This window comes from Mytilus trossulus, chromosome 7 (assembly GCF_036588685.1).
Source record: "Mytilus trossulus isolate FHL-02 chromosome 7, PNRI_Mtr1.1.1.hap1, whole genome shotgun sequence".
NCBI classification, from domain to species: Eukaryota; Metazoa; Mollusca; class Bivalvia; order Mytilida; family Mytilidae; genus Mytilus; species Mytilus trossulus.
In genome coordinates, this window is record NC_086379.1 from 62040557 (window position 1) to 62183181 (window position 142625).

At 32.0% G+C, this 142625-nt stretch overlaps 7 protein-coding genes across 20 annotated transcripts; 4 read left to right on the forward strand and 3 right to left on the reverse strand.

Moving 5' to 3' along the window:
- Positions 1–3789: 3789 nt before the first annotated feature.
- Positions 3790–34462, reverse strand: LOC134725486 (YLP motif-containing protein 1-like). 10 transcript variants are annotated; one of them, XM_063589336.1, is made up of 11 exons: positions 34210–34412; positions 29697–29845; positions 25796–27449; positions 24382–24527; positions 23615–23833; positions 22118–22189; positions 10561–10634; positions 8605–8820; positions 7953–8078; positions 7033–7212; positions 3790–5283 (listed from the first exon to the last, which is right to left on the reverse strand). In XM_063589336.1, exons 1-11 carry the CDS (start codon positions 34306–34308, stop codon positions 5144–5146), a joined length of 3075 nt encoding a protein of 1024 aa, XP_063445406.1. In that variant the 5' UTR covers positions 34309–34412; the 3' UTR covers positions 3790–5143. The 10 variants fall into 10 exon arrangements, with proteins under 10 accessions (XP_063445406.1, XP_063445414.1, XP_063445404.1 ...); XM_063589344.1 differs by having other exon boundaries at positions 10432–10634; positions 26498–27449; positions 34210–34410; XM_063589334.1 differs by having other exon boundaries at positions 10432–10634; positions 34210–34410.
- Positions 34463–42472: 8010 nt separating this feature from the next.
- LOC134725488 (carboxylesterase 5A-like) lies at positions 42473–49014 on the forward strand. Of its 3 annotated transcripts, none has more exons than XM_063589345.1 (3): positions 42473–42533; positions 46180–47680; positions 48426–49014. In XM_063589345.1, exons 2-3 carry the CDS (start codon positions 46185–46187, stop codon positions 48667–48669), a joined length of 1740 nt encoding a protein of 579 aa, XP_063445415.1. In that variant the 5' UTR covers positions 42473–42533; positions 46180–46184; the 3' UTR covers positions 48670–49014. The 3 variants fall into 3 exon arrangements, with proteins under 3 accessions (XP_063445415.1, XP_063445417.1, XP_063445416.1); XM_063589347.1 differs by lacking the exon at positions 42473–42533 and adding an exon at positions 42824–42958; XM_063589346.1 differs by lacking the exon at positions 42473–42533 and adding an exon at positions 43406–43547.
- Positions 49015–54135: 5121 nt separating this feature from the next.
- On the reverse strand, positions 54136–69881 carry LOC134725489 (tetratricopeptide repeat protein 38-like). Of its 3 annotated transcripts, XM_063589348.1 has the most exons (14): positions 69780–69881; positions 66505–66582; positions 65537–65618; positions 64034–64205; positions 63507–63680; positions 60994–61069; positions 60430–60549; positions 59570–59629; positions 58073–58111; positions 57029–57110; positions 56487–56652; positions 55879–56035; positions 55279–55352; positions 54136–54463 (listed from the first exon to the last, which is right to left on the reverse strand). In XM_063589348.1, the coding sequence occupies exons 1-14, from the start codon at positions 69807–69809 to the stop codon at positions 54382–54384; spliced, it is 1392 nt and encodes a 463-aa protein (XP_063445418.1). In that variant the 5' UTR covers positions 69810–69881; the 3' UTR covers positions 54136–54381. The 3 variants fall into 3 exon arrangements, with proteins under 3 accessions (XP_063445418.1, XP_063445419.1, XP_063445420.1); XM_063589349.1 differs by lacking the exon at positions 65537–65618 and having other exon boundaries at positions 69780–69796; XM_063589350.1 differs by lacking the exons at positions 65537–65618; positions 66505–66582 and having other exon boundaries at positions 69780–69853.
- Positions 69882–78137: 8256 nt separating this feature from the next.
- Positions 78138–83072, forward strand: LOC134727197 (monocarboxylate transporter 14-like). Its single transcript, XM_063591575.1, has 4 exons — positions 78138–78333; positions 80706–80973; positions 81465–82132; positions 82845–83072. Exons 1-4 carry the CDS (start codon positions 78165–78167, stop codon positions 83012–83014), a joined length of 1275 nt encoding a protein of 424 aa, XP_063447645.1. The 5' UTR covers positions 78138–78164; the 3' UTR covers positions 83015–83072.
- Positions 83073–92726: 9654 nt separating this feature from the next.
- Positions 92727–96764, forward strand: LOC134727198 (D-galactoside-specific lectin-like). The gene is made up of 4 exons (XM_063591576.1): positions 92727–92840; positions 93496–93783; positions 96201–96263; positions 96668–96764. Exons 1-4 carry the CDS (start codon positions 92753–92755, stop codon positions 96745–96747), a joined length of 519 nt encoding a protein of 172 aa, XP_063447646.1. The 5' UTR covers positions 92727–92752; the 3' UTR covers positions 96748–96764.
- A 5446-nt stretch (positions 96765–102210) lies between these two features.
- LOC134725492 (uncharacterized) lies at positions 102211–117517 on the forward strand. Its single transcript, XM_063589352.1, has 3 exons — positions 102211–102635; positions 112030–112169; positions 116852–117517. Exons 1-3 carry the CDS (start codon positions 102581–102583, stop codon positions 117083–117085), a joined length of 429 nt encoding a protein of 142 aa, XP_063445422.1. The 5' UTR covers positions 102211–102580; the 3' UTR covers positions 117086–117517.
- Positions 117518–119095: 1578 nt separating this feature from the next.
- LOC134725491 (sulfotransferase 1B1-like) lies at positions 119096–129757 on the reverse strand. The gene is made up of 6 exons (XM_063589351.1): positions 129506–129757; positions 125061–125230; positions 122565–122891; positions 121231–121331; positions 120783–120963; positions 119096–120045 (listed from the first exon to the last, which is right to left on the reverse strand). The coding sequence occupies exons 2-6, from the start codon at positions 125227–125229 to the stop codon at positions 119924–119926; spliced, it is 900 nt and encodes a 299-aa protein (XP_063445421.1). The 5' UTR covers position 125230; positions 129506–129757; the 3' UTR covers positions 119096–119923.
- Positions 129758–142625: the final 12868 nt, after the last annotated feature.

Below are 142625 nucleotides of genomic sequence, written 5' to 3' on the forward strand. Positions count from 1 at the left end.
AAAATAACTAGACAAACAAATGGTCAAGCATTCTAAGCAATTAGTGTTGTTGACCTTGACTGAAGAGCTTTCTGAATACCTACATTTAGGTAGAAAGGGTCAGTTATGTAAGGTACAACACGAATGGTTGCGGTACGAATTAAAAGTCAGTCAGGCAATCAAAACCTCAAGGAGTAAAATTAATCTTTCCCAAACTCTAGACAAATTGTTGATTTTCTCTCAATCGATTTTTGACTTTTGAACACCGCTAAACTACTGTTGTCTTCATTTACTATGAATAAGATTTTAAGTCAATGGCAAAAAAAAACATATTTGACACCTTTGTAGAAAATTATAGAAATTACAATTTTTTTCATTAACTGTTTAACAAAGAGTCTGCGTAGGAGCCACATATTTTTTTAATATATGGCGGCGCTTCCCTTTACCTAGACGATATTCACAGACGATATATAACCGCACTCTATGTGTTGGGCTTTATCAAAGACATACTATGTGACATGATTGCTAATATGATAACTATCCATGAAAGTCCGATTAAGGTATATGTAAGCAACTATAGATCACCATACTGACTTCAACAAAGGTATAAAAGGTATGACTAGTTGAAACATTTCAAACAAGAAACCTAACGGCCTGATTTATGACAAACCAGTAAAAGAAGTTCAATAAGACATTCATCAACCAACGTCAACGGGCTCCTGGCTTGTAGCATGTGGTGGGGTTAAACCTGTATAAAACTTCAAATTCCACTACCTGGAATGTGAAATGATACCAAGGTTACAACTCACTCAGGCAAAATTTAATGTTCGACAGTCTTAGCAGGTTCGTTCAGCTATATTTGATATAACTTTGGGTCCCAAATGCTCTTCAACCTTGTTCTTAATTTCCTGTTGTTCAATTATTTGATAAGATCGTCATTGATAGAAACTAGTAGTCTTTTGTAGATGACAAATTTTTAATCCTGGTATCTATGATGCGTTTGTGAAGAAAAAGTTGTAATGTGCAGATAATTTACTATTATATGCATACTTATTTACAACCACGTGCCCAGGTTATTGGTGTTGTTTGCGAGGGCTCAATTCTCACATAAAGCTGAATGTTCGAGGAGACAAATTTAAAAATGAACCCATTGATGTACATGTTTCAGGCTCTTGTTCAGAAGACATGATGTGTGTGTACCGAAAATGATTTTGAGAATAAGCATGGGTAATTCAAATATTTTCTAAAACAAAATGGTGTTGACATGATGTGATGTGTGTAGATGTATGTAACTAATCCATTAATCAATTTCTACATATGATATATTTATAGTTCAATATATAGGATCCCACAATGGATTTGAAATGATATAATTTCATAGCCAGGCGTTGAGAAACGTAATTAATTACAACAGGGAGGTCAAGCGAACATGGTAATACAAATTGCGATTTTGTTTCGTCCATTTCATTAAGGTTTACATTGCCCATATTTATCATTAAGCATCTCCGGTCAAACGCATATGCCTCTCATACTTAAGTCAACGTACACACACACATTAACTGTAACAGATGATTGGTTTTCAAATATTTTGGCTACGAGCATCACTGAAGAGACATGTATTGTCAAAATGTGCATCTGGTGCAGGAAAATTGGTACCGTTAATGTAATTACTACCACTGGGTCGATGCCTCTGCTGGTGGACTGTAAGTCCCCGATGGGTATCACCAGCCAAGTAGCCAGTACTTCGGTACTGGCATGAAAATACGGATTTTTTGGTGTTATTAAAAGTTGCTGTTACAAAATGTTAGAAATTATTATAAATTAAGGAATGTATCTCCCTCAGGCAAAGCTCTCATTCCTTTTATGGATTTGGCTATACTTTTTGGACCTTTTGGATAATAGCTCTTCATCTTTTATATAAGCTTTGGTTTTAAAATATTTTGGCTACGAGCATCACTGAAGAGACATGTATTGTTGAAATGCGCATCTGGTGCAGGAAAAATTGGTACCGTTAATGTTATGATAAATATTAAAGCAAAAAATAAAAGTGGAAAAACGGAATGTTTTAACATGAACAATAAATGGTTAAAAAAAGTAGTTGTTTTAACACGAAAATATTGGAACAAATATCGATAAAATAGAACCAACTTATAGGCTATGATTAATATACCTTCTGAATGACATCTTAACAAATAACACATTTCAGAAGTTATGAAACAAATCCACAAATTACCCAGGAAAAGGATAATATTATGGAAATCAAATCACGAAATATATTGTTTGGCTACAATGTGAATGACCAGTATTAAAACAATCCTTTATATATCAACTGACAATTTTTTATCGACTTTCTTTAAAATATCCAATCGTTAATTAGACTTAACCATGGCTAAGATGTTCTTCATCATAAGCGTCACGTACATGTCAGGTTAACTATGATAATTTCATAACTACAATTTGTTATACAAATTGGGTTAGCTTTTAACAATTGCTACTTATAACGAGATACCAGGTAGTCATGACTGCCATATGTTCCACACTTCACACTTAATTTACAACAATAGGAATAAAAAAAGATTTTGCAAATACCTAAATATGAGACAGCAACGTTACGAAAAAAACAATCTAGAAAGTCTACATAATCATAGAAAGAAAATTATACTAAAAGGATAACAAGAAAAATTAAAAAGGCAGTTCAGACAACGCCAACAATATGAATTAAAATATGTTCCGAATAAGTATAAATGAGACATCAATATTACCAAGAAAGACGGCTCCAATCATAGACCCAAAACTATAGAAAGTCTACATAATCTAGCTCCAATCATAAACATGAAATTATACAGTGATAAAGAAAAAAGAATGATAAGAAAGGCAGAAAATATCTGTGTCAGAGATTTTTCTGTGCGTGTTACATTTTAGTGCTATGTCGTTGTTCTCCTCTTACATTTAATGCGTTTCCCTCGGTTTTAGTTTGTTATCCCGATTTTGTTTTTTGTCCATGGATTTATGAGTTTTTAACAGCGGTATACTACTGTTGCCTTTACTTCCAGTTTATTTAGACTTTGAGTAACTGTGAGCATCTCTTTTGAAGATCGTATTGCTTTCATTAAAGCTATTATTGTAGTTTGCAACTCTAGACACTTGTTTCCGAAGTGTTGTTTTCGAGTGGTTTGCTTTGGTCTTTATAGAAGGTCCAAAGGTCGAGATACAAGGGAAGAATTTGACTATAGTCTCAATTCAAGAATTTTGTTAATTGTTTTTATTATGTTCATGTTTTGTCAATTTAGAAAATATGTTTTAATGACATTTTTTTTGGAATGATCTGTGTTTTGTTTCACAACAAACCTATACTGTACAAAGTGAGGAATGCGACAGTTTATTTTGGTTGAAAAAGGGCAATCATCCGATTTTGTAACTTTTATGAACTTCCCATATTTACATTTAGTTTGGAGTTCAGTGTTTGTGTTATACTTTTTTTTTACATATTGAACAAGCAATGCATCATAGCGTGAAAGGTTATCATCGAGAGAAAAACTGTGTACCAAGTCCTAGAGGTGAAACAAGATCTTAATACTTTCTCATTCCCTTTGAAAGTTTTCCCGTAACACTATAAGATGTTTCTGTATTGAAACTGATATTAAATGCAAGACTTAATCAAATATTTGATTAGAATGAACCGATCTACAATTTTAAAAATACTATTTGAGATCTGATTTGGTCTTTGCATTGTACTCTGTTCATGGGAATGGTCATGGTGCTACAAAAGATAACAAGTACCCCCGAAACATAAAGTAATATAAAAACTAATACTGTCAAGCATTTTATTAATGAAAATACACAAACACATTAGTTCTACTGTTTGTAGGAAAGACTTGCATAACAAATATGGGTTCTAAGAAAGATAACCGAAAATGTGATAGAATAACCATTCAAATCTTAGAAATACTGAAAAAATACAAAATATTTAATTATTATATTAGCTTCGAAAGTCATATTTCTTCACCCTAAAACTGAATTTACTTTTTTTTACTGTGCGCCTATTGTATCAAATTATTCACATAATTTTATAAAATACACATCTAAGTTAACTATATAAAATAAAACTACTTACAGCTGTTTGTAATTCCCTATCTAGGCAAACTCCTCGATAACTAAGAATACAACTATTTTCTGCTTTCATTTGAAGGGCGAATACTGAATTGAACTCTTCAACACACCCATTGTTTTAAAATTATAATAATTAAATCCATCAAAATTCATAAACTCCTACCTCAGTTAATAGTTCAAAAGAATTAGAATGGTTCGTTAAATCTTACAATGGAACACTTTCATCAAACGGTAATCATCAGTAAGAACATTTACATAACATCATCATATACATGTAATATCTGGATCAATGTCAATAAATAAAATATCTAATTAAATAAATAAACATGACATTCACACCATTTCACTAAAAATAAATTCTTCAAAACTTATATATCACAAAATGTCACATGAAATAAAGCAAATGTATTGACAAATACTACAGTTTTATACGAAAAGTTTATTCAACTCGGTAATGTCTGAAAACTGGAAAGCAATTATAATAGAAACTGTGGTTCAGTTCCAAGTGGCAGAGTAGACGTCTGTCTCATAGTTTGATTCCAAAACAAGTTTGTGGAATTATTTGTGTAAAACCTTCAGTATATCACTGAAACGTACACTTCTAAGAGTTCTTTCATTTTCTTTTAATACATTGCTCATACTCGATTGAATTCTCGTTGTGAATATAGAAGGCTAATGACTAAGTTTAAACTATAACCAACATGCAATAGAGAATCATAATTAACAATAACTTTTGTTGTGACTGTGCCTTAAAGATTAAATAAGGCATGTTTATGTTTATAACAATATTGCCGAAACACATTTAAAAAGAAATAAGTTCTTGAGTACAATGCAGGTAGAACTATTCTTTACTATATCTAATGAATGAGCGCACTGAATATGACACATCAAATATAAAAAAAAAATAACCGGTTAATATATACCGTTTCGTTATCTTAGTACCGGATATATTTAACAAAACGTGTTTTTTTTTATTCAGATGCCGGTATGTCTTTATTGCACTTTTTAAAATCCATATTTTGTTTCATCAACACTGATTATACAAATGTTTGTTTTAAAAGTCTGTGCTTGGAGCATCTTCTTGCTGTTGTTGAGGCTTGACAGCCGTACTTCTGGTAATTATTTTCAGGGTTCTACCGCCTCCGGTGGGTGCTTTTTGTGGTGGAGTTGCCTCTCTTGACTGCACCGCAGAACCTGCAATATAACCAACAGCCTGTCACATATTGTTCTTTAAGTTTTGATTTCAATACAGCTAGCCATAGAATATATCACATTTATAATAAATCGGTGCTTATTTTCAGAGTTTCTTACGTAATTTGGTTACTTTCAGCCTTTTCTTACGTAACTTTCTATCTTATCTCGATCTGACAATATTTTTAACATAAATAAAAGCTATTAGTTATTACATAGAATGGTGCATAATACCCTTATGAATAACACATTATGAAGGATTGATTTAATCAAACGATTATCTTATATTAAACAGATGGTTTAACGTTTGCAAAAGTATGTATTTTTGAGGATTCCGTCTGTTGATTTAGAAATTAACCAAAACCATACAATTTTTTTTGATAAACGCCATAGTAGAGGTGTTTTACACCGTATAAATAGATGTTAACATTATATTGAAACAGATATATTCAAAGTCAGTTCAAACGAGTTAGCATCTTGTTAGAGAAAACAAACATTTGTCAGTAAAAAACATAGTCAAGTGTATAAAACTAAGAAGATCGAAAAACCTCATTGCAATAAAAAAAAAAACAGCCATATCAACAACTTTTCATTGAAAACTAAGTATAACTGATTTGTTAAAACACAAACTTATCTTCACCAAGTAAAAAGTAACATTTACTTTATTTGAACTCTGATGGGTAGTTGTCTTATTGACACTCATGCCATGTTTCCATCCTTTTATGTAAGGGCGCATTAAAGTTGTGTGCACATGTAGGAGGCGAAACGCCCTCTATAATATCGTATGCAATCAAATAATTTAGATAGGAGATAAAAATGTTAAACTAGGCCTACAGTTTAACATCCGCTTCAATAATATAGAAGTGCTAATCAAGTTGTGAATTAATTCAACAAAGACACGAATTTCTATAGATATAAAAATCATGATAGAATAATCAACACACAAACAACCTTTCAACAGATATCTTCAACAAATATACAACTAAATGTTGACACAAAATGCAAAACAAAATAATACTAAAATGCATGCTCCTTTAATTTGATGAACAGTTTGAAAGGTTCATTAATTGCATTTGCTGAAATCTTAATTCTTTAGTCAGTAATCTAACGTGGGAAATGGCAGTACTATCATCTGTTTCATTTGTTTTACCAATATCATATAAATAGGAGTTACGAATAAAAATTGGAGGATTGTGTCCAGACAAAAATTTGAGAAGTATTTTTCAATGTCAGTAAACAAATTATGACAACCTTGTATAGAATAATGGCGATATCTATCTTGAGAAATGGGTTTAAGTATATGCACTTGAAAGCTGGGTATTACTTATTTTGTTTTATTTGTTGGTTCGTGTCTCGTTGACCGAGTCCTTTATATTCATCAAGTCATACATGTATAGAAAATGTTGAATGGATTATCATTTAATTTATTATTATTTAAACCAGAAGAGGCATTGTCGTTTTCTTAAACTTTTTGCATATTCAAAGAGTGTTTTCAATACTACAGTGACAGACACCATTTGCTTATCAGAATGTCTCAAATGTAGAATAAAATGCTCCAAAATAATTTAAAATTCTTCGGTGAAATGTGGACACCAGTCACCACAACTCGCCGCCGCGCGCAATACTTCAAATGGATTTTTAGTAAACCATTTGTAGTTGTAAGCCATTAGTGAACACAAAACATCAGACAGATTTTTAAACAAACATTTAGACAAATTAAGAGGTTTGATGAAAATGAAAGGAGTAGGTTACCATTCTCTTCTCCTGTATCACCAACAGACATCTGTAAATACTTAAATGACCGTGAAGGAATATGTCCACCCATATAACGCTTATTCGTCAACTCCTCTCCACTAAGTGTATCTGGAAGTCCATCATCTTCATCTGACGGTAGATCATCCTCGTCTCTTTGTTGTTTTATGGGTACAGCAGCTAGGAATAATGGGTTGCGGGTGATTATAAGTATTGCCATGGTAACATGCACAGTGTAATATGAAGATGACAACGTGTACAAAAGTAAGGGAACACAACATAGTTACTCAACATATTATATTTTATGCCAAATTATGGTTTGTTTTTTTATTCAATTAGTTATATGAATTAATTCTTTGTCCAAAATTAGAGAGGTAATGTTTTAGTTGTTCTTTATTATTCAATACTTGATTATTTTCGGTATTTTGAATTTTATATTATTCTCACTGACAAATATCAGAAGCAAACTTCTTGAAGATATTTTAAAATCTATCATATCAGTATTTTCTATCCTAAACGAAGAACATTGTAAATTATCCTGAACGATTGCTTTAAAAAGAAGTTAACACAATACAACTGTTCTTATAAATATTCCGTCAGTCTTCAGATTACATACAACACTTTTGACCAGAATTGTGTTGGTTTTTAAAAAGAGCAACCAAGCGTTTTGGATAGAAGCTTTACATTTGAAAAAGTTAAGCTAAAGCTAAAACGGCAAACTACGTTTACAATCTGAAAATGTCATATCGGTTTTTATTAATTTGTTCAAAGATAATTTCCCCTTAATAAAAAGACTACTTGTTACTTACAGATGTTGAAATAGAGTTCAGAAAAGAACAGTAACATAGAAAAACTGTTACAACAACGAAACGGGAAATTAACAATAAGAAACGTGTTAGTGTAACTGAATACAAATATACCTGGTTGGTCATCGTCTTGACATTTAGCTAATCGCTGGAGAACTCTAAATGATGGGGAAGGTATGTGTTTTCCAGTATATCGTATGGATCCCTGATCGTATTTACCAATAGTGTTTTCTTCTTCGTCTGTTTAAAAAAAATACATGAACTAATATAAATTAAAAGCTAACTTTGTCAAAGGTCGATTCCTTAAAAGGATGCAGGATCCAAACGTCGCAAAATGCATTCAAAAGCGAAAGAACACTAGCCAATCATCTCAGCAACTGTATGTGAACGCTCACCTCATTTTAGGAGAAATTGTAATGCGCTTATTTATTTAGATATGGTTTAAAATTTGATTGAAATTCCTAAGCTATACATTATTTTATGGGTAAAGGAGCTAGGGATAATTTCTTCTAATATATACGTCAAAACTAACGTAAGATTTTAGTCTTGATTTAAAATGAAAGTATTTGATGATAAACTCGTCATAGATACCAAGATTGAAATTTTATATTTACGCCAGACGCGGGTTTCTTCTACAAAACACTCATAAGTGACGCTCGAATGAACAATATTTAAAAGGCCAGATAAAGCAGTACCCCTTATTCAATGGTCTAACTACAAAAACGTTGTCTACAGAGGATTCGTTAAGCTTACGTGTTAAACCTACCATTATCAAGATATTTATCATGAGCGTCTTGTTGATATTGCTGTTGACCATTAAGTTCAGTATTATCCTGGTTCTGGTTTGATATACGTGTCAACGTTCTGAACGCTTTAGACGGGATGTCAGTCTTCTTATTCAATCCAGAAAACGTCATTTCATCGTCTATTGAATTGTGTCGTAAAAGAGGATCTCGTGGTTGATGTTTTTGACGAGGCGCACCTGTTAAGGAGGAAGGATTTGTTTAAATCTCTGTTGTATTGAATACTAAGCATTGGATAACTGAAAATTTAGTGAAATACTTAGTAGCTGCTTTATTTCAGAGTGGACCAAGTTTGCTTACTATATTTTATTTGTTTAATGTCACCGCAAAAGAAAAACACATGCTTAAAAACAACAAATACATATATGCATAGGAAATTGAAAATACAAAGTTATCTACAAATTAATATAAACGTACAAATATAAAATATTGAAATAAAAACTGAAAAAAAGTATTGATACAACTACATGTAACATTAATAGAGACTATATATAAATTGACAGCAGGGAATCATTGTTTATCGATTGAGGGTAATTATTATTTATCAAATCGTCAATTCGATAAAAACGATAATGTTATAAAATCATATAATCATTGTATAACTTAACTTTTGGTATCAATTTTTAATAGTTACAACTAAAACAATAAAAAACTGCATTGAGAATGTACATATAAATACATTTGTAAATAAAACTCCACAAAAAATCGCTTTAAAGAGAACAATATTTTCCGTCATTACATTTATTTTATTGTTCAACCGTGAAATTACATTAAAAAAGAAACAAAAAGAAAAAAAATATTATTAATAATATAATATATTCGGAGGATTACATTTTGCTTAATGTGCATCCATTGAGAGAATTATAATTTCGAATGCATATACATTGCTTAAGAGTAAAAACGGTAAAAGAAGTTTAGTGTAAGCAAGCAAGTAAAGCGCAATCAAAACAAAAGCTAAACTTGTACCAGCAGTGTAAAAGCATACAACTTATACTAGTACTTAGAAATCGAGTAGCCTTCTCCTTCCCCTACACATCCCGATCTTTATAACCTTAACAAAAACATGTACTGTTAAAATATTGCTTAGAAAACAAAAAAAGTAATATTCACTGGAAAAATAAAACTGCTAAGAAAATCAAAAGTTTTAATCATTGGAATAACAAAATTGCTCAGAAATCAAAAACTCGTATTCACTGGAAAAACAAAAATGCTCAGAAATCAAAAACTCGTATTCACTGGAAAAACAAAATTGTTGACAAATCAAACACTCTTATTCATTGCATGTAAACCAAATTGCTAGAAAATATAAAACCCTATTCACTTGAAAAATAAAATGGCAAAGAAATCAAAAGTTCCTATTCATTGGATAAACGCATTACGTGATGACTAAAGCCTGGCTTAGTACAGTCACATCTTATCATACCAATGTTTTTGAAAATAGTTACATTTTTCAATATTTTTAAGAAACATTTATAAATGCCCGTTAAATAGAAAAACAAATCTATCGCAATTTATTCATTGAACGTGCATTAAATAATTGCATATGCATTGTTACAATGTTATTGCAGATATACACGTGCAGAAGCCATGCTTATTAGTGTTTAGTATTTGGTCATGAAATATTGAAGATTTTGAAAAAGGGACTTTATATTCACATCTTGAACTCAATTCAGAGAAAATAATGCAGTTATACGGCTAGCAGTGTAATGTTGTATTTATAGTACTTCAAGGGCTAAGCAAAAGGAATAAAGATCGAGTTCATATGAAAGGATAAAAGATTGAAATATTACACTCCGGGTTTGTCTCTGTTTTATTCTCCTCCATTTCATTGTCATACAGACTTTGTAACAGAAGGAAAGATAATCCCTGCTTCCTTGGAGCACATTCTCGGTCTGGAGTTAAGGGGACGCTACTCTTACCTGAAGATTCACTCTCCTTTATCATTTTATACACCGCGGAGTTTTCTATATCTGCTGCTGGTTTATCTGGCATTCTGTGAAAAAAGTAATCAAAATAACTTTTTATGTGGTATTGATATTGTTTAATGTACAATAAATTGTACCGGCAACCACATGGGTGTAAAAATTATAGACGAAAGTGAAAAAACATGTGTTTGTCTTGAAATATACTTTACTACATTGTATTGTTATTCTTAATCCTGGATATATTTACAGTTTCTTATTATATTTTTTTATGTTTACATGCTTTGTTCTGTAAATCACGATTTGGTTTTTTTTCAAATTATACAAGGTGATATAAATATGAAAGAATGAATGAAAGAAAACTAACAAATTTTTAATGAAATAATATAATTTCTAATCTTCAATTGGAATATTCTCTGAAAATATCTGAACGTCTGGTAAACAATTGTTCTTAAATGTACAAATGCATAATTTATGAGTATTCATCAACCGAACTTGGACATTTGTGAATGTCAACCATTTTCGATTTTGATTGTTTCCTGTATAATTTACATGTTATCTATATAAACCGATAATGTAATAGCACAAGTGAAAATGTTTCGTTTTACTTGGGTGTTTTCGAATACTAGTATACGAGGAAGGTAAAGAATAATGGCAAAACCGGTTCCTATTTGGGTATCCCTGAAATAGGTCACCAGACATAAACTGTAGCCTTATGAAACAATACAGGCAATGGGTATGATATTTTTACTAAAGAAGATATGACACGAAAGTACATAAAGATTACAACAAATGTCACGCTAACCTTATCAACTATAGGTTAATAAAGTTGTCTTATAAAATTTAGTTGACTAGTAGGATATTTCCATAATTGCGTGTTCATAAACTAGTATTCTACATTTTGGCAGAATGATAAAGTTGCTCCTAAGACCAAGTTTTCTTAACTTATCTTGTTGATCAAATAAAAACCCAAATGTTTTGACTATATGCACAAGGGCTTGAAAACAAGTATTTGTGATATTGAAATCGAATTTCATCATCACAGCATAATGTTTTATTAGCTATTATATAGTTGTGTGATATTTTATGGAAAACGAAAGAAGATACTGAAAACTTTCTATTACTTGCCAGTTCCAAGAAGTAATTTAAACATCTCTAACGACTTTTTTTTTTAAAGAAATTACGTTAATTGGTCCGGTATATACAAAAGCTATTTTAGTCATTTTCTGTATATATGCGTTATAATGTTTTAAGTTTCAAAACTGTTGGAAGAAATTTGAAACTAAACGACAAAAAAATATTAAAACCTGATAAGTTTTAAGATGTACAATTACTATCTATGGACAACATATAAAACAACCATGCACACATTCAACTTTAACTATGACTGATTTGTTTCTAGACTGTCCCTTCACAGGCAATCGTATCAGAAAAAAAATCCTATATACCTTTACAAAGGGATGTAGGAAAACAAAATCTGAGACGAGTGCCTGTGTGTCCCTTTCAGATTTCAGACTGGGATTCGAGAGAAAAAACTTTCCAATGCATTACAAAATAGCCAGGTTTCTGCGCAGGTAACAGTACAATTAATTCCCCCAAACTCAGAAGCCTGTAATTCAGTTGTTGTAGTTTTTTAAAATTGATGTCTGTCATATTTGTTTTTCGTTTATTGTTTTTTCATTAATTAGACCATTTTTCAATGCACATTGTTGAAGACCGTACAGTGACTTACACTTGATTAAATCCTTATCATTTGAACTCTGCTGGATAGACATTATTTTGAAAATCATACCAGATATTCATATTTTATATTATCATACGCTATTATATAGGTGGCACGGTAGTATTTCCTGGCCATAAGGGATAATGATAGCCTTTTTAGAATTTTCACCACTTTCTAACACTGCAAAAAATTCTACATTCACAGTTAACTAAAGTACTTTCATTTTACCATTCAGAAATGAATTTGGATATGTACCATGACCGTTTACTTTTTTTGCTATTTTTAAAATCCTAAGGCCTCTAGTACTTTTAGGTCTTTTATGGTGCAGTGAATGCAAAATTAAAAAAAATTCTCAAAAATTCATTTTCATCTGTATATAAAATTATTTCATATTTTTCTACACCTGATTCATCACTCAGTTTGGGAAAGTATGTTCAGTTGATACTGTATTTTTTGTCCAATCACACTGTTTAGATACATTTACCTAAGTAGGGTACACAAAAGAGCAACCTAAATTCTGGAAAGCAAATACTACCGTGCCACCTTAACCAAGACATAACAAACTTGAAACCAGTCATGACACCTATGATGCATAGACTTCTTATTTTGGAACATATTACAATAAAGAATACTAGTCTGCACTCATTTCTTACCAACAAAAAATGAAACATTACATCCCTGCCCCATCTGGCAGATTTTCACTTTTTTTTCATCTTACCATTTTTACTTAAGGAGTGAACAAAACCCAAATATATGATGTTTCAAATCAACACAGAAGTCAAACATGATGATTCAGGAGGAATTAGTAGATTGCCAACTCTGTTTATGGTTAATCTGACTGAAAGAAACAGTTTTAGCACCAAATCATGAAAACTGGTATTAAAGTCCATTCCACATTTTACAGCATGCCTTATATTACTTTAAACATTTTCAGATTATGAGAATAATACAACAAGAGTCTTTAGATTGCAGTAAACTATTATTCCAAAATCTGTTTGACAATACATATACTAGAACACATCTCTAAGTTGACTGTTTGTCTATTTCTCATGTATGCATTAAGTTAAATTATGTCCCCTTACATAATCAATTTGCCTTTACTGTGCTTTTCACTGTCAGAAAATCTTAACAACTAATGGTATTTGCATGGAAAATGAATAAACCATTTAATCTTGCTGATATAACATCATAAATACATTCTTTGTCAAAAATAAGGTCTATTCAATGTAAAGAAACCCCTATTTCTATCTCTATTTCAGACCAGTATGAGAGCTTAATGAATAAGTAAGGACCCCTTAACCACTTACTAGTTCCCCAAAAGCTCCAACTGGTGTCATGTTACATCAGAACTACAAATTAAACCTCAAGAAAACTAGTATAGCTGTATTTGTGTTGAAAAAAATAAGAAATTATGCAATTTATTTATTTCGGTGAAAATAATAGGTTGTACATGCAAATGAAGAATGTCGCGTCTCAAATTTCAGTGGTTGCACATGTGTCAGACACTGCGAAAAGTCAAAGCGAGCATTTATAATTAAAAATGTAGTGCAAGTTACATAAAAATAATGAATTTCTACTATCTAGGTAAATTTTTACATTATTACCTACAGATCAGGCAAAATTTGCTGAATCAGCAATTTTTACTCTCAGGGGTGGAATTTAAGGCTTGTTTTTATCATAGTTGCCATTAATCAACTTTGTATTGATAAACTTACAAATTGCATAGGTAAAAAAAGTTCCTTTATTGATTTAGTGTAAAAATATATATCCCCCTTAAGGTGGCACGGTAGTATTTCCTGGCCATAAGGGATAATGATAGCCTTTTTAGAATTTTCACCACTTTCTAACACTGCAAAAAATTCTACATTCACAGTTAACTAAAGTACTTTCATTTTACCATTCAGAAATGAATTTGGATATGTACCATGACCGTTTACTTTTTTTGCTATTTTTAAAATCCTAAGGCCTCTAGTACTTTTAGGTCTTTTATGGTGCAGTGAATGCAAAATTAAAAAAAATTCTCAAAAATTCATTTTCATCTGTATATAAAATTATTTCATATTTTTCTACACCTGATTCATCACTCAGTTTGGGAAAGTATGTTCAGTTGATACTGTATTTTTTGTCCAATCACACTGTTTAGATACATTTACCTAAGTAGGGTACACAAAAGAGCAACCTAAATTCTGGAAAGCAAATACTACCGTGCCACCTTAACCAAGACATAACAAACTTGAAACCAGTCATGACACCTATGATGCATAGACTTCTTATTTTGGAACATATTACAATAAAGAATACTAGTCTGCACTCATTTCTTACCAACAAAAAATGAAACATTACATCCCTGCCCCATCTGGCAGATTTTCACTTTTTTTTCATCTTACCATTTTTACTTAAGGAGTGAACAAAACCCAAATATATGATGTTTCAAATCAACACAGAAGTCAAACATGATGATTCAGGAGGAATTAGTAGATTGCCAACTCTGTTTATGGTTAATCTGACTGAAAGAAACAGTTTTAGCACCAAATCATGAAAACTGGTATTAAAGTCCATTCCACATTTTACAGCATGCCTTATATTACTTTAAACATTTTCAGATTATGAGAATAATACAACAAGAGTCTTTAGATTGCAGTAAACTATTATTCCAAAATCTGTTTGACAATACATATACTAGAACACATCTCTAAGTTGACTGTTTGTCTATTTCTCATGTATGCATTAAGTTAAATTATGTCCCCTTACATAATCAATTTGCCTTTACTGTGCTTTTCACTGTCAGAAAATCTTAACAACTAATGGTATTTGCATGGAAAATGAATAAACCATTTAATCTTGCTGATATAACATCATAAATACATTCTTTGTCAAAAATAAGGTCTATTCAATGTAAAGAAACCCCTATTTCTATCTCTATTTCAGACCAGTATGAGAGCTTAATGAATAAGTAAGGACCCCTTAACCACTTACTAGTTCCCCAAAAGCTCCAACTGGTGTCATGTTACATCAGAACTACAAATTAAACCTCAAGAAAACTAGTATAGCTGTATTTGTGTTGAAAAAAATAAGAAATTATGCAATTTATTTATTTCGGTGAAAATAATAGGTTGTACATGCAAATGAAGAATGTCGCGTCTCAAATTTCAGTGGTTGCACATGTGTCAGACACTGCGAAAAGTCAAAGCGAGCATTTATAATTAAAAATGTAGTGCAAGTTACATAAAAATAATGAATTTCTACTATCTAGGTAAATTTTTACATTATTACCTACAGATCAGGCAAAATTTGCTGAATCAGCAATTTTTACTCTCAGGGGTGGAATTTAAGGCTTGTTTTTATCATAGTTGCCATTAATCAACTTTGTATTGATAAACTTACAAATTGCATAGGTAAAAAAAGTTCCTTTATTGATTTAGTGTAAAAATATATATCCCCCTTAAGGTGGCACGGTAGTATTTCCTGGCCATAAGGGATAATGATAGCCTTTTTAGAATTTTCACCACTTTCTAACACTGCAAAAAATTCTACATTCACAGTTAACTAAAGTACTTTCATTTTACCATTCAGAAATGAATTTGGATATGTACCATGACCGTTTACTTTTTTTGCTATTTTTAAAATCCTAAGGCCTCTAGTACTTTTAGGTCTTTTATGGTGCAGTGAATGCAAAATTAAAAAAAATTCTCAAAAATTCATTTTCATCTGTATATAAAATTATTTCATATTTTTCTACACCTGATTCATCACTCAGTTTGGGAAAGTATGTTCAGTTGATACTGTATTTTTTGTCCAATCACACTGTTTAGATACATTTACCTAAGTAGGGTACACAAAAGAGCAACCTAAATTCTGGAAAGCAAATACTACCGTGCCACCTTAACCAAGACATAACAAACTTGAAACCAGTCATGACACCTATGATGCATAGACTTCTTATTTTGGAACATATTACAATAAAGAATACTAGTCTGCACTCATTTCTTACCAACAAAAAATGAAACATTACATCCCTGCCCCATCTGGCAGATTTTCACTTTTTTTTCATCTTACCATTTTTACTTAAGGAGTGAACAAAACCCAAATATATGATGTTTCAAATCAACACAGAAGTCAAACATGATGATTCAGGAGGAATTAGTAGATTGCCAACTCTGTTTATGGTTAATCTGACTGAAAGAAACAGTTTTAGCACCAAATCATGAAAACTGGTATTAAAGTCCATTCCACATTTTACAGCATGCCTTATATTACTTTAAACATTTTCAGATTATGAGAATAATACAACAAGAGTCTTTAGATTGCAGTAAACTATTATTCCAAAATCTGTTTGACAATACATATACTAGAACACATCTCTAAGTTGACTGTTTGTCTATTTCTCATGTATGCATTAAGTTAAATTATGTCCCCTTACATAATCAATTTGCCTTTACTGTGCTTTTCACTGTCAGAAAATCTTAACAACTAATGGTATTTGCATGGAAAATGAATAAACCATTTAATCTTGCTGATATAACATCATAAATACATTCTTTGTCAAAAATAAGGTCTATTCAATGTAAAGAAACCCCTATTTCTATCTCTATTTCAGACCAGTATGAGAGCTTAATGAATAAGTAAGGACCCCTTAACCACTTACTAGTTCCCCAAAAGCTCCAACTGGTGTCATGTTACATCAGAACTACAAATTAAACCTCAAGAAAACTAGTATAGCTGTATTTGTGTTGAAAAAAATAAGAAATTATGCAATTTATTTATTTCGGTGAAAATAATAGGTTGTACATGCAAATGAAGAATGTCGCGTCTCAAATTTCAGTGGTTGCACATGTGTCAGACACTGCGAAAAGTCAAAGCGAGCATTTATAATTAAAAATGTAGTGCAAGTTACATAAAAATAATGAATTTCTACTATCTAGGTAAATTTTTACATTATTACCTACAGATCAGGCAAAATTTGCTGAATCAGCAATTTTTACTCTCAGGGGTGGAATTTAAGGCTTGTTTTTATCATAGTTGCCATTAATCAACTTTGTATTGATAAACTTACAAATTGCATAGGTAAAAAAAGTTCCTTTATTGATTTAGTGTAAAAATATATATCCCCCTTAAGGTGGCACGGTAGTATTTCCTGGCCATAAGGGATAATGATAGCCTTTTTAGAATTTTCACCACTTTCTAACACTGCAAAAAATTCTACATTCACAGTTAACTAAAGTACTTTCATTTTACCATTCAGAAATGAATTTGGATATGTACCATGACCGTTTACTTTTTTTGCTATTTTTAAAATCCTAAGGCCTCTAGTACTTTTAGGTCTTTTATGGTGCAGTGAATGCAAAATTAAAAAAAATTCTCAAAAATTCATTTTCATCTGTATATAAAATTATTTCATATTTTTCTACACCTGATTCATCACTCAGTTTGGGAAAGTATGTTCAGTTGATACTGTATTTTTTGTCCAATCACACTGTTTAGATACATTTACCTAAGTAGGGTACACAAAAGAGCAACCTAAATTCTGGAAAGCAAATACTACCGTGCCACCTTAACCAAGACATAACAAACTTGAAACCAGTCATGACACCTATGATGCATAGACTTCTTATTTTGGAACATATTACAATAAAGAATACTAGTCTGCACTCATTTCTTACCAACAAAAAATGAAACATTACATCCCTGCCCCATCTGGCAGATTTTCACTTTTTTTTCATCTTACCATTTTTACTTAAGGAGTGAACAAAACCCAAATATATGATGTTTCAAATCAACACAGAAGTCAAACATGATGATTCAGGAGGAATTAGTAGATTGCCAACTCTGTTTATGGTTAATCTGACTGAAAGAAACAGTTTTAGCACCAAATCATGAAAACTGGTATTAAAGTCCATTCCACATTTTACAGCATGCCTTATATTACTTTAAACATTTTCAGATTATGAGAATAATACAACAAGAGTCTTTAGATTGCAGTAAACTATTATTCCAAAATCTGTTTGACAATACATATACTAGAACACATCTCTAAGTTGACTGTTTGTCTATTTCTCATGTATGCATTAAGTTAAATTATGTCCCCTTACATAATCAATTTGCCTTTACTGTGCTTTTCACTGTCAGAAAATCTTAACAACTAATGGTATTTGCATGGAAAATGAATAAACCATTTAATCTTGCTGATATAACATCATAAATACATTCTTTGTCAAAAATAAGGTCTATTCAATGTAAAGAAACCCCTATTTCTATCTCTATTTCAGACCAGTATGAGAGCTTAATGAATAAGTAAGGACCCCTTAACCACTTACTAGTTCCCCAAAAGCTCCAACTGGTGTCATGTTACATCAGAACTACAAATTAAACCTCAAGAAAACTAGTATAGCTGTATTTGTGTTGAAAAAAATAAGAAATTATGCAATTTATTTATTTCGGTGAAAATAATAGGTTGTACATGCAAATGAAGAATGTCGCGTCTCAAATTTCAGTGGTTGCACATGTGTCAGACACTGCGAAAAGTCAAAGCGAGCATTTATAATTAAAAATGTAGTGCAAGTTACATAAAAATAATGAATTTCTACTATCTAGGTAAATTTTTACATTATTACCTACAGATCAGGCAAAATTTGCTGAATCAGCAATTTTTACTCTCAGGGGTGGAATTTAAGGCTTGTTTTTATCATAGTTGCCATTAATCAACTTTGTATTGATAAACTTACAAATTGCATAGGTAAAAAAAGTTCCTTTATTGATTTAGTGTAAAAATATATATCCCCCTTAAGGTGGCACGGTAGTATTTCCTGGCCATAAGGGATAATGATAGCCTTTTTAGAATTTTCACCACTTTCTAACACTGCAAAAAATTCTACATTCACAGTTAACTAAAGTACTTTCATTTTACCATTCAGAAATGAATTTGGATATGTACCATGACCGTTTACTTTTTTTGCTATTTTTAAAATCCTAAGGCCTCTAGTACTTTTAGGTCTTTTATGGTGCAGTGAATGCAAAATTAAAAAAAATTCTCAAAAATTCATTTTCATCTGTATATAAAATTATTTCATATTTTTCTACACCTGATTCATCACTCAGTTTGGGAAAGTATGTTCAGTTGATACTGTATTTTTTGTCCAATCACACTGTTTAGATACATTTACCTAAGTAGGGTACACAAAAGAGCAACCTAAATTCTGGAAAGCAAATACTACCGTGCCACCTTAACCAAGACATAACAAACTTGAAACCAGTCATGACACCTATGATGCATAGACTTCTTATTTTGGAACATATTACAATAAAGAATACTAGTCTGCACTCATTTCTTACCAACAAAAAATGAAACATTACATCCCTGCCCCATCTGGCAGATTTTCACTTTTTTTTCATCTTACCATTTTTACTTAAGGAGTGAACAAAACCCAAATATATGATGTTTCAAATCAACACAGAAGTCAAACATGATGATTCAGGAGGAATTAGTAGATTGCCAACTCTGTTTATGGTTAATCTGACTGAAAGAAACAGTTTTAGCACCAAATCATGAAAACTGGTATTAAAGTCCATTCCACATTTTACAGCATGCCTTATATTACTTTAAACATTTTCAGATTATGAGAATAATACAACAAGAGTCTTTAGATTGCAGTAAACTATTATTCCAAAATCTGTTTGACAATACATATACTAGAACACATCTCTAAGTTGACTGTTTGTCTATTTCTCATGTATGCATTAAGTTAAATTATGTCCCCTTACATAATCAATTTGCCTTTACTGTGCTTTTCACTGTCAGAAAATCTTAACAACTAATGGTATTTGCATGGAAAATGAATAAACCATTTAATCTTGCTGATATAACATCATAAATACATTCTTTGTCAAAAATAAGGTCTATTCAATGTAAAGAAACCCCTATTTCTATCTCTATTTCAGACCAGTATGAGAGCTTAATGAATAAGTAAGGACCCCTTAACCACTTACTAGTTCCCCAAAAGCTCCAACTGGTGTCATGTTACATCAGAACTACAAATTAAACCTCAAGAAAACTAGTATAGCTGTATTTGTGTTGAAAAAAATAAGAAATTATGCAATTTATTTATTTCGGTGAAAATAATAGGTTGTACATGCAAATGAAGAATGTCGCGTCTCAAATTTCAGTGGTTGCACATGTGTCAGACACTGCGAAAAGTCAAAGCGAGCATTTATAATTAAAAATGTAGTGCAAGTTACATAAAAATAATGAATTTCTACTATCTAGGTAAATTTTTACATTATTACCTACAGATCAGGCAAAATTTGCTGAATCAGCAATTTTTACTCTCAGGGGTGGAATTTAAGGCTTGTTTTTATCATAGTTGCCATTAATCAACTTTGTATTGATAAACTTACAAATTGCATAGGTAAAAAAAGTTCCTTTATTGATTTAGTGTAAAAATATATATCCCCCTTAAGGTGGCACGGTAGTATTTCCTGGCCATAAGGGATAATGATAGCCTTTTTAGAATTTTCACCACTTTCTAACACTGCAAAAAATTCTACATTCACAGTTAACTAAAGTACTTTCATTTTACCATTCAGAAATGAATTTGGATATGTACCATGACCGTTTACTTTTTTTGCTATTTTTAAAATCCTAAGGCCTCTAGTACTTTTAGGTCTTTTATGGTGCAGTGAATGCAAAATTAAAAAAAATTCTCAAAAATTCATTTTCATCTGTATATAAAATTATTTCATATTTTTCTACACCTGATTCATCACTCAGTTTGGGAAAGTATGTTCAGTTGATACTGTATTTTTTGTCCAATCACACTGTTTAGATACATTTACCTAAGTAGGGTACACAAAAGAGCAACCTAAATTCTAGAAAGCAAATACTACCGTGCCACCTATAAGTAAACACTGGGGACATACACTGATTTGCAGCTATTCAACATCCGCTAAAATATAAACTTAATTTTTTTTCGATGAATTGTGAAACATACATTTTCAAATATGTTTATGAGTTATGAAGACCGCCGAAATCCACCCCTAGGCTTTATCTTTAAATTTAAAAGTTGCGACTGATACATATCAATAATTTCATATCAAGTGTAACCATGTAAATGACAGTTTCAGTTAAAAGGGGGGTACAGATCGCCTAAAAATACTGCAGTAGGTAATATTTTTTTTTTTAAATAAAGTTAAAATATCTTACTGTTCGTTCAAATAACGGTTCCCTTCCAGCAAGACATTGTAAATAGGCTACGTTTGTTATATGAGTGAATGAAACCACAAATATTGTAATTATGTGAAGGAAATTTCTACTATTACAACACTTCAACATGCACTTCAAGTAGGGTGATGTTTCATAAAGAAAATCAATTGATGCGATATAAGGCGTAGGAAGAGTACTGGTCTACCATCGGTTCAATTCATATTTTCGCCATATTTTTTCTTTATGTAGTTTACGCAAGCTTGAATGGAAAACGTTTTTATTAACCATAACAATCATTTCAACCGACTTTCAACGTATTTAACATTGCCACAATGTGTACATGTGAATTATCTAAAATAAGTTTCTTATTGACTCTTACCATATAACTAAAGAATAAAAACACACATGCTACTTAAATATATCTTTTACATCTTTTGACATTTTATATTTGACATTCCACACAAATTACGCATAAAATGGCTAAATCTAAACAGATGTTTACTGTAAAGGGTTATTTCCCTTTTTTATAAAGAGCTGATTACTATTACAAAGATCCATGCTTTTTGTTTCTACTCTGTGCCTATTGATCGCATCATGCTGCGTTTATTTTTATTTTTTTGTATGCATGGTCTCACCGAATAGTCCTCATCGGTACAATGTAGTTAAATTGGGGAGTACTTGATTCAGAATGTCTACGTGTACGCCGGCTGTAATAAGATTTCTCAACAGATGTAGAATAATCGTCATGAATACTATTGCTGTTTACATGTTTGAAAACAATTAGTTAACATGATTAATAAAAATATAAACACACACGTTCTAAAATTAGTAGAACTTGAAACCACTCCAAAACTGCAGGCAACTTGTCAATGTTATAAACAGAAACAGTATACGGCTGCAAAATGTAAGTCAGATTCCACATTAATGAGTAAGACACAAATGTGATTTGCTAACAAATGTAAGCGTGAAGATAAATGATAATGGCATTAAATTATTTAGAAATGGAAACAACATAAATATGCAGGTAATAAAAACATGGACTAAAACAAACTGAAGAAATTGCTTCATTTTATTATGTGGAAGGTCATTAATATTAACATTTCAATCTTTTATCATAATTATAATTGATAGTTATACCACAGACTTGCCGTTCGAGGTTGCCAGTTTGGAAAAGATTGTCGTCATGTTTGTTACAAATTTTATAAATAAGAAGTTTCTGAAGAGATGATTTCATGTTTTCTCTCCATAAAAGCATTCGGACAACTAATGTTTGGCAGTATGGGCGATGTGATAAGCATCTAATTGTGGAAGAAACTCCCATATATAAACTTATTAATTTCGGGTTTTTTTTCAAATGGAATTCATACAAATACCAAAACCCAATTCACAAAATTTGCGTTGTGGCAAATTGCGACGAATCAAACATTTGATTAATTCTTTAACATGACAATCGGGTACACCTTCTGTTACTGTGAGAATAAGTGACAAATTAATATCAGAATTGGAATTTTGAAGTTATTTTGCAAAATAGAGGAAATTGTGCTGATGAATGAGTGTTTAGACTGGATAAAAATCAATCAAAATGACTATCGTTGCTTGGAATAAGCAACATTTTTTTAAGATTAAAACTGTATCAAATCTATTGAAACTTTATAGGAATGTGAGTTTCCATGATGTATATAACCAGTTTGAAAGTTTCAAAATAGCTACCATCATCTTGGAATCTGCTATTTTTGGTATAAAGTTCGTTATTCAGTAAACTAGTAGTGACAATAAAGTAAAAGGCAATATCAATCATATTAAAGTAAACATGGTAAAAGACGTTTACTTTGACCATGTTTTGTACAAACTGATAATCAATTGTTTTTGTTACTTAATTCTTAGTGTCTGAATACTTTTGTTCATCTTTTTCGATTCGTTAATTTTTGTTCGTCAACTTATGGTTTCTAGTTATCTTTTTTTTCGTTTTATTACTGTTTTCATTGGGTTTTTTTAAATATATCAACGGACTCCGAAAACAGTGTGGTTCAGTAGTTTAAACCTTATTTAATTTAAAGTAAAATAAAAAGAAAAAAGTAAGGAAAATAGCACTTCGTAAGGAATTGTTAGACAATGTTCTGTACTTTACTTACCCAGAAACCGCAGTTACTGAACCTTGACTCTGTGTCCTTAGTTGCTGTTCCGCATTATCCTTAGAGTACATATTTATAGGATTATTATATTGCACATGTTTATATGGGCCTTGCTGTGGTGGATTCTTTACTGGTTTTGGTTTACTGTAAGCCACTTCAGCTTCATCATCTACAGTTGGACCTTTGTAGCCCTTTGGCATTACCTTCGGTGGTGGACGACTGTAATAGAAACAAATACAACATAGCATATAACGTCCATGTTTTGTTTTTGGCTTCTATTTTCTAATTATTGCGTATTTCTTATTTATAAACATACTGTAAATGCCGCGACTATTGATGTACGTTGCAATTCACGATACTACTATACCATAACTATATCATAGACTTTGGAGATGTTCGGTGGTCACGTAGACCATTATGTTTTTACTATTTTAGCTTCTCTCCCGTTTTTGATTGAATATGAACATACTATTCAGATTCATAAGCAAAGAAAGCAAAAATTCAAGTAAAACTTAATGAATTGAACTTTCAACAAGTGTTTGTATATCTCACATTTTTTAAAACTCCCCTCTTAAAGTATTATATGGGTTTATGGACTGTTTTGAATTTGGTTGCTGAACAGAGTTATCAAGATACACAGAGGAGAAACTGTTTTGTATTCGAAGAGGGATAATAATACCACTCAATCAAAAAAAAATTTAAAGACAAAAAAGATCAGGATATTTAATACCGTATCCATGTCAAAATTGTTGAATGATATTACTTACTTTCGTTTCTTAAATTCTTTCAGATCAATACCACCTGTAAAATAGGCAAAAGGTTTGGGCTGACCACTGCCTTGTTGTTTCATCATGGTGTTAAGAACTGCATCTGGAATACTTTGTTGATCTCCAGCTGGTTCCTCAGAAGGTGGCTTTTAAAACAGACATTTTCGAGTTAGATTGAAATTGATGTGAAACAAAACAAGGTTTAGTTATACTGCATAAACCCCAGAAAAAAACGAAGCAATTTTAGAATTAATTTTCAAATTTTTCAGCATTTCAATATTTGTGTATCCGATTTATAGAAGTAAGGTAAGCTTAATCACTTCCTTACAGTGTAAAATCTTTTTTTTTAAATCTCTTTCAGGAAAAAAGCCTGTCTTATTTTTATAGAATTATCAGGCATCTATCAAAACTCATCAAGTAGTTACTAGTAAAAAAAATTCAGTAGTTGTTAAACATTAGTGGTTACAAATCGTCCACCACATTAAAATTACGAGAAGGTACTGTAAATTATTTAGAATAAAAATAGTTGTGCTAACGCTTCATTGTCACTTTTAGATGAAGAACAGCAATATAATCGTTGTTCCTTTGTTTTTGTGTGTTTTCGTGAATGGACTGATTTTGTGTCGTGGGATACATTATCACATATTCTTCCTTTTCAATCAATGAAAGGTATGCAATTTTCAATTGTGAATGATAATGATTTGCAATGTACGAATTCCCTTGTGCATTTTAGCCTGATGGTAATTTACTGTTCATATGAATTCGATCAACACGTTTATTGGGGAAAGGGGAAATTATTGAATGCATCAATTACTACTGACAATATCTTGTGATACAAAATACATCATGTACATCTTTTTCTGCTTAAGAAAACAAGATTAGCTTGGACGAAGAGAACAGTAAATACAATATGAAAAACAGGTGTTTTCCCTATGATAATTACATGACTGTTTCTTCGTCTAAAGCATTAAAACTATCTCTAGTTATCTACATTCCACTGTTTCTCGTCATTCACGCAAAGTGATTGCCATGTTCTGTAATTAATTATATGTACTAGCTGCCAATTCTTATAGATTTGTATGTATGCATGTCTTATGAGTTCTCTTTCAGAAAGTACTTCAGTAAAATAAAAAAACGCACACTTTGCTATGCCTATACTGCACTTACATATATATATATATCAATAGCATTACACATCCGTCATCTTGCTATTCTTGTGTTCTGATTATTACGGCATCTCGCAGTGTCAGTAGTGTCATATAATGTAATATAATGTATTATCTATAAACGTAATGGTAAAGGTATGCATGCATAATGAAAATACAAGACATTCTTAACACACAGAAATTAGTCGAAGACTGATATAGAACAAAGACAATGTTACATGTATTAAAAATTATTCCTTTAATCTTACCTGTATTTTTCTTTTTGGTAGAGACCATGCTCCGGGTAATGGGAGTACTGGGAGAGGTGGTGGTGGTGGCGGTGGTGGTGCAAAGTCTGAGGGAGGTGGCAATGGTGGTGGTGGCGGCGGTGGTGGTGGTGCAGGTGCCGCCGATACCTGAGGCGACGAAGGTGTTTGAGAGTAGTCCTCCCTCATGGGACTCATTGGACTGTACATCGTATTCATTTGATTCATCTGATTATCAGAGACACTATCCTGGTATGTCGGACTAGGACGAAGATCTGATGATGTGCTTAATGGCGATCCGAAACCACGTGGTGGTTCCGATATGTCTGAAGCAACCCCACTATCAGTTTCTTGTTTCGGTTCATTTGATTGTTTAATAAACTCGTTATAATAATTAGGGAATTTTTCAAACGGTGATAATATATCCTCAATACTACTTATTCCAGTTGGAACACTACTCTTTTTAGGATTCAAAATTTTGTTTTGATTTCTGTAATTCTGATTCACTTCATTATCTTTCGTTAAATAACCTTCCGATGGAGTACCGGCGGAACAGATTTTAGCTTCGTAAACAGGAGTTTTCGGAAATGAGCCTCCAGAAGTCTGTCTTTGATAATTCGGTCGCGACTCCTCCCGAACTGGAGGGGATGGTGGTGTTTGTTGTTGTTGTTGAAGTCCACCAGGGAAAGCGTTAATCCTACTTACTTGTACAGGCTGTCGTCCATTGTTTATCTGTGGATGTTGTTCGTAAGATGGCTGACGTTGATATCCTGTAGATGTTTGCCTCTGAAGAGATGTATCATTAGACTGATAACTTCTTTGTTGATTATCGTCAGGTCGTTGATGTTCGTACCCATTGTAAGATCTAATGCCTGCGTCTTGACGTTGGTATGGCGACTGTGATTCATTGTAATTAGAATTTACATAATATCCATTATTACCTGGCTGAGAGTCATACGATGGAACGTTCTGATTTTGATACATATTTGATGATGTTTGTCTTGAGTAAGATGGACCACTTGTATTACTTCCTCTTCTTTGCTGTGTTTCTCCATAAGTTGGTGGTGCTATGCCATATCCAGGGGGACCAGAACTGAAGTTAGGACCTGGTGATCGGTTTTGATCAGAACTGAAGTTTGGAACTGGTGATCGGTTTTGATCAGAACTGAAGTTTGGACCTGGTGATCGGTTTTGATAAGGATCTTGTTGATATGGATCGTATATAGCCTGTTGCTGTGGTTCAGGCCTGTAAGGCGATGTATTATACCCTGGACCGTAATTTTCATTTTCGTTTCTCATTTGACTGTATGGTTGTTGTTGTTGTTGAAAGCCAGCATTTGGACGATACGGTGTCGGTTTTGGCATAGTTTGTGTACTGTACTCTTCACGACGTGGTTGTTGATGTTCATATTGGTCCTGGTAGTTTCTGTATCCGCCGCCTGCGTGTCTTGGTAAAGATGCAAACTGCCTAGGACTATCACGTTCGTCGGGGTACATTCTTTGTTGATAAGGGTACCCTTGTTGGTACATAGGATAGTTATCTGAGACTGGTGACAAACTTCTGAATGAACTTGGACTTTCTGATTGTGTGCCGTACTGATTATACTGGGACATAGGTGTTGGACTTACTGGAGCACTAGCTGCAACTCTTGGACATCTAAAATGAATATCCATACGAATTAAATGGGATGGCAAGATATTTCTAGTACCGGTATCTAAATTTAAATAATATATCTTCTTTCTTTATCTATCATATAGAGACACTTTGAAATTACTTAACTTCAGAAAACATTTTGTTCCATGTCAATAATTACATGAACTAAGTAATGTATTAAAAAATAAAGTACTGAGCAAAATGGCATGCATCGAACGATATAACATAAGGGGACACATAGTACCTCAAAACAAGTGAGGGGATATTGGCGTTTGTTTAAAAAGTAAAAAACAGACATAAATGTGATAAAAACATAAAACACATCAAAATTATTTCAAGACAAGTTATTCATGGAATCGTACAGATTTAGAGTTCTATTCTGTGTAGATCAAAGTGTACCGGAATATTAAGACACTCCCGACAGAACGACTTTTGAAGGTCAAATTTCAACTAAAAACATATTTAAACCATGTAAGGGGTATATGGAGAAGTATATTACCACGGGTTTAAAAAAAAACTATGTAAACCATGTAAGGGGTATATGGAGAAGTATATTACCCCTGTTTTTTTTTTATAGCTATGATTGAGAACGAAACGTCATAAATCTTTTAATTTATTGGTGTTTAACGCCACTTTTAACACTACTGTGCAATTTCGTGGCGGTCAGTTTTTATTGGCGAAGAAAGCCGGAGAGAACCCTCGACCTTCTGTAGGAAATCTGACACTCCTAGTCAATTAAGATTGCAGTCGAGTGCATCTCCGTTCGGTCAACGATGCCCCTGTTTGTATACGATGTAGCCTCAAACTGGGATAGTAAATACATGTTGGTCAGCTGCATGTTTCATTTAAGTTTTATATGCATGTGCACAAGGCCTTTCAACGTTTTTCAAAGTTCAAGCCTAGCGTAACTTCGGCATTTGTAAAATATGAGACCATAATACTTTTCCTGGTTTGTTTTTATCCTTTCAGATAAGGGCAAATGGAGGATAACAAGTTAAACTGCGAGCTACTGCTCACTGATGATACCCCCGCCGCAAGTGGATAATATAAATAGTTTAAAAATATGCAAGTGTTCGGTAAACAGGAAGTTGTCGAGTGATGAATCTGAATACGCATCACACGGTATAGCTGACTTATATAAATCCTGAAACCAAATTTCAGAAATCCTTGTATTGTAGTTCCTTAGAAAAATGCGACGAAAATTTTCAACTTGGCTATCATGTGTTAAATCATACAAGTGTTCGGTAAACAGGAACTTGTCAAGTGATCAATCTGAAAACGCATCACACGGTATAGCTGACTAAGATAAACCCTGAAACCAAATTTCCGAAATCCTTGTATTGTAGTTCCTGAGAAAAATGCGACGAAAAATATTCATGAGACGTACGGACTGACTGACGGACTGACGGAAGGACAGACAGAGGTAAAACAGTATACCCCCCTTTTTTAAAGCGGGGGTATTATTAAACTTGAACATTTTTGTTTGCACTCATACGATAACAAAACATCAGTAAGCAACACAACGAACAATAAAAAGAAAATACAATAAAACCAGCGGAAAGAGAAAAACAAACATACTGTGTATAAGAAATAGAGTATGCAATCTGATAGATTTGTCTGTTAGGGCCATCAACAAAACCTGCTTAACATCATATTTTATCTAAACTTAAACCAATATGCCGTTAAATGAAATGTAATATGATGTATTTATCATGCTTTCTAATAACGGTCAGATCGCTGAACGATACCATAGCTCCTAAATTATTAAAAAACTACAATTCTACGTATTTATTGACAATTATATTTTGGTGTAAATTATATACACCCATTCGGGCTAACACTCCAAGGTGTATCTTATACAAACAAGCATGCTGACTTCCTACCAATAGGAAAGTACTTCTTGACAAACCAATTAACATTTCCAACCCTAAGTCTCAATCTACGGATTTCCGTATACGTTAAAATTAGATTTCGGGAGTAAAACACACTTTTACCTAAAAAAAAGTTTTATATTAAAAATTATCTACTATTTTTTTGTATAGTAAATATGATCAAAATATGCATGTTCAATAACCTTTAAACAGTTCTATACATCTGTGTATGTATATATAACGGGTAAATTGATTGACATATCAAACCACTCGAAGATACATGGTATTATTTATATAATTTTGCATCTTGCTCTATCCTAATTAGACTTGTGGACCTGTTTTTGGTCCATATACATAAGACATCAAGAAAGCAACTAACCTTTTGATGGTTAACTGTAAAAGATCTCCAGAATATCTGATTAAATCCTGTCCTTCGTTGTGTGAAACGTTTGTTACGTTGTTATTACCGATCTTCAAAACAATATCTCCAGGAACGAGAACATTACCTGCTACACTTCCAGGTGTAACCTATAACAAGAAAAGCCAATTTAACAGTGTGAAACTCCTGGTGTTATCTATAACAAGAATACCCAATTCAAAAGTGTGAAACAAACTTTTTGTATCACATTCTGATGTACCTCTCCTTTTGATAATCTTTAAAATCGTAAATCTTTATCAGTCGAGCTGAATAATAGGGTAACGGGTGATTTCAATATTAATTTCACAATTTTAGTAAATAAATTTGTTTTGTTTTCGAAACTTAGGTTGTTATAATCTTGATCGTTTTACAAGCACAATTGATTTTTACTAGATTTTGATGAAGGGTTCAGATACCCCACGATTACAGGTAAATACCTGTTTTACATCATTTAAGTTTATGAATGAAATAGTTAAACAATTACGCCATTATTACACTGAGATTTATTGTTCACTTAGGGAGAAAACCTCTGTCAATTGATACCTATACTTGTTTCACCGTTTAATCATTGTGGGTCACTCAGTATGATATTGGTCTATATACAAAGACAACATCTAACTCATACAGAAATACGTAAACATTTTATCAAGAGGAACAAGATTGATTTATAAAGTACAATCCATCATAAATATGCAAAGTCAGAATAGTATATATGACTCAAAAAGTAGATGTGATATATACCCGACCTCGTTTGTACCGTAGCACATATTATTGTCACCTACGCAAGAAATAAGTGGCGTTAAATCAATACAGTAGTACAAATGATGCATTGTTGTCGTCTTTGAAATTGACGGCTCTTATTCTACCAGTACAGAAAGGTTATAGTACGGATCTCGTTCTACTAGTAAAAGAAGTATTCTACCAGTAAAGAAAGATCCTTCCATTGGTAAACAAAGATATCACAGAACGGCTCGCATTCTACTAGTATTAGTAAAGACAATACGGTTCTAATGGCAAAGTAAGGTATTTGTAGGACTCTCAATCAACTAGTAAACAAATGTCACAATACGGCTCTTATTCTTGTGTAAGAAAAGATCACCATACGGCTTTCGTTCTACCAGTAAAAAATAAACAATGTATGTCTCCCATTCTACTTGTACAGAAAATTCACCGTACGGCCTTCATTTCTACTAGTAAATAAAACTCATCATGTGTACGGCTATTACACAACTAGTAGAGAAAGTTCACCGTATGAATCTCTTGTTTCTTGTTGTTTCTTGTAAAGAAAGCTCGCCATATAACTCTTATTCTACCAGTGAAGAAAGATCCCTTTACCACTCTCAATTTTCTTGTTTAGAGAGGTCAACTATGACACTATTTCGACTATTAAAGACAGAAAAGTTAATTCTGCAATTTAATAAAGATTGTCATACAGCAGTCACTCTGCCAGGAAACGGTCACAGTGCGGCTCTCTTTCTTTTGGTAAAACAAACAACAATACATTTCTCCTTCTACTAGTACGGCTCTCTTTCTACTTGTAAAGAATATTCACATGACGGCTTTCTTTCTACTAGTAAAGAAAAGTCACATTGCGGTACTTATTCTACTAGTAAAGAAATGTCACCTTACGGCTCTCACTCACTAGTAAAGGAAAATCAACGTACGACACTCATTCTACTAGTTTAAAGAGGTCATTGTACGGTTGTCACTCTACTTGTTCAGAAAAGTCACCGTACGGCTATAATTCTACTTGTTAAAAAAAGTCAACTAACGGCTCTGACTCTTCAAGTTTAGTAAAGAAAAGTCACCTTACGGCTCTCTTTCTTCTAGTAAAGAATAGTAACATAACAGTACTTATTTTACTAGCAAAGAAGTGTCACCTTACGGCTCTCACTCTACTAGTAAAGAAAAATCAACGTACACCACTCATTATACTAGTTTAGAAAGGCCATCTAACGGCTGTCACTCTACTTGTTCAGAAAGGCGACCGTACGGTTCTCATTCTACTTGTTAAAAAAAGTCACCGTAGGGCCCTTACTCTTCTAGTAAAGAAAAAGTCACATTACGGCTCTCTTTCCGGTCTCTTTCTACTAGTAAAGAATAGTCATATTACGGCACTTGTTCTGCTAGTAGAGAATTGTCACAAGTTACGGCTCTCATTCTACTATTAAAGACAATAAACGCTAAGAAAGGTCACTGTAAGGCTCTCGTTCTACTAGTTAAGAGAGGTCATAGTACGGCTCTAATTCTACTTATTAAGAAATGGTACCGGACGGCTCTCATATCTATTAGTTAAGAAAGTTCACACGGTACGGCTCTCATGCTATTTTTTAAACAAGGTCACCGTACTGTGGCTCTCATTCTACTTGTAAAGAGAAGGCCGTCATTCAGCTCTCAATCTACTAGTTAAGAAATGTCATCATACGGCTGTCATTGCTAAGAAAGGTCACCGTACGGATCTCACTCAACTTGTTAAGAAATGTCACCATATGATCCCATTCTACTTGTTGAGAACGGTCACTGTGTGGCTTTCATTCTACTATATACTGTATAGCTAGTTAAGAAAGGTCACCCTACATACGTCTCTGATACTCATTCAAGGTCACGGTATGGTTCTCATTCTCCCCTTTTCTCACACTCCGAGTGTATCAATGAACAAAATATTTCACCATATAAAAAAATATTTCTTAGTTTATATGTATGCCGATTTAAAAACTTTATGAGTAAAAGGTTAAAAGTATTTGTATGTAAATGTTTGGAATTTATAAGAGGGATGTGTCCATAATAATACACTTATACAATATTTATGAAACAAAAGATGATTAACTACGAAAACGTGTAAATATCTCGTTTAATAGTCATTGAACTAACTTTTCAAGATGTTTACGCCAAGTTCTAAACAACCTTACAAAATCATGTAAATCGTTTTACATTGCCGAATCGTTTTGGCACTTGTGAGTCAATCGTCTGCAATTTGCTGTTAACCTTCAGAAGGAGAAATATTTATAGTATAAATGTACGTTACCGTGGAGTTTCTACAGATATTTATTTTGGATTGTTTATCGTAAATGTGCAGATTTTACAGACGATTATCAAACTTAAAGCACTATTTATGTATCGGTACTTCTTACACGTTCATTGTTATCATTTATCAACTTTAATTTTCTTGATTGTAATAATTAAAAAAAATACGAGATAATCTAGCTATCTAAACGATCCTAAACCGCTAGGTTTGATTTTGTATTCTATAAAAATTGAGAGATGTGGCAAGATTGCCAATGAGAAAACTATCCACCAGAGTTAAAAGGAGAGGCAGTGGACGATTTCATAGACCACCTAGGTTCTATTATATTCCGAATAGGAAACTGCTACTTCATCCCGAATGAAACCGAAGAATTTGATGAACAGGTGCACGACATGCAATACATAAGTACAGTAGTCTATGTAACTGATAGGTATAGATAAGATAAAATGTAGGTATCCGATAAACTTCGTTATATCATCAGTCATTAACAAAGCAATCCAGTTTCTCTCAAAATAGACAGACTCATCAACAAAGTACTCCTTCTTTTATTTGATAAGAAAATGGTTTTTATCATTAATCTGTTTATCTTGATTGATAGTAAAATAAAGATAAACACCCTAAAAAATCTGAGCATTTGGTTCAAATGAAAAGCTTATAAAAAATTGGTAATACATGTATTTTTTGTTAAATTAGATTATTTTTTTTCTGTTTTCTACATGTATGTTAACTTTACTTTTCATCATTAATTTTCCAGTTGTTTTTTTTCAATTAAATCTTCAAAACTTACCGAAAAGTTTGATTTATTCAAATCCTATATTTTATCCTTGCACATTGCCGATCGATTTGATAAGTATGATCTCGAATCACAAAAGCACTTGTAATATTACTAAAGAAACGTAACATCTGTTTCGAATTAATGGAGAATATTAATCTCTGTACTAGAAATTAGTGTGATTTGTGTATTTTTGTTTATCGTATTTATTGAAGGTACTAAGTTAATTAAGACCAGTCAGTCACTCGTTAACTTTGTTTGCTCTGAGGTGTCTGGAGATGATAAGAGGTACATTTTTGTATGTAATATGGTATAACACACAAATAAAAGGGGGGATAAATAACCTAGGGGTGTAATATGACATCATAATACATAAAGTGATAATGTACATCAAATATAATTATTGTAAAATTGAATAATTGAATTTGTAAAAACAAAATAGTTTTCTTGTCATTACGTATTGTAGTATATGTTAAAAAGTATATAATAAGAATACATGTAGAATAACTGTTAGTCTCCGCCGGTCTCGCTTTTTAAGAACGAAAAAAAGTTAATTCAAAATGGAAGAACCAAGATGTTTAAAACAACGCTCTTATATATTTTATTTGTTACAAATTTACCATAAAAACATCATATGAAAGTTTTTTCCGAAAGTAATAAAAGTTGTGTATTCCTACCTTTTGTACTGATAAAGGCTGAGCGAATTCACGTCCCCCTTGTAAACGAAATCCCCAGGGGACCTCGCCACTGGACCTCTGTAGCCAAATAGTTTCCATATTTAAAGCCCAGCCCTTCTACTGGGCAATATTCTGAAAGAGAAGGTGGCAAGAGGAATGTACGAAAATTTTGGAAGATGTAGCTACAGAGATAATTTTAGATAAGACGTTGCTATGGTAACAGCATACATCACAAACACCCCATCGTCTGCAAAACAGATACATCTTGTCTGTTCGAAGGATTTATCTGTTTGATATGTTATTCATTTTCTTACGGAAGCAGAAATAGAATTTCTATTTCTACCAATTTTTTTTTAATTTGAAACTTTCATGAAACCGATAAGACACGTTTATATTTAAGTTATGACTCATTTCATATTTATGTAATAACTTGAATATTCACATTTCAAATCTTTTTTTTTCAGTTTTATTGGTAAGAACAAAATTAGCTGGTGATATTTACTTGAAAGTTATACATAATAACAAACTTTTTTGTCTCCATTTTAGTTACAATGCCGAATTCAAAGTTCATCGAACAAAAGACATATTTAAGTAGTTTGTCCTTATTTGAGCTGTCATACGTCAGTCTTGATTTTTTTAGTTTTCATTTCTTCCAATTTTGTTTAAAATTTGGTATAAAGCTTATCATTTCTTTATTTGGATATTTATTCTATTGTTTATAAAGTCGATTTATTTATATCCATTCGTATCAGTAAAAGTACAAAGACTGCTGAGTATAATTATTAATGTGCATTAACTTTGAAGATTTATATTAAAAAACAATGTAAATAAACAAAATATATGGCACATCCACAGGGGATAAGATTAGTTCTTCAAATAAAACGATTCAGATACTTATTTAATATGGGAATTACATATTAAATTGAAACATATAATTTGTCAATCTAGATAATGACGGTACTAGCCTCCCAAGTCGGTTATACAATTTACAAGCAGATAACCTTCTACAACCTATAACACAAAGTTATCATTGTTTCTTCCAATTAGTCGTCAAGTTATCTTGCTTATACATTGTAGGAGTAATGTATAAACTTGTATCGCGTGCATAGCACGTGCATGTTATTGTGTACTTTTATCTTTAATTTTTGATATCCTAAAACTTTGTGATACTTAAAGTGACAAAAAAGAGAGGCAAAAGATATCAAAGGGATATTTCAACTCGGAAATCGAAAATAAACTGACAACGCCAGGGCTAAAAAAGAAAAAAAAACACAAATAAAAAACAGATCAAAAACATAGCATATAAAACTATTGGAACTGGGGAACACGAACCCCAACCGAAAAACTGGGTTTGAACATCTTATTTCATACAACTATCCTGACATGTTATTTACATTGAGGAGGAAACCAAATTTCTTCTTTACACACCAATGTTCATTTATTACTTTTCTAAATCATAAATGGACATAGCCAAGTGTAGTAAAAAAATGTTTGATAAGCACTCAATTCATACTCGAATTTACTATCTTACTGTTAATTTAAAATTTGAGGCTTTAATGTGTATACCATCGTGCTAAAGTTTTGGAGAAAGACAAGCTGTATTCTAAATACCAATTGTTAAATAAGTTGACTTAAATATTTGACAGATGCTCAAGGTATTCTAGTAAATGAACGAAATGTATCAGGTATTTGTTCGAGATTTGTTCATCAACGGTAGGTTTATGAATGTATAGATGTATGCTTTACGTGGTACATGTAGATATATTTTGTTGTAAAACTAGAAGCATTTGATATTTGATAAAACACAAACCATATGATAACATCAGGATATGGGATGTCAAGAAAATTAAGAAACTGTTGCGTTTGATGGGAAATCAAGTTAAATCTATAAATTGCACATATTTAAATTTTCTTATCATGATTTCGTGTAAACTTTTACGCAGATATGGTACTGGAAAATAAAGAGTTCAGGGAAAAAATAGGAAACAGCGTACACATCCAATAAAGACAAACACAGTGATCCCATCTTCTCCTGGTGAATTTTCCTTTCCGTGATGAAAATGCCGCTTTTTTAATGAACATTAATATTCTTGTTTCAAATGTCCAAAAGTGAACATATATTTTATAAACTTTAGTAAATTAACATTTAAAACGTTTCGGCAATTCCACAGGCCTTCTTCGTTTGTTTTTTTCATTGTCCTTCTCAACTAGATGACATATAGACATTTCACTTTTACAATCATTAAATTGTCATATGATAGATATAGTTTTGTTACGTTATCATTTCCGTTTGAAAATTGATAGATAAATATACATTTGTGTAATACATGCGTTACGTGTTATAAAATTGCACACTGCTTCAGGCATCATATATATGTCTTTGAAACTGGTTCAATAATCATTGTTCTTGAAAATATATCACGTGACAGTCATTACAAATACATAAGTATTGCTTTTGTAAATTAATGTATGTCCTCAATATGCATAATATAATATTCATATATTTATATATTTGAGCAGTAAGAATAAAAAATATGCAAGGCCCTGAAAAAAAACTATAGATTATGTTAAAGCTATATATATATTTAAGATGAATGCGATGTACATTACATACTAGTCAACAAAAGAACGTTTGAATTCAAATTTACCATAAAATATAATATATAGGAAAAGACTGTTAAATTATTGAATCGAAACATTTCAGTTGCAAAGTAAATGCATATGATTAAAAAGATCTGACAACATCGGAAGTAGATAAAATACCGTGATAATAAGCACAGGGTTCAAATTCAAAATTCAAAGCTTTTTTTATAGTCGGCATGTTACATAACAAATAAACATAAGCTCTCTGAGCTTTTATAAACGACAAATGCATACATTTACATAACAATCATACACAATACAAATATTAAAACATAAAAGACATAGAACATACATTTCATGCACATTTAGACTGCACTTTTTAAATACTATATTATACACATGCATAAGCATAAGCACTAAAAGCAAACATAAAAACTAAAGCCCAGCATTCACAAATTATAAAAAGCTAAGCAAACATTCACAAAAAGCAGCACTATTATATTTGAAGTTGTAACATGAAATAAATAAAACTAAGCACATGCATTGCAATGGCATGAGTTGCCATTCCATGAGTTTATTAGACTCTTGAATTGGGTAAAAGATGTTTCAGTTCTAAAGTGGTTTGGCAACTCATTCCATAGTTTGGCAGCAGAATATCTGAAAGATTTCAAGCCATACCTTGTTGTTCGGTGTTCTTACGTCAGGTATTTCAGCTTAATTTTGGTATCTGAAAGAATATTTTGTTTTTTTAATATTTATAAGATCATTTAGGTACACTGGATTTTCACGATTGACTGTTCTAAATACCTCTGTTGCCATGGTTCTTATGCGTCTTACTTTAAGTGATGGCATTTTTAATTTTAAAAGTAAGTCTTCATATGTGCTATTGTGATCCTGGTAAATGAAGCGAAGTGCTCTTTCTTGTACTTTTTCAATTTTTGTAGTGTTGGCCTCGCTGCAGAAATGCCAGGACAATGAACAGAAATTAAAGTTTGACATGATAAAGAAAGGAGTGATATATTGTTAGTTTTCCAAGTTTGTTTAAGTATTTGCCAAGTCTTTTTAAAACATTTAGTTGTCTGGATGCTTTTTTGCAGATGTTTGATATATGCGTGTTAAAATTTAGTTCAAAGTCAATGGTGATGCCTAATATAACTATAGTTTGACCTCTTTTTCACATTTTATTTTGTTACCTGCTAGATCAAATGTAATGTTTTGCCCATTGTTTTTTTGCCAATTGCCAAAGCTTAAAATTTTTCAGGGTTTGCCTTCATTTGATTGGAAGAATCGGTGTCTATATCTCTATTTGCATAAGATAATGTGTTGTCATCAGCATAATTGTATAGTGAACTGTTTGTGTTGAAGTGAAATATGTCATTAATGAAGATGTTAAACAGTATAGGACCTAGAATAGAACCTTGTGGTACTCCTTTGTATATGTTTTGCCAATTGCTCAGACTAGAGCCAACTCGAACACATTGTTTCCTGTTAGATAAGTAATTTTTAATGAGTTTTAATGAGGAAGTTAAAAGACCATATGCTTCAAGCTTAAGCAGTAGAAGATCGTGAGGGAGACAATCGAAAGCCTTAGATAGATCCATTAGAATTGAGCCAATAAACTTATTTTGATCAAGTGCCATTTTCCAGTCCTCTATTATTATTATATTCTGAGTAGAGTAGTTTGACATCCATATTTTGGTCGAAAAGCAGATAAGTATGGATGGAGTGTGTATTGAAGTATCCAACTAGCTGGTTGTAAATTGCTCGTTCAAAATATTTTGAAATTGCTGGAAGTATACTTACTGGTCTATAGTTGCCCATATCAAGTACATTGTTCTTTTTGTGCAATGTTACAACTTGTGCCTCTTTTAATTTGTCTGGAAAAGTGGCTGATTTTATAGTCTTGTTTATCAATTCAGTTATTGGTTTTGTGATAACTGGTTGTGCTAGTTATAGATCTTTAACTGATATGCCATATATTCCTGTTGCCTTTTTTATGTTTAATTTTTTAAGTTGTTTATCTACACATTCATTTGAGATGACACTAAATTCTAGTTGTTGTGTGGCAGTTTTGTTTTCGTGTATTTTTTTAACACTTGGATGGTTATTATTAGCAGGTGTGTTGTTGCCAATATCTTTAGCCACATTTATAAAAAAAAAGTCATTGAAGTGTTCTGCTTCTTTCTTTTGATCACTTATTATGGTTTCTTCATCACATAGAATGATATTTTTTGTGAAGTTTCTACCTTTTGTTTGTAATAAAACTTAAGGTTTAATTGTAGGCCAGAAATCAGAGGTTTTTGGTCCGTCTATGCAGCGTTCGTAAAAGTATGTTTTAATGAATTTTTTCTTTATTTTGTTGACTAGATTTTTCTGTTATCTATAGAGTTCCCAGTTATTACCTGATTTTTGTTTGTTATTATTGTACAGTTGTCTTTTTTTACACTGCTTTTCGTAACTCCTGGTTCATAAATGGTGCTGGTTGTTTACATTGTTTTCTTTTTTTCAAGGGAGCATGTTGGTCTAAAACATTTACCACAGCCTTTTCAAAATCTGAATATACCTGATTTATATCATCTTGATCTATTATTTTAGAAAATTCAATTTTTTCTAAGTCTGAAATAAAAATATCTTGATCTAATTTTTTAAAGCTTTTATAAGTTTTATACTCTGTGGTCTTATTTGAAATTTGACTCTTTATCTGTACACTGATCATATTGTGCACATCACTAATACCAGTATTAAATTCTTTTATATTCGTACATAAACTAGATTTATTTGTCAGTACAACATCTATCAGACTTGGATTATTCCCCTTAGTATGACATGTAGGCTCATGTACCAGATTTGTTACAGCGGATTCCACTGAGTGTGTAGGAAAAGGTAATATCTTTGGTTTGCTTGCTTGTTAGCTGAACCGTGAAGTCATTGTTAGGTTAGGTAAACTACCCTACTTTAAGAATAGACTAGTCCGACAGAAAACCAATCTATCTGTCTGTTGGACTATGCTACTTCGAAAGGAGGGTAGTATACCTGACCTAATAATGACTTCACGGTTCACCTATCAAGCAAGCTAACCAAAGATATTACCTTTGCCTTCACACTCAATGAAATCCGCTGTAAATCACAAACATCACAAGCATCTTTTAAAGTATTAATTTTCTCATTTACTAGCATATCATAATTGAGATCACCTAACATTAAAATATTATCATATTTTGTTGAAGCTTTGTCAAAGGTATCTATAAAGTCTTTGCTAAATTCTGAATTTGACATAGATGGTGGTCTATATAACCCTGTTATTAGCCATTTTCTATTAATGACAAACAGGTCTACACAAATTGATTCTACTGAGTTAAATTCTAAATTACACTTCCTGTCACATACCAGATCGGATTGAGCATATGCGACAAGTCCTCTCCCGTTTTCAATTCCATCCGCTCTCCAAAAATGATAGTCATTTACACGAAACTGAGCATCTGGAAAAGAACTGTCTATTTTAGTTTCAGCAATAAATAACTTTTCAACTAGACTAGATGATAGCAAGTCTTCAATTAAGCAATATTTATGTCTTAGGCTATTTATATTTACGTATGCACAGGTGAATTGCATTGGATGTCTCTTTTTAAGTTCTCTGAGTTGGTCAAATACATCGCTTTCACTTGGTGATTCATTCCTGGCTGATGTATCATTTTGGTAAATAGGTGATGATGAAAGTGAGGAGAAAGAATTTTCCTCATTACTATTGATCTCAATAGGAATTGTTGAAAAAGGAGTCGCTGAAGTGAAACAAGTTGCACTCTGGAATACCCAAGGATCGTCAGTATTGCCCCACATCTTATAATCTGTTGGGGTAATGTTCGCACATTTGATATGACACCAGCAGTATCATGATTCACGGTATATTGCTCGATGGTTTTTAGCAACTGGTCTATGGCATAGGCCACATGGATTCTTTACTGGACCAGGATTTAATGATATATCACCGTTTATTATCAGAATTATCATTAGTCTATGACATCTTTGTGAAATATTTATAGGTTGAAAACATAGAGGTGGTCTGCTGTATTTCATATGGTAAGACAGCATTGAATGATTGTCAACATGCAGGTAATTTGCAAGGGTTACCTCATAATTATAAAATAGCTGTTGTTTACTATTTACACAAGTTGAGGTGCCAGTTTGTGTTGGTACCTTGGACTCATATGTAAACTGATGGAATAGTTCTTGTTGTGGCTTTTCAGAGATATTCGTATTCAAATTTATTTTGCAGAAATGATGGTCGGCACTTGCTTTCGAAGATGAGAATAAAGTATTCAAGTATCTGTAAAGGCAATCAAAATTGTAAGCAGATCATTTTTAATTTTTAAGTATTAAATTGTTAGATATCGATTTTTTAAATTTTTGGTCATAATCGCGTACTAGTATTTGGCTTAACTATAATGAGCAAGTATCAACTTTACTAAATACTATTTCTAGGCATATCAATAAATACTAAAATACTATATATAGCCGATAGCCCAGCAATACTGGTGGACCCCATATTTTATTAAATATAAATATAATATATATATACACAATATACATGAAGCATAAGTATCAATCAACTAGGAATCAACTTTCATAAGGAATTCTGTAGAAAAACCAGTAAATTGTGTAAAAATATGGGCTCTGTCATCAACGATCCCGCCGGCCAGGAAAAACCAACAAAAACGAGTTACCTCGGTTCAAACTCCATTTAAACTGCAGTCAAAAGACTACATTTTAAATAAAGTGGAAAATTTTGGAAACCTGTGTTCAAACCCAAATGCTCGGAAGACCGTCTCGAGAGGTACACTTGGACTGTATATAACTGAATAAATATATACTATTTGAAATAATAATTCAATTTACTAAATAGTAAAATATAAATCCCTACTAAATACAAATTAGAATAACAATTCAATATAAAATGAAATTTATTTCACTGTTGTCCAGTCTGATGCTTGGCTAGAAGTGACCAACAAGGGAAAATATTCCCGCTCAATATCAGTATCACGTGATACATGTATGTATATACGTGTACATAAGTACCCGTATCAATAGTATTCACTAGTACCGTTATTACAATAATTTCCCACTATACTATCGAACCGTTGGAAATTATAATGATTGTGTGAAGAAAATGCTACTGGAAATATATGACCAATTGGGCAATTATTTACCTTGTTACAATGTATACAATTTCATTATATATGAAAAATACAATGCCTTGATCGAATCATTTATTTTATACTTTGTTGACTATTTATAGTTTATTTATAACTGAGGATATTTTATATATATATATAAATAACGAAATTGACCAATTATAACTTTAAGACTCATATATTATGCTCCGAAATTAGAATTATTGGATATACGAAAACAAAAGATAGTATTTTTCTCCTAGCTATAATAATTTTGTTTACTAGAAGCATTGCCCCCGTTTTGTTGATGAGAGTGCATGAGGAGTGCATTGTATGTGTAGGGACATTTGGTTTTAGATAAATGTCGATGTTTTATTTCGTTCAGTATACACAGACCTATCTATCTAGAAGCGAAATCCTTCTTTAATAAATTTATTTTTGGTGAATAATTTAACCTTTTATTCACTTTATATTGGTCAAATGGCTAACATTTATTCTGATTACACCCCCACAGAACCCCAACTATTAATATAGTATAATAGATAAGTGTGTATTGGTGTGTAAATAAAAACTGTAAGTATATATTATAGACTCCCGGCAAAAATGTTATAATGTTAGGCCTTTTAAATTGACTTTATATCCAAAAATGTGCGGTAGCTTAATTTAATAACTTAAAAGTGTTACAGTAAGATTAAGGGGTATGTGTATTGCTATTACAAAAGATACGCTTGTATTTTTAGGTTAAAAAACTAACGTGATGCACTTGGCTGAATGTAACCAAAATTTCATATCCTTTATAGGTTGAAATGATTTGAGTAACTCGGAAATATTATTTTTTTACATCAAGTAAAAAGGAGCATATGATTTTTATAAGAAAGGTATGATGGAAGGACACTATTTATACCAATAGGAATGCTTTAAACTTTTTATGTCAGCAATATATAGCCTTTCGAATTAAGAACTCCTAGTAGCAGTTTGTTATTGAAAAAACGTTGCTTGTGAGTATAAATAGTGCAGTTTAGACATAACACACAAAACGTATCACAAATAATGTAATACTTAGAAGTAACTATATATATAAAGACCTTTTCAACCGAATCTAATGGATCGCAACATCAACGTTCATTTAAACTGAATTTGTTTTCAAACCAGAGAGAAAAAAATCTTATATATAGGTCATGATAATTTTATTAAACATTTTTTTGTAGATATAAATATAATTGACAGTGTTTCAAAATGTTATGACTATAGAGACGTAATTCGCGAAACCATTTAACCAGTATACCGTTTCATATTCCATAAAAATGAATAACTAAACATGTTTGAAATCAAAACTGATACAGGATATTGTTATATACATGTACCTCCAAAATGTCATTAAAGTTTATAAAACGGATATAACAATCAATGTGTTTTAAAACTGGATTCGTGCCATTTAACAATTAGAAAATGATAGTGTTTCATCCAACAAAATGAACAAACACTTAATATATATAATATGTTAGAGATACTTGTTAAATGACAAAACCATACCGTGAGGAAGTGACATATGACACAATCGTCAAACCTGCCACTTCAAACACAAAGGTAACGATATATTATACATGACTATTATTCTTTTTAATTCTTTATATATGTACACATTTTGAAAAACGACCTGAAGCGCTAGAGTGCAAGAAGAAGCTGCATATACAATTTAAAAGGTCTCTTTACACCCGGTTACATATTTGAAAAAAAACATTGTATAAATCTTTTCTACATTGGCTAGAGGTATAGGGGGAGGGTTGAGAACTCACAAACATGTTTAACCCCGCCGCATTTTTGCGCCTGTCCCAAGTCAGGAGCCCCTGGCCTTTGTTAGTTTTGTATAATTTTAATTTCAGTTTCTTGTGTACAATTTGGAAATTAGTATGACGTTCATTATCACTGAACTAGTATATATTTGTTTAGAGGCCAGCTGGAGGACGCCTCCGGTTGCGGGGATTTCTCGCTACATTGGAGACCTGTTGGTGACCTTCTGCTGCTGTTTTTTCTATGGTCTGGTTGTTGTCTCTTTGAAACATTTCCCTATTTCCATTCTCAATTTTATAAATACTAATTTCGGCTGTTATCTGCTTTTCGATCGGGTTGTTGTTTCTTTGACATAATCCCCTTTTCCATTCTCAAATTCAAGTATTAAACTACAAATATCTATTAAGAAAGACAGACGAAAACCACAAAAATTGACACAAGAAAGATATCTAAAAACCAATTTCAACGGTTACCGATTGAAAGAGAGATAACTAGCAACTAATATACTTCACAATCTCCCATACAGACAGAGTTATCGTCCTTTCCTCCTCAGACTGAGGGGGAAAGGACGATAACTCTGTCTGTATTGGGAGATTGAATACTTCACCTATCAGCACTCATGTTCTTTTTATAAATATTTTTTTTACAGAACTGAATAAAAAACCAAAAGGACAGTCAATATTATGTTGCATGATATAATGTGAAATAACGTTTTAAATAAACACTTTTAACTAAACCTACAATGTAAAAGGGTCATGTCAAAACAAGCAATACGGGGATAGACATACAAAAATAAACATAAGTGGAACCAAAGTGATTTGCTCTCAAAATCAGACAAGAAAACATGCTTACATTTGTCGCAAAAAACATATGCTGCTCGTAACACCCAGTCATTAAAAACAATAAAAATCCTAATTGTTTTTTACATGATGCAAAGAAAAGAATAGAAAGAATGTCTTCATTTATTTTTGCAAGACCTAATGCTGTGTCCTTTATTTGCGATGCAATCCTTATATGACAGTCACTCTATTGTGTACTAAAGTATAAAAAAAATCTGTTTATCCAGACTGTAGGTTTATCACATTCACATTTTGTATGAAATAAACATTGAAATAAAAAAACTTTGACACTATTGTCGCTGTACCGTATGCTTTGAACTAAACACAAAATTTCAATGATGATCACTCTCAAAAACGCGCAAAATGTATGTATTTGTATGTATCTATCAACCAATAACTTAGATCCATCGTCTCTTTCTCTATATGTACTATTCCCTTTAACAATTTGTCAAATAAAAAAAAAATACTACAGTACTGGTAGTAGTAGTCAACATTTTTACTATTCAATTGCCGGATTTGAAAGGGAACATTTAAGGTTATTTCGATTTTCAATGCATACTATATACATGTATAAAGTGTTGCTGCTAAAACTTTCAAGATATCACAAAAATACCAAACTCCGAGGAAAATTCAAAATATCAAGAAATTCCCTAATCAAATGTCAAAATCTAAACCTCAAACAAAGCAAACAAATGGACAACAACTGTCATATTGCAGAGAACTAAAAAGATAATTTTAAATGCAAAGGCACACAATATGCAAACAATAATTAAGTAGCATTGTGTGTGAAGTCAGAAGAACGACAATCAACACTGTGTCACATCCATGAGTATACAGTGTTAAAAAGGCTTAAAAAGTATAATAACCAAAAATACAAAACTCTTAACAAAATTCCAAACGGAACGTCTATAATCAAATGGGAAATTCAAAAGCTGAAAACATCAAACGAATGGATAACAACTGTTATATTACTGAAAAATTTAACAAATTTTGAAAAGCTCAGGATTTCATAAATATTATATTCGAAAATTCAGTAAGTTTCATTAAAATCATTAAATGAGTATATGTTAAGAAGAAGAGGCTCAAACTGTATATACTTCATATAATCGTATTTTAGATTATTTGGAATTATCCTATATTGAACAATTTGCTTTCTCCATTAATATTTATAGATTAGTCGTATATTATAGGGGTGAATTAAAATCCAAATATTTGTTTAGTGCCAATCTGGTACTATAAAAAGCAAAATCACAAAAATACTGAACTCCGAGGAAAGGAAAATCCATATTCGAATGACAAAATCAAAAGCTCAAACACATCAAATGAATTGATAATACATTGTAACTGTCATATTCCTGACTGGTTATATACATGCATTATCTTATGTAGAAAAATGGTGGATTGGACCTGTTTTTATAGCTAGCTTAACCTCTCACTTGTATGCCAGTCGCTTCAAATTCAATTTTGTTGTCTTTTTCAATCATATTTGGACCTGTACACATGAATAACATCGTCATTCTAACATTATATACACCAAACACAAATATGATATAATGATTGTTTATATCTTTTTCATTTATACTTTTCAGAAGAAATGAACATGAAACTGATCTTACTGGTATTTACTGTGAATATTTCTTATTGTTTAGTAACCTGCGAACAAATCACATTAAGAACAAAACTTGGGAATATAACTGGTGTAGAAAGAAATATATCAGATAACAAACTTTTGGAATTCCGCAAAATTCCATATGCCAAAGCTCCAGTGGGTGATTTGCGATTTGAAAAACCAGTGCCTTATGGGTCGTGGACAAGCCCATTAGACGCAACCACATATAGCCCATCTTGTTATCAGGAATTACCGGAAAACGTGAAGAATGTTTTGGCAAACAAAATCGTAACTGAAGATTGTTTATTCCTCAACATTTATGTTCCCTTTACAGTTACTCCCAAGACCCCCAAATCTGTGATGGTGTGGATTCATGGAGGAGGATACTCTACTGGACAGGCGGCTCTATATGACCCTGGACGGTTTGCTACAACTGGAGATGTAATTGTTGTTACTATAAACTATCGCCTAAACGTGTTTGGATTTTTAAGTACTACCGATTTGAATGGGAACTACGGAATATGGGATCAGATATTAGCAATTCAGTGGGTTAAAAACAATATTGATTCCTTTGGTGGTAATAGCGATTCTATTACAATTTTTGGCGAGTCCGCAGGAGCATTCAGTGTTGGACTCTTATCGATCGCTCCAAGAAATGACGGATTATTTAAAAGAGCCATAATGCAAAGTGGTGTAGCCATCTCCCCCTACTCTATGGGCAAAAAAGCCAACTCTTCCCTAGTTTCGCAATTTTTAAATTGTACACATAATGATGAGAACTTAGTCAGCTGTTTGAAGAAGAAAACTTCGCCTGAACTGTATGAAGGATTGCTGAAGTCTAAATTTGCACAGCAAGCTCTTTTAGAAATCCAATTTGCTCCCGTTGTCGACGGAGAACTGTTTCTTGACAACCCACTTAAGCTTTTAAATGATGTTGATTCTCCAGCATCTCAGTTTTATAGGTCATTAGATGTCATAATAGGAACAACAAGTGGCGAGTCATCCCTTTTTGTTTTTACGCTTCAAAAACTTCAGATACTATTTCAATTCAATGTATCAGACGGAATTCCGAAACGTGTTCTTACAAACTTTCTTGCACCACAAATCGCTAATGCATACTTCAATGGCAACCCTAGAGTCATCGCTGCTATTATTAAGCAATATGGTCAATCAAATGATAGAATGAGACAAACCTTTGATATTCTTGATCTGTATACAGATTTGCTGTTTTTTGTACCGGCTGTACATTCTTTGCTGTTACATGATCCAAACAATGCAAAGAAAAGTCGCCAGTTTCAGTATGTTTTCCATGGCCTACCATCGTTTCCTTTGTTTGGACCACTCCCACCTTGGTTCAACAGGTCTGAACATGCAGCTGACACTACGTATCAATTTGGCAATAGCTTTGTGTCTCTCCCAACTCTTGACACTGACCTATCAAACAAATTCATTAAATACTGGGCAAACTTTGCAAAAACTGGGTAAGTTCTTTATGTTGAAGTTTGTATAAATTGTGCATGTTCATGTACAGATTTATGATTAAGTATATATTTATTACGCATGTACATTTACAGTACATTTAGTAATGGCTCTTTAAATTCAACATGAAATAATATTGAAAAATATGTCCATATCAATTATCATCCTATATAAATATGCTATGGGATAATTTCCAACGGGAAAACTCTTCACAAGAGACCAAATGACAAAGAAATTAACATGCAACAAAATGTCACTATACGACCTTCAACAATGATCAAAGCACAAAATATCACATAGTTAAGTTTGCATATGTTGTCTACTTTATTTTATACAGAACAAGTTTTTTTTTATTATATCATATTTTGATATCAAATGTATATGAGGAATTGTATATTGTATTTAGATATTACCAACATGTCTGTCACTCGTTAAAACAACATACCAATAGTGTTAATACTAGTCATCATTCCACTTAAATTTGTAAGAAATTTGGAAATACAGTCCAAAAGCTTTAGCTATTGGCAAGGTGTTTAAAATCAGACTCAGAAGAGATAAAAGAAGGAACAAAAACTTAGAGACTGACAGTATTTGACAAAACCCCAAAAACCTCGAAATCTGTAATCATTTTTCCACTTATATTTCATGAATAAATATATACAAACAAGAATAATCATTACAAGCAGGTAACAAAAACATGTTGTGCCCTTAATCGGTTGAAGTTTTGATTATTCTTTTTTATTTCAGAGATGTAAATGACGCAGACCTGCCAATGTGGAAAGAGCATGATGCCGTTCAAGCACATTACATTAATTTAGATGTCAATATTACTACAGGTCAGCATTTGTTCCAGGATCGTGTTCAATTTTGGTTAAATGATATCCAGCAATTTCAGAACCCAACATCGAGTGGAACGTGTCTAAGGCAAATTACCATTGGATGGCTTATATTTGTTTCATTCATGTTTAGTCCTGTATTTTTCTACCATTAATAATAAGAAGTTATGATTAGTTTGGCATTTATTATTCACTGAAGCATCATGTTTTATTTACCTTACGTTACAATAATAGCATAGAGTTTTATGTTATAAGGACCGGTAGTTCGATCAAACTCTTCAAAATAATGTAGTGATTGGTACATATTTGAACTTACACAAAGACAGCAAGTACAAGCGAATTACTCGGTGTTCCCAACAAGAAGGAGTTACCACGACAAAGACGACTAGGAAGATGAAGAAATCTTAACGATGCATTGCGCATTCATTTACCTCCCTTTAGTTGAATATATTGTATGTTTAATCAAATTTATATTACTATATAAATATATCAAATAAATACAGGTTCGTTTTGTTGCGATGTTCGTTGGAAAACTTGATTGTTTTTCATATCTACTGACGAAAACAGAAAAAATCTTAGTTTAGTTTAAACATATTTATTTATAGTGGATTGGGAAAGAAGTTTTGCAACTTATATTAATCTCTTTCCACTTTGCGGGTGCGAGTGCTGCCTTGTAGCGGCATTAGCCTACTCTTTTTCGAAATCTACAAGGGTGTCTTTACCGTGCAAGAGATATGGCTCTCTCTTTACACGGGTCAGCTATTTATCGTCCCCTTCCGACGAACTATCATCGTTTCCTCAAGACCACACTCGCAAATGGTGTCAAGGCAGAGCCAAAAATTGAGTTTCTGAAATTTTCATCCCGAAATTTTCATTAAGAAAAATCTTAAATCAATTCGAATCAACCGGTCGACGAATATGTTTGGAAATAATTCTTATCTATGCTTTCCCCCAGAAAATTCTAATCATTTTGGTTATTCCGGTTATAGCTCTTCAATTGTTACGGTTAATATACAACTTTGCCTTTGAAATATTATGCTTTGAACGTTACTTTGAGTATGAGTTTAATCCAGAATGAAAAGTGCTACAGACGTATGTTATTTATAACGAGTTGCTTCATTTTTTTTACTAATTAAAATTACTTCAATTTCAATATTTTAATTTCTCCCCGGTTCTGATATGTTGGGCATCAAGGTGTGATTTACGCAATGCAGCCTTCTGTTACCTCTACCTCGTCTTCCTGTTTCAAATTATCTTCCCTTCTTTATGACATTTTGTACAAATCCAAGTATTTTCCTCAACGTCAGTAATTTCGAAAGACGGTATTATGTTTTTTACATTGTTTATCTGTCTAACAAAGTTCAAGTTAACAAGTGTTACCTCAAATTCCATTGGTAGAGGATACATCTGTGTGAAAAAAGGCACACAACAAACACACATAATATATGCTAGTACTTCGAGGCGGTAAAACATATTCTTTTTTTTTATATTTATTTCCACTAAAGTGACCTCGGGTTTTATCTACTACAACTGTAAAATTTCGAAAGGACTGAAAATATTGATCCAATTTAATGACCGATAAATATGGACAACTAATCATGAAATAAAGAAAACACCTATATATCAAGCATTTAAGTTTGAGAATCAATATATGATACTCTAGATTAAGGACCAAAGATTTCAAGAGACATTGGAATCACTACACACATTCTCAGATCTGAATTGGCAATGGCTTGTTTTTTGTTAGATGAAAATCGAGTGACATTACAGATTTCTGCTATCAATAACCAGAGTTACACGAAGAAATTGTAACAGAAGCCTGCAGTTAAGTGTTTGAAAATAACTCTTTGCGCTAACAAACAAAATAAGTCGACAGTAGCCGTTTACCGCTGTTCAAATCTCCACAGTCTTAGCGTCTCCTGATGTGCATGCGTCACCCTCCATTCGTATTCACACTCAGTAAAATTTTACAATCGGGAATAAGACACAATCGGTTACATTACATATCTAACGACTTTACAGGTATTAAAGACATATGGGGCAATATGCGTAAAAGATTCAACATAGGCGGTTATGTTAACGTTTTCTTCTGTTGCTCAGGCCATATCGTAAACTTGGATATGTATGATAGCTCATTTTGAAGCTGAGACAATTGCACATATGTGTGCGAAATCGGGTGGCAAGTGTGATTCGGTTTCCCGTCAAGTGCCCAACCTCGAAAGATAGTAAAAAATGTCATTCTCCACAGGGAATAATCCCAAAATTCTGACCATATAAATCATAAAAAAATATGTCCTTTTTAATTTTTTGTTCAGGTTTATTTTTGTATACTTTTTTTCACATCACATCAGATCTAGAAAACACACGTTCTAGTTCATTTATGTCAATTTTTATAATCACAGCTCCCACATATGTATGGCGGACTATTTTTTTAATGACAGTCAAAAATCTGTGTTCCTCATCTCAAGGTCCTTTAGGGATATTGTCCCATATGACTGTGCATACATCACTTGTGAGTTGACAAATATTATCAGTTAACCAATTCGTGATGGTGACCGTAAAACTTATGAAGTGTTGATTTCAGTCGTTTTTCCTTATTTCTCTGTAGTAGCAGGGTTTTTGATAAGGAATGTCACCAGTAATGAAGTCTTTTAAACGGTACTGAGATATGCAAATGTCATACGATGAGAATATGTAACTATTAATGGAAAGTTGAAATCATCATGTTTGTCATAGGCTCTACTTTGAAGTTGTCCATCTGTTTCAATATCGAGGAAAACTATCAAAATTTGAAGCAGGTAGTTTTCTTAATTAAAAGAATACAGAATATATAAAATACGAGAAAACGGATATCACAGCAAAACTGTCCTCCCCTTTTCTGTTTTGTTTCTTTAATGAATCCACATGAACTAGTGGGAAAATGTCATGGAAACAACGAAATGAATTTTTTAGCCCAACAGGCAAGGAGTATGAAGATAAACCGAAAGCGTTGAAAAAAATCTTCAATATGAAAACTACTGATATCAGAGAACTATATAATGCTCATCACGTTGTAATTTTTGCCAAATTTGAGAAAATGAAATACTAACAAAAACCAAAATGAAAGTGATGATATTTTTTTTAATGATGGCAATCAATAACATGTGAAACAATCAATAAATCAATACATATTTAAACAATTCACAATCACAAATTATTCTAAAACAGGACTTACATTTTCTTATTATTCATATTCGATATTTCTCTATATTAAAATACACTGGGGTACAGCTGATGACTGTAATTCGATTCACGGTCATCCCAAGATGGCGGATAAAAAATTAGATCACCAGCTTTACCCAGTGAAAATAAGCCTCGTTTGGGATCAATACTATCATCGGTACCAATGTTAGCATAATTGACCTGAGATGAATCTATCTATTTTATAAGGTATTTTCATACATGTCCAAGACCAAACAAGATGTCGATATCGAATCGCACCATGACAAAACATACTATCAATATCGACAATTTCGGTATGATATTGACGAATGAACATACTGTCGACATCGTCGATATCGACAATAACAACACGATATCGAATCGATTTCGAACATTTCTGACTGAAAATGTTTATGAACAAACAAGACGTCGATATCGTCGATATCGACAATAGCGATACGATATCGATTCGATATCGACATAGAAAATTTTAAATCTCTCCCCGATGATATATGGTATATGGATATACATTAAAGGAGAAAAAAACATAATCTTAAAAGAAGTGTTGACAACCAAAGACTATCTTAAAAGAAGGGCAAACAGAGGACAAAAGACAAACCCGGTAACAAATAAGACATACAAGGACAAACAACAACATTTGACATTAAAACTAAAAACGAATGAAAAACGCAGACCCCGAAATACTTGGGCGACCATACCATAAATTCTTAATGCGTTAACATCTATGTATGGATGAATGTCAAGTTAAGATATTTTACATGATCTCTTAAATGCATCGCTAACATAGACAAAAATCGTATGTAAACTGGATTTAAAAAGAAAATTTACGGATCAACTCCAACCGGAGGAAAAAAAAGTATAAACGCACATAGTCCCCCCTTCTAATGATACAATCAATAATCAAATTACCCTCATACGTTGTCAAATAAAGATCTTCATAGTGTTAAATATCTTATACAATGTAGTTTTGTTACTTAATAATCAACATAGAAATTTACATAAAACAACATCATAGACAAAATGTCTATTGTGTCAAATGGTCAATTTATTTTAAAATATTTCAAACTTTGCTCGTGTAGCGTTTTCTTATCATATTATCTTCATTGTATATATCACATATTGAATCGACAACCAAGACAGAGGTTTCAGGCCGTTGTTCAAGCTATGGAATGTTTGTCGATATCGACAACCAAGAAAGAGGTTTCAGGCCGTTGTTCAAGTTATGGGATGTTTGTCGATATCGATTCGATATCGTCGATAACAACATACATACGAAAAGTCGTGTATCGATATCGAATAAACATCGTGTCTTGGACATACCTCGGTATTTTTTGTCATATAGCATTTCAATTGTATGGGTTAAATAAATCCTGGGCTTTTAAGTATTTGGCTTGAAGAGTTCTCGTTGAAGGTAAATACAACAAAGCGCTTCGGACGCATGAACTTTATACATCGTGTTTTTTTCCTTTTTTTTATTACTCCTGATGCGTATTCCGACAATACAGTTTCTTTAGTGATGCCAAAGGACGAACATTTTAAAGTTCTAAACGTTTTAAAAACAAAAATGAACAGCTTATCAAACAAAAAGAGAAACCGTATAATACAAGCCAAGGAAAGAGATTAAGACACTTGAGTTATCTCTCATTAAATACAATTAAATGAACTTTTTCAAAATACAAAATGAAAAATATCTAGTAATACAACAAGATTGAAATAATTTATTGATGTTCATTATCATAAAACAAGAGGAAACAAGCCATAGTACTTTTTTTGTCATATCAGTTCCACGTTGATGCAGCTTTTTCGGCCTGTACGAACATAAAACGCCTTGCAAGTACTACACGTTTGTTTTTAATTTTTGAGATATATTTATTAAAAAATCGACAATATTAAGACACTGTTTTTTCAAATTGAAATTGCACAGTTTATCAGCCTTCTCACATTTGCATCATTTAACAGTACGATCATGACTTGTATGGAGAGCTGTCTCACAGGCACTCATACCACATCTTCTTATATCTATGATCTGTACATTTATGAGGGTTTGGATGGGGTTAAATGATTAAAGAATAATGCCCTTAAAAATGAAGATTAGAGAATAATGAGCCAAAAAATAGAAGATTAGAGAATAAAAGGGTTAATTTTTGGAAGATTAGAGAAAAAAGGGGTTATTTTTTTAAAGATTAGAGAAAAATGGGGTGAAAATTAAATGTTTACAGAATAACAGACCCCCCCATCCATACCCTCATTTATTAAAAGTGCTAGATAAGATGATAATGCACAATTCTGTTTATGTTTCAATTTTCAAAAAGTACCTTTGTGATCTTCGCATTTGTCAACTCGAGACGTCCTGCTGTGGCAAAATGCTATTACGTGTTCAGTAATAAAATGAGAACCGATTTTGTATCATACTCGATATTTATGTAATGTTAACTACAAATTCACATTTGAACTAGTTTGCATAATAATTGATGTCAACCATTGTTTATGAATAATCATTAGAGATCATCAAATGTTATGTTGCGTTGATTGCGTCTTATGCGTTTGCCATGAAACTTTGATTTTTATCAGCAATATGCCCTGCCAATAGAGGAAACTGTAGATAAACTCATTTGTCCAATTCTGTTGTATTAGTTCTTATCCGTTTAAACTGTTACAAGTTTTGCAATTAATCGATCGGTAAGTGGAGAATTCTCTTTGAGGCTTTTCCTTTCATATATCAGCATTCTAAAAAGAAATATCATGTTTAATTCCAATACTAATAATTTTGTTGTTAACTTTTGTGAATCTTACAGTTTTTCTTTTTTTTTTATTATTAAAGAGCTTGATCGGGTATATTTTTAGGCCCTGAAATTCGAAAATCAAACTAATTTATCGAGTAAACATCTTTAGATGTTCATGAGACATTGGTCTGCATGTAAGACATCATCATTTTCATTTTGAATTGTGTCTTGTATATTTGGATTGAGGCTTCAAACTTTAAGCTTTACTTAAAACAATGTTTTGCAGCAAGATGTGTTTTATAAATATGTCATTTGGTGTAAAATACCTGTTTTTCAATAGGCTTTGATTTATATCTCGCCTCATATTTTGCTCACTAACTACGTGTAAAATTGCCATTTAAAGTCAAATACGATGCACGTTAGTAACGTCTTGTGTGTAACATCAACATGACATCATAAGTGGCATTTCTGCACTGTGATGTCCAGATAATAGCGTTGTCAGTAGACTGCCATAAGAAGATGTGGTATGAGTGCCAATGAGACAACTCTCCTCACAAGTCACAATGTGTAAAAAGTAAGACAGTTTGTTTCGACTTTTGATAAAAATTAATGAATGGCCATTTTTTTTTTAAACTTTTATATCAATTATATATCATATATATAACTTCGAAGATATTCATGTGCTTAATTGTAGAAATCAGAAAGTAAAATTCCAAGCATTCACTGGTATGGACACTTGTCTGTTAATTTTCTTCACGGGACTGTTTTATTTACAATAATTTGTCCATACGCATATTCTTTATCAATAAAAACGCATACTTAGCTAAATCAATGTGTCTCTTTTCTTCCGATTTTAATGCAGCGTGAATTAAAAACAAATTCATCACATCTCTCTGCAAAAGCAACAAGGGAAAAAAAAGTTTGTTATATCATTTGATATAAGGTATAAACATGTATCGTGATCAATATACAATGTATATATATAATTGGTGATATGTATACTTACTCATAACATCATTTATTAAAGTTTTATTGTTGAATTTGAGAAACAATACTTGATCTCACAGAACCAAATTTCACTCATAAAGTGTATAAATACATGTATTTTAAGTCATAATGCTTTTTATATTTTAAAAGTGTAAGTGGTTTTTTTTTTGGTGGTTTTTGATTGCAATAAAGCAAATTTTGTGTCGATTCAAGACTAAATGAGACAGTCACTCTTAGCAAAACAAAGCCGTTGCCCATCCAACGAATCACTTGAACGTTGTATGAATTATGTGATAATGTTTTCTAGTAGCTATAATTTTAATTGTCTACTCCAATATGACTGTCCATCTTCATTTATACCGAAACAGACTGATTGACCACGACAAACAAGAAACCACGACATTTGTTTATGTATCCAAACTTAATTATTACCTGAGCATTACTACCACCTAAGTTGATGATCTGATATCGTTTAGGATAAATGATATCCACAGCTGTGTCGAACTGTCCATCTTCAAATGCGATGAGTGCTTCACATAAATCTGAACCAACAGATTTCATACTGTCATATGTATTGCCTTTACCTTCACTGTGAAAAAAAGATGTTATTTTAAAATATGTGGGTGAAAAATCTTTGTAATAAAACAGATAAATTATGAATTTACAATAAGGGTTAAAAAGGACATCCTTATTTCGAAATGTACACACTTTCCTCTACTTTTATTTTTAGGATTGAGTAGTTTATTATAAGTATGATTTTAACAACACAAAATCCTAAGACAGATACTGGTAGCATTGTAGGAAAGTAAAACAAGTTTCAAAGAAAGGAAACCATAAAGTTTACTTTTTTGTCTTTTTTTAACACGGCTACTGTGGCATTGTTTATACGTGAAATAACTTCTAAGTTCGTGTCAATACCAGTACAAGATTATTTTCATGTTTAGGGGAAACGTGGAAATACTACACTTTATAAAGAGGATTATTCCTTTTGCAATTTGACGAAGCCCTACATTTGATTAGTAATTTAAATAGACCCTTACCTTAAAAATTCTCTAATAGAATTAGTAAGCCTTTTCGCTGAATCTCTGTCGTTCGCCCCAAGACATGCCATCATATAACAGGTATCAAGAAATCCAAGTGCATGATCGTCGTAATGAAAAGTACAAAGTGAATTGAAGTCTTTGAACTTCTCACCTACAGGTACACCTAGTGGATAGTTATAGATAAATGAATAGAAAATAAACCATCGATATCAAATTCTGGGAAAATGGCTGTATATTGATCAAAACGTACAGATGAAAACAACCATTCATTTGAATAATACATTTAAACATTTTAAGCTGGATAACGTGTGAATATCTAAAACAAAAATATCCCCAATATTGCATAAAATGTATAAAAATTGAATAAAAGATACTGATTAGGAAATTTGTTGTTGAACTTCACAGTATGAAACATTTCGACAACTTTTTAATGCTTAAGAAAAGGACCGTTTTACGAGTCATCATTTCACGGTTCGAAGTGTTCACATATTGTTTTTAAAGTTTGCTTCGAATATTCAATTTATTTTATGTATTTATACCTTCAAGTCTTAGTCTGTATAAGTATGATACGGAATTAGCAATCTCCGAGGTTGATTTTGATTTGAACGCCCTCCTTCCAATCTAAAAACACATTTTCATCCATAATTAATAAGTATCCAGTAAAATATTCTTAAAAAGATTAAAAGTTAAGTTTTAAATTCATCATTTGCGTAATTTGGAAGTTCAACTATTAAACACAGAATGTGTACCAAAAATGAGATTTCTTTCTAATGTATTCACAATTTGTCTAAGCTGTGTCGATTTAGAGCTTGGCACATAATCATGATAATGTAGTCACTTATATAAAAATGCGAAATTCATCAATGAACTATTAAAGTTCCCAATTATTCATAATGCACAACAATAAAAAAAAAAAATAAAAAAAAAAATGATATACAGAAATAAGTTTCAAAAGACAACCATTAAATTGACACATATAAAGAGAATGTGGCTGGTTTTAATATGTATGTGAGTGCTAAACCATCCCCTTCTAACCCCTTGTACATAGTGTTGTAACGGCAAAACGAAAGAACAAACTGTATAATAAGAAATGGCTGATTCAAGATATTTGCATGGTGCACAAAATAACTAACACGAAGATAAACGATACCAATTAATTATTGAAAAAGAAATTTGGCGTGTACTGAAAGAAATATTGTAGCAAAACAGGACCTTGTGCACTGCCAAGCAAATGGTACCGGCAGCATGTTGGACCATAATTTTTCATAACTTATAGATTAACATTATTAGTTTTGTCTTATCTAATAAGGAACATTTATGTTTATCTACAAAGTTTTCCTTCTTTTTCATTCCTGTGTTCTTATTTCTATGATTTGTGTACTTTCTTTTCTACGTGAAATTGTCACTGTAATTTTAGCACACGTCTCATTTAGTTCATGTTTAGCCTTGATGCTCATCTTTATACCTGCTAACTGAACTGTTACAATTCAATTAAAGTTTATTATATGTATGTAACACGGATGGAAACTTTTAAAATGTTAAACAAAATATAACGAAAGTTTGATTCTGTAAATATCCATTACCTCTTTTTCAAAGAGTCCAAGTGCTTCATCAAATTCTCCCTGAAAATACGAACGTTATATGCTTTACATGTATGATTTTAAATTTTTATGTATGGTCAGATAATACTCTCGGGGACAAGATGTGCACGATAAGCCGTACCGACCAAGTGCACGAAATTGAAATACTAATAATACTATGTTATAAATTTGGTACGTCAGACGTGGTTTTTCTTTATTTGAAATAAAATATTCAAGTATTTACACTGCACATATGTTCAATTTATTTGGTTTGAGCGTTCCCGATAGGGATTATTCAAGAATGAATAGTACTTTAGGCGCAGCAGATTAATAAAGGGTTATTTTATTATGGAGTGGTTCTACGTCCAGAACAGATGAGCAGTATAGTTATCTACAACCACCGTTTGGGCAATGTCATTTAATAACAGTTTAATCGATTTTTTTAGATTGAAAAGGTCATTTTTATCTTAACGTCAAATGAAAAAGCTAAATATTAAATGAGTAAGTCTCCTTTTAGACTTTCGGTCAGCTTTCAGTCTTATCGCCGTGGTTAATTCAGTACTGTGCATACAATATGGCTGCAGATTTTATACAACTGTTCATACAATTGCCTGCAGTAAATTCAGTTCTATTCAGTAGTTTTTTTTAGTAAATATGGTATGTTATTGATATCGATATAATATATGATATGAGTGCCAATGACACAACTCTCCATCCAAGTAACAATTGTTAAAGTAAACAAATGTACAGATAATAAGTAACTACATAGTGATTACATAAAACAGATCTTATTTGAGCTGTTCGGATCAAAACGACCGTTTCAGATCGAAATTTGAATTACTAGTGTAATATTTATGGTTAAGTTGCTTCTATCTAGGACATTTTGCAGATTTAATATTGATTATAAACATTTCAAGCTTAAACTTCGTGTATTTCTGGTTTGTTGCTTTGACAGATAAAATACAATGTTACTAAGTTTCGGTAATAACGACTTTTTCTATTGGAAGCATTTGAAATGGTTGAAGGTTTTCAGATTCTTGTTTTTACCACCCGAAACCTCACATGAACTGTTAATATTAGTCATGATTATAACTGATTCAGAACCGTGAATATTTAAGTAATAAGTAGTTATCAAAGGTACCAGGATTATAATTTAATACGCCAGACGCGCGTTTCGTCTACATAAAACTCGTCAGTGACGCTCAGATCAAAATAGTTGTAAAGCCAAACAAGCACAAAGTTGAAGAGCATTGAGGACCCAAAATTCCAAAAAGTTGTGCCAAATACGGCTAAGGTAATCTATTCCTGGGATAAAAATAATGTTTTCCTTGGTGGTATTTGAAAAAAGATAGACTTTAGTTCCACAATGCTCTTCAACATCGAACTTTATTTTACCTTTTTTATTTTTTTTATTCGAGGTCACTGGTGAGTCGTCGGTATACGAAATGCGAGTTTGGAGTACAAAATTACAATCCTGGTATATTTGAAGAGTTTACTTACCTTTTCTATGTAGAAAAGACCATAGTGCCAATAATTGTGACATGAAGTCATTCCACAAACCTGAAAAGAGAATTAATATGAAACCTATATGTATATGTTCAAAAGGACATGACTGTGTTTGATTCCAAATGTACACGAATTAAACTCCCTAAACTGTATTGACTTTAAATTACAAATTACGAAATTATATAATCTGTCGAAAGGAGTAAAATTTATTAAGTTTGATTAAGGTTGATGCGTCTGTAATAATGTATGGCTATATGACACTAGTTAACACCTTGGTCAACGGTCAATTGAAGGTGTATTGATGATGTACAAAGAGCTGGTGAGTCTGTTATTTCACATTTTGTTTTATTTAACCAAAACATTGACCCATCAGATGAATAGGTCTTTTCAAAATATAAATAAGAGACAGACGAAACCAAAATTAACGACATTATGAAAGACAAAAATACAAGCAACAGCCTTCAAAACACTATACAGTAAACAACTTATGATTAGGTAACACGAACCAAACCAAAGAACCTCGACGATCGCAAATTGCTTTGGGGAATGCATGTAGTTCCTTCTCCACATGTTACATAGTAGGTGAGAAATTGAACTGCAGAAACTATAGAACTTGATATTATTCCTAATAATAACTCGTATTTTTGTAAATTATCGTTATCAATTTTTCATAGATTATTCGATACTCGTTTAATTCTCTTTAATCGACTATTAGATTTCATGATAAGAAATTAATAATCCACAACAATTAATTCGTTTGATCGGCGGACCAAAGTCGAAATCATAACACTGAATATGAACCTACGGTTTTTTTCTGCTTGTCTGCCTTTTGGGTTTATTTTCTTTATATTTACCTTCCAATCATTTTCTGTGTTGGACATAAATTTAATTCCTTCATCATATTGTCCTGTCATCTCGTACACATGGGCCATAGCATGAGTAGCCCAGGCATCATGTCTGTTTATTTCCAGCGCCTTAAAGTAGATTCATCATTGAAAAAAACGCAAATGAATAAGAAGATGCGACAGTAGGTAACTGATGTTGTAAAATTGTAAATAAATCGAAGAGAAACTTACATGTAAGGATATCTTGACCAAAAGGACTAAACTAATAGCATAAACTCTTATCAGGGAAATATTTAAATGGTAAAATTCAAATCAAGCAAATGGCTTCAGATAAAGACATATTGTATAGGTCAACCAATTCCTGCATGATGGTGATCGTAGAACGCTTGACTTCAGCCGTTTTGGATGTGAACAAAACCTGCAACAGCAGATTATACGATGCTTAACTTCAGTTTATAAGACTAAAAGTTATAAACAAAGGAATACAGCGGAAAAGAGTAAATTATTCCTCATGAATTGCTTAATTAAGGGTGTTGTAGTATTCGTTGTGATAATATTCAAATATCTAATTACCCTTTCGGCTTGTTTCTTGGCTTCATAATACAAACACGTTTCCTCAAGTCCAAATGCATGCATTCCTAATAGGTATCTATTAAAAAAAATATTAAATAAATTAAAATTATTTAACATAGTTTTACTGTTACAAATGTGCAAAATTTTGATTTTATCAAAGAGGATTTAAAACTGTTTAAGTGTTGAATACTATTGATAAACTTAATAGTAGTGTCTTCATTATCGACATAAAATTATTGTATTTTAGGAGTATATTTCTTATTGATGAATTTAACACACTTATGATGATCAAATACTAAAATAATATTAGACAAAATAAAGTCAAATGATGTCCTCTAGTTTCCTGAAAAATCTTGCAATTTTAATGGTCGAAAAAAATTATGTTATCTCATGGGGGCTATTTAAAAAAATGATGCTTTTCCTTCTAACCATTTTCAGTCTCTTGTGTGATACTATATATGTAATGTTTTTATGTCAAAAAATGTATTCTGATAAGTTTGTTCTTACTACCAAAGATTGTAGCAGTATGTGCTATGTTTAAAAAAAAAATGTCTGAAAATATACCTCAAAATATCAGGAGTGTAACGCTTTTAGTGTGACATTTACAAGAAAGCGTGTGCTTTCATTGATGATACAGATTAAATAAGGGCAGATACACTACCAAACAACAGCTCTCCTCTAACTATTATATCATGACTATGATTTCTCGTTTAATTCTTCCATATATTTACATTTTTATGAACAGTATAAGGTATGTCAAATAAGATTTAGTAAAAAAAAAAATGTTAGAATTAGTCAATATGTTGCCAGAAAATTGCTTTGTAGGTGAAAGAACACGTTTCTTCACATCTTGCATGGTTGATGTTTTTAGTTTAGTATCATAGCTTGGTACAGGTGCATCCATATGACCCTGAAGTTCTACTACTGGAATACTATGGTTACAATAAGAAGACTACCCAAGTTTGTCAGGAGTGTAACAATTGAGTTAAGATGTTATTTTTTTTCTTCTATGACAGGAGTGTATACGTAACACAAAAATGTTTTATTTTAATATTATTAGCATAGGTAAGTTATTGGAAGAAAAACAAGCTGATAATTATTTTAAAAAATGGCATAGCTACACCTCAGCTAACACAGAAGACAAGTCTACATTATTACTTTTGAAATTTTTGAACTAAAATTGCAATTGAACTAGCTAGTTTAAATGTGTTACACTCCTGATGTACAAGTATTGAGCATACAAAACAATGAAGGCAATAAAAATGGCATGTTTGTTACTGCTGATCTGCAGCAGATGGTGTTCACAGTCAAATGCAAGAAAAGAAAACCAACAATAACAACATTGTTTGTGTAAAAATTAACATGAATAAAGGCAACAGAAGTATACCGATGTTCAAAACTCATAAATAGATAGAAAAAAACAAATCCGGATCAAACACCAAAACCGAGGGAAACGCATTAAATATTAAATATAAGAGGAGAATGACGACACAACATTAAAATGTAATACACACAGTAACAAACTAAGCATTAGACAAAATCCGATGAGAATAACAAATATAACATCAGAACTAAATACATGAATTTGGGATAGAAAAGTACCGTGACACGTCTTATAATAATGTGAACGTTACACTCCTGACATTTTTGGGTACATTTTTTTTACAGTATTTTTTATACAGAGCACATACTATTACCATCTTTGGTAGTAAGAACCAACTTATCACAATACATTATCTAGCATAAAAACAGCATATATTATATCATCGGCAAAATTGGTAAATATGTAAGAAATATATAAAAATTTCAAACCTATTCTTAATGTGCTCTAACATTATATGTTAAATATAAGACTCTACGTGATATCAGGTCAGTTTCAGGTTAAATATGGTAGCAAAAAATTTTGGTCAGTAGTGTAACATTTGTTACACTCCTGACATTGAGTTTCTGATGTAGCTTATCTTAAACAAAATGTAACATAATTCCTTAAAACGATAATTGTAACATCTTTACAATGTAATGAGAAAGTCAGAGAATGGTCATCAATCTGTCTTGCAAAGTGTTTTTTCTTGAAACTTTTTATCTAAGATTCTTAAAAAAAAAAGTGTTATACATGTTAAACATGTTAAAAGTTTGCTTTTCATTTAGAAAATCATGGAGTAAAAGAAGTGCAAAAGATACCAGATGGGCGGTCAAAATCATTGAGTAAAATATTTAAACTATGAAAAACGAAGCCTTCGGAATGGCAGGCATAAACATTTAAAACAGGCTCCTGTGTCTTACCATATGTTGGTTAATCTAAACAAAATAATAGTTCTTTTACGTTTCGAAAACTACACATATTTGGCTTTGAATATTCTCCTCATCTGTACATGAATATTCTTCTTATGATTTACATTCATCACAAACATTCAAACAAAAACCATTTTATTCACAAATTAATGTAGACAAGTTAAGTGGGTGAAGAATTGATTAAAGAAGGTATAAATAAATAATACGTATCTATGTCCTACCCATAAAGAGGCATAGATCGGTTCCAGAATGGAAGAATACGTGCGATGGAATCTCTCATTTGATGATGATGTGATAAACAGTAATAACAATCATGAGCAAACTTTACAGCCAGCATATCTGTGGGATGCTCCATTAATATGTCTTCCCATACTTCACAGGCTTTTGTCAGTTCACTGAAATAAATAAAAACATCGTGACTATAACGTAGTCCATCAACCGCCATGTTAGTTTTGTTTATGTTTTCTTATCTGTTGATGTTTGTTATTGTTTTTCTGATTGTTAACATACATGTATTTTGTATGATTTTTTCACTTTAATTCAAAGTAAGAACAAAGCAATAAAATAACTTTATCAATTACTAGTATTGTTGATATGAGATTTAGATTGTGATTTTTCTTTACAAATTCTTTACTTCATTGTAAATTCAATGCATTTGTATTATGGATTTAAACTGTCAGCTTCAAATTTAATATGAAAACATTGAAATAGTCTTCTTAGTACAGTTTTTACGCATGAAAGTAATTACCCTTCTGCCCAGAGCTTTACTGCTGAAACATGGTTCTTCTCTCTTGTGGTTATATGTTGTTTTGTAGCTTTGTCAACCATGCATTTTATATTTTCTCTAAATTCTTCATTAGCGTAGATGTTTTTACACAGGCTAGATAATTCTAATCCGTTCTTCATTACATGACCTAAAACTACAAGCAGAATCCGAAAAATGTCGAATATTTAGATATTAGAATTGTTATAAATTTTCTGTTTACAAAACTTTGAATTTTTCGAAAAAACTAAGGATTTTTTTACCCCAGGAGTAGATTACCTTAGCCATATTTGGCACAATTTTTGGAATTTTGGATCCTCAATGCTCTTCAACTTTGTATTTATTTGGCTTTTTAACTATTTTGATCTGAGCGTCACTGATGAGTCTTATGTAGACGAAACGCGCGTCTGGCGTAAAAAATTATAATCCTGGTACTTTTGATAAATAAATACGATTGATATTAGTTAATGTCCATTTCTGGAATAGTTGCAAATTTTAAGAATGATGTATTGGTGTTTAAGTCCAAATCTTAAAACAAATGACTGCGCAGCAGAAGTTGAATTAACGTATTTACACTTTTGGTATTTAGCTGTGTTTTGTCTCCAAAAGACCTTATATCACCTCCGAATAACCTTCTCACGTCAAATGTTTTGAATTATGATGTCAAAGCTTACAGAAACCTGTGTGATTTTCTGTAATGGCGGAAAATTTGCATACAAGTGTAAATACGTCTTTTGGTCCATTTACTCCAAAGTCGTGTGCTGCACATGTTAGTGCAAGTTTGGTGATGAGTCAATGGCATAATGTAAAATATGGTCATTCTAAAGATACAAGATTCCCGTTTTTCTCCTACATTTGCTGTTATTATACTTATTTTGTGTATACACGATGGATAGACAATAATAGTGCATTGACTTGACATATCAACGATATAAAACGATGAAATGTACATTACCTGTTGAAACCCACAATCGATAGTGGACGAATTTGTTTTAGAATGAACTAAAATATCAACAATAAGCATAAAACATAATGATTTATAGTTTACAAACCAAAAATATTAACAATTGAAATATGTTTTTTTTTCTAAAAATAACAGAAGAAATAAGTTTGAGTCGTTGTATACATTGAAAGTAAGAACAGGTTGAATAGGTTGTATGAATAATCAATTATAATTTCGGTAGTTTCTATTTAAACATTCATGAGGAAAAGTGATTTCAGGTCAGTGACTGTATCATAGTATATTGCTCAAATAGAACGAGTGCAGTATAAAATATAAATAACAAGTTTGTTTTAATTACAATTACATATGATTCTGTTTTCATCATTACTGTTCTGTGTGGTGTTTTTTTTTGTGGGTCACGTTGTATGGATCTGTTGCTGTTTTTTGCGTTAGTTCGTACTCTACTGAACTTGAAAATATTCAGCAAGTTCAAAGATTTGAATCAATTTCATCATAATTGAACTTTGAGTTAATAAGATATTTACCAAAATCTGGGTCTCCCTCAATCATTTTATTAATACTATTATCGATACCGCCAACTGAGTCTTCTTCGTACCATCCGACATACTAAATAATAATTTAAACAATATATTAGGTAACACTATGAGCACACTTAAAGCGAGGTTCTGCAATCAAATTCCTCATACCCAAAATATTGAATCCGTATTTATGTGAACTTCAATATAATCCCTTAGCTTGCGATTGGAAACACGTGAGTTGTATGTGTAAAGTTATTTAAAGGAAAAGAATATCAACATTGAAAGTGAAACCAAGGTAAATCATTTGATTGACTGGTTCCATCCACAAAAAAATAATTCTTATACAGGTAAAAACGATGATAAACATATCTATACTATGAAATTAAATAGACATAGTATATTCCAACAGCACGAGTTTGCTTAATCTATTTATATCTATTCTATTTATACCTATATTTATGTTTACACCGCTTATACGTTCATCGGATGACTTCAGAGGTCAACTCGATAACTAATTAGATGGCGTCTAGAATAAAATATACACGCAAAACGAAGCTACGTATGTTCATGCCCGTGCCCTGGTACTTGTTTATTTTACCCTTTTAATATTTGAGATAAATGTTTTACATTGTTATAAATCAAATATGAGAATTTGATTAAATCGTTGAACATGAATTTGACAGTTAGTGACACTTTAATGACAGATTCTAAAATACGCTATTTCGGCTTTTTTTTTGCAAGTTTAAATTTCTTTTAAATGTTTCAAGTCTAAACGCTGTAAGACAAAATTCAAAGATTAAAATACAGATATTTGCGAGACTGATGTCTCTGAACATCTAAATGAGGTAATCTGATAGATATCTCATAAGTTCTAGTCGTACCTGCAGTTTCACAGAAGTACGATACCAAAAGTTCTGGACGATAGAATTCGGATGCAGTGTAGCATGTGTAAATGAACGACCGCGTTATCTTACCTGAGTTAAAACAGCATCGAACTGTTTGCTGGCTTCATCGCTAGTAGTTGTCAATGGGATATTTAAGTCTGACCAATCCTACAAAACCCATTAACATCTTCGATTAATTACATACTATAACAATTAACGGTAACAAGTTATTTCCAGATAATTATCTTATAAAATATATGAAAAACCGATGTAAATCAAAGTTAATAATGAATGAAATGACACTGTACGGATAAAATGTTAACTCGAGTAAATTGGAAAGCGCCTTTTTGTGATGAAACAAAAAGAAAACATGAAAAAACGTCAATTCTTTTACTGGAAATCTGGAGGTTCCAAGTAGCATTTAGGTACAATATTAAAATACAAAAAGAATATGTATGAGCCATGAGGAAATGCCTGTAACAAGTCAGGAATATGAAAGCTGTTTTCCATTCGTTTGATATGTTTGAGCTTTTGATTTTGCCATTTGATTAAGGTTTAGTTTTGAATTTTCATTGGAGTTTAGTAAAAAAAAAATCATTTTACTTTTTATTAGTTCAAATCGTAAATATGGAATGAACTACCGAGGAGGCAAGCAAAATAATTTCGAAGAAACACAGACAAAAAAAAGATAAAATGAAAGAAAGGACACAGTCGACTGCAATGAAAATTATAAAAGACGCAACCAGTCTAATTCAGCGAAGAAATCGAGTTCTCAAGAAGAGTAAGTAGTACTTGTGATTCTAATGGCACCAATGGCGTTAACAGCTTCTACACATTCTTGCGAAGTCGCATTTCGTGATTACATAGACAATGAAACAAAAAGGGGTTATGGCCTCTCCATCTGTTCCATGACAGATGTTATATGACAGACGAGCAAATCATGATGGCATCCGTAAAACCTCAGAGTAGATGACTGTGTCTTTACCATTGTCAGTGAATATAAAAGTTTTACTAATCGAAATATGCTAAATTGTAAAATTTGGGAAAATAATTTGAAATATATGTTCCTCCTGCATTAATGAATTGAAGTACATGCATTAATAACAACTCAATAAACATTTAAAAATGTATTCGATGTAAAAGGTTCTTAACTTAAAATGTAAGTTTACAAGAATGCAATGTCATTTTCCTTACATATTTATGTGATAAGAAGACAATATATGTAGTTTCATTTTTTTTTTCATTCTCAATAGAGGTTAAAGGGGCACTAGCTACGAGATATATAAAAAATCAAATATATTATTTTTTGGGCTCAATCATTAATGAATTGAAAAATGAAAATGAAAATAAGCTAAAAAACATTGTTTATGAATTTTTTACTTGCAAGTGAATAATTTGACCTCATTGAATCCGTATTCATGTGAACTTCAATTTGAACCCTTAGCTTGAGATGGATTACACGTGAATTGTATGTTAAAATGTTGTAAAGTTATTTAAAGGGAAAGAATATCAAATATTGAAAGTGAAACAAAGGAAAATCATTTGATTGACTGATTCGATCCACAAAATATCATTCTTATACAGGTAAAATCGATGATAAACATTTATTTTTCATCTATTATGTGAAATTAAATAGACCTAGAATTATCCAACAACGTTTGCTTAATCTATTTTTATCAATATTTATGTTTATATCGCTTATATGGTCATCGGATGACTTTAGAGGTCAACTCGATAATTAATTAGGTGGTGTCTACATCAAAATACACACGAAACAAACTTACGTATTTTCATACCTGTACCCTGTTAATTGTTTATTTTAGACTTTTAATAGTTTGGATAAATGATTTTACATTATTATAAAGTAAATATGAGAATTTGATAAAAATCGGTGAATATGAATTTGATAAAAATCGGTGAATATGAATTTGACAGCTAGTGCCCCTTTAAGATAAGACTTTAATCGATTTCATTCATGAAGGTTTCTTTCGTTTCATGAAGTTAGCTTTGCACTTGTTAGTTTCTAACAATAAGGGTTTTTTTTATAAATATTCTGCTTGGTTGGTCAGTTTTACATTTTACTGCAATTTTGGTAACATTAATTGGATTAATAGAAAATTAGATATTTACGATGGAAAAACTAAGTTTCGCACAGTTCAAACCCCTGTTGTGGACGTATGTCTAATGTTGATTTATTGCGCACCTACTACTGGCCGACTTGGGTTTTTTTGTATTCATAAGCAGAATTCATACAGAACCTTCTAAATAACATTCGTCAAAACAAATTTTGAAAAGATTTTTTATTTCGCTATCAGATATATTGATAGTGTCCTGTGACTTATTAACCCACTTTTCAGTGAGTGCTTGCATATCACATACGGTACATTGTATATGATGTTATCGTAGCAGGGTTCAAATCCCGTAATTAGGCAGTGTTGTAAAAGCACAACATTCGAACTACATTTATCTGAAAAAGAGCAGTTGAACACTAACATTCAAACAAAATTACAAAAAAACTTAACTCCGAGGAAAATTCAAAAAGGAGAGGCCCTTGGTACAGGCATTTTCGTATGTATAAAATGGTGAATTAAACCTGGTGTTAAAGCTAGTTAAACCTCTCACGTGTATGACAGTCGTACAAAATTACATAAAATAGACACACAGTTTCGATTTAAGAGTACTCGTAATAACAGAAAGCTAGTTCAAAATCAGTTACAACAAAGAAATAAAAATGATATTCCAGACTCAAATATCAATCAGTGCAAATCCAACGGTAATTTTGTTTTAACTCTCAGAAAGTAAAAATGACCTACATGTAACGCAAAAGAGTCTAAGTAATAAACATAAAAGATTATTTTACAAATGCCTTGTATATGAAATGTTACTAAAACTTTCACATTGCTGTTTGAGAAATTTTCATTTTTAAATTCAAATTTAGAAAATTACATGACATTAAAAAAAAAAAAAAGAAGCAATGAATAAAATCCATACTTCATAACCAGATATAAAGCCATAAAATGACCAATGTGAAACAATTCAAGAATACTTACTGATATTTTATCAATAAAACAATAAGCTAAAAACAAATATGATATTCAGCAACAAACGACAGACTCCTCGGTTTGAACAAGCACTTTGTTCTTTTTCAAATATGTTGCCTGTCAAAGTACTTTGCATAACATCATATCAGTATCACATCGTTCCATTATTTTTGATTTGTAATTTACGAAAAATACTCTGAAAATACCAAACCTGGTAAAGCAACTTACCTAACTTTAAGTTTACAATTGATAATACGAAGGTACCATTAAAATCATAGAAAACTTTATGAACCGTTATTTTTATTTTCAAATACATGCAATTACCTTACAACCTCTCCAGTTGCAGTGCATCATTCTAGTTCTCCGGATGTAAAGAAAAGTATTAAACAGGATATATTATCTTACAGTGAAATACATACTATTAAATGCATATATATATATATATATATATATATATGCATAAGTACGTCTGAGTCAGTGACAACCCTACAACAGATGTATCCATCGGATCGCCATCAATGATGGTGATACATGGCTGTGTACATAATGTATATACAACTCGTCTAAACATCAACCCAACAATGTTAGATCTGTAAATTTGCTTTCGCAAATTTTTGGTTCTTCCCTCGCCGGGATTCGAACCCATGCTTCTGTGATATCGTGACACCAAATCGCCTGCACTGCAGCCGTCCCGCTAGACCACACGACCACCTGGGCTCTCAAAAAAAGAGCTTTCGGTGGCCATATGTTACCTTTCCACGTCAGTTTTAATCTAGCGGCGTACTACAGTACATGATATATAAGGCATGAAGATGTTATTGTTACAGATCAGCTAAATTATCTATAGTAAAGGATCCTACAAATTAATGTAAGATACAGTCACAGAAAATAACGTCGTGTGGTCTAGCGGGACGGCTGCAGTGCAGGCGATTTGGTGTCACGATATCACAGAAGCATGGGTTCGAATCCCGGCGAGGGAAGAACCAAAAATTTGCGAAAGCAAATTTACAGATCTAACATTGTTGGGTTGATGTTTAGACGAGTTGTATATACATTATGTACACAGCCATGTATCACCATCATTGATGGCGATCCGATGGATACATCTGTTGTAGGGTTGTCACTGACTCAGACGTACTTATGAATATAATTATTTTCTGTGACTGTATCTTACATTAATTTGTAGGATCCTTTACTATAGATAATTTAGCTGATCTGTAACAATAACATCTTCATGCCTTATATATCATGTACTGTAGTACGCCGCTAGATTAAAACTGACGTGGAAAGGTAACATATGGCCACCGAAAGCTCTTTTTTTGAGAGCCCAGGTGGTCGTGTGGTCTAGCGGGACGGCTGCAGTGCAGGCGATTTGGTGTCACGATATCACAGAAGCATGGGTTCGAATCCCGGCGAGGGAAGAACCAAAAATTTGCGAAAGCAAATTTACAGATCTAACATTGTTGGGTTGATGTTTAGACGAGTTGTATATATATGCATATATATATAAGCTCATCCTTTATATTAAACACTGCCTCCAATCATATTTAGACCAATAGTTTTCTACGTCTTTATTTTATTATGATCCAAAAATTCACGTGTTTAAAGAAAGGTAAGAAGTGAAATTTTAGCTTCCTGTTATATAATTGTTGGTTTTTATTTTTGTTGTGAAATTAAACTACATGTATTTTAACAATGCGCTTTACCCATATTAAATGTTGTTAATATTTTTCTTATTTTACCTGATTCAAAAATTGATATTTTACTTGTATAATTACGTTATCACTGAAAACTAGTTCTATGAAAAGGATAATGTTATGTGTGTGACATGCATTTAAGAATTGAATTCTTCTTTTTGTAAATTAATTGTTGTGTAAAAGCGTTGAACGAAGTACATTTTGTATGAAGCGCTTATGTGCTCTATTCTAAAATTGTGCGCACCGTCAACGCTTTTATAACCCTATATATAATTACTTAAAATAGTATTCAATAATTTTAGTTACATTTTTTTGCTAGGATCACCAAAACAAGATTTTAATCACGTTTTTTTCTTTTATTTACCTTTTCAATTTATTGTGGAAGCTCGTGTCACATGTATCATGAACTTTACATTTTCAGTTTCATTTTAAATTGAAGGTAAATTTAAGAATGACGCGATATTGCTGTGTTATTTGATACTGACAAGATTAACCATTCTGTCTAACTAAATGAAATGCCAAAACCAATTTTAAAGTATATTTCCATTTCTACAGAAAGAAATATTCCAGGATGATTATCCTTAAACACAAATATAAAGTAATTCTGCAAAATATTGACGGTTCCAAGAACTAGAAGTAGCTTTTGTAAAAATGCAGAAATATAAAATTTAAAAAAAATCTATTCAGAAAATAGATTGCAAATGCACCAAGCTTTTTACTTTTTTTATCCAAATTGCATGGACCGCAAAACTAAAACAAGTACACGCACACCATAACAGTTAGCTACATATGCACACTTTAAGTGGAAATTATGTCTAGTTGTAGGGTTTCTTTATATTGAATATTAGTATGCACTTTTTCCCCTATATGTTCATTTTCTAAACATTTTGTCTAATCCTAGATACACACAGGGAGACATCTAGATAGACATGCTTAGAAAGATAACCTTTCATAGATTCACAAATTCAATTTTGAACTTTAAAAGTATGTGTAGAAACCTAATCAAGAACAGTTAGAAGAATTACATTCTTATGTTTACAGTAATGTTGTTTGAGACCGTTAACTTATATGCTCAAGACTGACTTTGTAAAGGAGGCCTATTTATCAATTAAAGATTTGAATATAAGAAGAGCTATATGTAAAATGAGAAAAGTACTCATGATCTTAGAATTGAGAATTTTAAGATAGATATTGTAAAAATTACGGTTACACGCCATTATTCCGACAGCCCATTATTCCGACAGCCCATTGCTCCGACAACCCATTAGTCCGACAGCCCATTGGTCCGACAACCCAATAGTCCGACAACCCATTGCTCCGACAGCCCAATACTCCGACAACCCATAAGTCCGACACTTATCAAGTCAAGTTTATGGGTTTCAGGGTAAAATAAAACTTGTCTGTCTGTATTACGTTTAGATAATTATGTAATTATATATTTTAACAAATAACTCCGTATATATAACATAAGGCTGAGGTAGTTCGAATACTTTCTATACACTCAATTCGAAATCTTTATATAAAAAAGACCAGAAAATATTATTTTTTTTCCCAAATTAAAGGGTATATAAACAGCACATAAATAAAAAAAACCAAACAAAAAAAAACAGTGATTGTGCGAGCTTCTGATGATGCCCCCGCACAAATACTTCGTTGTTGAGTTGTGAATCTGAAAAAACCTCACACCGCCTATCTGACTTATTTAAACCTTGAAACCAAATTTCAGTAATCTTTGTTTTGTAGTTCCTGAGAAAAATGTTACGAAAATTTTCAACTTGGCTATCATGTGAAAAGTGTTCGTTAAACAGGCATTTGTTGAGTAATGAATCTGAAAACGTATCGAACGATATAGCCGACTTCAAAAAACCTTTCAGAAATCCTTGTAATGTCGTTCATGAAAAACATGCATCAAAAATATCCATGGGACGGACGGGCGAACTGATGAACTGGCTGACTGATGAGTGGACGGTTGAATGGACGGACAGACAGAGGTAAAACGGTATGTTCCCACTTTTGCGAAGCGGCGGTATAATGGGTCAATTTTAAGACTTTACAATACTAAATAGCATAGTAATATGATATACTTATCTTTATAACACTGTAAGCCTCGGTCATAATCGGACTAGTACATTGATATTAAGTAACAGTCAGTATCAAACCATGTACTACATAATTCAAAAGAACTAACAATATAATCATCATTTTTCCCCCTAAAAAAGTAAAGTTTTTTTGTGTTTACATCGAAGATTAATCATATTTATCTAACTTTTCAAAGTTCTGACATGTGCTCGACTGAATATGCTAAAAGAGTAAATCCCTCTTTTGATAATGTGAGCATTCGATTGAAAAATGACGCTCATCCTCAACTTTATCAGCTGTACATTACGATTTTTGAAATTGGCATTTTCAATTCTTAATGTAATGGGTGAGCGCCGATTCTTAATTAACATATAAACTTTCTTTCTTAAAATCAATCATTGATATCTACATATTTTTCTCCTTGAAAACAATCTTTAAATGAAAAAAAGGTGTCAAGTTTGCCACAAAACACATAATGTAGTAAGTTTCCACAATTCGACAATTTAAGAAAGACACAAGCAGGACAATAATGGCACACATTGTCTTAGATTTCTTACTAGTTGTTAATGGCTTTTATACTGCACTCATTCGTTCTATTTGAGCAGTCGAAAAAACGTTGACTGTATATTTCTATCTCACCAACAGTCACCGACCCGATGAATATTTTTAAAAATAGAAGTTGCCGAAATTTTCATGTCCGTCATATACTTTTCGTAATAAGTTTTGTTGTAAATCATCAGTTATGCACTTCTTTTATAAAAGAGGCATATTTTTCTAGATTTTGAAATATTTTTTAAGCTCGGTATCACTACAAAAAAATTGAGTGTCATCTCTCAGACTATGTCTGGTCGATCGCTATTGGAAGTGCTATATAGATATACTGTCTCCGTATTTCGTGGATTCACATTCCCGAACATGATACCGTATTCATAATTGGAATTGCAAATCTTTTCTGAGCACAAATTTCGTCCGATTTGTCATCTTATTTTTAAGGCTCTGGGTATGTATGTGTCTTTTTGTTTTTTCTCAATTTGACTGAAGACCAAAGAGGGCGGTAGTGTTATCCAACTCCGATATATATTCTTTATGTAGTTAATAGTGATGAAACCTCACTCCCCTGATACACGAAAGGGGGTAACCGACGATCTAGTGAAAGAAGCTAAATTAAGACAAACACAAAAAACACAGCGAACAAGAACAGCTCAGACTAACAGTCGACACACAAACGACGAAATGTAAAGAAAAATGAAATACCTCTACTAGAGACACGTAAAACGAAAGAGGGACCAGCTAGGTAAGGACTGAGCAGTTGCAATAAGCATGTGTATCAACTCCAGAATACTGAGACTTATATCCCGCATGGAAAGAATAATTGGGATCAAAACGGACAATCACAAATATTACAGAGAACGGAGTTGGACTTTTTAGAGAAAATTTACCGATACACTTAAGAAAAAATTATTGTCGGAATAATGGGCTGTCGGAGTATTGGGTTGTCGGAATAGTGGGCTGTCGGAGTAATGGGCTGTCGGAATAGTGGGTTGTCGGAGTAATGGGCTGTCGGAATAATGGTTGTCGGACTAATGGGATGTCACCAAAATTACATAGGGAGAACCCAACGTCTGTGTCATCACTGCTTATCACATGGATCAAATTCTATTGAAGATGAGACCCATTTTACAGTAAATTGTCCTTTATATAATGAACAGAGAAATTTATTATTTGATAAAGTTAACACTTTTTGTACTAATTTTAAAGAACTACCTAAGGATAAGAAATATTTCTGGCTGTTAACAAATGAGCATTTACCAACTCTCATATGCCTAGGAAATTACATGATTAAAGGTTTAGAAATAAGATCAAGATGAAAGCAAAATATATGAAATGATATTTTATTATTATAAGATTTAATATAATAGTAATATAAGACACATGTCGTGTTAGGCTCTGATCCTGTCCATAACGTTATAGTATGGTATTAGTTTTCTGTTTTGCTTTTTCCAATTGTATCGTCATAATATTGTTGTAAAATGATGCCCTTTATGGGTTCTTGATTAGATTAAGAAAATTCTTATCTTATCTTATCTTATTCGTATGGTCGGCTATAAAAGGCAGATACATGAAAACTATGAAACAATTCAATTAAGAAAACTAACGGCCTAATCTATAACAAAACAATTTATAAAAACCCAATATGACAGACATGAAAAAAACGAACTACCAGTGGCGGATCCAGAAATTTTGATAATAAGAGGGGGCCCACTGACTGCCTTCGAGGGGCCCGCTCTCGTCATGCTTCAGTAAATCCCTATATAATCAACCAAATTTTTCCACTAAAACGGTGGATCCAGGCCCCCTGAAAAATCCTCTAAATCCGCCTCTGCCTACATGCTCCTAACTTGGGATAGGCACAACACCACTCTTAAAGATCAGGGGATGGTTGAACGCTCACAGTTGTGCTAAACCCTGCCATATTTTACCGGTATATGTGTCTGTCCCAAGCCAGAAGCCTGTATTTCAGTGGTTGTCGCTTGTTGCTTTCTGTCATATTCGTTTTGGTATATTGTTTTGTTATACATAAGGTTGGTTTGTTTTCTATATTTTGAATCGTTACCTATTTTGTCATATCGGGCCTTTTATATCAGACTATAGGGTATGGGTTTTGCTCATTGTTGAAGATCGTACGGTAGCCTTTAGTTGCTTAAATCTGCCTCGTTTATACACTGTTGTGTTGTAGTTTTTGTCATTGGCAATCATACAACATCTTCTTATTTTATAAAGATTATAGAACGTTTTTCATTAATTTTGATTCATTGTTTCACCTTATATATCATAAAAATTATAGTACGTTCTTTGGTGGAATGTAAGTTAATATCTGAAATGCATGTATATTCCTACATAACACAAATTGTCATAGTTTAAAGATTGTGACCATCCCCACAAAGATTACCAGTCATTACCTGTATCACGACACCTCACACAATCATTACGATGCATGTCTAAGTATTTGACAATTAGATGACTTGCTCCGTTTTTCATAGAAAGCTACAAGGATTTTGTTTTAACATTTATCATAATGATAAAGTGAATTAAACATGTATTTTCGTGTATTCAATTTTAATGACTTTTTTCTCGGAATCATAATTATTTGATTATAACAACAACACGTTTGTAATCAATCAACTTATTTCTTAATCACTGACTTTTTTACGTTGCAATTTGGTTTATCCTAAAGGCAGGCGTTTAATACAGGATTTTTCCTAGGCATTCAGTAGCATACAAACAATGCACTGATATATCTATCTCATAAACGATATTTATAGATTATCGTTGATTATCTCAACGAGAATGATTTTCTCGCTTGAGCTGGAACAGCGAAAGTGAGAAAAGCAATCGAGTTGAGATGACCAATGATAATCTGTTTATCGCTATTTTACCTCTGACGACGTTGTCAATTTCAATGTCAATTTCGTTAACAACGCACGTGGCGTCCTTAGTTTCTAGCGATAATTTTTCCATCTCAAGCGAGTAGCATGATATGAAAATTATCACAAATAAAGATCAAAGGAAAAATGCACAAAATAGCGATAATGTCAATTATATAAACATTTACACCTGTTTATCCGGATGTCGATATGATATATAGTTGTTTGTTTGTATTCTAACAGTACAGTACCCTACGTCAAAGCAATAATATTTTGATGGTATTCAGGAAATATTGTCGGACAAGATTTCTGGTTATAATCTTACAAGAAACCACATTAACAAATCAAGGTCACAAACATTGATAAAACAGAAAAACAACACGAAGCAAGACCAATGAAATTAAAGACACAACTTGATGTTCCTGTCAAATAATTATGGGAAATAACTAACATTTCGATTCAACTAAATTGTTAACACTTACTTTCCAGATATGACGAAAAATGACGTTCGAAAAATGGCAAAACCGGAGGTTTCTACAATTCCAGATGTTTTAATCACTCAAACAGGATCTGAGCCATCATCGAAAGCAGCAAAAGAAAAGCTTTACAGCGATCTTTCATTGGAAATGACTTCTTTAGACGAGGCATCTGATGGAGGATGGGGATGGTTCATTGTGGTCAGCAGTATGATGATCCATTTTATTGTTGGTTTGTATCTAAATTTAACGACATTATACCGTTGAGCAAAGGAGTATGATCTTAGCTTGCGAAATTAATCAATAAACTGTAGAGTAGATAATTTATTTAAACAAATTGTTTAATATTTGACAATATTTACTGTATATAATTGACAACTTTTTGAAATAAAGGTAATAGTATAAGAAGTAAATACCAATTTATATAAAGAAATTTAACAATATTCATACTTTTCATCATTTATTTTTATTCCAGCTGGTTTAAATAGGGCAGCAGGAATATTATACTTGAGGTTTGAAGAGAAATTCAACAAACCTGCTTCAATCACAGCTTGGGTTACTTCATTGTCGGTCAGTTTGACATTGGCAGGAGGCGAGTACTTCAGAAATTCTTTAACACTTGATTGACATGATAATGTTTTTATGCATAGCTCTTATTCCTTTTCCAGGTTTTACTATACTTTTGATTTTCGTTTATATATGCTTACCAAACAAAAAGGGGGAAGATGTCAAAAGGAACAATCAAAATTCATAAATCGAAGAAAAATCGACGACATCTGAGCAATAAACGAAAAGAAAAACGCAAGCCAATAAAACAAAATCAACCCATCGCTTCCCAGAAAACTTAAGCGGATGTAATGTCAGGTGCATCGGAAAGGTCAACACATCCTGCTTGGAGAGTATCGCAATAATAAAACCTCGCTATTATATATATCTGATACATAAATCTATATGCAGATTTCGCATTTCTGTCCATTCTTTAAATTTCGCAATAATAAATGGACGGAATAATTTCACAGAATATTGAAAGTGATGGTTTGGTCATTTTGTTTTGAAGGTCCTGTAGCATCAGCATTATGTAACAGATTTTCATACAGATGGGTTGTTGTAGCAGGGGGAATTGTTTTAGCTGTATCCATGGTGATGTCGGCATTCTCTTCCAACTTGTATGTTTTGTTTGTCAGCTATGGGGTTATTGGAGGTATACCAATAAATTATGTGATTTTATTTATACAATAGAGAACACAATCATACTTTTTTTTTATTATAACTATCCTGTTTAAATCGTAAAAGAAGTTATTTGGGTGTCAAGACACATCTGTGTTTCATATAACAAATATGCATAAGAACAACACATTTAAAACCCTATAAAATTAGAAAAAGAAACATTCAATTCTTATAATAACTTTTCTTCATGCATGCCCAGCCATGAAATTAAGAGAACTTTAAAATATTTTTTCAATATCCATTATTTTGACATTGTCACGGGAAGCACGTGCAGTCACTGCGGTTGTATTATATATACAGATATTTTCGAGTGCCTTTCGTTTGTTGTACGTAAGTCAAACTTTTTATTTTCCAATTAAATCCTACACTCACGACAGCACGTACTTCTTGTGACAACACCTAAACGATAGAAAGATAAAAGAAATTTTTAATGAAATTCGTAATTGCATGGTTATACATATATCATTTAAAGAGGCAAAAGATATCAAAGTGACATTCAAACTCACAAGTTTAAAAAATAGTTCTTTCGTGTCATGCTCTATGCTCCTTTTAACATGGATAGGCATTATCTTTGTTTATGTCTTAGCGAGGTATTAAATGTTTACAAATATAATGCCTACACATGTTAAAATGAGAATAGAGCATGACATGATAGAATTATTTCGGTTCTAGTAGGACAAATTTGAACATTTGTACTTTGAATCGGACCTATAATACACACTCGAAAGGCATCCATTTTGATTTAATGAACAAAACACATAAAACAAGAATGTGTCCCAAGTACACTGATGCCCCATCCGCACTATCATTTTCTATGTTCAGTGGACCGTGAAAACGGGGTAAACACTCTAATTTGGCATTAAAATTAGATGGCTCATATCATAGAGAACATGTGTACTAAGTTTCAAATTGATTGGACTTACACTTCATCAAAAACTACGTCGACCAAAAACTTTAACCTGAAGCGGGACAGACGGACGGACGAACAGACGAACGAACGAACAGACGGACGCACAGGCCAGAAAACATAATGCCCATCAATGGGGCATAAAAACCAACAGTTTGACGATAAAAAATTCACTGACACATTTTACTTAATTTTAGAATGAGTTTATTTAATTTCCTAGCGAGCAACACCAACACACATGTCCATGTTGATCTCCGGCTTTGTTCAAAATTCAACTGACGTTGCAATTATAATTGTGATTGTGACTAGCCTCAATCACGCGCAGCCCATGTTTTATTGGAATAAGAACATGTCTTTGTATCCAAAGCCAAAGAAGAACGTCAAATTAGAAAAGAAAATAAACAGTTTAGTCTTAGATGCATGATTTTTTTATTAGTTGTTAGTGGCTCTCAGATCTGTTCATTGTGTCTTTTTGTGTCGGGATGTATAAGTACCCGGCCACGTCCACTTGTATTTTTGTCCATCTGATGAGTTAAGCCTTTTTGATTTTTCTAGTTCGTTCTTATGTTGTACTGTTATACCACTGTCCCAGGTTAGGGGGAGGGTTGGGATCCCGCTAACATGTTAAACCCCGCCACATTATTTATGTATGTGCCTGTCCCAAGTCAGGAGCCTGTAATTCAGTGGTTGTCGTTTGTTTATGTGTTACATATTTGTTTTTCGTTCATTTTTTTTACATAAATAAGGCCGTTATTTTTTCGTTTCAATTGTTTTTCTTGTCTTATCGGGGCCTTTTATAGCTGACTATGCGGTATGGGCTTTGCTCATTGTTGAAGGCCGTACGGTGACCTATAGTTGTTAATGTCTGTGTCATTTTAGTCTTTTGTGGATAGTTGTCCCATTGGCAATCATACCACATCTTCTTTTTTATATTGACATAGCCATGGCCAAAAAAGAAAATGACAAACAGTACACTAAACACAGCACAGAAAATCATAGACTGGGCTTCATATTTGACACCCGGTAAACCAACTCGTGATGACGTCCGTAAAATTTACGAAGGGATCATTTCCAACTTCATCACTCGGGACTCGTGGTTTAATAGCTTCAATAAAGTGTAATTATAAGAATTGAATGCTTCGTTTTGTAATTTTGTAGTGCTGTAAAATGGTTGATCGCACATTTTTGTCGAAAGCGTGTCATACAAAATGTGTTTCGGTCAACGCTTTTACTCCCCGATAAAAAACCAGAAAGAAGCATTAAACTCTTAAATGAAATATGAATTGCATGCATGGTAAATAGTAGATTAAATGCTTTGAAGATTTTTAGAGATACTACAAATTCATGAAGTGGAAAAAAGTATAAAGAAAAAGATCGAATGAGGTTAAAACAAATAATTCAGACGGTCTATATTAAGCGCAGTGCTTTACTTTTTTCAGGTATCGGTAAGACTTTGGCTTACGGACCGGGTGTGGTAATCGTAGGAATGTATTTTAGTCGAAGACGTGGTATAGCAGTTGGTCTGGGTACCTCCGGTGTGGCACTAGGTGCCTTTGCTGTGCCAACTTTGGTTGAGTTCTCATTTTCAGAATACGGATATTTTGGAGCTTTTATAATCATGACAGGAATTGCTTTACAGTTGGTTGTGTGTGGATTTCTATTGCGCCCATTATCATTACACAAACAGATTACAGAATATGATAGAAGGTTTGTCTATTATATTTATACCATATATAAAAAGAACTTCAACCAAGTCACGTGTTAATGTTAAAGAATAACTTACGTATCAGTGGCGGATCCAGAACTTTTCCTAAGGGGGGGGGGGGGGGGGGGGGGCGCTGACTGGCCTAAGGGGGGCCCTCTCCAGGTATGCTTCAGTGATTCCTTATATAATCAACCAAATTTTTCCCACGAAATCAGTCAAAATGTCGAAATCGGGAAAAAAGACACAAATAGTCAAAACTAACGACAAAAGTTAACCAAGTTAAATGTATAATTGATTATATGTAACATATTTTATATTGGTTATATTTATTGATTGGTGTTTGCTTTACAAACAAAAAAAGCAAAAAAGGCTATATCGCTGCGAGAGCTTATTCTATTCAAAGTTATATTAGTTATAACGTCTGCACGTGCGATTGAAATGAAATCGGGTAGTTAAACAGAAAAAACATCAATATTTTATTTTTATTTTGTAGAAAACTACAAATATTGAAGTGGAATGATGATAATAAGAGTCTCGTATGTTTGGCTAAATCACAAGAACATGCTAAAACTTTACCAACGGATACAGTGCACAGACCTAGTAAAATAATTGTTAAGGATAGTAACCGTTTTGCTAATGCCAGTCTGAAAGTCGATGAGAAAAATAAAGAAACAAAACAAAATGGAAAGTTTTGTGACTTTTCTCTCTTAAGAAATAATCGTTTCAGTAGTTTATGCGCAGCAGTTGTGCTTTTTAACGTTTCTTACCAGTCCAGCATGATATTTCTTCCCGCGCTTTCAGTAAAATTGGGAATCGATGAGTTTGAATCGTTTCCGGTTGTAGTTGTCGGTATTTGTGACGGCCTTGGGAGAATCATATCAGGATTTCTGTTTGACCGCAAGTGCATAAAGCCTATAAGATGCTATATTTACAATGCAGCGCTATTCTGTTTGGGAGTTACGACAATGTTTATCCCGTTGGTTAGAAATACCACACAATTCGGTATAGTATGTGCTATACTTGGATTGTTCCTTGGAAACGGTGTATCTCAGCAGTCAGTTGTTATTGTTGATATCCTAGGAGAAGAAAACTTATCTTGTGGTTTTGGAATACTAATACTGTTTCAAGGAATAGGAACATTTATAGGTCCTCCTTTGTCTGGTACGTATATACATAGCAAGGTTATAGGTAAAATAAATGGCTTCAAATAAACAGCTGATTCCAAGGAAACAACCAAATTCAAATATCAAAGTAATGATGGATACAACATAATAACTATATTCAAATCTCCTTCAATAACAACTAGTATAACAACAACAACAATAACAATACACCTATCACCCTCAATAACAAGACCAGCGACACCCACATTAATGTAACAATTATATGCACACGAAACAGTCGTTCCATCTTTAAAGACTGAAGCTAGAAAATATAAAACATTGAGAGCGTAAATATCCAAAAAGGACTTGGAATGAAAAAAAACACATCCATATTGATGACTTTCGTCTGTGGGAGTTGCACTCTTTGGTTTAAGTTTAATTACTAGAAATGGAATACTAGTAATTATACTACAACTTTTTATTTAATTACAGTATTGTGTACTATTAACAAATGTTCTTTGGAGTAATTGTTAAAATCATCTGTCCATTTTCTTCATCCATCTAAATGTATGTCCCTTTTGTTAAGTTATCCTCATCCTGTATTTTAATTTAATTATTTTCAAATTTCAGTTGCTAGTGTTTCTTAACGTGGCGCTTTAGATTTAGACTTTTCTTTTCAATTATTGACTGTGGTCAAATGTATTTGAATAAAACTGAATATTCCATACGTTACCATGAAACCTAAACTACACTCAACTTTCTCTTTGTAGGTTTACTAAAGGATATAAATGGATCGTACGATTATGCCTTTTATTTAGGTGTTGTATGTGCTATCCTTGGTGCAGCTATTTTTATGGGAGCCAATATTGTGCATTATAAATTGGAGAAAAATATGTACAGTATAGAATCAAAAGACGCTTTTAATTGTCATAAATTATAGATCTTTAAGAAATTGGTAGAAGAAAATTGAAATGTTTCTAATGTATTTATTATTTATTGAAAATATCCGTTAATTGTTACTTTTTAATTCAAGGAATAAAAGATCATACACAAGTCTTTTCTTTTGTGTTTATATTTTTAAATTCTTGGGATTCATGTCGTTTTTTGGGTGTTTTTTTTTTGGGGGGGGGGGGTCGAGGTGTTTAGTTGCTACATAATACTTACAAATTTTTGAATAATTGTTTAAGAAAAAACTAGTGCGTGCTTTGCTACAGAAAGTTCCAAAACCATTTTTCAAAATGTAAGAAAACAGACTTACATCATTTTACAAAGTAGTGAGTCGTCTGAAGTTATATCTGGAACTCATGCTGAGTAAATCACCGATGGAATATTCATAACAATTTGACAAGATTTCTTACATAATTTCAGCCTTACATTGTGCAATTTCATTTTTGAGTTTTATGTGGCATTACATGTACACAAAAAGGGTAGACGTGTCATATCTGCAGCTATTAGCTGGATTTCGATAAAACTTTCATAGAACCCGTTTTACATAATATAATGGCTATTGTGCACTCCTTTTATCTGCATATTTTGTGGTATTTTATAAAGCAAATGTTAGCTTGGCATATCGATGTACCAATGGGAGTGGACGCAGGTTTATATTTGTGACCTCCTATACAGTTATCAGTTATTTTGCGACGTAAGTATCGCTATAAACTTCGTTGTTTTTCTGTTTCATGTAAATCAATAACTCCTTGTCAATCGTTATTGGTACATATGTACTCGTTCTCCGAGGAGTGCAAGCACGTAGGTATTTCGAAATGTATTATTTCAACTTTATAATACACAAATGAATACTATTTTTGATAAAAAAAAACAACAAAAAAAACCACTAAAACATAAGCGTTTTGGATTTCATAAATTTGTAATTTTAAAACTTCATTCAAAAGTGACACTGAGATGTATTGTATCTTTAAATATCCATAAACAAATTTAAAATAAGATTTAACCTGGAAAATATTTCGGTTAAATGGTGAACGAATTTAATATTTGGTATTCGGGTGTTTATTTATCATTTTTGTCTCTTATAGAAATGTTGCATACTAATCTAAAATTGCCTCTATATCTAAACTTAATGTTGGAATGAAACCTGAAAGAATACAAATTGCTATTACGAGAATTAAAAAAGAACATGGTATGGCTTACACCAAGACCGATAAGACAAGAAGGTGAATTTCTACACACCGGCTGGTTGTCGTAAGGTTTACAACAGTTTAATGTTCAAGGTTCTATGTTTTGATGCGATTGGGCATCTTTAGGCCTTCACAAGAGCCACCTCAAGTATTTTATTTCACAGTTGGTTCTCACACACCAAACTTTGCTTTTAAAACTCTTTATTTGTAATGTATATCTTAAACTCTAAACAAGGATGTCAAATTAACCGAATTAACAACTGACAACATTAAACAAGTAGATCTAAACATAACTAAATATGCATTACAATATTTGCTATTTTTGTACAGTTATGAGTTTTCATGATCTCTAATTCTGACTGTCGATACTGTAAATCTATAATTTGACATTGTACAAGGTCATATATTTCTCAGGCTGTTTTTCAATGTGAATCATTTTACTGCACTTTTTTCCTGGGATGATATAAAATTAAGCAATGCTTTTCTACCTTTTTATGTCGTTTTGAAAAATATTGGTTAGTATGAAATAAATCACACGAATTGTTCATTTGAATGAAAATTTTACTAGTAAATTGCATTCCTGCAATAAGTTTTCTATAATAACACGCTGAAATTTCTAGTAGTAGGAACTTTTACTCAGTTTTTAAAGTTTGTTTTTTCTTCAATTTTTAAAATGTTGAGCAACACTAATTTTGTTAACATATAGAAAATACATTGCAAATAATTATCTTTTTATAGACTTGTTGCAGATTTATATATGGTTCAAATTGAATTGTCTATCTTTTACAAGAAAAGAAAATCAACTAATACAAAAAATATCATCACAAATGTACAGAAGTAGGTAACATAAGGTTAAGTTTTTATTGTCAGCCGTTTCAGGCGGAAACCCAGTTGAAATAGAACAAAAGAATCGAAACTCTTTGTTAGAGAAGGCGACAAATGCTTACTGTTACGTGTTATGTTTACTATGACTATAGTAACAAACATTTTAAAAGATAATAGAAACAAATAAAACGACAATTTTTTTCTCAATTACGAAGTATTTTATATTTAAAACACCATTTGCATAAGTTTTCAATTTATCTATTATATATTAATGCAGAACAATTAGATATCAAGTCAAAGACATGGGTACTATCTATCAAGTTGGATGTAGAAAAATGCAAAAAACAAAGATTTAAAAAAAAACACGGACGGAGAACATATCAATCTATTAGTTCAGTAATTTTCGTGTCTGCCCTTCCATGTGACTCAAGAAAAAAAGTCTAAAAAATAGATGCCTCATAGATAACAATTGTATGAAAAAAGAAAATCGAGTGCACCTTTTTTTTTATGTTGGGGTGTGTTTGAGATGTATATTTTATTTTGAAAACGTACAAAGCAAGAGTATTTGGTATATCATCTCGCTTCACATTCTATCATTTTTTATATCAAAGCTCCAGGTTGACTTTCTAACATAAAAACAATTACAGTACTAAACATGAAATATATGGGTCAAGTGAAATACCTATCTAATGAATCACAAAAACAAAGTAGGTGTGTTCGAATAGCTTTTTTTTATATAGTAAAGGTACTTGCATTGACGACAGTCTTTAAATGTTGGATGATGAAAATGCATATCTTCGAGGAAAAAAAAATTGTGTGTATGTGATATCTAGGGTTTATAATCTTCAACCACTGAACATTTTTACTCTGCCCTTCCACGGAATATTTCATTATAATTTTTCTAAATGTTAATGAATTTTTGAAAATTCCACAAGACAACCGATCAGACAATAGTTTTAAATTGAATCAATGCAGACAAGATCACTACCTGATGCTCATAAGGTAGTAGATACAATTGTCCTTTAAAATACAACTGACATATAAGGATCGTAATGGTGCTATATATGTAGATAAATTTATCGGTTTTCAAAAGCAAAATGGGCAGCGTGTCATCCCTATAATGGCTTCCATTTGTACGATTGTGAAAATGAAGTGGCGTGATTGGGAGATACTTTGACAAGTAGAATCCTGACTGGTTTTAATGAGTTGAAATAGAACTGCGTCCTTGCAATAAACTGCTACCGTACAAATACAATAGTTGTGTGGCAGGTCGGTCCATATACAATGTAACTTTCGTCGCGATAATTTTTTGCAATATTGCATCTATATGAATTGCACGCTTCATAAGACAAGTATTTTACGTTATAGTGTATTGTTAAAATACTAGTATGCTATCTTTAATATGTTAGAGACAGTTGCTTGTTGAGATAGTCTCAACTCAATTTCCAATTTCTAACTATTGATTCTAATTCGTTATGTAAGAAAAAGAGTAGTATAATTCTATATGAAAATGGATTTCTAATGTCAATTTGCTAATGAAAAACATTGGCGTAGTGTAGTATCCTTGACAATTGTGTTCGAAAGGAAATTGAGATGACGACATAGAAGACACATTATGTGGCTTTATAAAGCTAGAAGACTTCCCCGTCATAACCGTGACCGTATGGTACCTTTAATTCATACCGCTAACAAGAAATAAACGACTCTAACATTAAATGTTGCTTTATACATAAACAAGAATAACAGGAACAGCAAACACATATCATGACAGCACAACAGATTTAACCAACCAAAATCATACTGCTCTGTAAAATAGAAGAACAAACGCTACCACAACAAAGAACGTGGTTCATGCTCACAACAAGGTGGGATAATCATAATGTTTACGCTATAGTCCAGTCGAATTGTGAAAAAATTGCTCAGAATGTGGTAAAAGCATCAAACTTTGCAGAGTGTTAGTTGAGGTCATAACTAACATTTTTAGCTATGGACCCAATTTAGAAAGTCAAAATGGCGGCTTTGGGCGGCCATTTTGAAATCATGTCCAAATAAATAATAAAAATAATTAGAAAAAATTATGAAAAATATTTTTCTTTACCAATTTTGATAAACTTTCGTATTTCTTATGCCAGAGAATATCAACTGAGGACTATTGAAGCATTTAGTGGCCATCTTGAATGGTGGCCATCTTGGAAACGTAAATTTCAAATATATCATTATTCGCTATCCTAAATTGTATTTTGAATTAATATTAAGTTTTATTTCGTTTACAACTAGTTTTGCTAATCCTTTATCATGTTTATTTATGACTGTTAATATAGGATATATTCACCAAGTGCTCAAATAAGCTATGCGTATATATATATATATAAACACGGTTAACAATTAAATGTATGTAAAGAAATACGTAAATTCTTTTAATTGCAGTTAAGCATAACAACACTTCTAAAAATTGAAAACTAGATGCCATAGATGATAAGCAAGCACACATGAATGGTTGCTTCTTTCTCTGGATTCTCAACGAATATGTTGGGGAAGTTCTGAAACAGGTCATGTCTTTTAGTCGTGATGGTGAAGGCCTCTTCATAGTCAAAGTAACTAGAATAATTTGAAGAGTTAGGCTTGCTACTATAAAAAGGTTTACAGGGACATTCAATGTAGGCTTTCAAAATGAATCAGCTCCACAATCTTTGAGACATCTTACTCTCTATGCGATGGCTGATAAGTTTAAGTTGTATCTTTTCGACTACGAGTTGCACAATTGAACTATTATAGCTGAGAAATGGTATGTTTGTCTGCCACTCAACAATATAACTGGATGTTTAGCCATCATGTATCATTCTTACTGAGGAAACTTATGTCTGTTGAACTGATTCGTGTCAACAGCGTTTATTGAGTGTCCTTGTAAAACTATTTTTAGTATCAAGCATATATGTTTTGCCTGCTATGGCTATGGTGATGCCTTTATTTTTACCCTTTTGTAAAGAGAGATCTGTTTTAGAGCGTCACGAATACCTTTGTTGAAAATCAAGAGAACTCATTTATCTTGCTTGTTTGCTTGCTATTGCAGCTACATTCCAATTTTGTAAACAGCGTTGTATCAGTTCTTCCTTCCATGATAACTCCCAAGTTGTTCCAGGCGTTAACTGTACAATTTAGCGTGATGTACAAGCTTGGAGATTAGTACAATACCTCTTCCAGACCGTGTGCCATGAATGTATTTTATTATTTTGGAAAGCATAGCTCCAAGGATAAAATATTCCTGACTTTCTTTCTGTGTCTTGTACTCTCTGATTTGCTATGTTGTCAAGTTTTATCCATCATCAAGCAGGATATTAGTGAATTGACATCTTCAGCTCTTACTTTGGCTAGGGGAATATGTCTTGTAGTACAGGTGCACAGTCATGCCCTATGTTTGTCGATTTGAAAATGTCGATGTATCATGGAGATCTTCAGATACATCACCAAAGAAAAAATACACTGCAGTCATTGATTTTGTTGATCCAGTATCACCTTACAGTGTCTGGTTACTTATTGTTTTCGTTCAATTAGCAATCTAGTATGTTTTAACTGATGAAATATTTTGAGATCTGAACATTTGTTTGACATGATTTGTGCCATTATGCCTTGTGATTCTGGAGTGCTTCTGCAGTTCCATAGCCCTCATTCAACTGTTTTGAATTGAGCGAAAGAAAAGGCATTTCAAAACCCAACATCTTCATGATCTTCATATGTTTGCATCAAAAGAGTGATTGCCAGCGCAAATGTCTATGTCTGTTCCATTTGTATCTGCTTGGCATTGCAAACCCTCACATGTCCTCTCTTGTCGGTTCATACATTCCTTACAGTCTAATCGCCCATAATGTTCTTCTGATATCTAGCCCAAGGGTTTTCGAAATCTACAATTTTTATCTTTTCCAACAAAAACTTTCGGTCATAAATTATATCATATATACGTTATTTCTGTTTTAAAAAGTTACATAGGCAAACATGTAAGTTACAAAAATTCTGATACTGATATCTTTATTTTGTAAACATGTGCATGCCTTATCTGACTTCTTTGTGAATATCAAATATAGATTAGTAAAAAATGTATGAATGCAAACAGTGAATTAATAAGATAAACAAATAATGATATATTGGAAAATCATGTTTTCAAAATGGCCATCATTCAAGATGGATACCCCCCAAAAAAATCAATATATATATGAAGTTCTTAGATGGCAGGCCTTGTCATCTGTGATGAATATACCATATGCCTATATAATAACTTCCTGCAGTAAGCGCTCAACGTATACCTGTTATAAGTCAGAGTGAACACGGTTACCAAGGAAATGCAAATGTGTAAAGGCAGTATTAAGTAGTACTACGATATGTAAATGTGGATGACAACGTGATCGAATTTGATAGACAGAGTGTGGTTTGGTAAAACAATAATTTCATTTATTGTTAGATATTTTTAACATCAATTGATGTTCTTTTAACATTACTTGCATGATACGTAATTCATTATGTCTGTAATCAAGGTTTTTGAAAGTTTTTTCAAATGAACAATTTCAGACGAATTGTCCTGTAATCAGACAATTATTATAAACGACAGGTATACACATATTTTCTTGCTTTTTTATACTTGTAAAATAAAATTCTCTTGTTATTCTTTGTTGAACAACGGCGGAAGGAATATTGCTTTTAGAGTAATAGTTCATTTTATGATCCTCTTTGTGGTCCGCGTTTTAATGCTGTTATACCCGATACACAACAGAAGAATAACTCAGGGAGGGGGTATGCTCACTTTTTTCCTGTTTATATAGCTCAAACACGTACATTTGTATATCTGCGAAAATGCATTTTTTTTATTTTATGGAAAAAAGACTACATATTTTGGCTTAAAAAATTAGGATTTTTCAAGATGGCCGCCATTCAATATGGGTTATATTTCCAAAACTTTTGTCCAACATGACAATTGAAATCCGCGCTGTTGTTCTATTAACCAGGTTTTATGTCAATATCTTCTCTAATATCATTTTCATGATTTTTTCTATTAATCTACAGAGATCAAACGGCCGCCATTTTAAAATGGCCGCCTCGTCCACAAGTGTCGACTTTCAGAGTGGGTCCATAGCTTAAAATGTTGTCCATGACATAAACTACTGCTATGCCAAATTTCATGCTTTTACCGCAATCTGAGCAATTTTGTCAAAAATCTGCACAAATCGACTGGACTACTAGCACAAACCTCACCATTGCATATATCGAACATACTTTGAATACGAAACAAACAATAAATCTTCTAACGGTTCCAGCGAAAAACAAGATGACTTCTTACCAATCTGGGAAGAAAAAATGGCAAATAATTTAGGGTTTGAATGTGTTTTGTTCATGAGTCGGGCAGTTAGTATTCTTGTTTGACTTGTTTGGCATTTTGTCAAGTCGGGGTCTTTTATGATTACTTAAACGATATCGCATCTGCTTATTATCAAAAGTCGTATTGTTGTTTACATCTATTCGTCAATTGATCTCTGGACTGCGGACATTCATACCAATTCATTCCCGATATGTGAAAATGTTATACAATTTAAACGAGAAAACCAATGAATTTGACAGAAAACATCCAACGGCAACAACTGAATTATAAACTTCTCACTTGGGACAGGCACCTTAAAAATGTGACGGCGTCAGTTAACATGATTATGAGCAATCGACCCTCTCTAAATCATATTCATTAAAGTCATAAGAAACGAGTGACCGGTGAAAAATAATTTTCTTCCAATTCTTTAACCAATGCGTAAAAACATCATAAAGTTAGTCTTCTGTGCTCGAATTTATAATTTTTTTCGTGTAAATTTCGTATGATCGTCAATTTTTTTTTCAATCCGTCAGTGTTGTTGTGAAAATATGGCAGGTAATTAAAGTTCGTGTTTTGAAGCCGAAGTTTAACGATTGTCACCTGTTTGTCAACAATTGACGAAAAATAAACAAAAAAGCGGTGTCTTCCTCCTATTCCCACTTTTTAAAAATACTATTCCTTCTATTCCCACTTGCAAATAACAATAGATGTTTTGATAAATATAAAATTTGAATTTGTAACTTTAAAAAATTGTCTGTTTACTAATAAATCATGATATAAAAATGTAATGGTATTCATCACCAATGGCATCTGATTTACACAATACACATTTTCTGTTTTCTCTTTCTATGTTTTGCCATCTTCCAGTTTCTATTGGAGATTTCATGTTCAAAGTTCCAAATTTAAGAAATAAGGATATCTGCCGGTCATTCAAAATAAATATTTCTCAAACTTCAAAGTAACTTGAAATAAACGATAATTTAATGCTTTTGATGATTCCTGTTGGCTTAAGATGTGGAATAAAAGTAAACTTTAAAATATAATTACTTGGACCAATAATCAAAGATATAAAATAATGGGTGAAAACTGTTAATAGATATAGGAAGATGTGGTGTGAGTGCCAATGAGACAACTCTCCATCCAAATAACAATTTAAAAAAAGTAAACCATTATAGGTTAAAGTACGGCCTTCAACACGGAGCCTTGGCTCACACCGAACAACAAGCTATAAAGGGCCCCAAAATTACAAATGTAAAACCATTCAAACGGGAACTTCATTATTTATTTTGTTTAAAAAAAAACCAGAATTCAACCAGATGCAAAAATAACTTATTACCTGTTCTTATAAAAAATACAACACTGGTAAATTAACAGTTGATTAAAAAATGTTTGTACAGTATAATCCTTTGTTTGCACAAGTTTTCCTTCTATTCCCACATGAAATTTTATCTTTTCTTACCAGATTTATAAAAAGTGGGAATAGAGGGAATGAACCCCATGTAAATTGAGCACGTGTTTAACATGTAAATTCAGATAATAGTTTATTTTAAGGACATCCATGCGTATTGTGGTCACCGAATTTTTACGAGATGGGTCACACTGAGGTCACCTTGCATACGGAAAATATGTCGGGGGAATTGCTTGCTGGAAGGAAGCAATTCAAATAAAGTAAACTTCTTCTAAATATGAATAAATTAAAGAATTTTCTTCAGAAAAAAGTAAACGTACATAAGTTTTACTATGAAAACTATCCATTGAGTTATAAAAAACATATGCATTAATTTTTTTTGATTTGAGGTTTCTTATGACTTTAATAGAATCTATACCATAGCAAAATAGTTTACTTACTTTATTGTATGTAAATTAAACATGTTCAAACCTCATTTGAACTTTAGTAGATAGTTGTCTCATATGCAACCATACCACAACCTTATTTTTGTATAAATACGCTGCATATAAGTCACTGTTGCACGAGAATATATTTAAAAGAAGTACGTAAGACCACCAGACGTCCCAGACGGAAACATTTTGATAGTTGTGAGTTAAAACTACTTGATTTGTTATTTAATTAGACAATAAAAAAAAACCTCGAACGACAGTACCTATTGCACATTTATGTAAAGAAACGCTTCCCGTCCCGAGGAGACTCCGAGTTCAAAACTGTTTTATATCCATATCTTTAAAATAATTCCGCTTTCCAAATTATATATAGTACGATCATCGTAATACATGTAAATGTACACTGAAGTACATGTTGGATTATAAAGACACTTAAGACATGTAAAACATTTTGGTATTAATAAAATTCACAATAAACAATATATAATCATTTCCTTCTTATAAACCCTGAAATCCGGGAATAATGAAGTAAATGTTAAAAACAACAAAAATGCGTTTGGATGCGGTAGTAAATATTGTTGTGTTGTTTATTTTAAACAATTGCTTTGCTGCTCGAAATGGTAAGTCCTTAACACAAACATTCATGATGCAAAGGTATTCTAATACTAGTATCTTCGAAGATATTCGTTTATTTTTGTAAAAATAGTTCGGTGTGTGTTTTCTTTGCTATCTATGTGAAATACTGGAACTATTGAAATATACAATGATTTTTAATTGCGTCAAACCTGACGTAAAATTCATAAAATTATATAAATTTTTATATTATAATCATTATTCCTTTGGTTTATTTGGTTTTTTTTAACTTTAACGCACCATAAAGCACACGTGATTAATTCTAAATTGTTACAAGTTGTCTTCGTGATAGATTTGTAGAAAATACAATCTTAAAAAAGGTATCACAAATTACAAAAAATGTAAGGTGATGTCTGTAGGATAAGAAACGCAGTATTTTGTCAAATCGAAACAAAAACAAAAAGACCAAAAGTACTATACTGCTTTTTGTCTTCAGATAGATATTCGTTTGGTTTTCATTACCACTATACCATTGTTTTACTGATTACATTTCCATTTGAAGATTTGGACTTAAACAACATCGCTTCATACATTTTATCGTATATCCCTCAATAGTCGCTCAATATTTTCCATACTTCAATGCTTTATACTGTCATGTGTTTATAGATAAAAGTTCTGGTACATTTTTTATTTCACTTTCAGGAGCATCACATGTTATTATATGTGAAGACAGTACATCAACCTTAGCATGTAACGTGAATCACACGCTTCACATTAGGGCGGCCATGTTTGGTAGGTCAATGCTGTCAGTGTGCTCGGACAACGAAACAGAACTTTGCCAAACACCAGATGCACTTCATATAGTACAAGCGTTGTGTGAGGGAAAACTACAGTGTCGTATACCTGCAACCAAAGTCCTATTTGGAGATTCGTGTGGAAACATCATGAGCTATGTCGAAGTATCCTACACATGTCAATATATAACAAATAGTAAGTAACAGTAATGAACTTTCTGTTTGATTTTAAGGAGGTGTTATGTAAATTCTAGACATGTTTATAATTATACTTTTATTTTAAGGTTAGCAGACAACTAAACGTCTCCCATGTTAGTACCCAAAAATCAAATGTATTTCCAAACTGTCTTCTATGCAGAATAAACTGTTCAATAAATGTGCTATGGTTTAGGAATACTGATTTATTGGTTTTCAGTCATGCAATAAATTAAAAGATACTGATAATAGCCAAACACAAATTGAGAAAGTAATAGGTGATGACAAATGATTATACAAGGAATTACTTGATACTGATGTCAAATTAAAAGAAATGAAGATTCTATGAATGTACCAAGCGTCATAAAGAGAAATGGTCTTACAATTTGAATGGTTTCACATTAGTAATTTTGGGGCCCTTTATAGCTTGTTGTTCGGTGTGAGCCAAGGCTCCGTGTTGAAGGCCGTACATTGACCTATAATGGTTTACTTTTTTAAAATTGTTATTTGGATGGAGCGTTGTCTCATTTGCACTCACACCACATCTTACTATATCCAATGAAAAGTTTCATTCTGCGGAGTCCCCCAAAAAACATAGTCTTACCTATTCCCACAACTACAACTAGCACACAACTTTTACAGTTGTTTCCCCTGTTCTACATCCTCTGCTGCAAATTTAATGGTTATAACAAATTAAGCAAATTCTGGTGGTGCAATACTTTTATAGGAGTGTGTATGCTTCATTCCGAAATTCACGAATCAGATATTAAAATTATTGACACAAGTTGGATTTATTTATTAGAAGATTGACAAGAACTATTTTTACTGAACATTCGTATTTGCCATCCTTAACTTGCTTTTGGTATCGACATTATCTGTCATTGAAAGTCATTTTGTATTGCATTGTGCTGTCTGGACACTGTCGGCATTATTGGTTGGAGCGTAATCATTCACTTGGTTTCGTTACAATCATAGAATTTAGAAACTATAACGTTCTTCAAAAGGAAGACATGATTAATGTCATTTTTGGAATAGAAAATGCCTTCAAGTTGTTCATTTTTCATAAGCATAACGGCTAGAAGGAAACGCAGTTATTAAACTTAAAAGTATTTCCTTTTCTGATTACAATTTATACAAGACAACAAAAATTATCAATTTTTGAAGCAATGAACACGAATAATGTCAGGTTTTTTTTATGAGTTATACTTTAAGTTGGACTAAAAATTTACAGCAATTGATTGATTATCTTTATTTCCTCCATATATGAAGATTTTACAATTTATATTATAAGAACAGAATCAAGAACATTACACTAACATATTTACATATTCTAAACAACATCAAAGTATATAAACAGCAATAAAAAAAAGTCCATAGGTAGTTACATAATTACATATGAAATACAGTAAAAAACAAAACGTCTATAATTCACCAATTCATACAAAAACAACATTAGTTAAGATCAAATATGTGACTATAAAGATCATTATTGAAGATCTGATATATTTTATACATACAAGGCTCCATAATATACTTCCATCTAAATACTCGTAATCACCTTGATTAAAGAAACGAAAGGAATCTTCTACGTCAAGAATATCAACAATTTTGTAGAACATTTCTGTCCGAATTTTTAAAAGAGATGTACAGCAAAGTATATAATGAATAAGTATATCCGTATTATATACGTTACACAAGGAACATTTGCGTGTTTGAATTTCTTCGTTTATGTCTAAAGTCTGTTTTACTATTTTGCTCCACAGTAGTTTGTCGGGGAAAAAAAATTCAGCTACAAAGTTTTCAACAAAAACATCAATTTATATTTTAGAATCATATTCAAAACAGTGTGGTCCTGGCCATTGATTGACGACCTAAATTATCCCATTGACTGGGACAGATAAGGTGAACGTTTGTCGGTAGCAAGCACTGCTCACTATGTACTTTTGAAAGACACTGAATCTGTGGGGTCACCAAAGGTTCTCAACACCTAAATAAAGCAATTCGAAAAACGAATCCGGAATAATACGATGTGTTGATTTACATCAAAAATATAAATCGAGGCTTAACACTAACAGTATATAGTGATTGAAGTTTATGTTTTAACTTTTTACTTGATTTATCTGATCTATCGAAAGTTTTTCCATCTAATAAATGTTTCAGCGTAAGTTCATGTTCGTTTTCTTTCGAGTATAATATTACCTAGGTTAAGACATGCTGCAAAGTCATGATTGTTGCGATTCTTAGTGGCGTAAAAGTCAAAACACTAATTTTCGATGCATTATATTTTAACGGCCATTTATATCGACTCATTTACATTTAATTATTATGGTATATCAAGGAGGTTATATTATGTTAATATAACCTCCTTGGGTATATGAATGTACAGACATCTTCATAATTTAACTTTTTTTTTTACAGATTCCGTCTCAGATTTCATATTAACAAACAACAAAGCTGTAACTTTAGGTTCTTCAAATAACTGTAAGTAGCTAAAACAAGGTATATACACTGAATTAAATGAAATACAGACCATGCATGCTTATTTCACAAGGGTTTCTGTCCTGACATTTACTCAGTTATATATGCTCTGAATATTTTGGACGTCTGTATCATTACAACACAACCTGAGGGTCTACAAGCAATTTCCAAAATCAGGAAGTAAAATGAGATAATGTTAGATCAATGTAAATGAAGTGTGGACACAGATTTGTGTTTCTAGTAGTTTAGTTCTGTTTCTTTTCCCGACTTTTTTCACTATTTTCAAAAGCAAAATATGTCTTTGAACTGTTATTTTATTCAGAAGCTGCAATAAATATACCAATATAAAATAGTTCAACCTTTTGAAATGTTTAACGCTATGAATATGTTGATATTTGTTGTTTCAGTGGTTATAGCCGTCGGTATCCTTGCAACTCTCTTTACTGTAGCAACACTAACCCTTGCGATGATTGGAATAAAAGTGTAAGTGTGCAAACATATGACAATCATTTCTGCCTTACAAATTGAAAAAAAGCTATTAAAGAAATCGAATGCATTTTGTTTACTGTTTTCAAAATGCGTTTCATTTGCAGTATTTTATGTCGTTCCGTGTGGTAAATGATGTAAATTGGCAAAGAAAAATAAGAGATTTTTTTTAATAAAGATACCTATAGCTGCAGATATGTGTATTTATAATACTAATATAATCAGAATGAAAATATTTCTAGGAGTTTTTAAAGTCAAGACCAAAGAATACTTCCAGTTTTAATTGTTTTACACTGGTAATTTTGGGACCCTTCATATCTTACTGTTCGGTGTGAGCCAAGGCTCCATGTTGAAGACCGAACTTTGACCTAAATGGTTTACTTTTATTTATTGTGACTTGGATGGAGAGTTGTCTCATTGGCACTCGTACCACCTCTTATTAAGTTTATTTAATTAATCTTATATCATTTTTATTTATTTACAGATGGAAGAGGTAAGTCGTCATTAGGTTACATACACTCAGTAATTAATATCAATATAATAAATTAAGCACAACCAACCTCAGATTATTCAAAAGCTCTATCAAGAAAATTTGATAAATTATAAATAAGTCAATCAAACTATCGTTCTTATTGTTTACCTTGGTTAAAATTAAGGATGGAAAATGGGGAATATGCAGTCAAAGAGGCAACCCGACCAAAGAGCAGAAAACAGCCGAAGGCAAACATTGGGCCTTCAACACATCTAGAAAAGTCCCCCACTAAGAGGCGGGCTTCAGTTGGTACCTTAACAAAAATTGGTACTAGCTCAGTGGAAATTGACACCATTCTATATTCCAAAACATGTAAATGAACTAAAATTAAAAAAGACTTTAAGAAAGGCCAGAGGCTCCTTACATGGGACAGGCACACAGATGCGGTGCGGTTAAATATGTTAAGTGATAAACCAAACCCTCCACCTGTACCTAGCCAATGTTGACAAAAAACACACACACAGCAATATGCATAGCAAGATGCAAAGTAAAACTCAGTTTAAATGAAAATAAAAAATACTGGAGCCAAATATACTGATGTCTTTTATTTCATTTTATTTATACAGATTTATCATATCAACAAAGTTATTTCTTTCAAGAAAGAAAGATTCTCTCTTTGACTATAAGATAACCATTTATGTTTGACTTAAGATAAATGTTAAACAATAAAACATGACATATCGTGTTATCTCTTAATTTTCTGTATACCTTTTTTATAGAATGAAATTTAAAACAGTGTGGTTGTGGCTATTGATTGACAGATTAAAATCATCCATTGACTGGGACAATTTACGTGAACGTTTGTCTGTAACGACCACTGTTCACTACGTACCTACGTTAGACATTTATACTGTGGGGTCACCAAAGGTTGTTAAACGCTTTTAATTATAAAATAATTCGAAAATTAATCAGGAATAATCTTTATGATTTGATTTATATAATTGATATAAATCAAAACTTCGTGTTATTTCTGATTAGTTTTTCGAATTACTTTATTTAGGTGTTGAGAACCTTTGGTGGCCCCATAGTTTAAAAGTCTTTTAAAAGTGGTGGTCGTTACATACAAACGTTCACCTAAATTGTCCTAGTCAATGGATGAATTTAATGTGTCAATCAATGGCCACAGCCACATTGTTTTGAATTTCATTCCACATGTTATGCCAATCTATTTGTTTCAATAAAATAAAATCAGTATAAAAATAAGCATTTTATTTAAGGAATAACTGTAATATTTTTTCTGTCTATTCGAAATAACATTAACAATTTGATGCACACTGAATAACGCGGGAAGCGGGTTATTCAACAGTGCGCACCACATTTTTTATGTTATTTCGAATAGACAGAAAAAAATATCACAGTCATTTTTTATGATTTAATTCTAAATTCCATTTTAAACCGTAGAAAACCATGAAAAAACGTTGTTGACGTCACGGTCACATGACTAAATGATGTATATGTGCTTATAACAAAATAACGTAAGCCAATCAGAAGACGTGTTACATCCAACATTAATCAATAGTATCGAAAACATTTTTTTTAAATCACTTGTAACATTCAATCGATTCATCTTTTAGTTTTTTTATTTAGCCAGTGCTTTTTTTCAGATACCGAGGGAGAATTGACTACACCCGTACTGATGAACATAATAACGACTTGGACTGGTCACTTTACGGAAATGACCATATTCAAAATGATCAGTTTTCATCAGACTTTCATAGCCCAATTTTTACTGGACGATTATCCGAACAAACAGTTGTACCAGATCTTATCTTTCGCTCGGATAGTGTTTCTTGATAAGAGACCATTCCATCAGTTGTGTTGCGTGAGCCATTTTTGATGTTGTTTGATATACATGTGTTTTTGTAGAAATTACTGTAAATGTTATTAAGACCAACTGTTATATGGTATTTGTTCTTCTCATTGTTCATGGCCTCTCGGTTATCTGTTGCCACTTGGTGTTAACATATCTTTGACGGGTTTTTCTCTTGTCTTTATAAATAATTGTCTTATAAAAAAGAAGATGTGGTATGATTGCCAATGAGACTACTATCCACAAAAGACCAAAATGACACAAACATTAACAATATAGGTCACCGTACGGCCTTCAACAATGAGCAAAGCCCATACCGCATATAGTCAGCTATAAAAGGCCCCGATAAGACAATGTAAAACAATTCAAGCGAGAAAACTAACGGCCTTATTTATGTAAAAAAAATTAACGAAAAACAAATATGTAACACATAAACAAACGACAACCACTGAATTACAGGCTCCTGACTTGGGACAGGCACATACATAAATAATGTCTTGTTTACAAGCAATAATTTAACACATTTTTATTTATAGACTGTCACAGTTCGGTTATTTTTTTTGCAAGTTTGCTTATCACATTTGGCTTTCATTTATTTAAATGAAATTGACCACAATTTATTCAAAAACTAAAAAACAAAAGTCACTTTTGTGGTTATAACTGAATCAATTTATTTGAGATCAGTTACTGGGAGCAATGTATAGTTTTGCTGATAACACGAGAAGAGACACCTTAAAACTGTGTATAAAAACTTTCTGTACTACATGTAAATATCATCGTACAGATAAAAGAAATCAAACAATTTCGTGGTCTTTGGTTAGCATATGCCAAGTTAAGACAACAGTAGTATACCGCTGTTCAAAACTCATAAATCGATTGAGAAAAAACAAAGCCGGGTTGCAAACTAAACCTGAGGGCAACACATCAAAGAGATTTATGAACTTTCAGCATGACATGTAAAGAGACACCCAGCCAGTTAACAAAATAAGTGTTACTGAAAATTGTGTTAACTGGCTCAATTTAAATCGACAGTTTTTGTTAGAGATCAGTGAAGACGTTACGCACGTTATTGCGTCAATACCGTGTAATCAACCAGTCCACACTAATAAACAGCTTTTCTATAAAATCATAACAGTTAAGTTATATAAAACTTTTATCAATAAACTAGACAGGTAAATACTATTTCGAAAAAAAGTACAATTTTTTTTATCATATTTTCTTTAGTCTAAAATATATAAGGACCACATATTTACAAAACGTCAAAAAAATGCGTGTCAGACGTAACAGACATAACAGACTATACGCATTATCACTTTAGCAGGGGTGTTTGTGTTCTTCAAAATAGTGTTATTTCCACGAAAATTCGAATGAATGATATGCTTTATATATAACAATATTACTGGATATGCGTTTCTAATACGACCAACACAATTTTTTGGCAAAAACAAATAGTGTTCATTATGGTCAGATTTTGGAAGATGTTAAGTTATCGAAATTTATAGGTTTTAAAATATAACATTATATGATATTTCGTTTGTGTAAATTCGGCTCACTTAAGTTCATACATCTAGACCATATCAAAATCGATATGCTGTTTTTTACGAATAAATTGTCATTTGCGACGTTTAAATATTTATTGAAAATTTAGATTAGTTTAATGCTAAATAATGCTTTTCCGTAATTGTAATTTAACTTTACAAAACAGCTACATACTTTTTGACAACTTGCGTAGTCAAAACGACTTCGTTTTCAAAGAAATGAAATGTCTTGTAAGTTTGTCCACTGGACGATTTTCGTACTTTTTCAACGTTGTCGATTCGGGGTACGCTATTTATGGTGGATCATTTGTATATAGTTCCTCAGATAGAATTTCTTGATAATCAGATACTATCAACAAGACCTCAAAGTATTAAAAAAACACGATGACTGGGTTTGTTCGTTTAGATAAGGTTCTTAAGTTGTGAAAAAGTTTTGTATCACAAGAGGATAACAAATCATCTTTATCAAATTTTTAAATTTGGGAAGCGTAAACTGACTTGTTTTTTTATTTCTCTGCAATAAGATGCATGTGTAAAGAATTGAAAGTGAAAATAAAATTGGGCCTAAAGCGTGGCTATATACCTCTCCACCTCATACAAAGCTTGTAAACATATTAGATGAATTATAATTAACCTTTTTTTCTGACAATCGTTTCATTTCATAATCTTATTGTACCGCTATTAAAGAAAGTATAATCTAATTGTACCACTGTTAGAGAAAGTATATGTGAATTTTACAAGCAAGACCTGTTTAACTTTTACCCGACAAACTTTTCATATTAAAGCAAAATATATATATCCTCCTCCTTTTCGGATCCAAATTGAAAAAAACATTGCACTTTATTATGTTTTATGTCAATTGATCTCTGGTAGAGACTCAGAGTTGTCTCATTGACACTCATCATACCGTATATATCTTCTCATTCCATATAGCTTATGCATTACTCAAATACGATATATTTTGTTTTTTGTTGCTTACGTTACTTTCATTGGGAAATATTCCATGCATATTCAGTACAAAAAATAACATTATAAGAAGTATCCATAGTGATGTGCAAAACAAAAATTGCAAACTAAATACAAAACGTATCCCAAATAATCGGTAATTGCCGTAAAACGTAAAAATGTGACGTTACCATTTGAGACGCAATATCGTGCTTTTAAAACGTCAGACAATTTGATTCCAAAGAAAAAATATACTTCCAAAATAAAAGTCTCTGCTCCTTTTCAATTCATAGCAACTTGTTGATTTCTAGTGACATAAATTCCTGATAACTTTATTGAAGGAAGAATTTAAGGGTATCCGAATATTTGGTTGGAATCTCGATGGGTTTGTTTCTTTTAACAAACCTTTTTTAGGGTTAAGATTTTATTAATTCCAAATTATTATTCATTTCTATAATGATAAAAACTACTAAACCTCACAGTAGAGGCTCTTGGTTATGTCCTTACTATATGAAATGCTTTTGGACTAAAACATTTTTTTAGTGTCTTCAATTGAAAAACTTTAAAGACAAGGTGAAAACTACGTTGTATTATTTTATGTTTCACTGTTAACTATCGTCATGCTACATACCCAGATAAAACTTTTTTTAGTTACACGCTTTCTGCATTTTGAAGATTAACTAATGGAAATAGGATATGTATTATTCGATTTTCAATAACCAAATAAATGAAATCACAGACATTGATTTTTACCTGTTAATTGAATGTAACCTCTCGCGCAATATTTACGGATTCTGAAAACCCATCCTGGAAACCGACCTAGAATAATAGGCAATCGATTAAAGACTAATTAAGATAAAAACCTTGCCGTTTATTAATATTGACAAAAAAGTGGTCTTTTAAACTGTTGATTTAAGTTGATCGAACTTTTAAGCCGTTCTTTATTTATCGTTTTAAAAAATGGGATAAAGTGCGTAATTTTCGTATTCACAATGGAACCATAAACAAAATGGAGTCAAAATTTTTAATAATTCTGTGTTACATCTCTCTTCAACAAGTATATGGTAAGTTACAATTATACATATGATATATGAAGTAAGTATAAAAACCAATTCATTTAAATAGTCATATAATATCACCTATCATACCGGTGGGAGGTTTATATAGCTATAAAACGAGGTTTCACCCACCGTTTTCTAAAAAAAAAATGCATGTGTGTGTACATTTTAATGTCATGTCGTTGTTCTCCTCTTACATTGATACATTGATATAGACGGCACGGACATTGAAATTGTTAAAGAATTTAACTATTTGGGCATATTATTATCTAGAACTGGTAATACTAAAATAGCACAGAAACACTTAGCAGAAAAAGCAACAAAAGCTATGTTTAATGTGTTGAAAGCAGGCCGCATGCATAATCTTTCTATTCAATGTCACTTAGATCTTTTTGATAAAGTTGTGAAACCAATACTTTTATATGGATGTGAAATTTGGGGGCATGGTAATGTTGAAATTATAGAAAGAATCCATCTGAAATTCTGTAAACTTCTTTTGAAACTGAAAAATTCCACACCTAACTATATGGTATACGGTGAACTTGGTAGATATCCTTTGGACATTGATATTAAAATAAAAATAGTGTCATATTGGTGTAAGTTATTATCTGCTAAAGAGACTAAGCTATCTTCTATCGCATATAGACTATTAAAAACACTATTTACTGTTAATAATGTATGTACATTTTTTGTGAGTAAAGTTAAAAATATTTTGGATGAATGTGGTTTTTCAAATATTTGGATTTCTCAATGTTTTGGTAATGATATATGGTTAAAAAATGCACTTAAGTTGCGATTACAAGACCATTATAAACAGTTGTGGAATACACAATTACAAGAGTCTACAAAAGCAGTAAATTATAGAATTTTTAAGTTAGAATTGAATTTTGAAAAATATTTTGATATCTTGGATATGCACGAAAGTATTATTTTATGTAGATATAGAACCACAAACCACAGACTCCCAATAGAGACAGGGAGATGGAATAATGTTAATAGAAATGATAGAAAATGTCATCTTTGTAATATTGGTAGTATTGGGGACGAATTACATTATCTGCTAGAATGTCCATTTTTTAACGACAGCAGAAAATTATATCTTGATAAATATTATTTGGCTCGTGTTAATACACTAAAATTTGGAAAACTGATGAGCAAAGTAAACAAAAAGTCAGAGTTAAAAAGATTATGTAAGCTTATAAAGTGTATAAATAAACATGTGGGTCCTCCTGGCTGAAATGTATATTATTTTGAAACCACTGTATTTTATATATGTTTTGTAAATAGATGCACATCCATGTACATATTTTGCACTCTCTCTGTACCTATGTATCTGCAATGGTTATGAGAATAAAGATATTATTATTACATTTAATGGGTTTCCCTCGGTTTTAGTTTGTTACCCCGATTTTGTTTTTTGTCCATGGATTTATGAGTTTTGAACAGCGGTATACTACTGTTGCCTTTATTCTGTACCAGGCCACGAATATAACAATTGTGTTTCATTCGTTTATATGTCTAAATGTTTCTAGCATTAGAATTTCTAAAGAATTTACAGATTTTTCCATTTTCTTATGTATGACTCTACCTTGGAATTCGAAACTTAAGTTATATGTTTTACAACAATACGGTTATATAATAAGTTCTACCATCCGTTCCCTAACTTGGTTACGGACAACTTGAACACTTCAAATACGTATACATAAAGGCAACAGTAGTATACCGCTGTTAAACTCATAAATCCATGAACAAAAAACAACAAAATCGGGGTAACAAACTAAACCCGAGGGAAACGCATTAAATATAAGAGAAGAACAACGACACAACACTGAAATGTAACACACACAGAAACGGACCAATCATCAGACAAAATCCCACGAGAATAACAAAAATAACATCAAAACCAAATACATGAATTTGGGATAGACAAGTACCGTGACACGTCTTATCGCAATGTGAATTTACACTAAAAATAAGAGTAAACAAACGACACAACGTTAAAATGTAACACACACAGAAAGGAACAATACTATAACAATGGCCATATTCCTGACTTGGTACAGGACATTTTTAAAGGAAAAATGGTCGGTTGAACCTGGTTTTGTGGCATGCCAAACCTCGCACTTTAATGGCAATGTTAAATATAACATTGAAATGACAACATAATATTACAGGACTACAATACAAATAAATAAAAGAACGTATTAGACTTTGAAACACATGATTAATAGATAACAAAAAGCATAAGGTTTAAAATTCAATACGTAAAAAACGCGCCTCGTCCACACAAGACTCACCAGTGACGCCCAGATATAAAAGATGGAAAGTGAGAGAAAAAAAAGGTACAAAGTTGTACAGCACTGAAGATCAAAAGTTGAAAAAGGTTGTGTCAAATACGGCTATGTTTTTATGCTTGGGATAAGAACATCCTCATAATTTAGAACAATTAATGCTATTGCAAACGGTAAATTTTATCAAATGAATATAAAAGATATACATAATGAAACTGAAGTATTAACTAATTACAGAAAACAAAACCCGAATACATAATGCTAAGACCAACACAGAATAGACACACCCGACTCAATCCAGGCCTCAACATAATAAATCGTAAACATGACGTCACATACGATGGCGAAAGGGCACAAAAATTACGTCACATTTGAATTTCTGAAACAGCACAAAAAATGACGTCACATATGAAAAACTATAATTCAAAAGTAAGATATAATTAGGATTGATTTAAGATTATATTAGAACTAAATACTGATATTACATTTAGACACCATGCATATCAGCTATGTACAGAGAGAGATTTATAATAATTCATCTTTTCAAGTAAAAAAATAAATTTGAAATAAAAGTGAATAAACTCATAATTGATATCAGGATTGAAATTGTGTATTAACGCCAGACGCCAGACTACATTCATTAGTGACGCTCGAATCGAAAATAGGCTGAATAAAGTACGAAGTTGAAGAGCATTGAGGACAAAAAAGTTTTTCCAAATACAGCTAAGGTAATCTATTCCTGAAAGATATATGAACCAAACAACATAAAAATGTTTGCTCATTCTCTATTTGGGTATATAATTATTAGACTTTGTCTATATGGGATATATAAAATACTCACTGGTACTGGATTAGAGGACTAAATACATAGCAAATTATTGCGTCTTTTTGTTTTTTTTAAAGAATTCATGTTGATATATAAGATCTCTGCACTTATGTAATTCATCCAAAAGAAAATGGATAAAACAATGTTTTAAAACCATTATAAAATTGTACTTTTTACATACATGTAAATTTAGTTGATAAACTTTATGTAAATATTAGAAGAAACAATCCTTAAACGAACTTTTTCAAGTTATAAAGATCTGAGTAAAATCATATTGAAGTAATATCGTTAAAAGAGTAGTTGAGTACTTCATAAAATACATATATTTTTTCTCAAGAAGATAATAAAAAATCGAATTTAAAATGAATGTAAAAGGTAATAATTTTATTTGATGATAATTCGACGACAATGAATTCAGAAACCCATGAAACGCTATTGACACTATATGTGTTTACTTGCTTGATTTACAGAGTGTCTGCCGCAAATATTATTAGTTGTAAAATCATTGGTTTGATATGAGTTGGTACGTTGTTACACCATTGGTTTGCTATCAGTTGGTACGTTGTAACACCATTGGTTTGATATCAATTGGTACGTCGTTTCACTATTGTTTGGATTTCAATTGGTGCGTTGTTACATCATTAATTTGATATCAATTGGTATTTCTATACATCATTTGTTATTTATCAGTAAGTACGTTGTTACACCATTGGTTTGATATCAATTTGAACGTTTTTACACCATTTGTTGAATATCAGTAGGTACGTTGTTACACCATTTGTTATATATCAATTGGTACGTTGTAACACCATTGGTTTTATATCAATTGGTATATAGTTATAACATTGGTTTGATATTAATTGGAACGTTGTTACAACAATTTGTTGAATATCAGTTGGTAAGTTGTAACATTATAAGTTTGATATTATTTTGTATGTTGTTTCACTTGGTTGTATATCAATTGGTACGTTCTTACACCATTTGTTTGACATCAATTGGTACGTTGTTACACCATTGATTTGATATCAATTGGTACGTTGTTACATCATTGGTTGAATATCATTTGGTACGTTGTTACACTATTGTTCGTTGAATATCAATTGGTACATTGTAACATTAAAAGTTTGATATCAATTTGTATTTTGTTTCTCTATTGGCTGTATATCAATTGGTACGTTGTTACACCATTGGTTTGATATCAAATGGTACGCTGTTACACTATTGGTTATATATCAGTTGGTACGTTGTTAAACCATTGATCTGATATCAATTGGTACGTTGTTACACCATTAGTTGAATATCAGTTGGTACGTTGTTACACCATTAGTTGAATATCAGTTGGTACGTTGTGCCATCACCATTGGTTTGATATCAGTTGGTACAGAGTTACACCATTGGTTTGATATCAAGTGGTACATTGTTACATTATTGGTTGTATATCAATTGGTATGTTGTTATACCATTGGTTGTATATCAATTGGTACGTTATTACATCATAAGTTGTATATAAATTGGTATGTTACTATACCATTTGTTGTATATCAATTGGTACGTTGTTACATCATTAGTTGTATATCAATTGGTACGTTGTAACACCATTGGTTTTATATCAATTGGTAGGTTGTTACACCATTTTGTATAGGCATTTTTACATTTTTACACATTTTGTTTTATACGATTTGGTACTTTGTTACACCATTGGTATGATATCAATTGGTACTTTGTTACACCATTGGTAGGATATCAATTGGTACTTTGTTTCACCATTGGTAGGATATCAACTGGTACGTTGTTACACCATTGGTAGACTATCAATTGGTACATTGTTACACCATTGGTTGGAAATCATCAACCATCCTCTTGTTCTTTAATAACTGAGACTGCATACCGGAAGCTGATTGTGCTTCTGTAATGTTTAATTTCAATTGAATCAAAGGAAAATAGGGAAACGTTAAATTCCAATCACCGTATCATCCATCTTGAAATGAAATCATGTTATAATTATCAGTTCTTCTCCCATAAAAAGATCGGTAATCTATCATATTAATTATAAAACGTGCAATTAAATTGAATCTGATTGATTTTGAGTTCTTTTTAAAAGCTTTTTAATGTTTTCATTTATGGTATTGACTTTTGATTGGATGACTCTATTATTTGACCATTAAAATGCACTATATTGTCAATATATTGCATATATCAATAATGTGGTCATTTTTATAAATTTCCTGTTTACAAAACTTTAAATTTTTCAAAAGAATAAGGATTTCTTACCCCAGGCATAGATTACCTTAGTCGTATTTGGCACATCTTTTTTGGAATTTTGGATCCTCAATGCTCTTCAACTTAGTACTTTAGTTTTATAAATATTTTGATATGAACGTCACTGATGAGTCTTATGTAGACGAAACGCGCGTCTGGCGTACTAAATTATAATCCTGGTGCCTTTGATAACTAATTAGACATCATATTATTGCGTCCCCAAACATAAATCAAGGCATTTTAAGTTAACATTACATGAATTTGTTTCATTATATATTATAAATATTTCATACTGTTTTTAAAAGCAATGTACAAGCATGATCCTGAGATTTTAGTTATTTTTATTTAAGAGACCTAAAAAAAACTATTCCACTGAAATCAGCCTTACTATCATTATGTTTTCATCTCTTTGATGATCTAATAATATATTCACCTTGTCTATCCGGTCATTTAAAAAATATTTCTGTCACTTTTTTCTTAGTACTTTTGAACAGAATGACTTCAAATGTAGTCAGCAGCTTGACATTAACCAGCTAAAATGTGTGTGCAAGTCTTGTCTGATTATTTTTCGAACACGTCACATATTTCTCCAATAATACAAAACTACTAGTCATGAACAAAACTGTTGACTTCATACATCTTATATTTTCAAAACATAATTCATAACTTAGAATAATTACAATTGCTTTTAACTAAAAAATTTATATAAAATATAAAAGAGCATGACCAGCGTGACTCAAAAGTCAAAACCGAACAGAAAATTCTATGGCGAAAAACTAGGGACAAGAAACCATGAATATTGATGTGACTTGATCATAAATCGGTACCTTTTTGTCCAAAACTGAATTTGGCATTTACAATTCACAAAAGAAAATTCCGCTCTAATATTTACATCGTTATATGTTGGGGTTTGGGTTTTTTGGGGTTTTTTTTTTATTTCGAAGTCCCTCCCCCTCTCCCCGGCATACATAAAAACTTCGTGTTATACGTTATATATCTAATGTACTTTATCATTCATATTTATATAATAAAGACACGGTTGAACAGAGTGTGATGTTAGACCATCGATATTTGTTTTTTTAATTACATTTTTGTAACTTTTTTTTATTGTAAATATCAACTAAAGGGAAATGAATCAATTAGAGTACCTTTGAGAATTTAAAAAAATAAACATTATTAGGTCGAAACAGCCTTAAAGGAATAATTAATTTTAGTTGAAAGTAAGTACATAATACCTTAATCAATTTGTGCTTTTGAGTATTTGACCTCCAGAGCATGAAGCACTCAGTTCACTTGATGGGACTTAATCTTACCTATAAAACTCTGTGAATTATTGAATTGCTCTTCTTAAGAAAATACAGTTAACTCTCGTTGTCTCGATCCCGGTTGATGTACTCCTATATAAGTATAAATAAGGACGGAAAGTCAATTGGTTTTTGGATGAAAAATATACTGGTTACACCGTCATGTATTGCCCATACTACGACGTGTGCTGTTTTAGTTTTTTGTTTCCAATGTTAATAATCAAAATTGTAAGGTTTCCTCCTTTGTGGGGTGGCCGAGTGGTGTAAGTTGTCACAGTTCTGTATCAATAGCCTTCCAACTCTGTTCGAATCATGAATTTGGCAGATGTGTTCGACTGCAATACCAATTAACAAGAATTGTCTGTTTTTCTATCGAAATTCAGTGATTCTCTCTGGGAACTACGGTTTCTTCCACCAATAGAAACTGACCGCCATGAAATAGCACAACCCAATCTTTGTTTTTATCAGAGAGCCCAAGTTCGTAACTGTATAGTATTTTTTTGTTGGGATTTTAATAGGTCTTTAACTCTCCTTACACGATGCACTTTTTGCCCATATGTTGTCTTCGGCTGTTTTTCTTTGGTCGGGTTTTTGTCACTTTGACACAATTAAGATTAAAAGGAATTATACTATTTCTAATATGGTTGTATCCTATGAAACATCAAGAATGGAATCAAGCAGATCATTTAGATATGACAGACTATTACATCGCTGAAGATAGTTATTAGGAAAAGATCAAAGAATGATATCACCGTTTCTATGTTATAATGGAATGCTTGTTGAAGCGTACACAAAAATTAAATCAATAAAACAATATGATATTTAATTTCAGCTTCTTTAAAACTGATGATATTCAAGAGTTCTAATGCATTAGTATTGTTTCTAAGTAGGCTTTTGCAGGGCAATCTTTCTTCCACTCTTCAACATACCCCCTTTGTTCCCGATGTCAGTCTAAATTCCTGCGACTCTTTTCACAAACAAATCTTGCGATTAAAATTTATCGTAGGTTTAAATGAGTAATTTTACTCTTAATATATATTTTTGTGTGAAAAGAGCTTCTGCCCTTTAAGTCGATAATCACAATGTGCGTATCAACTATCAAACGATTTGCGGACTACATCATTTAATCACTGAAATTTTGTGTCCTAGATACCGTTACCATGTTTTATTTATCGCTGCTAAGAAGATACCTTATTTTCTCGTATTTTCTTTTCTGTCCATTTAATTTTGAGTTATTCAATAGATGTAACTTCTGGAGCATAAGCTGCTTAAACTCCCAAAGAACATGTTCTCATCGGGTTTTCAGGGTAGTCTGGTTCCATCCTTTGTTTTCTTCATAATAATATTTGGACTCTTCTATTTTCGCCTTTTCGCTGTATGTCCTGACTTATGATATACTTCATTTCCTTTAAGCATCTTCTATCATTCTTCGACATATATTTTTTTTTGTTTCCCTTAAATGTTTCTGTTACAATCTTCTCACACTACGCAGCAAGAAAGAATCATTTTGAGCATCATTATCAATTTGATATATCCCATTGAATTTTGAAGAAAAAAAAACTTTACGGCAAACGTTATTATTAATTTTTTAATGTCCACCAATTGTATCATAAAGAGATAATTATTTAATAACAGTATTTTTTTATCAGAATATTGTAAATCAACTGAGCGGGAATTCCGGTGACAAGAACGCATTTCTCTGGCTTATTGGTTTTTGTTTTTAGTTAGCACGTTTTTCTAGTCGGACACTGTTAATTTTTAAGTTCACTAGAACATAAACATAAACATAAAAAAATGTATTTTTTTCGTGAGAGAACTCGTCCTGTTAAATCAATTATGCCGAGGAAAATAAGTTTAGCCATAAAATGTATCTTCTACAATAGCCCAAACTAATATTATTGGAGTATAATTTGGAACATCACTCGCATATTTCGTCTACAAAACACTGACAGGTGACTCTGGAATAAAAACAAAAACTAAAAATACCAATATTGATACGAAGTTAGAAAAAAACAATTTTGACCCAACAATTCGAATGGTATTGTCAAACACAGCTTAAATATTCTATTTCTTTGGCTGAAAGTCCTTATTATTTAAAATTTTATTAACTCAAAGTTTTGTAAACAGTCAAACGACCATACAGTATGTCAAGTTCCAGCTAATAAAGTTTATGAAATCATATACTAATTTGAACAGCAGTTATTTACTAATATTGTTTTACAGAAATAATTCATACTCTTTTCACGTTTAGACATAACTTGACTACAGTATCTTGAAATCAGCTTTGCACATGTCTGCAGTGGGAGACAAGATGAACAATTTACTTCAATGGGAGACCAGATGAACAATTTACTTCAATGGAAGACAAGATGAACAATTTACTTCAATGAGAGTGCCCAATTAACACAATGCTAATTGAACAAGAAGGTGTCCAAATTACACGGATGCCCCACTCCAACAATCATTTTCTTTGTTCTATGGACAGTAGAATAAGGGTAAAAAAACTCTAATTTTGCATTAAAATAAGAAAGAACATAATAAGAAACAGGTGTATTAAGTTTCAAGTTGATTGGACTTCAACTTCAACAAAAACATTTTAACCTGAACCTAACAGTCAATGAATTATTTTCAAAGAATAACCAATCGTTTATGCCATCACGAAAATAACTCATTGAATGTCTTTTTATATTATCTTTCATATTTTTTAAACATTATTTTAGGATATGGAAACAATACAACACTATCTTGTTTTGACTGTGAAGAAGAATTTGAAGAAAGATGGGATCCATATACAGATTGTCAAGTGTATCCACACAACACACCTTTGAGACCTTGCTTGGACATTGAAATGTATTGTATGGTAAGTTATAAAGTAGGACATATCATTGTTATTTTACAGGGATTTCTGATGAAATATTACTTGCAACTATAACTAATAGTTTTGGTTTATGGAATTTGATCAGATCGTCAATAAGATGCGCTGGTATCTTCCCCTTAACAACTTTGAAAAAGACGACCAGTCTATTGTTGACGTCTTACTTGTAAGGGTGCAATCAACAGTTTTTTTCTATGACGTCATATTTTGAGGGACTATTTATAATTGACCCATTAGTGGTGTTAATGTTAATAAAGATACTTGTATAAAACTATATATCATTAGAATCAGAATTTTCTCTAGTTTATAATGAAAAAAAAAATTGTACTTTTAATAGTACCAAAAAGTTTTATCCAGAGAAAATGGGGAAAACATTGCCTAATCTATGCATAAAAAACATGAAATCAGGCCATGTGCACACCCATGCAGACATGATATATGCACATTTTTCATAATCAAAACTGTATGAATTTCATAGGTTTAACCTGGTCTTTCTAAAAAATTATGCTTCAAGGTACGTTGGCCTGCTCCGAAAAGAGCTACAGTGGGTAAAAATAAATTTTGCACTTTTCACTGCCAAAAAAACAGAATGTTTACAGTTTGTCTCCCCTCAAAACATGTGTAATAAATCTAATTTTTTTAAATTATTTTAATCATTCAACCTGTTTTAATTGAAGCTAATTAACCTATTTTTACAATCAAGTACAAAAATCATGATACTTTTTTACCAATTATGTTGATAAAAAGGGACTTCCCTCCATGTCTATTTTTAGTCAGCGAATAACCCCTAGTTTTTTTATACGAAACTGTTTATAGCACCCTAAGGACGAAAGCTGAAATTTTGATAGCATTTTTTTCGTACATCCTTCCTGTATCAATTTGTATACTTTGGTGATAAATCTAGCACCTCCCATTTGAACGAAGTCCAGTTTGTCGATGTCTTTTTTTGCATATATGTGTCCCAAATAATTGATCTATACTCCTTACTTGATCTTACGAGTGCTATATATATGCTGTTTTACGGCATTCCATTGGATAGTGTTGTAGGTCCTACTTAGGAAGTATAACGTTGAGTGGGCTTTGTTACATATATTTGTTATATGTTCTTTCCAGTTAAGGAATTTATGTATGTGTTGCACAAGATAGGGTTAGATGACACTTGTTCTAGCGGCGTGTGGTTGTCAATGTTGGAAAACTGTTGGCTTTAACTTTTTAAACCAAGCATATAGCATTTGTTTTGCTTTAACGCGCATATACCAGTCGTCGGCTCATTTTCAAGTGATTTGAGATTCTCTTGTAGTTTGTTGTGATGATTTTGGTTTTTGATTTCTCTGTACAGCAAACAGTCGTCTGCAAATAGTCGGACTGCCGAGTTTACTGTATCTCGCAGATCGTTCATGTGACACAAGACGAGTTCTAGCACCTTTCCTTGGGGGAATTCCCTTGAAGTATTCTTTTAAGGCCGTACGGTGACCTATAGTTGTTAATGTTTTTGTCATTTTGCTCGTTTGTGGATAGTTGTCTCATTGGCAATCATACCACATCTTCTTTTTTATATTTCAAGTTGAGATAGCATTTTTCTTTCAGTTAGCAATTCACTATTTGTTTATTTTGTGCAAGAGTCGATCATGAGGTACAGTATCGAAAGCTTTTAAAAAATCCAGAATCACAATGTCTTGGTGTTCTTTATCGTATGACTGGATCATGTTGTGGATTATGATTGCAAGTTGAGACTTACATGAATATCCAGATCTGAAGCCATGGTTGAGCGATGTCAATACATTATGCTTTTCAGATGTCAGCATATAATGTGCCCAAGTAGCTTACATGGTACTGATGGTAAGGCCATTCTAAATCTTGCAGCCGAATGGAGATCCTTATTGTTGTTGGCTTATAGTCTTATCTTACTGATTGTTTGTTTGTGTTAGTCCAGTGTAGCAAGGGAGGTCCTTACCAATAACTTGAAATTGTATGTAAAATGTAGCACGGGAGATCCTTACCAGCAAATTGAAATTGTATGTAAAATGTAGCAAGGGAGATCCTTACCAATTAGTTGAAATTGTATGTAAAATGTAGCAAAGAGATCCTTACCAACTAGTTGAAATTGTATGTAAAATGAAGCAAGGGAGATCCTTACTAAGAAGTTGAAATCGTATGTAAAATGTAGCATGGGAGATCCTTACTAAGAAGTTGAAATCGTATGTAAAATGTAGCAAGGGAGATCCATACCAATTAGTTGAAATTGTATGTAAAATGTAGCAAGGGAGATACTTACTGATTGTATCTCGAGTGGCTGTTCAATGTAGCAAGGGATATCCTTACTGATTGGATTGGTTGTAGTAGATGTGTATAACAGGTAAAGCAGAATAATCCTTACTGGTCTTGAATCCAACAGTTGGTTAATACATGTTCAGTTGTTTTCCAGACTTTAGCTAGAAGTGATCCTGAGTGTATCCCGTCAAAGTATAGCCAAAAGTTAATGTTTTTCTTGTGTTTATGTCCCAGTTCTTAAGTATTCTGAGAGTGAGTAGACTGGTATTTCAAGGAAGATGATTCTACATCGTGGATATTGTTTACTCAGTTCTTTCATTTCCTGAGGTATTTAGCAGCTTTGTCTTCTTGTGTGTGTGGTTTTTTTTTATTAAAGGTCGCAGATACCATACCATATATATAACCAGCTTTTATCGTTTCATTGTTTCGTGTCTGATGTTGCTTTTCAACCACCTGTTACCTTTTTCGGTTAAAACTAATTTATTCCACCATTTAAGTTTGATTCTATGTGGCTCCTTATTTTCCTCTTTAAACATTTTTCTTTTGTGCCGGATATTAGGGCGGGGGATGCGCTCGTTCACCTATATACAGTTTGGATTAGTGCTCTAATTGCTCTAAAAATTTGGTTTCTGACATCAAAGTGTATTGGTATTCAGTAAGTCGATATTGGTAAATATAAACTAATGGGTTCATGTAACTAAAGTTAATAGGAAGTTAATGTTAATGACAGTTGATTTCCACGTGGGTTATGTTGTTTGGGCTTTGCATATTTTCAAAGTGTTATATTGGAAGGATACACAGCTTGACCCGTCGTAGTTTCTACATATCTCTTCTCAGGCTTCCAAAATTGTTGATTTTCATACAAAATTTATCGGAAAGCTTATAAAAAATTGGATTAAACGCGATTTAAAATGATTAATTTCTCTCCAAAAACAATATAAATTATAAGTGCATTCACTTTCAATAATGCATGCTGCTTCCGGTTGATATTTATTGATAATTGTTCTTATTTACTTTAATTTTATCTAGGCGTTTAACGTTTAAGTATTTGTAAAGTTTCTGAGTAGTATTAAATAATGTTTATTTCTACCATTGAGATCGAAAATATCAGATAATAAATAGTGAGTTGTTGTAAAGCATTTTTTATTGACATAATTTAACAGAGATGTGACGCCCGTCCCGTTCGATTCTCTTGATATCATATCCTGCTCAACTATTTTGTGGCTGCTACTTTGTTATTACATAATTTTATAATATACCTACATTTCATTTTGTGACAGAAACATTGAGTTCTTCATGTCCGATTGTTCGTTCGGACTTGAATATTTCAGATTGCTTAAAGTATCATTTTACATTTTGTTTTCTATTTAACAGTCATTGATCGTTAAAATTTACTGCAAACTCTGTTACCATTTTCTATTCAAGTTTAAGGCTTTTGTAAATAAATAAATGTTTTCACCATTTTATAAGTTTCTGAGTGCAGTGAACATGAAATACAATTAACTAAAGGTCAATGTTGCTTTTTCAGAGTTAAAGTTCTAGATGATGTCATTTCAGTATAATACATATTTAATTTAAAAGGCAATTAATTGTTGACTCTTCCTGAATATGCCATGAATATTTGCCATTTGATGTTACTAAGCAAATAAAAGATCTGATTTTGACTTGTATAGTAAATAAACACAATTATTGATAGTGCCTTCTCATTGTAAGTGCATTATTTAAAAAACAATGTATTGAAAAAGGATGTAGTTATGTGACTGTCCTGAGACAGGATCCTCACTAATGATTTCTGTTAAAATATCTAGATGTTTAATATCATGATGGGGTTTTGGTGTAAATATGTTAGTCTGTCATGGGTCTGCAATCTCGCGTATAGTTTTCATTTGTCGGATATCTGTTGGAAATTTTGGTGTTGATGTTAGTATGTCCCAAGAGGAACATCCCGCTAGTGGATTTTTGTGTCATATCTTAATGCTTTATATCGTTTGGGTAAATTGGTGTAAATGTTAGTCGCTTTTAAGTTGGGAAAATTTAAAGCTAGACGTATTTTAGACTTCATTGTATTGTTGAATACCAAATTTTGATTCGCCTACGTAAATAAATTACCAGGCTTATTATAAAGTACGCCTTATGCATATTTTATCCCCTACTCATCAGAAACGCTCGAATAAAGGACGTTGAACAGAATCAAAACCAAACATTCTGGATTAACCTTTATTAAAAACGTTCAATAAAAAACATTTGATGAAAGCTAGGTTTGTAAAATATATTGGATCTTTGGGAGCGATGTGACCATAATAAGAATTTCAAAAACGAAAAACCCAAATTGATATATATTGAAAAATATGTATGTATATTGAAATATTAATTTTGCTGAAAAAATTCTATTTTAGGTAGAAAAAGTTACTATTTATGGAATGACGACGAGTATAAAACGAAGATGTACTTCCGAATGTTACTATGGCTGCAGAGCACATAACTTTGGTCTGACTACTATGAAATGTACGTCGTGCTGTCAGTATGCAGGCTGTAATATAGATGGATCAGCCTCGATTTCATTCATATTTGGAACATATATGTGTGTTTTGACTTTTTGTTTACTAGTGACGTTATTGACAAAACAGTAACCAACCATTTGTTCTACCTAATCAATTTCTTTGATATTTTGCCAAATCTATTTACCGATCAAGATGATGACATCGTGTGCCTTTAATAATATTTCATTGATGATAAATATGCTTTATGATAAAGACAATAAGTTACTTGAAGAACAGGATAACATGCCCAAGGTGAATACATCGCTTGAGAACATTCACATTATTAAGAAGTATAGTTTCACGACAAAACAAATGTTACTTAGTGAGTCGAAAGAATCGATGAATGTTTAAGCGATAATCAACATCATCAATTATATTATCTATTGGGACATATATAGTGACTATAGGATAGAACAATGAAATATAACAACGCATTACCTTTAATCTTATTCGCCAAACATTGTATCACCTTATGTAATATAAGTTGTTGCCAAAACAAAGTAAAATATGTTCATCCATTTATCAAGCATTTCGTAAGAAGAAAATGAACCCTTTTTATCCGACTTTGTTTTGATATATATGGAATACAAGTATTTAGGACCTGACACAAATTTCAACAAAACTCGTTATATGAAATTTTCATTTAATACAATTTTCAAAACTACAGTTGACAAAATAAATACACACTTTTGGGATTTTCTTTTTTCATGAATGCTGTTTTACATTTTAAATGGTTGTCTTCTGAAACAAACATATGATATCAACTAAATAGTTAGTCTGTTGTTGGTATAAAACATTTTATGTCTTAATTACTTCCTAATTCGCGCGGTTCAAAAAGAGATATATGTATCAGGCCTAATTACTATTCTGATCATTTGATTTAGAAGTTGAGTAGTTTGCACATACAGAAATATTTGATATAACTTGATTGTTTCTACAATTTCCGACGGTTCGTTCCGACGGTTCGTTAATACATCAGAAAAGGACAAAATTTAATAGTAAAATGTTTCACAGAACAATTAAAATATCTTTAAATTGAATTGAATATGTGGTGGTTTATATTGATTGTTTATGGTAATTTACTATAATGAATCAGAAAAGTCTTACAATACCGAAAGAAAGAATCTATTGTCAGGAACCTTTGTGCCTTTATACTTGTCTTTTTTTTTATTTCAAGTTTGTCTATAGTTTTGTTTTCCAGTTTATAGTTTGTAAAAGGAAGACAAAAGATACCATAGGGCTATATAAACTCATATGTAGAAAACAAACTCACAATGACATCACATCGGAAAAAAGTAAAATAACTAAAGACAAATAACAGTAAACAAAACACTATGTACAGACTTAGCCACACGAACCCCCAAAAAAGATCTCATGTGTTTCTGAAGGGTTAAACAGTTCATAAAATATACGTTTTCACGTACTAGTATGTGGGCGTTTGATTTTGTAGCAGTCTGTATTTCTGTATTATTTTCCCCTCTTTTAAATGATGTGTTCTCTCGGTTTTACTTTTTGATCGCTTTATCGATTAATGACTTTTGAACATCTGTATACTACTGTTGCATTTATTTAGTTTATAGTTTATGGACTGTTGTTTGTAGTTTTGCCACGGTGTGAACTATGTTTCAACTACCTTTGGGATCTTCTCATTTTATGTAGTATACATATATAACTAATAACAAAATAAAATATGTTCAATTACAGTGTCCCCTATTTTAATTTTATGAAAATTGTTTTTTTACATTCGAACGTGTACATATATTCTGCTGAATTTCACTGATTTCCACTTTGAATAAAAGAATTTCCAATTTTGGTATTTTTACCGCTGGATTGCTATTTGAAATGACCATCAAAGTAGTATATTTGATTTTGACACTTTGGTTGGTGAAATGGTGATTTCAATAACAGTCATTTGTAATTATTATTGACAATTGTTTGGATTTATATATTACAGACTGAGTAATCTCTACAATAAAACTATTTTTATTATAAACATACATGCAATTCATAATTTGAAGATGGACAAACAGACATGACAGAATTGTGCCGAGGTATATCAGAACATCATGGAACATTGTTAGACAATTTTATAAAGTCACGCATAGTGTTATTAAAAAAGAGTCTATTCATAGTTATGGTTTTTTTTCTTCCCTTGTACACAAAGTCTTATACTTTTCAGTGATTTCGTAAGATTCCTAGTTCAAATCAGAGATTTCAAATATTCCAAAATGCACTAGAAGTTAAACAAAACGCTTGAATTTTTAGGGACTTTTACGAATTCATTGGAACTATATATATAATATCATGTATTTACAAAATATTTAAGCGGTAAGATATAGTTAATTAAATATTCGTAAGATATAATTATCTATGATCGAATGTCAGCCGGGATCAGAAACTGGTCCCTTTGTTACGAAAAGCTTGATGAAGTGAAAGAATTATTATTGCTTTGTATGTCTGCTACAATAAAAAAAAATATCTAGACTGCATAGCTTGCCTTTATATCTTTTAGATCAGTTCCTAAGTTACTTCACAATAATTCAGGAAATAGTTTTAACAATATTAGTAGCAAAACATTTCAAAATGATTTATACAATATATAGTTTATAGAAGTTCAATTTAGTATATTCGAACGTCTTGAAATAATTATTTGGCATGCAATTTATTTTCGTATATTGGATAATCTTCAACAAGCCATTATAATATTTTTCTCGATTTCTGTCGAGTTGCACAATATACATGGATAACACTATATACATTATTTACCCGCTATCTTAAAATATATACATGACAATATGAATATATACATATGAACTCGATGAATGAGTATTAAACATTAATATTCCTATTGGTCTATTTCGTGAAGAAAGTTTGTATAATTCATATGTGAGTAGTTTATAACATTCATTACTACAGCAAGTTTTGTCTTTAAACAAACTGATGTGTGTATCTCCTTATTAAATTAGACTTCCCTTTCTTTTGCACAATTGTTTGTTCAAATTCCTCTATTTGCTCGTCGGAGAATGTATTCTTCCAATCACCGACAATGCCTAGAAAGAGAAGATAAAATTAAGTTTATATAAGTATAATATTTCCATTGTGCAGTATCTTGTGTAGTCGTTTTAGTTTTTAGTCTGTGTCAGATGTTTTAAATTCGTAATAGCTATTCTGACCTAAAGTTTGACAGAAAGTTATGAACGATTTACTTATGGTGCTACGATCAGTTTCAAAAATATTTAGAAACAAGAATGTGTCCCAAGTATACGGATGCCCATCCGCACTACCATTTGCTATGTTCAGTGGACCGTGAAAATGGGATAAAATCTCTAATTTGGCACTAAAATCAGCAAGATCATAACATAGGGTACATGTTTACAAAGTTTCATGTTGATTGGACTTCAACTTCATCAAAAACTACCTCGACCAAAATCTTTAACATGAAGCGGGACAGACGGACAGATAAACGGACGAACGAACGAACGAACGCACAGACCAGAAAACATAATGTCCATAAATTGTGCATAAAATAATAATTAAACATTCCTTTTTGTCCTATAACTGATATTTTACGTTAGCTTATGATTATATTACAATAAAAAAAAGAAGGAATATTATATTTGGAACGTAGAAACCCAGCTTATAATACTTAAAATGTTCAGATTATCTGTTGAACATAAACTTATCTCAATCATGATAATCATGTCTGAATTGTAGTTTTCGTTATATATAATAGTATCACTAGCATTGATATCATAAGGGAACTTTCTAAAAATTGTTTGTATAATACCTTTTCTAAAGTAAGGATCTGTTCCATCTTTACTGATCGCTGTTAACTTATGGCCCACGGATTTTAGTTTTTCTGTCTTGAAATTGTCAAACTGGGTATTCTTAACGATACCGTGGATTGTATCATCCGTTCTATATAAGTCCAGAAATTCAGAAATTTTCTTTACTTCTTTGAAGCAGTCCTTAAATGAAAATGAAAATAAAAATAAGAAATATTATATTTCAATTTTATGTTTCATCTCAAAAACCGAAACGTAATAAGTTATATGTGGTTGATTAAAATGTTCGAATTTCTTCTACATAATATGCATGTAGTATGTGAGCTGCAAATGATTATCAAAAAATTGGTAGTTAGTGTTAACCCAATTTACCATAAATATGTAACCAAAGTCGACATATATCATACTTTATATAATATGCAATATTTACAGCATTTTCTATGAACTTACACGATGGAGATCTTCATAAGATACAAACAAAATGGGATGGTCCTTGTCCAGTTGCAGTTCTTCCCAACCTTTGACATGTTCGTACCAAGACCCATATCCAACTGTAAAAACAACTAGGGAATTTAAATACGTTTAAAAAAAGCAAAGAACTTTTGAAAAATTGTTCAGACGTTTTTGCGTTTTAATAATTTGTCACCAATGAACGATAAAAACTCTCATATCTTTTACGTTATATACACAATATAATTTTGAAAAAGAATGCTTGACCAGTCTTTTGATAGAAGAAAGACAACTCTGGATTTTCTTACGCATAAGCTTAATCTTTTCATTACTCCTAAATGAAAATAATTGGTCATATTTCCATTCATTAGTCATATTATAGTAATGTCGCTATGTGCTTGAAAGGACACCAAGTTATACAGGAAAATGAAAAAGATTTAAACAATAACATTCACATAGACATAACATGTTATCAAAACATATTCCTCCCTCGTTATTCAAAGTATTGGAAGAAAGGAAAGTTGGTATCCGACAGATCCGTACATTCGTTATTGTCTAGATGCTGCCCGAATATGAAACCATTCTGAAATGCAGTACACGAGAACAGAGGGGCGAAAGATACCAAAGGGACAGTCAAAGTCATAAATCCAAAACAAACCGACAACGCGAAAAAAAAAGGGTTACGGAATTATTTGTTGGACGAACGGGCAACACAAATGAAAACGTTGCATAACAGAAATACCGAACTCAAAGGAAAAATCAAATCGGAAAGTCATTTTTCAAACAGCAAAACCAAAAGCTGAAACACATCAAACGAAACGAAAAGAACAGTCATATTCCTAACTTTATACAATCATTATCTTATGTAGAAAATAATGAATTAAACTTGGCTAGATAAATCTCTCACTTTTATGGAAGTCGCATCCATTATAATGACCACAATGTATGATCTAATATTTGTATTTGAGTGTGAATTCACATTATTATAAGACGTGTCATGGTACTTTTTTATCCCAAATTCATGTATTTATGATGTTCTATTTGTTATTCTCATCGGACTTTGTCTAATGCTTAGTTCGTTTCTGTGTGTGTTACATTTTAATGTTCTGTCGTCATTCTCTAATATCTTATATCCCTCGGTTTTGGTTTGTCATCCGGATTTGGGTGTTTTTTTTCTATCGATTTATGAGTTTTGGACATCAGTATACTACGGTTGCCTTCATTTAACCTGTCTTAGAACGGTGGTGATAAACATATGTTTTTCAATTGATATAAAAAATAAAAAAGTTTTTATTAAAGACTGCGATGATCTGAAAACAAGTGAAAGAACTTACGTGTTCCAGTTTGAAATAGTTTTAGAAAGTTGTCCCATGATCCTTTGTAACTTGACCAGCTGTCATGTAACTTCAACATGAAATGATACATTGATACAGCCACATCTCTTGGATTCCTGATTCCATAAATTATTTTGTTTTTCTTCTGAATAATTGATTTAGGGAGGGAGTGTGGTGTCATGTGAGACTGCAAAACTCTAGGAGATTGTAATTCGTCCAGTTTTTCTGTCCCATTAAGTTCTAAGTTTGATGTATCAAACACGCGGTCTAGAACTTCTGACTGGTTACTAATAAGCAGTGACACAATATCCCACAGCCATAATGTACCTATAAGACATAAAAAAAATATATACATATACAACATATTTTTTCATGTTACCTTTCTCATTATTTATGATTTTCTGTCATCCTTTCGTGTGCATATTTCGAAATATACAGAAACTAAATCAAAAGTTACTCAAATTCCACTGTATAAAAATCGACGAACTAATGTGTTCTCTACGGTAAGATGTACTGTAACTCTTGTATCTTTCGTGTTTTTCATCACAATAAAAAAAAAAGTTGATCAGTTGTATTCTTTGACTCCGCAAATTGTGTGAGGTGAGTGTGACTATTGCGGAGTCAAATATAAAATATCGGTAGTTAACTATTTCGATAGTTGTCTATATCAATCAATATTCAGTATTTGAGAATCCTTGATCAAATCGTGCTTCTTATCACAATGGAAACACAAGCTCTGGCAGTTATATGTTACATATATATCCGGGTGCTGTTAAGATGTTGCCATATAAAAATAGAGGCTGTGAAGCCTGGACTTTAGTCATAATTCCTACAAATGGTCGGATTAAAATCATTAAAAGACAACACATGCTACCTCTTTGGTATCATTGAAACGTTACTACAATCTAATAAAAACATTTTTAGATATACTTCTTGACTTTCTTGTCTCTCACTAAACATCGACTTTACGATGTTAATAACTGGTATAGGAACATTTTACCTGTAAAACCCTCATAGCTAGTAGATTGTTTTTAAGAAGATAAAAAAAACAGTAGTATATCGGTGTTCAAAGTCATCAATCGATTGAGAAAAAGCAAATCCGAGTTACAAACCAAAACCGAGGAAAACACATCAACTAAAAGAGGAAAACGAAAGAACTACAAGAACACCGGAGTGCAACAAAAACAACTTAAACTTTTTTAAATAACTTATCATTACTTGAGCTTAAACTTATTTGTTTTCAGAACGAGTCCAAGGTTTCACGTTGGTCCTTGCAGCACATCATGTTTGAAATACTAGAAAGTAATTTATTGAATAATGATGATTGCAACAGCATTTTGTTTAATACTTATCCGCCGAAATATACCAAAGGGGTATTGAAAGTTGAACTAATCAGTCAAAAACAAACTGACAACGACTTGACAAAAAACGAACAATAAAGGCAACAGTAGTATACCGCTGTTCGAAACTCATGAATCGATAGAAAAAAGCAAATCCGGGTAACAAACTAAAACTGAGGAAAACGCATTAAACATATGAGGAGAACAACGACACAACATTAAAATGTAACACACACAGAAAAGAACTAAGCATTAGACAAAATCCGATGAGAATAGCAAATATAACATCATAACTAAATACATGAATTTGGGATAGAAAAGTACCGTGACACGTCTTATTGTAATGTGAATTCACACTCAAATATAAGAGAAAACAAACGACACAACAGAAACTTAACGTAAAAATTAATATACACAGTAACGAACTATAATATAACAATGGCCATATTCCTGACTTAGTACAGGTCATTTTTTAAAAGAAAAAAATTGTGGGTTGAACCTGGTTTTGTGGCATACCTCCCGCATTAATGTTAAATAAAACATTAAATTGACAACATAACATTACAGGACTACAATACAATACAAATAAATAGGAGAACATATTGGACAAAGAAACACACGAATAATAGCTAACAAAAGGCACCAGGTTTAAAATTTAATACGCCAGAAAGTCGTTTCGTCCACACATGACTTACTAGTGACGCCCAGATACAATAGTTCGAAAGCCAAAACAATTACAAAGTTGAACAGCACTGAGAACCAAACGTTCAAAAAAGTTGAGCAAAATACGGCTAGGATTTTCTGCTTGGGATAAGAACATCCTTTTAAGTTAGAAAATTTAAACTAATACTCAATTTATATTAAAAAGGTCATTATACAAATATCAGTATACAAATTCAAAATAGAAAACAAAAGATCAAAAGACTCAGCAAAACGAATGACAACAAAAACCCGGGAGTGATCTCAGGTACAGTAGCAAAGTAAGCAGGTCATGTTTAACATTAGGCACCCGTAACGATTCTCATGTAAATACACAACCAGTGATAAGTATGATTCGGTAGGTCACATTCGAGGAGAAGATTGATTGTGGTGACGAATTATCTGACAGCAAAACGATAAACCAGCTTGTGATTTTTTTAATATATAACAAACCTACCGGATTTCGGATATGTACAAACTAACACATCATCATGTCTCGTCTCCCAGCTCTGTAGTTCTTTCAAATGGTCTGGTCGTGCTGCCATCACTTCAGGAAAGTAATGACCATTATCAACCCATACCCGTATTTTCATATCATCGCAGTCTTTAAATTCTTGTATCGACATTCTGTTGATAATATCGAAAACATAGTTTAACCTCATAGTATCACTGGGGTAAAGCTGATGACCGTAACTGCATTCACGGTCATCCCAAGATGTCGGACGAAAAATTAGGTCAGTATTTGTATTGTCTGTTAAGGTGTTTCTACATCATTTTCTTTACAAAGCATACATTGGTACGATGTAAATTTATAAAAGATTCACACGGAAGTCACAAATCTCTACCGAGGAACGTGTATAGAACGGGAAATTGGATTTGAAAAATTCGCTAAGATGACCGTAAATCATCTTTAAAATATTTTCAAGATGACCGTAACATATAATAAGGATGACCGTGATTGGTGAAATGATGACCGTAATTTCGAAAGGATGACCGTAACTTTAATAGTATAACCGTCATTTCTAAGAAATGTCCGTATTTGTATTACCTTTTTTGTATCAAATAATTAATCGTGTTAGTTAGTGTAAGACGTATTTATAAGACAACATTATCATAATGGTAGACACAAATAAGACGTGCTTCAAATACACGGTTCGTCATATGTAGCATCCAACTACAAGCCAAAAGATTTTTTTATTTCTGAGATTCCTATTAACTTAAAGTCTTTATATAATAAATACAGCTTTATAAAAATGCCAAAGAGACGATGGATGTACAGCCAAATGGCCCATTTATATTATAGCGTTTCAACTACCATACACTGGAATGGGCTCAATTACCGGATATTCATAATGTTAAAGGTTCATCTGAGGGAATTGAAAAATATGGCCGTTTCTACACACACATATCTATTAAGAGAACAGACAAACTGATGCATCTAGGAACGTATTAAGGATTATGTACCCTTGTGTTGCTTCAATGCTAAACATATGGAAATTTTATAGAAATTCCACAGCCTTTATCCTTGTTCTATCATATTTGGCAATTTGATGACCGATAGATATAGGATTATTGCATGCAGTGCTAGCATTGATTTTCTTAAAACAAGTTTATAAATGTAGTTATTGGTTAGAACAAATAAAAATATGGACCAAATCAAGTACAGCTTTTTGGGTGCGCTCGACTTTAGTTACTCTGCACGAGGTATTTTGAAATTTACAGGTTGGTTAGACCTTTTTGTAAAAAATAAACACTAGCACAGCATAGAAAAGCAAGTAAGTAATCTATGTTTCAAATTTTATAACAAAAATCACTTTATTAAAGGCTGTGAATTTTCTATAAAAATCTTGGTTAATTTGCCACAAAGTACTCTTTTTCAATTAAATGCAATGCAACAGTAAATAATAATGCTTTGCATCAAGTATATGTTCAAAATGGACTGTATCTATTATTCATTATATCTGTAGTTTTGATACAATTGATGTTTAAATAAAAATCGTACAAAAATGGCTACAGAAGGGTACATAAACCTTTAAGCATGGCAGGACCTTTAGATATGTAAAAGTTATGTAAAGTCTATGTTTGAGAAAAAAAACTAACTTACCTGTTTTTTTAGTTGCATTTTTTTTAAATATGCAGAAGATAGCAAAATAAACAGACATACGAGTTTCATTTGATACGGTCCACTCAGTTACACAGTTAAAATCACCTAGTGTTTGCAGTGTCTATTGTTTCTAGTGTCCATTTAAATCAAAACTACTCACAACATCGATTATACTATTTACTATCATTTTCATATAAACTCAAAACACGCCAAATAGTTAAAAAGAACTAACCGAGCCCCTATTGCGACAAACTCAACAAAAACAATGCATACAAATATGGATATTTCTTTCAATTGACGGTCATTCTTTTAAATTTAGTCATTCTTTATAAATTACGGTCATCCTTAACAATTTACGGTCATCTTTTAACCAATTACGGTCAGCCTTGTTATGAATCGCTAATCCTGTTACGGTCATCTTGATTACGATTTACGGTCATCCTAGCGAATTTTTCAACTCCAAATTCCCGTTTTATACACGTTCCTCGGTAGAGATTTGCGACTTCCGTGTGAATCTTTTATAAATTTACATCGTATCAAGGTATGCTTTGTAAAGAAAATGATGTAGAAACACCTTAACAGACAATAAAAATACTGACCTAATTTTTCAGCTGACATCTTGGGATGACCGTGAATGCAGTTACGGTCATCAGCTTTACCCCAGTGATAGTATTAAAAAGCTTTGCATATTACAAAATAATGATTAAAAATATATAATATAAGTATATAACAGATGATGGGCAATGGTATTACAACAGATGCAAAATGAAAAATATCCAAAGGGCAGTTAGTTGCAGGAGCGTCAATAATACAAGGTTTTTACCAAATGTCAAGTTCTGAGAAAAATTCCTCGTTGATTTACAGATTAAGCAGCAGTAGCTTATTGATGTTCAATCTATTATAAACAAAGAAAACCACTGATAGGATTCCTCACCTGAGACGGGCAATTTAACATATGGCATTGTAAAAATAGTTTCTGTGCACTCAACCTGGCCTGCAGTTCAGATTCCTACAGATATATATCGTCCACTGCACTTTTGATAGTTTTACCAGTACATCATATACCTATAGTCTTAAGCAGCGAATAACAATAACTGTGTGCACAGAAAACAAAATAAACATGCCTATCGTATTTTTTTCAACAGTAAATAAAGTAATTCCTTTAAGTTGAATGACACTTGCTCCATAAATGTTTGATTGCAATCGAGTTTTGGTAAATCATTGGATAATTTATTACATTCAGCAATGCTGTAAGATAAAATATGAGACGTCTTCACGAAAATGTGCACATCGAAGCAGCTGAAGAATATGGAATGCACGTAAAAGGTACATCGTCTCAATTTGCTCAAGGAAAATTCTTAAAATAAAGGGAAAGTATTGTTCGTGTATTAAATTTTGCTGTAGATTACCATTACTTTGAGGTTTAAAACGACAAGAATATCATTGGTTTGTAATATTTAATAAATATTATAAGATGTCATGTTTTTGAAAAAACAGAATTTCCGAGGTATCCGAGGTTTTTTTCCATGTTTTCGTATGTGTTTAAAGAGGGAATAGTAAATTATGATTTGCAGAGGCCAAACATGTATAAAGATTCAAAATAGGGATAGTCGTCGAGTGCATATAAATTTCTTCTTCCAGATAAGGAAATGGAATCACAACTGCATGTGATTGGTTTCCACTACTTATTTTTTTTTAAGTTTTTAAAAAAATGATGCATTAACAATGCCGGGAAAATACACAGAAAATGAAAAAAGTGTGATAAATTTCAACTTTGCTTGATGGAGTTGAAACTTTTAAATTGTTTTTTTTTATGATTTTATAAACTTACAAATCTTGTCAATATATGTAAAGTTACAGTCTTTGATATTATATTTTATATTAAAAATAACAATAATAATAATAATGATAATGATAATGGTAATGATAATGATAATGTTAATGATAATGATAATGATAATGATGATAATAATAATAGTATTTATATTACATTTATTATTATTATCAAAAGAAAATATAATATCATATATAATGGTTGAGCGTACAAATATAATCGGTAGAAATTGATATAATTCGTTTTTATATTTTCAATTGATGTTAAAAAAAACTTAAGTGGTTTGTTATCTTTTCTGTCAGTCATTGGAATACAGAAATGTTCTAATTTGATTTGCTAGATCATTACTATATGGCTGTACTTTTAAAACTATTAGAGTTTGGATTTAAAAATATATAGGCCTCGAGCATCACTGAGGAAACATTTATTGTCAAAATGCGAATCTGGTGCTGTTATATAGGTACCGTTAATATCATAACTTTACATATGTTCAAGATAAATGAGATAAGAGTTCAGAGACTTGTAATGATCAAAAAGCAGGCCTTGATGGATTAAATATTGGACACAAGAAAGCGTTAAATGAATAAGATAAACAAAAGTAGTTGTCTTGCAAAATTTGAGATCAAATATAATTCAACATCCATGCTAAACGGAAAGCAGGGTTCATCGCAAACATTTCTTGTTAATATGAATGTTGAGGTCTGCATTAATTTATCTATTTAGATTTTTTTTATTTATTTTTCAAATATAAACAATGTGTATTTCTAGATTCATTTTGAAACAATATAGATTCGAATTATTTTTGAATAAAAACCTGTTCTAAAATTGATTATTTCAATTATGTATCTTAAACAATTTTTTTTAAGTTATTTGCATAAATTATAGATAGACACAATTGATATTAGAATACAAATATATAAATACCTCGGTTAAATGTATTTAATACTCATTTAAGTATATTTACCTAACTTCCAGTTTATAAGAACTTAATTGTATTCTTTTTATCCAAAACTCTCCAAATTAATTAGAAGTCACCAAATGAAATAAAATTATAAAAATGCATATATATATATTACTTTCCTCACGTGGTTTGATTAAATGCGCACAGATTTTGGTACCTTGACAATTTGCTTGATTGCAAAGTACCGAGTCACCCCGAAGTAGTATACACACTATGAATTATTTTCAGACCTAGTGACCGATTCTTAGTTCAGAATATCAAAATGTTTAACTGATCCGGGTTATCATTCTACCTAGTATATTTGGCTACGTCAATGAGTTCGCATTGCAGTATTGGGGAAGTCATTTACGCCTCAATTTGTTTTTTTATGAAATCGTTTAGTGCTTTTACATTATTTGCGAGTACTGCTTAGCAATATGCGTTATTTCAAGGATGTTGATAGAATTAACAAAAGCATATTTGATAACTAAGCAAATAAAACATAATATCAGGTGCATTGAATCGGCATAGTAAATTGCAAGAATTACAATAGATATAGGAAGATGTGCTTGTATAGTACCTACATGGTACATCCGATCGAAAATTTAGGCGTTACTGGCGCTGGTTAAACATGAAAAGCGCTTTTAATGAGCAAAGTCGTGCAATACTGTAACCATTTTATGAATGTGTTGTGTCTCAATACTAAACAGCCAAATTGATCGGCTAAAAAGACACTTAACAAGGGAAAACTTAATACAACACGTTGTCAATTGCAGGCATTCGAAAGCTAAGAAAGTATGAGAACTTTAACAGTTGAAGATCTTTATAACAAAAAGGACCTAAAATATAGCGAAATCTATCTAAAAGGTCAACTTTGCAGCAGCGAGTTCAACCAATTTCAAAATGCATTAACAGGCAATTTAAGACAGGTTTGTTATAAATCATGTCAGTACCGAGGTGACTGACTACTACTGAGCTGCTGATACCCTCGGGACTGATATTCCACCAGTAGAGGTATCGACCCGGTTGTTTAAGAAACTAACAACACGTTATAAATTTCATGCGTCTGAACCTTATTTTTATTTATCTTTAACAGGAACGCTCATAGCCAAATATATGATATCCAAGGATGTATATAAAAAAAAAAAAAAAACGTTATCTTTGAGTAGCTGTAGATATTTCAATAGACGTGGAAATGACGTTTTTCCGATTCCCATAAAAAATAATGGTAATAATAAAAACCGGACTTATACTCGAAAGCAATCCGCACACATATTGTTATATTTGATAATTAAGTAATTTTTTTGTTGGTATGTTTTGTTTTTTTCTTGTTTTGTTTCGTTCTTGTTTTGTTTTTGTTTTTTATTCGGAAAGAGGAAGTTTTAAAGACAATTGTAATCAATTGTTAAGCGTAAGAAACTAATGCAGCATGCACCAACTCACTTAAGGAATCGTAATACATGTATAGGTCCAGAGATTTTCTTGTTGCGTTGAAGATCCATTGGTGAAATTTTTCGCTGTTTTAGGTTGAGACTGGCCTTTTCAATATATACTATATTTTTTTCAGTGGCAATCGAAATTCTTGCAATACCTATTTGATGAATTTTTTCAGTCCAGAATATAGATTAAATACTTGCCACTGGACATTGAGCAAACATAAATCATTCAGTTAATTTCATATAATACATTTATTTTTTTAATACCATCATTCTCAAATATTTCAAATTGCCGAGTTAACTAGTTTGAATATTGTCGATTTTTAGAAATTCCAATTGCTACATTAAATGTTTTTGTGACCTTACTTAAAAATGATATGAACGTATTATCATAGTTAAAAATAGATTTTAAACATACTTGAGATATTTCGTTTAGAATAAGAATATATCACAACTGCACTACGAAACCTGGATTCACTGAAGTGTGTTTGTACTGAATGAAGTTGTTATACTGGAATTTAACCTCGTAGTCTTGATTATTTTTATGAATGGTGAAAAGTCTATCAGTTCACATGGGATACATGATATTCTTGTTAGTGCTATTATTCAAAAACGTAAATCTTGTTCTGATATTGGTTAAGGAGGATGAGTTTGGAAGATCGATCACGACTGAACCAATGCACGTCTTTTTTATGCGAAGTTGATTCTTCCTGTTTTTTTGTACACAATAGGCCAATGCTGTTGTCTTGCAAGTATGCGTTTATAATACATGTATCAGTATGTATTTACTACTGAACTCCTGCAAATAGTTTTGTTTTCTATCCGTTTTGTGTAACAAAAAACATCTTTTGTTTTATTTGGGTAAAAACCATTTCTAGTAAATTATGAATAAAAGGAAACGAGGAACCGCGTCAAAAATAGAAATCATCAAACAACAAACTTGGTAGTTGTTATGGCTTTCAAACTTTTTACATCTGAGCATAGTTTTGTGTGGACGTAGCGCGCGTCTGGTGTATAAAAATATTTTTAACCTGTTTCCTTTGGATGGCTTTTATTCGTTTGTTTCTCTGTTCTATATTTTCTCCCATTTATCTGTTTATTTATTGTACCCCTGTCGTGTAATGTTGTAATTTTAATGTTATAATTAACACGGTCATTGAAGCGGGAGGTTTGGTATGCCACAAAACCAGATTCAACCCACCATTTTTTCATAAAAATCGAAAAAACCAAGTCAGGAAAATTGTCATTGTTACATTATAGTTCGTTTCTCTGTGTGTTACGTTTCGGTGCATGATGTGTCTCTGTTGTGTCGTAGTTCATTTTTATTTGATACGTTTCCCTCAGTTTTAGCTTGTAACCCGGATTTGTTTTTTCTCTATCGATTTATGCATTTTGAACAGCGGTATACTACTGTTGCCTTTATTTATCATTTTTGTCATCGTCAAAAATATATTCCCTTCATTCCGGGCTGTCAACAGAACCTTTTTATTTAATTGATCAATTTGTTCTTGTCCGGAAGATGTATGAAATGTATGCTGTTATAGACTTTAAGCATACAACCAGCAATACTGTCTTACAAGTTATCAATACCGTGTTTGCAAATATACAAGAGTTTTTACGGTTTGTCAAGCTTTAAATCGCATGAGATTAGACAAGTTGTTAATAAACTAAAAAATGTTTCTTAAATATTCAAAATCTAGACAAGTAATACAGAAACAACGATAAAAAAAAACATTCCTTATTTGGTAATAAAAAAAACAAAAATTACAGATTTAAACTAGATTTTATATTTTTTTGGCCTTGTACAATCATGTTTTCTAGCTCACCTGGCCCAAAGGGCCAAGTGAGCTTTTCTCATCACTTGGCGTCCGTCGTCCGCCGTCGTCTGTCATCGTCGTCCTGCGTCCGGCGTTAACTTTTACAAAAATCTTCTCCTCTGAAACTCCTGGGCCAAATTTAACCAAACTTGGCCACAATCATCATTGGGGTATCTAGTTTAAAATTTGTGTCCGGTGACCCGGCTAACTAACCAAGATGGCCGCCATGGCTAAAAACAGAACATAGGGGTAAAATGCAGTTTTTGGTTTATAACTCATAAACCAAAGCATTTAGAGCAAATCTGACATGGGGTTAAGTTGTTTATCAGGTTAAGATCTATCTGCCCTGAATTTTTCAGATGAATCCGACATTTGGTTGTTAGGTTGCTGCCCCTGAATTAGTAATTTTAAGGAAATTTTGCTGTTTTTGGTTTTTATCTTGAATATTATTATAGATAGAGATAAACTGTAAACATTAATAATGTTCAGCAAAGTAAGATCTACAAATAAGTCAACATGACCAAAATGGTCAGTTGACCACTTTAGGAGTTATTGCCCTTTATAGTCAATTTTTAACCATTTTTCGTAAATCTTAGTAATCTTTTAGGAAAGTCTTCTCCTCTGAAACTACTGGGCCAAATTAATTGAAACTTGGCCACAATCATCTTTGGGGTATCTAGTTTAAAAATTGTGTCCCATAACTCGGCCTACCTACCAAGATGGCCGCCATGGGTAAAAATAGAACATGGGGGTAAAATGCAGTTTTTGGCTTATAACTCAAAAACCAAAGCATTTAGAGCAAATCTGACAGGAAGTAAAATTGTTGATCAGGTCAAGATCTATCTGCCCTGGAATTTTCAGATGAATTGGATCATCTGTTGTTAGGTTGCTGCCCCTGAATTGATAATTTTGAGGAAATTTTGCTGGTTTTTTTTGTTATTATCTTGAATGTTATTATAGATAGAGATAAACTGTAAACAGCAACAATGTACAGCAAAGTAAGAACTAAAAATAAGTCAACATGACCAAAAAAGTCAATTGACCCCCTAAGGAGTTATTGCCCTTCATAGTCAATTTTTAACAATTTTCATAAAATTTGTAGATTTTCACCAACACTTTCCACAGAAACTACTGTTATAGATAGAGATAATTGTAGGCAGCAAAAATGTTTAGTCAAGTAAGATCTACAAGCACATCACCATCACCAAAACACAATTTTGTCATGAATCCATCTGTGTCCAATGTTTAATTTTAATATAGACCAAGGTGAGCGACACAGGCTCTTTAGAGCCTCTAGTTTTATACTGTTTATGGTGTCTTTACACTAAATCCATTGAATGTGTGCTATTTGATATTTTAGTGTAAGGAATTTGTTTATTTATTTGTAATGCTTTAGGTAACTGCGAAATTTTGTGTTTTTTTTGCTAGTCACTATTGTGCTGTGGTTCGATTTGATGAAACTTTTAAATGATGCTCACAGTTAGTTTTTACACGACATATTTTAGGGGAGGGGTAATCTTATGAATAATCCATAACCTCGTCCAATCCTGAATATAAAATTGAGAATAGAAATAGGGGATGTGTCAAAGCGGCAACAACCCCGACCATAGAGCAGACAACAGCAGAAGGCCACCTATGGGTCTTCAGTGTAGCGAGAAACTCCCGCACCGGGAGGCGTCCTTCACCTGACCCACCAACAAATATGTATACTAGTACAGTGATAATGGACGTCATACTAAACTCCGAATTATGCCAGTTCCAAGTCTGTCCATTACATTTGTTTATGTTCTGTACATAAAATAGTCCCTTGGTTTTCTCGTTTGGATTGAAATCAAGAGCCCATCTGTATGTATATATTTGCATAGTATTCTATATAAGAGTACATGACCAAAACATAATTGAAACAAATGATGACATATATTTGAAAGCAACATTTTGATAAAGGAAACAAATCTGATTATCAGGAATATCAGCAATTGAAGGCTGATATATAGCCAGTACTATATGCCTTTAGTGTATTTCTTGTGATTACATTATACGCTTTTATCAAAGACTATTCTGACAAATACCTGACTTTAATATTTATTTTATTTTACCAATATTTATTTTGTTGGGTGAGTAAGGGCATGTACTTGGGTGTATTATAGTACTGTACTGTATTAATATCGTCGTTGGTTGGTTTCACACTAAAACTGCTTTCTCATTATTAAAGTTAAAAATAGCTGAAGAATATCAAGAAGATTTAAATAGATCACTATTACAACTGTACTACAAGACGTGAACCCATTGACTTTGACGATTGTAAATAAGTGAAGATGTGTAGCCATTTATCTATATACAAATCAGGATATCAGTACTGAATGAAAATGAACAGATTGAAGTTGACCTCAAACTACTGTTTGTAATCCAGTCTGATGTCTTCCAGTGCAACCATCAATCAGTTCACAACTGTATGTTAATCGTGCAGGAGGGTTGAACAAATACACAGAATGCTTCCTCACATTCTTAGGCGGAGACAATTTATTTTCGGCAACTTTATTTTCGAACTGATATGGGTCTAGCACATTTTCGATGAAAAAAGATTTTAATAAATTATTTCTTGACTATAAAGGAAAAAATCGATTCTTCTTCCAATTTTTTGAACCGATATACCACCACGATTGATTTGTAAATTATATACCCTTAAAATATGAAGTTAGGTGGTACCTAACACCACAGGGAGATAACTCTGTAAAATCAAATCTTTTCAGTGATCAAATTTAGTGTTTGTCAAACTACTATATAACCAGTGTAATTTGTCTGATAAAATAATTGGTTCAAATTTTTTGAAATTTTAATACTTTTGTCGAAGGGTAAAAGAATATACTTAGTCAAAATTGTATGAGAATTAAACGAGCCAAATTCAGTTTAGTGAAGGTGCTGAGTACCACCATAAGTAAAATATCAACAACTGTTAATTTTAACATTGAACAAGGTGCAACATTCTACAGAAACTAGCTCTATCAAGATTTTTAAGAGCCTGTCCATGAGAAAACCATGCAAAATAGTCCGGAATCAATATTTGCCAATCTTTATGAAATATTGTTTGTAGGTAAACCTTACCATAACAACTGTAAATAAATATAGTGTTTTGATCTGATTTATATATCTTGGCCGTAGGAGGCGCCACCTGTAATTTGGAAATTTTCGTAAGAAAACCAATAGAAAATACACAAAATAAGCATATTTTGAACCAATATTTAATATATTTATAAACAAATCATCAACAAAAGTGGCATTAATTGTAAAACATAATACAAAGACCTTTTCATAGCCATATCTGCCATTTAAAAAAATTGAAGTTACCCAAGGGCAGATAACTCTGTAAATTTTGCAATTTTTCCAAATTTCCTATTTTCTAAAAAATGCCAAAGTTCATAGGGTTGTATATACTAAGATAACACTTTTATTTCTTTCTTTTTGCTTTTTTTTACAATAATTTAAGTCTTACTTGCTACCATATAACAGGTTTTGCTTTGCATTTGAATATTAAAAAAAATATTTCCAATCTACTATCCCCCCTTTTTTTTTAAACTGAAAAATTTATAAAATTCCAGATTCAATAAGGCAAACCGTGACTTTTTAAAAATGGACACTGGAAGTGGGGTTTTACTCAGATTATACAAGAGATTAAATTAAATAAAATAATTCTTTTAAAATATCTTGGTGGGTATGGACAAATAAAAATCATGGTGTTATTGGTTGTCAACAAATTTTAGCAAAGGCAAAATAATTATTAGTTCCACTTCCAATTCATCCTTACATGTATCCTTTTTCATTGGGTTAGATTAACTTAAAAAAAATTATCTTAAAATGTATGAATTAATCATAGGTATTATATTGTTAATAGATCGCATGAATTTAGTGGAAAATATCTTTTTTTTTTAATTTAGAAGACGAACGCATTGTTTAGAGTGGTGTTTATGATTAATTCCAAAAGTCAATTGTACTACTTTTAAATTTCAATTATTTTCAGAAACTTATTTCTAAAAGTATAGTATATAAATAAAAAACGATGTTCCGTATTTTTAAACAATTTGGAAAATAAAATATGGTTTAGAATGTTGTTTACTTTGATTGTTTTTTAATATTAAACTCGCATAACTTTTATTGATATGACTTGAACAGTGGAGTTCTAAGCTTTACGCACAAACAGAACCGGCGACAAGTTAAGTTAAGTCAACATGGCTGGAATTGTCAGATAACATTGCCTTGAATGACGATTCTTATAAATTGTTTGCATTTTTGCTTCTATTAACTTGAAAACGATAATACCTTTATACAGCAATAAACAAATATCAACAAAGAAATCTAAGTCATCATCTGTATTATAGTGAACAATGTTGGAGAGTGGCCATGGTTGGATATATACATACACAAACTCAAGGCGAGCGAAACAGACTTTAAGTAAAGTTTTCACCAAAGGATTAGAATTTATAGTGGCTCTCATTATTGAAGTAGAACACTCTTGGTCAAGACTGGTTTTTTTTTTTTTTTTTTTTTTTTTTTTTGGGGGGGGGGGGGGGTCATATTTCTCTAATTTTATGTTGTTGTCTGTGTTGTGTTCTGTTTTATACTAAGGTATCTGGATCTTTTGTCATTTGTTTTAATTGTGTTTTCTGCTTTTTTTCTAAAAAAAACAATAATATTCAATTGCTTTTTCAATTTATCATCAATGGAATTTCATATCACCTGATAAAACGTATTTATCATGTGAAATTAAAATAATATTTGGTTTTATAGCTTTTCAATTGTGTAGGTTCTTACTTGGCTTCCAAATATTCGGCTTTTTATAATTTATAACGTATTGTTTTCATTTTTTTTTTTTTTTGGCTTATAGAAGTTTTGGGCCATCTTTTATAAAAATAATAATCGTTCAAAGAAAAACAATTAATTTCTATTTTATTTCTAACCACCACCGACAGCTGATAATAAACTGATCATAGATACCAGGAATAAAATTTAATATTTACGCCAGACGCGCGTTTCGTCTACAAAATACTCATCAGTGACGTTCGTGTCAACAAATTTTAGCAAAGGCAAAATAATTATTAGTTCCACTTCCAATTCATCCTTACATGTATCCTTTTTCATTGGGTTAGATTAACTTAAAAAAAATTATCTTAAAATGTATGAATTAATCATAGGTATTATATTGTTAATAGATCGCATGAATTTAGTGGAAAATATCTTTTTTTTTTAATTTAGAAGACGAACGCATTGTTTAGAGTGGTGTTTATGATTAATTCCAAAAGTCAATTGTACTACTTTTAAATTTCAATTATTTTCAGAAACTTATTTCTAAAAGTATAGTATATAAATAAAAAACGATGTTCCGTATTTTTAAACAATTTGGAAAATAAAATATGGTTTAGAATGTTGTTTACTTTGATTGTTTTTTAATATTAAACTCGCATAACTTTTATTGATATGACTTGAACAGTGGAGTTCTAAGCTTTACGCACAAACAGAACCGGCGACAAGTTAAGTTAAGTCAACATGGCTGGAATTGTCAGATAACATTGCCTTGAATGACGATTCTTATAAATTGTTTGCATTTTTGCTTCTATTAACTTGAAAACGATAATACCTTTATACAGCAATAAACAAATATCAACAAAGAAATCTAAGTCATCATCTGTATTATAGTGAACAATGTTGGAGAGTGGCCATGGTTGGATATATACATACACAAACTCAAGGCGAGCGAAACAGACTTTAAGTAAAGTTTTCACCAAAGGATTAGAATTTATAGTGGCTCTCATTATTGAAGTAGAACACTCTTGGTCAAGACTGGGTTTTTTTTTGTTTTTGTTTTTTTTTTTGGGGGGGGGGTCATATTTCTCTAATTTTATGTTGTTGTCTGTGTTGTGTTCTGTTTTATACTAAGGTATCTGGATCTTTTGTCATTTGTTTTAATTGTGTTTTCTGCTTTTTTTCTAAAAAAAACAATAATATTCAATTGCTTTTTCAATTTATCATCAATGGAATTTCATATCACCTGATAAAACGTATTTATCATGTGAAATTAAAATAATATTTGGTTTTATAGCTTTTCAATTGTGTAGGTTCTTACTTGGCTTCCAAATATTCGGCTTTTTATAATTTATAACGTATTGTTTTCATTTTTTTTTTTTTTGGCTTATAGAAGTTTTGGGCCATCATTTATAAAAATAATAATCGTTCAAAGAAAAACAATTAATTTCTATTTTATTTCTAACCACCACCGACAGCTGATAATAAACTGATCATAGATACCAGGAATAAAATTTAATATTTACGCCAGACGCGCGTTTCGTCTACAAAATACTCATCAGTGACGTTCGAATCAAAATTTTATAAAAGGTCAAATAAAGAACGAAGTAGAAGTGATTTGAGGACCAAATCTACACATGAACAATATTGGCTGATTCCGAAATACAGGTAATAATAAATTCCCCTTGTCAGCTTTTTTCTTCAGCTGTATTTTGTCAAATACCAGTTTATTTGTATCACTTTTATTTGTTGCAGCTACTTGACGCCATCTTGAAACTCGACTAAACCTGCCCCGACCCAGGGTTGATGTCGAGTTAACTCGGGTAGGTTCAAAAGGTCAAACTCGGGGGGGGGGGGGGGGGGTTCGGTTGTCAGTCGAGTAAACTGGATAGACTCTACTAACCCGAGTTGGACGAGTCGAAGTAGGCCGTATATGTCAGTATGTCACCCTACCGGACATATATTATTCGACTTTTAGTCGACAGTTCTTAGATCAGGTGCTAAGCGGACAAGCAGCAAATGCCAAGTTTGGGTCACTGATATGACAAAAAATGTATTATTGCGTATCAAAGATCAAAAGCCACATTATCTGTTTATAGTGGAATTTTATTATATTCTCTAATATGCAAAATCTACAAAATAAGAGTGTTTATTGAATTTATATACGCTTTTAGTTGAAGGACACCGTTATGATATTAATACGTTTTGTGTACTAGATGTTGGTCGCTTGAGTTAGATAATGAACTTTTTGTGTACTATTTGTATTTATTTTAATGTCGTTGAAGGTTGGCTTGAAGGAAAACTGCTATCTCATTTTAAAAGTTAAAAATAGCTGAAAATCTACAGATCTACATTTATAAGTATTACATCTGAACTGTTATCCGATTACTTATTGACATTCATGATAAGATGTGGAGTATGTTTATTTATATTACACGTATTACATAAGTACTGAATTAAAATCTTAAGTGAAGTCAATTGACCTTGAAATTTTCGTATATAAACTCATCATAGATATTACTCAATTTATTTCACTTGACTGGGCGGAGTTTAACCGGTTCGCTCACAATAAACCAGTCCATCTATAGATATGTGTATTAGGATAAACTCATCAATGAAGTGTACAGTAATTCTTTTGTAAATTCCTTTGATGACACTGATAGATGATTAGAAATCAGTAATAATTATAACGGCAATCAACCTTATCACACACATCTTCAAATAGACTGTCCTTATGCAAATTAAAACCTAGCTCAGCCCGATCAGTTGAAATAACATTGGTAATACCAGGACTAAATTTAGTATATACGCCAGACGCGCGTTTCGTCTACTAAAGACTCATCAGTGACGCTCGATCCAAAAAAGTAAAAAAGGCCAATTAAAGTACGAAGTTGAAGAGCATTGAGGACCAAAATTCCTAAAAGTTTTGCCAAATACAGCTATTCCAGTCTTAAGGTTTTTAGTGCAAATGTCCACCTTACATGAAATTCTTGCAAAACAGTATATAACATTGAATATTGTCTAGTGACGATAACATTTCTTAGAAATTTACGGAATTCTTTCGCTTAACAATTAAAGTTTATGCATATTCATCAGCGTTAGATGACCTTCTGATTGTATTGAGTAATGTTGAAAAAAAAACCACGCAAAACTTCGATACTATATTTTTGGAATGCGGTTAGGTTGTTTTCTTTTAACTCTTTTGCCAAAATCTAGTACACAAGTAACCAAGGATTTGAAAATAAAACAAATGTGAAGCCATCTCAATCACAAACAAACATTGCTAGAATGATAAAAACGAACATCTTAGATATCAAAATGACTTTATGATTTTATAATTCAAGGCACAAAAGAAATTATTAATTCATTTTATAATGTTACGTGTACAAAAACAAGCTTGGAATATCCAGAAATCAAAGCTGTAAATAAATGCAAAGATTGTAAATCCTTAAATGAGCACACTCATGTTGATGTTTACAAAGTTGACCATTGACAATACTCTTCGGTCACTTAGTTTAAACATATTTATTTATAGTGGATTGGGAAACAAGTTTTTTGCAACTTATACAAATCCCTTTCCACTTTGCGGGTGCGAATGCTGCCTTGTAGCGGCATTAGCCTACTCTATTTCGAAATCTACAAGGGTGTCTTTAACGTGCAAGAGATATGACTCTCTCTTAACACGGGTCAGCCATTTATCGTCCCCTTCCTACGGACTATCATCGTGTCCTTAAGACCTTACTCGCGAATGGTGTCAAGGGAGAGCCGAAATTTGAGTTCCTGAAATTTTCATCCCAGACGGGAATCGAACCATGAACCTTTGTGTTAGTAGTCCGATGCACTAACCACTACACCACGGCTCTCTTGTCACTTATTTAACTCTATTCCCGTCGACGCATATGTAGTCATGGTCATCGTCATTTTACATCACCTACTCTCAATCATGTCTCTGTTAATGATGTTTTGCCATTTATACTCTATCTTTTCTATTTAATTCCGCTATAAAGGTGGTGTTCTCTCTGTGTTGACTCTGTTGAACTCATGTATCCCAACAACAAAAAATAACGGATACAGCAGACACAGTTAATGTACCTCAAATCTTGACTTGATTCTAGTTATTGACAATAAGGGTCGACTGAATACAAAACTTAACATCAAAAGAGATGATTGCAGCTTCCAATTGTGAACTTCCAAATTAAATGTAGCAACATTCCAGCAGTGCTTGCATATGGAGTAAAGCTCCTAATTGATAAAAACTTAAAGTGCTTGTATTTCCTGTCATGGGAAAGGAAAGCTTTCTTTCACTATATTATATACTTTCATATTCCATTTGATTTTAGTAACTAGCATACTTGCAGCTATTTAGTTGATCTATAAGAACGAGAATGGAAACGGGGAATATGTCAAAGAGAAAAAAAAGTAAAATAACAAAAATTTCGAACTCCGAGAACAATTCAGAAGAAAAGATGACTTGGTACATTCGTTTTTCATCATAGAAAATGGTGGATTTAACCTTCTCATGTGTATGACAGTGGCAAAAATTCGATTATATTGACAACGATGTGTGACCAAGACAAACATACAGAAAAGGGGAAAAAATGTCAAAAGTAGGGGTACATCATTAAACATTGTGTTTTAATCTTAATTTCTACAAAAACAAACAAATATATCAACAAAGGAAAACAAACAAAAAGACTCATAGGCGAATCACATTAGCAAAAACGAAAGACAACATATTTGTTATCATAGCACAATAACATAATGACAGGATGTATAAGTACCGAGCCACGTCAAATGTATGTTAACTTTCCAAAAATAGTAAATAGTTATTTTGAAGGTACAAGGATTATAATTTAATACGCCAGACGCGCGTTTCGTGTACACAAGACACATCAGTGAAGCTTAATCTTACGGATCGAGCAAAATTTTGCTTAAACTAAGGAAAAAGATAAACCATTTAGTTTGCTTCTCGTTTTTGGAAAAACTTCAAAACATCTTGTAAATAGTTATCAAAGGTACCAGGATTATAATTCAGTACGCCAGACATGCGTTTCGTCTATATAAAACTTGTAAACTTCGAACCCTCCAGCTGTCGAG

Coding starts and splice junctions, on each gene's coding strand:
- LOC134727198 (XM_063591576.1), top strand. CDS start 92,753: ATGTTAAAAACAACAAAAATGCGTTTGGATGCGGTAGTAAATATTGTT. Junction 92,841..93,495: donor TTGCTTTGCTGCTCGAAATG/GTAAGTCCTTAA, acceptor TTTCACTTTCAG/GAGCATCACATGTTATTATA. Junction 93,784..96,200: donor ATGTCAATATATAACAAATA/GTAAGTAACAGT, acceptor TTTTTTTTACAG/ATTCCGTCTCAGATTTCATA.
- LOC134725486 (XM_063589334.1), bottom strand. CDS start 34,308: ATGGAAACTATTTGGCTACAGAGGTCCAGTGGCGAGGTCCCCTGGGGA. Junction 23,834..24,381: donor AAAGAATTTAAGAAACGAAA/GTAAGTAATATC, acceptor TTTCTATTACAG/TCGTCCACCACCGAAGGTAA. Junction 10,635..22,117: donor GTACCGATGAGGACTATTCG/GTGAGACCATGC, acceptor CTTTTTTCACAG/AATGCCAGATAAACCAGCAG.
- LOC134725489 (XM_063589348.1), bottom strand. CDS start 69,809: ATGATGCACTGCAACTGGAGAGGTTGTAAG. Junction 58,112..59,569: donor GTCTTTTCTACATAGAAAAG/GTAAGTAAACTC, acceptor TCGTATTTTCAG/GGAGAATTTGATGAAGCACT. Junction 54,464..55,278: donor AGACACATTGATTTAGCTAA/GTATGCGTTTTT, acceptor ATTTCTTTTTAG/AATGCTGATATATGAAAGGA.
- LOC134725488 (XM_063589345.1), top strand. CDS start 46,185: ATGAACATGAAACTGATCTTACTGGTATTTACTGTGAATATTTCTTAT. Junction 47,681..48,425: donor GCAAACTTTGCAAAAACTGG/GTAAGTTCTTTA, acceptor TTTTTATTTCAG/AGATGTAAATGACGCAGACC.
- LOC134727197 (XM_063591575.1), top strand. CDS start 78,165: ATGGTTTGGTCATTTTGTTTTGAAGGTCCTGTAGCATCAGCATTATGT. Junction 78,334..80,705: donor CAGCTATGGGGTTATTGGAG/GTATACCAATAA, acceptor TACTTTTTTCAG/GTATCGGTAAGACTTTGGCT. Junction 82,133..82,844: donor TATAGGTCCTCCTTTGTCTG/GTACGTATATAC, acceptor TTCTCTTTGTAG/GTTTACTAAAGGATATAAAT.
- LOC134725492 (XM_063589352.1), top strand. CDS start 102,581: ATGGAGTCAAAATTTTTAATAATTCTGTGTTACATCTCTCTTCAACAA. Junction 102,636..112,029: donor CTCTCTTCAACAAGTATATG/GTAAGTTACAAT, acceptor ACATTATTTTAG/GATATGGAAACAATACAACA. Junction 112,170..116,851: donor ACATTGAAATGTATTGTATG/GTAAGTTATAAA, acceptor ATTCTATTTTAG/GTAGAAAAAGTTACTATTTA.
- LOC134725491 (XM_063589351.1), bottom strand. CDS start 125,229: ATGTCGATACAAGAATTTAAAGACTGCGATGATATGAAAATACGGGTA. Junction 122,892..125,060: donor TTGTACATATCCGAAATCCG/GTAGGTTTGTTA, acceptor TATGTCTTATAG/GTACATTATGGCTGTGGGAT. Junction 121,332..122,564: donor ACTATTTCAAACTGGAACAC/GTAAGTTCTTTC, acceptor TTGTTTTTACAG/TTGGATATGGGTCTTGGTAC.